General features: G+C 35.8%; 9 protein-coding genes across 16 annotated transcripts; 3 read left to right on the top strand and 6 right to left on the bottom strand.

Annotated features, from left to right (window-relative positions):
- Window positions 1–5,639: 5,639 nt before the first annotated feature.
- Window positions 5,640–9,506, bottom strand: LOC140804561 (uncharacterized). Its single transcript, XM_073160609.1, has one exon. The coding sequence runs from the start codon at window positions 9,504–9,506 to the stop codon at window positions 5,640–5,642; it is 3,867 nt and encodes a 1,288-aa protein (XP_073016710.1).
- A 1,439-nt stretch (window positions 9,507–10,945) lies between these two features.
- On the bottom strand, window positions 10,946–13,031 carry LOC140805326 (uncharacterized). The gene has a single exon (XM_073161596.1). It carries the CDS (start codon window positions 12,941–12,943, stop codon window positions 11,036–11,038), a length of 1,908 nt encoding a protein of 635 aa, XP_073017697.1. The 5' UTR covers window positions 12,944–13,031; the 3' UTR covers window positions 10,946–11,035.
- Window positions 13,032–20,419: 7,388 nt separating this feature from the next.
- On the bottom strand, window positions 20,420–25,026 carry LOC140804234 (protein TRANSPORT INHIBITOR RESPONSE 1-like). 5 transcript variants are annotated; one of them, XM_073160107.1, is made up of 5 exons: window positions 24,841–25,026; window positions 24,450–24,518; window positions 23,779–24,355; window positions 21,678–22,170; window positions 20,420–21,578 (listed from the first exon to the last, which is right to left on the bottom strand). In XM_073160107.1, the coding sequence occupies exons 3-5, from the start codon at window positions 24,306–24,308 to the stop codon at window positions 20,823–20,825; spliced, it is 1,779 nt and encodes a 592-aa protein (XP_073016208.1). In that variant the 5' UTR covers window positions 24,309–24,355; window positions 24,450–24,518; window positions 24,841–25,026; the 3' UTR covers window positions 20,420–20,822. The 5 variants fall into 5 exon arrangements, with proteins under 5 accessions (XP_073016208.1, XP_073016206.1, XP_073016205.1 ...); XM_073160105.1 differs by lacking the exon at window positions 24,450–24,518 and having other exon boundaries at window positions 20,420–20,660; window positions 20,787–21,578; window positions 24,841–25,025; XM_073160104.1 differs by lacking the exon at window positions 24,450–24,518 and having other exon boundaries at window positions 24,841–25,025.
- Window positions 25,027–48,886: 23,860 nt separating this feature from the next.
- LOC140804989 (uncharacterized) lies at window positions 48,887–50,505 on the bottom strand. The gene is made up of 2 exons (XM_073161166.1): window positions 49,918–50,505; window positions 48,887–49,279 (listed from the first exon to the last, which is right to left on the bottom strand). The coding sequence occupies exons 1-2, from the start codon at window positions 50,444–50,446 to the stop codon at window positions 48,999–49,001; spliced, it is 810 nt and encodes a 269-aa protein (XP_073017267.1). The 5' UTR covers window positions 50,447–50,505; the 3' UTR covers window positions 48,887–48,998.
- Window positions 50,506–58,316: 7,811 nt separating this feature from the next.
- Window positions 58,317–76,180, bottom strand: LOC140804750 (RNA polymerase II C-terminal domain phosphatase-like 1). Of its 3 annotated transcripts, none has more exons than XM_073160862.1 (18): window positions 75,470–76,180; window positions 73,997–74,473; window positions 72,504–72,714; window positions 72,257–72,414; window positions 72,105–72,175; window positions 71,894–71,999; window positions 71,635–71,718; window positions 70,956–71,543; window positions 70,803–70,866; window positions 64,580–64,713; window positions 64,437–64,490; window positions 64,120–64,216; window positions 61,159–61,212; window positions 60,984–61,060; window positions 60,791–60,868; window positions 60,320–60,385; window positions 60,135–60,208; window positions 58,317–59,101 (listed from the first exon to the last, which is right to left on the bottom strand). In XM_073160862.1, exons 1-18 carry the CDS (start codon window positions 75,731–75,733, stop codon window positions 58,993–58,995), a joined length of 2,766 nt encoding a protein of 921 aa, XP_073016963.1. In that variant the 5' UTR covers window positions 75,734–76,180; the 3' UTR covers window positions 58,317–58,992. The 3 variants fall into 3 exon arrangements, 2 of the variants coding, with proteins under 2 accessions (XP_073016963.1, XP_073016962.1); XM_073160861.1 differs by having other exon boundaries at window positions 58,318–59,101; window positions 60,791–60,877; window positions 75,470–76,179; XR_012112197.1 differs by lacking the exons at window positions 58,317–59,101; window positions 60,135–60,208 and having other exon boundaries at window positions 60,321–60,385; window positions 60,667–60,877; window positions 75,470–76,179.
- A 14,220-nt stretch (window positions 76,181–90,400) lies between these two features.
- On the top strand, window positions 90,401–97,148 carry LOC140804260 (wings apart-like protein 2). Its single transcript, XM_073160152.1, has 13 exons — window positions 90,401–90,603; window positions 90,687–91,626; window positions 92,073–92,172; window positions 92,305–92,644; window positions 93,390–93,502; window positions 93,763–93,885; window positions 94,001–94,094; window positions 94,270–94,904; window positions 95,148–95,425; window positions 95,546–95,693; window positions 96,173–96,270; window positions 96,381–96,462; window positions 96,759–97,148. The coding sequence occupies exons 1-13, from the start codon at window positions 90,567–90,569 to the stop codon at window positions 96,840–96,842; spliced, it is 3,072 nt and encodes a 1,023-aa protein (XP_073016253.1). The 5' UTR covers window positions 90,401–90,566; the 3' UTR covers window positions 96,843–97,148.
- Window positions 97,149–100,069: 2,921 nt separating this feature from the next.
- Window positions 100,070–103,362, bottom strand: LOC140804559 (protein FAR1-RELATED SEQUENCE 5-like). The gene is made up of 2 exons (XM_073160608.1): window positions 101,511–103,362; window positions 100,070–100,296 (listed from the first exon to the last, which is right to left on the bottom strand). Exons 1-2 carry the CDS (start codon window positions 103,360–103,362, stop codon window positions 100,070–100,072), a joined length of 2,079 nt encoding a protein of 692 aa, XP_073016709.1.
- An 8,521-nt stretch (window positions 103,363–111,883) lies between these two features.
- Window positions 111,884–120,467, top strand: LOC140804758 (uncharacterized). 2 transcript variants are annotated; one of them, XM_073160879.1, is made up of 18 exons: window positions 111,887–112,214; window positions 112,554–112,673; window positions 112,801–112,923; window positions 113,063–113,125; window positions 115,143–115,250; window positions 115,816–115,893; window positions 117,317–117,409; window positions 117,569–117,655; window positions 118,012–118,113; window positions 118,215–118,334; window positions 118,428–118,490; window positions 118,620–118,765; window positions 118,915–118,996; window positions 119,088–119,146; window positions 119,234–119,279; window positions 119,907–119,998; window positions 120,088–120,157; window positions 120,258–120,467. In XM_073160879.1, exons 1-18 carry the CDS (start codon window positions 111,966–111,968, stop codon window positions 120,327–120,329), a joined length of 1,773 nt encoding a protein of 590 aa, XP_073016980.1. In that variant the 5' UTR covers window positions 111,887–111,965; the 3' UTR covers window positions 120,330–120,467. The 2 variants fall into 2 exon arrangements, with proteins under 2 accessions (XP_073016978.1, XP_073016980.1); XM_073160877.1 differs by having other exon boundaries at window positions 111,884–112,214; window positions 119,088–119,279.
- Window positions 120,468–125,649: 5,182 nt separating this feature from the next.
- LOC140804433 (uncharacterized) lies at window positions 125,650–126,948 on the top strand. Its single transcript, XM_073160460.1, has one exon. It carries the CDS (start codon window positions 125,852–125,854, stop codon window positions 126,659–126,661), a length of 810 nt encoding a protein of 269 aa, XP_073016561.1. The 5' UTR covers window positions 125,650–125,851; the 3' UTR covers window positions 126,662–126,948.
- Window positions 126,949–144,179: the final 17,231 nt, after the last annotated feature.

The following is a 144,179-nucleotide window of genomic DNA, read 5'->3' as shown; positions in this document are numbered from 1 at the left end:
AAGAGCCAGAGCGAGGAAGTATATCCGAGAATTCGTAGTAGACCGGGTGACCGATCTAGTTGACGATGAAGTTCTGCTGCACATGATGCTGTGGAAAGAGTGGCATGCCCTGGACAAGATAATGAAGAATGAATTCTTCATTGACCTCCGCATTCATGAATTAACTAATTGGATAACGGAGTGGCAGGATTCTGTATCTAACATAATGGATCCCATAACTTTTCGCCGCTATTTTATGTAATGGAAATTTTATCGACTTCTATCGCTTTACTCTTCTGCAAATAAATCTTGTGCGAATTTATGCGGACCGAATCAATAGACTTACAGTTATTTGTAATAACCTGATCCCCCCGAACTTAAAATATAATCCCGGGCTATCGAACCTTTTGACTATAACAAGATGCCGGGGTCTCGGATTATTCGGACTTAGAATTCTCCGTCCTGGATCTCTAGGTTCCCGAGCTATGAAACGAACTTGCCGAGTTTTCCTAAACCTCCCGGCCTATCCACACGTTACTATAACGACAAGTGTTTATCTATCCCGACGGCTAGTAATGTTTCGTATTCCGAGGAGATAAAACATCATGACATCTCGATCTGTGTAACTGTCTTTTCGTTCTGCCCGTCGCAACTTTCGAGGCGCATCGAAACCGCACACGCGTTCACTCAATCGACGGTTCCGATCATTCCCCATCTCCTATATATAGCGACCCTGGGTTTTCCCAAAATCACTTTCAAATCAGCATTCTCGGCGAAGCCCTTGCAAATTCTCTTCTCGCAGTTCCGGCATTCAAAGTTTCCTTGCTCCGACGATCTTCCACCGCATTTGTAAGTTTTTTCTTTTCCTTATGTCTAATTCTACTTCTTCTACTTCCGGGGCCAATGCTCGAGGTTCGTCAGGGTATGAATCCGCCGCCCTTCGTTCTGATTCGTCTCCTTCTCCTACTTCTCGTCGCCCTTCTACCCAGACTGTCCAAAAACCTATAATCTTAAAACCCCAATCTTCCTCGAGACCTTCTAAACCTTCTTCTTCGGGCATATCCCGGATCTCAAAAAAGGATAAGGGTAAGGGTAAAGCCCGGGCTTCCGACCACCCTTTAACCGAGGCCCCTGAGATTCCATGGTTCTCTTCTCTTAAAAGCTCCCTGCGACCCGGAGCAGAAAAAGAACTTCGAACCCTAGGGGTCATTCCTTCTTCTTATCCTATTCTTATACCCGGACCTTCTGACCGGGCGGATCAACCCCTCTCGGGTTATATTACCTTTTTTCGAGACCAACTCCGCAACGGTCTTCGATTTCCCATTGCTCCGTTCTACATCGAGGTTGCCAAATTTTTTGGTGTACCTATCAATCAATTTCATCCCAACTCTTTCCGGATCATGGCTTCGATTTTTGTTCTCTTCCGTACGCATGATCTGGTAATAAATTCCAAAGTTCTGCATTATTTCTTTATTTGTAGATTAGGAGATAATGCCTTTTCCCTTTCTGCTCGGCTTAATGCCCGCTTTCTTGATGACATCCCTTCCTCTCAAAAGGGGTGGAAAGGAAGATATTTTTTCATTCGTCTCCCGGGTTCTCTTGATTGTTCAACCGAGTTCCTCCCTTCTCTTCCTCAACAGCCAGAACTTCCTCAGGCGTACAAGTCTGAAGAATTTTACATCCGAAGCCTCGCCCTGGTAGAGGGTAGAAAGTTTTCTTCCTCCGTCCTTATTGCCCAAGAACAACTGGTTGCTTATCATTTAAGTGCCCGGGTTGAGGACCCGATTGACCGAGTGATTGATGAAGTTGCTGGCTCGGGCCATCAACCTGGTAACTTTCCTTTACATGTTGTGCGATTGCTCCCTGACTTTGTATTTGCATTTGGATTTTACCCTTGCCTGCTCCTTATGCAGATTTAATGGAAGAGGCTTTTGCCAAAAGATGGGCAGCCGAGAAGGCGGCCAAGGAGAAGAAAAGGGCAGCCCGAAAGGCCGCTGTTGAAAAGAGAGCGGAGGATGTGGCTGCCCGGGCGAAGGAGACGGCCCGGGTGCAATTTGAACTTAAGAGAACGGCGCCTGAATCCAGGGAAGATGATGAGGACCTCCTCCCCCTTAGCCAAAGGCCAAGAAGAGTTACGACCATCCCGGTGGTGACTCTCAGCGAGGATGATCAAGCGGGAGGCCAGGCTTCCTCTCAAGCGATTCAGTCAGACACGCCTCCCCTTATGCGCGGTGACCAGGCACCCCTCCAAGAACCTTCACAGGAACCTCTCCAAGGGCCTCTCCCAGAATCCTTCCAGGGGCCTCTCCCAGAATTTTTCCAGGGGCCCTTCCTCCCTTCACAGCCCAGCGGGTCTGTCTTCTCCACCGAGGGAGCCTCCCGGGTTGGGGCAGACTTCCTCAAGCGAATGCTCCTTCCTACTGACCAGGCCTTCCTGAAGAGCATGCCGCCAACCCCTCGATGCCTGGGTGGCTTGAACAAACTTCTGGCTGTAAGCTTCTTTCTTCCCCTATCTTCTCTCCCCCTTTTTTTTTTTTTTTTTTTTTATATGACATTGCCAACCCTGCCTTCTCTCTGAAAAATAGGGTGCACATATGTTAATGTCAGCCTATGAAGAGGTGTCCTCCTTAGCCAACCACCAGGCTCCCCAACTCCGGGTCTTCCAAGAGACGAACGAGCTTATTCAAGCGGAGCTTGCTCAATTGAAGGGATTCCATTCGGAGACAGTGGCAACCCTTCAAGGCTCTGTGGAGTCTGCTCAGGCGGAGCTGGCCAAAGCCCGGGAGGAATTAAATAAAAGTCACATCAGGGAGGAAACTCTTCAAAGGCATCAGTCGATTCTTGATCGCAAGAACGCCTCCCTGATAGATGCCATAGAAGAACAAATGTCCCGGGCTGAAAGAGCCGAGAAGGCTCTAGCCGAGTCTGAGCGCCAAAAAGAACAACTGCGGACTTCTTTCCTGGAATCCTCAGAATTCAAGGCGGCCGTTGAGAATCGAGCCTATCCTTTCTTTAAGACTGGCTTCAAAAGATGCCTTCAACAATTCCAGGAAGCCGAGCTTATCCCCAAGGATAGAACCAACTTTCCAGACTTCGGGCTAGCCATTGCATCTCTTGCAGGAGCCGGGGTGGGAGGCAACGAGGGTACATCCGAAGAGGAGGACGGAGAGGAACCGGTAGAGGAGGAGAAACAGGAGGAGTCCGTAGAGGGGGAGGAAGAAGAAAAACCTGGAGAGGGAGAAGCAGGGCAAATAGAGAATCCGACAGAAGAGGCGAAAGAGCCAGAAAACAGCCCTTTGTTGATATAGAATAGGCTTGTCCTCTTTTCATTTTTAAGTTCACTCCCTGCCTTCGGGCTTTGTAGTAATGGAATATTTTCTTTCCTTTTATCCTTCTTCGCAATATTTACAAAAATTCAGTACTCGTTCCTTATATGATCAGGACATTCTCGTTCTAACAAATCTAACAATTTTCCAAGTGTTGAGAACTAACTAAGATACCAAATCATGTGAACGGGTATTAGCCTTCCGCACTTTAAATGGATATCTGTGATGTGAATGCCTGGAACGAACGGACACTTAACAGGATGTAGGGCTCTGGGTTTATGAGGAGCCAAGGTGCGGAACTTTAAGCCGGGGAACAGGTCCCGGGGCTTTGGAATGGTCGAGGTACGGAGCCCCGAGCCAGGGAGTAGAACCCTGGGCTTATGTAGAACTAAGGTACGGAACCTTAGGCCGGGGAACAGGTCCCGGGACTTTGGAATGGTCGAGGTACGGAGCCCCGAGCCAGGGAGTAGAACCCTGGGCTTATGTAGAACTAAGGTACGGAACCTTAGGCCGGGGAACAGGTCCCGGGACTTTGGAATGGTCGAGGTACGGAGCCCCGAGCCAGGGAGTAGAACCCTGGGTTTATGTAGAACTAAGGTACGGAACCTTAGGCCGGGGAACAGGTCCCGGGACTTTGGAATGGTCGAGGTACGGAGCCCCGAGCCAGGGAGTAGAACCCTGGGCTTATGTAGAACTAAGGTACGGAACCTTAGGCCGGGGAACAGGTCCCGGGACTTTGGAATGGTCGAGGTACGGAGCCCCGAGCCAGGGAGTAGAACCCTGGGCTTATGTAGAACTAAGGTACGGAACCTTAGGCCGGGGAACAGGTCCCGGGACTTTGGAATGGTCGAGGTACGGAGCCCCGAGCCAGGGAGTAGAACCCTGGGCTTATGTCTCCTCAGTTTTACACAATATCACTTATAGTAGGCAAAAGAATGAGGAAAACGATCCTTTATTATTTCTTCAAAGTGAAAATTACAGCTGTACATTGGCTAAGCGTAATATTTCTTCAAATGAAGTATATTCCAAGGTCTCTTAAGAAGTTTACCCTGAGCATCTTCTAGGTAAAAGGATCCTGAACTGACTCTCTTAATGATTTTGTAAGGCCCCTCCCATCGAGCTTCGAGCTTGCCCACGTCCCCAGCTGGATTAACCTTCTTCATCACCAAGTCCCCTATCTGCAAGTCTCGAACTCGGACCTTTTTGTTGTAGGATTTCATGACCCGGTTTCGATACGCCTCCATCCGAATCATGGCTTGGTCCCTCTTTTCTTCTAATAGATCCAGTTCCAATGCACGGCTACCCTCATTGTTGCTCGGGTAAGATTCTACCCGGGCAGATGTTTGACCGATCTCAACAGGAAGGATGGCCTCAGATCCATACACCAAGCTGAATGGAGTTTCTTGGGTAGGTGCCCGAGGAGTAGTCCTGTATGCCCATAGTACACTGGATAATTCTTCTACCCAGTCCTTCCCTTTGCTTTGCAGTCTGGTCTTTAAAGCCTGCACAATGATTCTGTTTACAACTTCTGTCTGCCCATTGGCCTGAGGGTACGCAACGGAAGTGAAGGACTGGGTGATCTTCATTTCCTGGCACCAAGACGTTATTTCTTTTCCTTGAAACTGTCTCCCATTATCCGAGATCAATCGCCGGGGTATGCAGAAGCGACATACTATATTCTTCCATAAGAATTTCAAAACCTCTTGCTCGGTGATTTTAGCCAAGGGCTCGGCTTCCACCCATTTGGAGAAGTAATCCACAGCCACCAACAGGAATTTTTTCTGGGCCCGAGCAACTGGCAATGGGCCGACTATATCCATACCCCACTGATCAAAAGGACAAGACGCCCAAATAGGCTTCATAGGAGTGGCTGGGCTGTGCTGAAAGTTGGAATGATGTTGACAGCTTTCACAAGTCCGGACCACTCGAGCTGAATCATGGTGAAGAGTCGGCCACCAGAACCCGGCTAGCATCGCTTTCCGAGCTAAAGATGTCCCCCCCAAATGCTCACCACAGCATCCTTCATGAATCTCTTGAAGAACATAAATCTCTTCCTTCCCGCTCAAACACTTCAACAATGGTCCCTGGAATGATCTCCTGTATAAGATATTATTTAAGAGAACAAACCTGGGGGCTTGTCTTTTTATTTCCTGTGCTCGAGCTCTCTCCTCGGGCAATTCATTGTCCCGAATGAATTTGATCAGAGGGGTCATCCAAGAATCCTCGGGTATTGTCAACATTTCTTCTTCTTCAATAGTTAAAACTGCTCGGGAAACAAATAAAACCTCCCGGGTGCTGTCTTCCGACAAAGAAGCAGCCATTTTTGCTAGGGCATCAGCCTCTCCATTTTCTTCTCGGGGTATCTGTTCGATGCTCCAATCCACAAACTACTACTGCCTGGGCTTTGATGAGATGCAAATATTTGAGCATTTTGTCGTCCTTGACCTCATACGTGCCCTTGATCTGCTGAGTAATCAACTGTGAATCGGAATACAATATAATCCTAGCCGCTTCAATTTCTCGGGCAGCCCGGACGCCGGCTAGAACAGCCTCATATTCTGCTTCATTATTTGTTACCCTGGAACCAATTTTGACTGCCAATTTAATCTTCTCTCCCGATGGGGAGATTATCACGACTCCTACTCCACATCCAACCAGGCAAGAAGCCCCGTCTACAAACACCCTCCATCTTTCTTCCTCAGCAGGTTGAATCATCTCAGATAGGAAATCGGATAAAGCCTGCGCTTTTATGGCCAACCGGGGCTTATACTCAATATCGTATTCCCCCAATTCCACATTCCATTTGATCATCCGCCCGGATACTTCAGAGTGTGTCATAATTCTTCCAAGCGGGCTGTTAGTAAGAACGATAATAGGATGCGATAGAAAATAAGGCCGCAATTTCCGGGCAGTCACAACTAAAGCCAAGGCCATCTTCTCCACTTCACTATACCGCAGCTCGGGACCTCTTAGGGCGTGACTGACATAATAGACAGGCTTTTGATCCGAGCCTTCTTCCTTTGTTAGGACAGAGCTGACAGCGTATTCAGTAGTGGATAAATAGACAAACAATTTATCCCCGGGCTCAGGCTTTACCAGAACTGGAAGCTCAGCTAGATGCTTTTTAAGATCTTGGAAAGCCTGCTCGCACTTGTCATCCCATCCGAATTTTTGGGCTTTTCTGAGAACCTGAAAGAAAGGATAACTTCTGTGGGCTGAGCGAGATATAAACCGAGATAGGGAGGCAATCCTCCCGGTCAGCTTCTGCACTTCTTTGACAGATCGGGGAGAAGGCATACATAAGACGGACTTCACTTTTTCTTGGTTGACCTCGATCCCCCGCTCTGTCACTATAAAGCCCAAGAACTTACCACTCTTGACTCCGAAAATACATTTAGCGGGATTGAGCTTGATCCCATAAGATATCAGAGTGGTAAAGGTTTCTTCCAAATCGTCGATAAAATTCATCACCTCTTTTGACTTTCCCAAAATATCGTCCACATAAACCTCCAGATTCCTTCCCAGCTGCTTCTCAAAGACTTTATCCATTAAACGCTGATATGTGGCCCCTGCATTTTTCAACCCGAAAGGCATCACAACATAACAAAATGTACCTCCCGAGGTGATGAAACTGGCCTTATCTTGATCATTTTTTGCTAAGGGGATTTGATGATATCCCTGATAGGCGTCCATGAAACTGAGCAGCTCGAAGCTCGAGGTGGAATCCACCAACTGGTCAATCCGGGGCAATGGGTAATGATCCTTGGGACAAGCCTTATTGAGGTCCCGAAAATCAACACACATCCTCCATTTCCCGGCAGCTTTGGGTACCAGCACCACATTCGAGAGCCATGTAGGAAATTGTACCTCCCGGATGTGGCCGGCTTGCAGCAACTCTTTCACCTGCTCCTCAATAACTTTGTCTTTCTCGGGACCAAAGTATCTCTTCTTCTGTTTGATCGGGTGAGCTCCTGGGAGAATGTTTAATTGATGCTCAGATATCAGGGGTGAAATCCCTGTTAGTTCCTGCTGGGACCAGGCAAACACATGAATATTAGTCTTTAAACAGTTAAGTAAACTGACCCGGGTGGATATATCGAGGTCTCGGGCCACCCGGATCTGTCGGCCTGGTCCTATCTCCACAGCTTCCTGTTCTTCCTCTGCCACAAAGTGGACTTCTCCTTTCTCCACTCCACCCTTCCAAACTTCCTCCACCCTGGGTTTCTTCCCCTCCTTTTTTGATTTGCCCTGATCTGCCCGGATACCTTCCACATAACATTTTCGAGAAGAGGGCTGATCTCCACGAACTTCTCCCACCTGGTTCCCCACTGGAAATTTGATCTTTTGATGATAAGTAGATGCTACTGCCCTCAACTCATTCATGGCCGGCCTCCCCAGAATGATATTGTAAGATGATGGAGAGTCCACCACTGTGAAGGTGGTCATGACCGTTTTCTTGATGTCCCGGGAGCCTAGAGTGAGTGGCAGAACAATTTCTCCCTCCGGATAAACTGCATGTCCCGCAAAACCAAAAAGGGCAGTCTCCACAGCTTCCAACTTAAACCCTTGCAAATCCATCTGCACTAAGGCATCTTTGAAAATCACATTGACTGAACTGCCGGAATCCACGAAGACTCTCAGGATGTCGTAATTGGCCACCCGGGCTTGGATAACCAAAGCGTCATTGTGGGGCATGTTTATTCCCTTCAGGTCCTCCGGGCCGAAACTGATCACGGCCTCGTTCCTCCTATATCCCTCCACCTCCAGACACTCCCGCCTACTTCTTGATTTCCTGGCCCGATTTGAATCTCCATCGGTGGATCCTTCCGATATCATCTTAATCACTCCAGCAACAGGGGACGAAGGGCTCCTCTTCTCAGGTTCCGGCTCCCTCCTCCTACCCATATGGTTTCCCGGGTTGTTTCTTGAGTCTACTCGAGCATGAGATACTGGCGGCCGGGGGGTCCAAGGTGGACCTCTCGACCTTTTGGTGTACTGGTCATACCCCTGGTTGGTGGGTGGGCCATAACTTCTTTTCAAAGCCTTACAATTCTCGGTGTTATGCTGACACACACCGTGCCTGGTGCAAAATCCACTTTTCCCGGGTTGGGACAGCTGATGACTGGGAATCGGATCCCTACTGCATTCCTGCACTTCTCTTTCTCGGATAATTTTCAAAGGCACATGCGGGGAAAAGTGCCCTGGATTACCCCGCCGTGGTCCCCTCTCCTCGGGCTTAGGTGCCCAGTCCCCTCTTTCCTTCCTGATGGCTTCCCTATTTTGTTTCTGGGCTTCTTCCATATTGATATACTTCTCTGCCCTAGACAGCAAATCCTCAAAATCTTCAGGCACTTTTTTCGTTAATGACTTGAAGAACTCACTCTCTTTTAGGCCTTGAGTGAAGGCAGTAGTTTTTGTCTCTGCAGCACAAGTTGGCACATCCAAGGCCACTTTGTTAAACCTCTTGATATACATCCTCAAACTTTCCTCCGGTCCCTGTCTCACTTCGAACAAACTGAAAGCAGTTTTCTTATACTTCTTACTGCTGCTGAAATGGTGTAAGAAGGCTTTCTGAAAATCCTCAAATGATTTAATACTCAATGGAGCCAATCTATCAAACCATCTCTGAGCTGAGTCCACCAGCGTGGTCAAAAACACTTTACACTTGATCCTATCAGTGTAACAGTGCAACATAGCCATATTCTCGAACCTGACCAGGTGTTCTTCCGGGTCCTCGTTTCCATCATACGCCCTTACTTTAGCAGATTTAAAGTTTCCAGGAAGAGGTTCCCGGATGATAGCCTCAGCAAACGGGCGTCCTTTGACAGACGTCCGAGAAGAACCACGATTTTCCAGCTGTCCTTCCAGGACTTTCATTTTCTGTTTTAACTCCAGCATTTCCTCGACCATCGTTGGTGACTTAGAACCAGCAGAGGATTCCTCCACTTCTCCCCTCTTCTCCTCCTCCCTCAATTCTTGCTGCTGCTCCTGCTCTTTTTCTTGTTCTTTCTCGAGTGGTATATCATGGTGGGAAGCTTCCCGCCTGGCCATAGCTCTCTCTATGGCTTCGTTAATGCGTCTATCAAACTCCGCTGGAGTCATAGTGATAAGATCGGGAGGGGCGTCCTCTTGTCTTGAATGATTCGCGTCAACTCCCTGGACCCGGGAAGTGTTCTGGTTAGTTTTCCTCGTGTGAGCCATATCAACGCCTTAGTTTCAATTTCCCACAGACGGCGCCAATGATGTGATCCGTGTAAAATGGATGAGCAGGGTCGGGTGCTCCACCGGGTCAAATCAAGAATTTATAGTGTTGTTTAGGAAAATGAGCAAGGTAGATGGCTTCGATCGTGACCTGCAAACAATGAAAGGAACTCGTGAATGGGCGCCGGAAGGGTGTCCGGCGTGACCACTCCGATGCTTAAGTCAGCAGGGTTGTCGAGAGGGAACTTAAAGCAATATGTATGGATGCTTGAGAGTGAAGAAATTTCAGACCCCTAGAATGTCAACGATACCTGCTATTTGAAGAGAAGCTAGGGTTACCTTGATGCGCGTGCTCACCTACTACCTGTACCTTCGGACGTTGACGGCCTGTCGAGTCCCTTTCTACCCGATAGCTTCGTGGGTACTCCAAGAATAAGGGACGTTGACTGCATGTCCAGTCCCTTTCTTCTCCATATTTTCGGGGATACGTTCAGGCGGAAGACGTTGACTTCCCGCCCAGTCGCTTTCTGCCTTACCATCTGTAAGATCCTCTAAGTAAGTCACTCGAGTATTGAGCCCTCGGCTTCAGCATGAAAGCCCGGTCCCTAGTTGCTCGGGAGGTAAGTAAATACCCGGTCATGCATGAAGCGCCCAGTCGCGTGAGTAACAATCGCCCTCCCGGTTTCTATAGGGGCTACTCAATGACATTTCCCGGATCCTCCAGGACCCGAGCCCTTATAGGGGTATCACCTAATGTTATAACTAACTTCATTTATTTATTGTATCATTCATTGATTTATTTTAACTAAACTTGTTAGAAAAGTAAGTTTAATAATCAATTATTAAAAAAAGCTGAACAAAATGGTTATTCAAATCAAATTCTTTATCCAAATTGTACTAAAAGATTGTAGATGGGCTAGTGGTAACACGACTAACTAATTGTTAGTAGGGTTGGTGTCGGAACCGTTATTTAAGGTAGGAGAGCCAACAAAAAATAATAATTTTCTCTCGCAAAAGGGCACGACGATATTGATTTCTCAACAAAGTTGTACAAATATTCAATTCAATTTAATTCAATTCCATTCGCACTAAGGTAGTAACGTAAATTATATTGGATAAACATCGTTTGATGTTCGTTTAGGAAAGAGTTGACATGAAGAATCGAATTATTAATCATTGATTAAACATTCACTCATTTCATCAAATCAGATAAGCCTTAGGCCTTTTACAGACAACTTTTGTTCGATGAAAGAATTATCACTGTTATAGATAAGGCAAAAACTTATGTGAGACGGTCTCACGGGTCGTATTTGTGAGACGGATCTCTTATTCCATGAAAAAGTAGTACTTTTTATTGTAAATATGGGTAGAGTCGACCCGTCTCACGGATTATGACCCGTGAGACGGTATCACATGAGACTAAATCGATAGATAATATATGACTACGTTATAGTTTTATTCAATAAGTTTTTTTTTGGTACATTTTTATCACGTGCTAGATAAAATAAAATGGGAGTATTGTGTTATATTCAAGAATGCCAGAATCCGCCCAAGATGCTGCGGAATTTAGTGGAACTCAGCTTTCTTACGAGCTTTTTGGCATCTGAGACCTCAGCTTCTGCCAGCTTTTCGATGTTCTTTAAGTAACCTGAACTTGAAATCTTTTTTCTTGCAATGTTGCTACCGGTTAACGACATCAATATTGAAAGCAATGGCTGTTTGCTACCAGAATTAACGTCCTCCGGGCCGAGTAGCTGCATCAATATGCCAACATTTTGATCATTCTGCACAAATCTTTTTCTGTTTTTGGGTACAACCACCATGTTAGATAGTGTCTCTGCTGCAATTTTGCGAATTTGGAATGATTTTGATTCGAGGAAGCTAACGAGGACAGGCATAAATCCTGCATCCCCCATCACTTTCTTGGCATCCTCAGACGTCCCACATAACCAAAACGATGCCTTTAGTGCCAATTCTCGAACGGAAATCTCCCCAAATCGGAGAAAGTAAAGCGCGTGATCTGTAAAACCAGATTTCATCAACACATATAAAGAAGTATCTGATCCAAAGCATAAATTCATGATTCCTTTGAGTGCCATCTCTCGTGTCTTGGTCGAAAATGAGGATTTGGGATCCAAAATACGCACTAATATGCGGATTCCGTCTTCTTGAACGATCATTTCTCGGATTGATGCATCTGAGTAAGCCATATTTTGCAAGAAATCAAGTGAAGCTATCTGCAAAATTTCATCTTTAGACCTTACAAGCTTAAGGAACAAAGAAATTGCCCCTTCCTCAACCATAAACCTCTTGATCTCTTCAATCCCAATAAGATTTTTCAACACCCCACATGCCAAATTTGCCAATTCTCCCCCATTTTCACCATTCTTGCCACAGAGTTTCAACAGGGCTGTCACCCCACCATGAGCAGAAACAGACCACGCATTATCAGAATTCTCCGTAACCTTTATCAAACACCTTGCTGCAAATTCTTGACTCGGTTCATTTCCAGACTCCAGCACTCTAATCAATGGAGCAATTACCCCTGCATCAATCAACACAGTTTTGTAGGACTGAAACCCCGCAATCAAGCGCACCGCCTTTGCTGCCGCCTCTCGAATTTCACTCTCTTGCGAATCAAGAAAATGCACCAAAAAATTGACAAAACTCTCAAGTTCCACCGCAATCTTTACATATCTCTCATCTTCTAGAATGGCTTCGTTGAATTCAACAAGGGCCTGTTTCTTCATAACAGTGCTTCCGATCTTTAGCATAGATAATAAATTCTGGACATAAAACCTTATGTCCTCTTTCGAAGCCGAAGGCCCAGGCTTGGGTACTACAATAGCATAGCTCTGCGTCACCAATCCCAGAGCATGTATATCAGAAAGAGTCTTCACATGGTTATCCAACTTCCCAGATACAATATCAAGATCGCTTTGCATGTAAAGCTTCCCACAGTACGAAAGTTCCAGACAACGCTTTAAAAGACCATCGCATTCACTACTGGTGGCTAAAATCGACTCCAGAGTGATACAGAGTGAAAAGTTATCATTTGATTCACAATTCTCGATGGTAACGAGGATGGATAAAAGCTCTTCCATCCTGTTTCTTATGGACAACCATTTTGAAGCAAAGACTTTGGTTGAATGTGAGAGCGCAATTAAGGAAGAGATCGACCCGATTGCTTGCAATAGCCTCGGGCTTTCAGTGGATGCTTCAGTTTCAGACAGACCATTTTCTTCACTCATTGGGAATATTTTTACGGGTTCCGAAGAGATCCCATTTTCCGGTGAGATGCGTCTGGTTTCCCGGCGATGTGGAGCTGAAGATTCGTGTGGGAGCTGGAAATTTTGGTTTCGGAGGTTGTTAGAAGGTTTCATGGGATTCTGAAGATTGCGTACGTATGTTCTTCTTGTTTGTAACAGAATGGCCATTCTACTAGATTTACGAATCTAGCCTCGGGTCTCGGCTTAGTTAAACGTCGTTTAGGGTAGAGGTCCGGGTCAGTTACGTAATTGTCTGGAAAAATGGAGGGTTTTAGTCAGTTGGACGTTAGAAAATAGCGCTAAATTATCCAAAAGGTCCCTCCAATTACGTGAAGTACACTTTTGACCCTCTAATATTATTAATTAAACCACTTTTCCCTCCTAACAATATGCAATGTTCATTTCATGATCTCCTCGTACTATTAATTGCATCATTTACCGGCTTACTTGTTAACTATCCAAATATTTTTACTGGTTCGTGAGCTATTCGAAGTGTTGTTCGAAATTAAATACACGAAATATTTGAAATATATTTATTTAATATATAACAATATTTTATTTATATTCAATAAACATCAAAGCTCATAAACAGTTCGTATACAATCGAACAAAATAATTTATGCTCACTCGAAAAAGGTTCAAATCGAACCAACTCGGTTGATTTGTACCCCTGGAAAAAAACTCCCAAAATTTTTGATCATGACAGTAATAACTTATATTAGGCAAAAACTTGCATTAGACGATCTCACGAGTCGTATTTTGTGAGACAGGTATTTTATTTAGATCATTCATGAAAAAGTATTACTTTTTATGTTATGAGTATTACTTTTTATTGTGAATATCGGTGTGGTTGACCTGTCTCACAGATAAAGATTCGTGAGACTGTCTCACAAGTGACCTACTCCTTATATTATTATTATTTTAAAAATATGTTATTTTATTTAAACAAATGCTCTAATGAATTGTTAAAAGAAATTATAAAAGAACACATCGATAAAATTTAATTCAATATATAATCTTTTTATAAAAAAATAAAATAAAGAGGACACTATAAAATAAATAATCATTTATTCCCTACACAATTTGTTCGTAAATGGCTAAGTTTCTTGAAAGGAAGGGGATAGATATAGTGGCCAACTTCCTACTTTTATTGGCGTAGGTTAAGATTTTGAATGATGTGATATGGTAACACGTCAATCTCACGAATAAAGCGAAATTTTTATTGTAATTCATTTTCCAACGGGCAACAATATCTCACATATGCATTCAATTTATTCATAAATTGATTATTATTGTTTTGTTAACGTATAAATTGATTGATATAAATATTATTATGTAAAGAAAGGACAAATATATTTATCATAATATTTTTTTCATTTTTATTAGCAACCTCTTATCCTATATTGTCTAGAAAAACAAGTTTAAATGTGTTTATAATGGTAAGATAATTCTTATAACAATCTGAATTAACAATTTTCGTAAAATGATAGACTACATGATATCATGTTTATTTGTATTTTTTTATGCACAAATAAACACTAGATAATGGTTAGATGAAATAATTTATGATTTTGAGTGAAATTAGCATTTGCAATTAATTGATAGCCCGTTACTGATGAGAACAAAACTTCCATCATCTGCGTGGGGTCATGTCATGACACATGATGCGTCATTGATTCGTATAAGGCCAACTAGTTATCCTCAATACTCACGTACACTTACAACTTACTTATAGTCGAGAACCTGATGTTTCTCACCTTCGAGTATTTGGTTGTGCAGTACAAGTCTCTCTCCCACCTATACAACGAACCAAAATGGGTCCACAATGTAGACTCGGGATATATGTGAGATATGATTCAACCTTTATTTATTAGATATTTAGAACCTTTAACATGAGACTCATTTACTCCGAGATTTTCATATTGCCACTTCGATGAGTTAGAATTTTCAAATCTATGAGACTCTCCCACCTATACAACGAACCAAAATGGGTCCACAATGTAGACTCGGGATATATGTGGGATATGATTCAGCATTTATTTATTAGATATTTAGAACCTTTAACATGAGACTCATTTACTGCGAGATTTTCATATTGCCACTTCGATGAGTTAGAATTTTCAAATCTATGAGAAATAAAATTGTATCCCCAAGAACAACAAAAGGTTTGTTGGAATGAGAAAATATTATCTCATTATGATCCTCGAAATAATCAATGTAAGCAAGAAGTTGAAAGAATCATTCATTTACAAGGAATTGCAAATCAATTATATGATGTTTTTGTTAATACAAAGAATGTGACAAAATCATATATACATACAGAGAATTCTCCTGAAAAATTTGATGTCCCCGTAGGACCAGCTACTATTCAACCTGCAAATGAATCTAAAATATGCAAGAAGCATGGTCGACCATTGATTCTATGGATATTGTACCTCGAAAAAAAAGGTATTAGAGAAAATAAACTTCCAAAGTTCCAGAAAAAGCAATCTTAAATGATATAGTAAGAGAAATCAATGAACTAAACTTAAATAATATTATTCTCGAAAAAATCAAATTCTCATGAAAATAATGAGATATCAACAAATTATATATCATCTCGAAAATTGTGGGATCGAAATAACACAATTGTTAACAATGTCTTTGTCATAACCAGTGTTTTTTCGATACTTGATGCTAATAAAGATCATTTTCGACCAATTGAAAATTGAGAAAAAATCGTTGGTCCAAAAGTATCATATCTAAGTGTGATTGGGGCATTATCATATCTCGAAAAATGTACTCGCCCAGATATAGCATTTTATGTTAATCTTTTAGCAAGATATAACTCATGTCCAACATGAAGACATTGGGATTGTGTAAAACACATATTTCGTTCCTTCGTTGTACAACTGATATGTGATTATTTTATTCGACAAAATCAAAATCTTCTTTAGTTGGATATACAAATGCAAGATATCTTTCTAATCCACATAAATCTAAATCACATGTTTACACGATGAGACACTAATATATCATGGAAGACGGTAAAGCATTCCTTAACAGTGACGTCTTCACATCAATCTGAGATCATTGCAATGCATGAAGCAAATCGAGAGTGTGTGTGGTTGATATCCATGACACAACATATTCAAGAATCGTGTGAGTTTCCCACAACCAAAGATAGCCCGACAGTAATATTCGAAGATTTGCAGCTTGCATTACACAATTAAAATGAGAATATATCAAAGGTGATAGAACAAAGCATATTTCACCAAATTTCTTCTATACACATGAGATTCAAGAAAATTGTGATATTGACGTCCATCAAATTTGTTCAAATGATAATGTAGCCGACTTATTCACAAAGATATTACCAACTTCAACATTCAAGAAATTGGTGCAAAAGATAGTGATGCATCAGCTGAAGGATCTTAGATTATTTAGATCAGGGATAGTACATATTGTTGGACTTTTTGCTTTTGTTCAGGTTTTTCTCATTGGGTTTTAACGATATAACATTGGAACACCCGCATCTCTTAGAAATAATATGTTGAGTCGATAATCATCTAAGAAAGAGTGTTATAGATAAAGTATTGCAGATGATTATTGAGATAAGTTTGTATTTTATTATCTTATCAACTATTCAAACTCTATAAATGTGCTCTATAAATAGAGATCTCAAATTATAACTAAAACATTCCAATTCACTCTCTCGTCTTTATATTTTTCACTATTCATAACAATAAATTGATTATTATTGTTTGTTTAACGTATAAATTGATTAATATAAGTATTATAATGTAAAGAAAGGACAAATATATTTTACATAATAAATTTTCATTTTCGCTAGCAACCTCCTATCCTATATTGTTTAGAAAAAGAAATTAATTGTGTTTATAATGTTTAAAATAATTCTTATGACAATCTGATTTAATAATTTTCGTAAAACGATAAAGATAACAAACTAGTTATTGTAGAGATTTATTATAATTTTTTTTATTTTCACATATCTCAATCTTCAATGCAGTTCAATTTTTTTTAACATTTCTAAAAAATACATGATACTTTATCATACTTCAATCCAAAATACAAAATTTTAAATTTTTTTATGATAATATGTGATATAATGTGATGTAAGATAATTTTTCTCCAAAAAAAATATTACATACATCTTATTTCTATAACAAATTTTCTAAAAAATTACACCACTATATATTTTTTTAAAAAAAATCCAATTAAGAAAATCCCTTTTGTATGGGTCACAAACAACTAATATTATTTTTTAAACCGCAGTCAAACATACAAACATTTACTATCAAACAAATACAATTATAAAGTTCTATTTCGATAAATATTTAAAAATGTTTTTAATGTTTTATAAGTCAAAAAAATTTGAAGTATGTGTTTAAATAAAACTTTTGTAAAATATTTTTTGAAAAAAATGAAAATATTCATTAAGCATTTTTTTTTAGAGTGAGTCTCATGTGAGACTGTCTCATGGACCTTAATATGTGAAACGGGTCAATCCTATCGATATTCACAATAAAAAATTATATTTTTTCATGGATGACCTCAAATAAGAGATCTGTCTCACAAATACTGTATGTAATGCCCGAAAATTAATCACTGTTCATTAACGATTATTGACTTATAATTTAACGTGATTATGAAAGGGCCACTGAGACACGATTTAAGATAATGTGCGGCCATTTATTCTGAATTTTAGAATGTGTTGCCGAAGCAACACCGCACCCGCGCTCAGGAAGACACCGCACCCGCGGTGCATGGACAGAAAGTTGGGGCAAATTCCAGTAGCCTCACCGCACCCGCGGTAAGAAACACGACCGCACCTGCGGTGCAGGACCGCACCCGCGGTGCAAACAAGACCGCACCCGCGGTCGTCGAATTTCAGAAAATGAAAGTCCTGCCGAAGCATGAGCGCACCCGCGGTCTTGAAGCTACCGCACCCGCGGTGATACGTGTTGTGCGAAAATTGTGACACCTCATAACATGCATGCACCGATATATATAGTAGGATTCCTTCGAAAATTCAGCCAGAAATCGAGAGAAGGTTCAGAGGGAAGTTGTGAAAAATCCTTACGCCTTCTGCGAGAAATCCGTCCGTCTGATTTTGAATCCGACTTCGGTATTGAGTTCCTAGCAACGTAGGCTACAACTGGACGTAAGTTTTACTACGTTTTGACATGTTTTGGAATTATGATATTGTCAGAATTGAATGAAATTCATATATGATGTTCTTGACATGTTAGACATCGTAGAATCGAAGTCAGATTGAGAAACGGACTGATTATGGAATTGTTATGAATTTTTAGAATATATTTTTATTTATAGCAGACAGATTTGAATTGTGATTGGATTACGGATTGTATTGAATATGGGTTATGGATTGTAACTGTGATCTGAGGATATTGTATTGACGGGGATATTGAAATTGTACCGTTATGCCGTTGATTTTGAATTAAATCCAGATTGATCAGATTGTTATTGATTTGAAAGGTATATTAACATGAGATTATTGATATTGTCATTGCCAGACAGACTGTGAATTCAGGACTTCGACTGAGCCAGAAACCGACGAAAGGAAGGTATAAGTCAATGTGGTATTGGGAGATCGACTTGAGTCGGTTTAGACTTGAGTTTCCCTAAATCACATACTTTACTTTATTGCATTGATATTTGCATTGATGGGATTGATGTACTTGTTTTCTTGAATTATAGATAGCAGGTACCAGACGAGTAATCTTGTGACAGAAGTGCCTGAAAGTGGTGGGATCGCCACGGGCACATTGCACAATGTCACATGGTAGTGTAGAAATCTTGGGTCGGAAGTGCCTGACAGTGGCGGGATCGCCACGGGCACATTGCACGATGTCTCAAAATGGGATATTAGCGATAGAGCTACAGTCCATGACGGTTAGGTCAGGACACCAGATGTTTGGTTATATCGAGTAAATAGGATTGGAATTCTTCTATTACGGAATTCGATATAGGAACACCATATTTGGTTATATCGAGTAATAGGATCAGAGTTCCTTCTATTACGGAATTCGATATAGGAACACCACATTTGGAAACCGGGATCCCTAGACTAGGATTGAGTCTAGTCTGAATGATAGAGTTATGATCATGTCGACAGTCTATGATTGATTATGTTTCAGATTTTGATACATATATCTGTTACCTGATTACATGCTTTATATTTGTTTATATGATTGCATGTTTCGTTGATTTATACTGGGATGTTATTCTCACCGGAGTTATCCGGCTGTTGTCTTGTTTGTATGTGTACATGACAACAGGTGGGGCAGGATCAGGGTCCAGGAGATGAAGAGAGAGATCGTGATTAGAGTGGAGACTACGGACTTTGATTATGATGTATAATAGGGTTTGAACACTTGACATTAGTTGTTAAACCTTAGTTTAGTTTGAATGCATGCAGTACAGAACTTGTATTGTATTTTTATACTGATATGTATATTAGTTTAATTTCACTACGTTCCGTATTTTTAAAAGAAAAAAATTTTTAGACCATGTTTTATAATTGATTAATTAGTCCCACTGATGATTAAGAACTTGATTAGCGTCCAGGTCCTCACAAATACTACCCGTGAGACCGTCTCACACAAGTTTTTTTCTATTTTTTAAAGACTAATTGAGATATGTTTTTTGATATTTTTATAAATGATGAAAGACAAAATATATTATTTTTTAGTAGGTCTTTTATAGACGGATCAATCATGCTCATATTTTCAATTATAAATAATATTTTGACATAAAAAGTAATATTTTTTCAATATTCTATAATATCGCACGAAAAATTATCGCACTAAAATTACTGGACATGTGAAGCCAAAGTCGATGACTTACTCAATTCTTGGAGTTTCAGATTTTGATCCTTCAAATTTTTTTAAACAATGCAAAAAATTTCGTGGTAGACAAAAGAAATGGAGTATATAGATAAACCCGATGGAAAGAAAGAGAAAGCAGTTGAGATTTTGAGAAGAAACGTGTTTGGTGCAATTAAGAAAATGTTCCAGAGCGTTGAAAAAAGGACTGAAATTTACCAACACTCTCACGGAAAATACCAACTTTTGGTATAGTTGGAAGAAAATTTGATCACTCACCAAAACGGTTTTTACAAGGTTTTCATCTATTATAAATATCGTAAAGTCGCGATAATAAAAGTATACACGTCCATGCATTAATAGAGACATAAACAAACCAAACCATGGTGGAAAGTATTTTATTTGTGTTCATATATATTGCACTCGAGCATAAATTATCTTGTTTGATAGTTCGCGAACGATTTGTTAAACCTTGATATTTTATTAATATAATATAAATAGATTTCTAGTTTTTAAAGAATTTATTTTTTTAATAATAATTCAAATAACTCGCAAACATGTTCAGATTTTTAAGTCGAACTCAAACCCCAGTCCTGATTCGAGCAAAACTCGAACAAAAAAATTTAACATTTTCGAGCTTCAGATCGAGGTTGAATATATATATATCTAGAGCCAAATTCGAGCTTTTAACTTTTTTTCAAAATATACGACTCGATTCAATTCGTTTATACTCTAATTGTTGGTTCTTTGTGGGAATTTCCTTTGTAAAAGTGATGAATATTCATTTTCAATTGCATGGCCATTTAAATTATGACATTTTATCAATAACATCGAACAAGAATCGATCACAATGGACTAAATATTTTACCAATCTCTCACAGAGCTTAACAGATTAAAGATACTAAAATTACATGGAGAGAAATAGAAATAGGAACAAGGACAGATTCAGATGCAAGAGAACTGCTTCATATCTTCTCTAAAATTTGGACATCAGTTGACCATGAACTTTTACTTTCTTCAATGGCATTTTACAAATCCTGCAATAATCAGTAACCCGAATTGGAAGAAAGACAGCAAAACAGCAATCTTGAATGATACGATCAGGAATTTGAACATATTTTACATTGTTTTTAAAAATATGTTTCATTAAAAAAGTCACTAACCGAGGATTTTTTTTCCCACGTGTGGTGAGGAATGAATCAAAGAGTAAGAACAAAGGGCGGGGCGTCCCTTCTCGGACCTGCTACCGAGCGGTAGACGTAAACTTTGTCAGCTTGGAAGCCGTCACTTTCCTCGTCTTTTATCACTTCAACATTTAACCTTGGCATCTCGCTTGCCAGTAGCTTGCACCCTTTCATAGTGACGTTACAAGCTGACATCCACAAAGACCTCATCATTTCATATTTCTCGACTCCAGAAAGCAGAGCCGCATTTCCAAACGGGCAATCTCTTATCTCAAGTTTTCTAAGCTTGGGGCAACCTTCAAGAACACACTGCATCGCATGATCACTGCTTCCGGCAAAAGCCACAGAAAGGGTCTCCAAATTCTTGGCATATTTACCGATATACTCAAAGGTTAGATCTGTTAGAAGCCCCGAGACAGAAAGCCGCTGGAGTTTAGTGCAAGTTTTAACCACAGAACCAAAGGCCTCATCCATTGGGTCGTTTGTCAGGTAATCTGGCTCTCCAGGATTCATTATGCAAAGACGGAAGTGGGTAAAATCAGGGCAGTTGTTTACTATGGTCTCAACAGCAGCATTAGTCATCCTCCGACAGAAGTAGAGGACATAATGGAGTTTGCGACATCCACGAGACACGGCTACAAAACCTAACTCTGTCACTCCGTGACGTTGATGTTGGTCGTAAGGATCTGAAGGGAAAACTCGGAGTTCTTCGAGCAAGGGACAGCTTAAACCAACGGCCTCTAACCCCTTGTCCTCTACTGTATCGGCCACCTACAACGAAAGAATCCATTACGGTAATAAGACTTAGAGAATAAGCTAATGGTCTCCCTTAAGAATCAGTTCAAGTAATCTTAAATATCAATTTCTTACCCAAAGACGTCGCAAGTTGGGACAGTGAGCGAGAAGCTTTACAAATGGGCCACTCTGAAGGGCAGCATCGCTCAAGTTCAAGAAACTCAGGCTTGCACAAGCTCCATAAAGAACCGGGAGATAAGATGATGTGGCATCCCATAAGCCCGATAGAGTTTGAAGATTTCGGACATTACTAAATGCACTTTCAACTTCTCCGTACTGGAGAGGGGTAAGTTCTGGGAAAAAGGAACCAGTGCCGAGCTCTTTTAACTGAGGAGCAAGCACAAGCAGACGTTGCAGTTGGTCCAAACTAATACTCTCATTGACCTTTAGAACCCTTAATGAACTGCACCTACTGACAAGTCTCTCGAGCTTATCAAAATCAATCTCACTGTTGAGACATGCAAAATTTAGTATTTCAAGTGAGGAGAAGTGTTCGGGGAAACAACTAAGCCAATCTCCACTGAAGTCATCAGTTGCCATGTCCTGTATGTCGAGTTCTGTCAAATTCCTGGACGCCAAATGGGAACGAGTTAAATTTCTTGAATCCATAAAAATCCATCCCTAGAAATACAACATCTAGGTAGTGATGATGCTTAATGCCAAAGAAACAAATACACAGCTTGTAGCAATTCAAGAAGCTAGAATCATTGACATTGACAACATTTGGTTTGGTTCAAATTATTGGGCCTGCAATAAGTAATGCAACAATGATTTTTTCCACCTCTTGATCATCAAATCCTGGTTTTTCAACAAAATATTGCTACTTAGCCCTTGATTTTCAATAAATAAAAAATACGGCTGGTTTACCAATATATGCTCATTAGTCGAACTAATTCATATTACCCCAAAGCTTATTAGTAGAACTAATTTTACCATATTTATTAGCTCGTCCAAATATCAGGTGCTATTTTTAAGAATGTTCATATGATGACAATGGAGAGAATAAGAAAAAAAAATATGATTCCGGTCAGGCATTGAAAAACTTGAAAAAAGCTTCAGGTTTCATAATCAGAGATTTAGAAGATCTCCAAGCCAATTCTCACTGTCTAAATGCGCCCCAAAAACTTCTGAAATTCGACACAGACACTCCATTCTGGTCATCTTCAGTTAAAGCATAAGTTCTAAGTTCCAACTAAACCGCTCGAATCTCCAAAATCCGGTATAAAAAAATCTTCAAATCAAAAGGAGTAATAAGCCGAACCAATTACTGCATCAACAATTCACGAGATGCATAAAGTAACATGGCCTCCATTGATCAATAAGCATGGGTGTGTTCTAAGGATAAAAGTAAGCATAAATTTATATTGTTATTCGATTAAATGCAATTGCCATGTAGCAGGTCAGTAGTCACATCAAGAAAGCAGCATCAATAAACTTTGACAGGACAAAAAAAATAAAGTATCAGCACTTAAATTTTCCACTAAAATCTCTGTTTGTTACAGTACAAACAAACCAAAAAAGGAGATGGGGAACACACACAAACACCATTGCCCTACCCGAAGCTAACGCATTTATTTCTCAACCATATATATAACCCACAAAACTTTTGCAGGCCCTAAGCCCACTATGTGACAGCATAACCATGTTAATATAATCTCAGCTCGCTAAACCACGTCTTGTCCTTTATATCACATAATATACAAATATCATCAAGCACAATCAATTGGAGCCACATGAAAACCACATAATACAAATAAAAAACTAATTTTCCAAATAAAAAGGTTGCTACTTTAGAAGCATTCTTGAAGAAAAGGGTGCCACTTATATAAATTATATTGACATATTAACAAAAGGATCAGAACATTGGAGGGTTGAGACCTTAACACAAAGGAGAAACTCCAACAAGATTAAGAGGAAACCAGAAAGCTAACTGACAGTAACACTAAAGATGGAATCGGATCAGACGGAGCATCCTCAAAAGTCAAAAAAAGAAAGCCAAAAACGGAATATAATTTTCTTCCAGGAATATCTTGTCTATAATATTCAAAATCTAAATCCACAAATATAAACAAAAGTCAATTTCCAAATCTTTTGCAACCCAGGCACCATATATGAAATTAATATGACACGTTGAAAAGAACTGAAACAATAAAGAAAAACAACAAAAGATTCTTACCTACAATGGGTGGCTATAGCTTTGAGCCCCTTGTTTGTGAACCCATCACAACAATACAGAGACAAAGCTTTGAAGCCTGGAAAAGATTTCGCCAAGATCTCCAAGCTCTCATCATTAATAGCCATCCTCTTGAGTCTCAATTCCTCCAAAAAGGGGTAAACTTTGGCAAACATGACCAACCAAGAATGCACATCAGCGCCCCAATCTCTAGGCAAAAGGTTGAAATCCGAAAATCGTGGCTTCCCTTTGAGGGTAACACTCTTAATTCTTGGAAACCTCCTAGCCACAATTTCAGGAGACACTGCATAGCAGTTGCCTATGAATAGCTTTGATCTCGTCCAACGTTCAGCATTATACCAGTCCTTGCACACCAGGGAGACCGAGCTCCTGTCCTTGTGTGAATCAATGAATGACACGACTTTTTCCAAGAGTTCATCTGGGAATAGTGATGATTGCAACGGAACTGACGCTTTCGAGTTGCCTAAGTTTGGTGATGGTGAGAATTTGGACTTTTTGGAGTCCGGATCCATTTGGACCTTGATTGATGACTCAGAAGAATCTCAACCCCCCAAAACAACTGCAATTTTTTACGCAAAAAAGGTCCACACAAGTAAAAACACAATTCAATTCAAAGCAATTATTTCATTACGCAGTCAGAAAAAAATATTTACCCGAACAACAACTCCAATCACCACAATAAAAGCGGAAAAAGCAGAACCGATTAATTTCAAAGCGAGTTTCTTCATATTGCAACAAGACAAGAAACTTTAATCAAAAAGTCAAAGAAAAAGTATAATCTTGGAGACAAGAAGACTGCGAGACAGCTTCATATCCACAACCCTCTACTGCAAGTAAAAAAAGTTTATTTTTCCATGGCGCAATTGCACCTTCGAAGTGAGATTATTGCAAAAATTGAGGTTATTTCAAGAAAATGGGAATGGAAAAAAAAAAATCAGAAGCAGCTCAACTTTGATAAACACAAACCATAAATTCACCAAGAAACATAATATCCCAGAAACATAAATCAATATATAATCATAGAAGAAATGAAAATAAACTTACAGAACATGTGCTCATCAAATGAATGAATCTACAGATTACATGACTTAGAATTGAAAAAAAAAAACAAAAAACAAACTTGTAGGAATGAATTTGGTGTGTGTCCTGTGTTGTATCGCTTGAAGGAGCCGAACAGTCGCAGGGACAAAGCCCACACAAGTATAATAAATAAAAAAATTAAACGGTCACCACAATTTTTTTAAGAATAAGTATCCAGATAATTATATAATCTTAATTTTAATTTACTACAAACTCAAACTTACAATTTTGCCTTTTTTATTATTTAAAAATATATATAATTTTATTCACAAAGATTATACTTATAGAATAAAAATAAATACTTATTTTGACCTACAAAATACATATTATGATGTTTCGGATATCTGATTTTGCTCTTTGAATACTCCAAATGTATAAAAAAAATATATTATATTTTCGAGTAATCGTCATAATTCAGTCATTATTGATCTTTTCATGAAAAATGCATTAGGATAATTTATTCATATCATTTTAAAAAAAAAAAACATAATTCACCACTAATCATGAAATAAGATTAAATATTTATTTTGACTTACAATGTACCTATTTTAGAGTTTCAAATGCTTAATTTGGCTATTCGAATACTCCAAATGTGTAAGAAAAAAATACTGGATCTTCGAGGAATCACAATAATTCAGTAATTGTTAGTCTTTTCATTTAAATTGCATTAGGATGACTTATTCATGTCATCTAATTTTTGAAAAAATACAGTTTCTCACTAATCATGGAATTAGAAATAATATTTACTTTTAACCGATAAAGTATCTATTTTGGGGTTTCAGATGTTTGATTTGGGTATCTGAATATTTCAAATGTGTAAGAAAATACTTGAGTTTAAATAATATTATGTGACTTTTGATGATGTCATTTGTGAAGTTAAAATGTGATACCTAAATTGCTACAAAGAGTATATAATTAGAGTTTACAAATACATGATTTAACTCTCTAAATACTTATATTCAATTATTTGGAGATGTCAAAATATAGTTTGAAGTTAATATTGAGTGGCGTTGATAATGACATTCATGAAGTAAAAAATTTGATACCTAAATTAATAAAAATAAGACATAATTTGAGTCCACAAATACTTGATTTTACCCTTTAAAATATAGTTTGAAGTTAATATAGAGTGACATTTGATGATGAGATTTGTGAATTAAAGATATGTCACCTAAATTGGTACAAATAGTACATAATGGCTAATTCGATTCTAAACATACTTGCTTTTATTATTTTAAGACTCAATTTTGATTATTTTGACATATAAAAATATTTCAAGTAATATTGAGTGAATTTAGATATGTCATTTGTGAAGTTAAAATGTGATACCTAAATTGGTACAAATAGTATTTAATTCGAGTACACAATATTTGATTTTACTCCCTAAATACCAAAATTCAATTAAATTTTTTATGTCAAAATATATAGTTTTGTAGATAATATTGAGTGGTCTTTGGTGATGATATTCGGGAAGTATAAATGTGATACCTATATTAATACAAGAATATCTAATTCGATTACCGAAATGTTTGATTTAACCCTTTAGAAACTCAAATTTGATTATATGATGATGTCAAAAAATATAGTTTGAAGTTAATATTTTCTATGGTATTTAAGTAAAAATGTGATACATATATCGGAACAAGGAAAACCTAATTCGAGTTACAAATAGTTGATTTTACCTCATAAATACTCCTATTCGATTATTTGGGATGTCAAATTAAACATTTTTAATGTCACATTTTTAGGTATCACATTTGTAATTCACGGATGTCATTATCAAATAAGTAATATATCGTATTTTTAAACATCACATTTTTTCTTCACGAATGTAAAAAAAATATAGTTTGAAGTTAATAGCTTTTGTTGGTGCTATTACCAAAAGCCACTCGATAATATCCATGGAGTCGAGTTAGGTACTATTATTATTAAATTAAGCATAACATTTTTACTTCACGAATGTCATTATCAAATGTCACTCAATATCAACTTCGAACTATTCATTTTGAAATCCCTTAATAATCGGATATGCGTATTTAGAGGGTAAAATCAACTATTTGTAACTCGAATTAGGTTTTCCTTATACCAATTTAAGTATCACATTTTTACTTTATGAATGACATCATACGTTTTCCTCACAATCGTAGGAAATGAAATTACATAAGATTTCTGGCGTTTCAATCATAATAAAAGGATTTGCATAAGCTATGGCATTCCGAGCAAGAATATGAGCCACCATATTTGCTTGTCTTCGAACATGTTGAATTTTGAAAGAGGGATGCCCGTCGAGAAGTGTACGGCAGCCTGAGATTATTGAGCCAAACTCTGTGTGGTCAGCATTCTTTGAGGTGATCGCCTTTACCACCGTCAATGAGTCGGTTTCAAATATAATATCTTGGAGTTCAAGAGAGATTGTCCAAGCGATCGCGTCAAATAGGGCGAGTGCTTCGGCCTCTTTAACGTCACACATACCGTACTTCACACTTCTTTTGCTCACCATGAATTCCCTTGTCGAGTCTCGCACCACAGCACCGAAGCCAACAGCTTGGTGTTCATGAAACATTGCTGCATCGACATTGCACTTCACATATGGATCAGGAGGTTTCGTCCATCGATTGTCTGTGTCCCTTCGAGAACTTGGGGCTTGTCCTCTGGTATAGGTTTTGTGAGTTTGAGTCCAGTTCCACACCATATCATGGCCGAGTGAAACGGTGATTTGCGGAGGTCTAGACACACCGTTCCATGACATCCTCAAATAATAAAATTTGAGTCTTTAAAGGGTACAATCAAGTATTTCTGAAATCGAATTATGTATTATTTTTATTAATTAAGAAATTACATTTTTACTTCACGAATGTTATCATCAAAGACCACTTAATATTACATTCAAACTATGTATTTTTGACATAATTGAATTTTAGTATTTATGGAGTAAAATCAAGTATTGTTATAATCGAATTAGATACTCGTTGTATCAATTTAGGTATCACATTTTAACTTCACAAATAACACATCAAAATTCACTCAAAATTACTTGAAACTATATTTTTTATATGCCAAAACAATCAAAATTGAGTCTTAAAAGGGTAAAATCAAGTACATGTAGGATCGAATTAGGTACTAGTTTTACCAATTTAGGTACCACGTCTTTAATTTATAAATCTCATCATCACAACTCACTCAATATTAACTTCAAACTATATATTTTGACATCATCAAATAATCTAATTTGAGTATTTAAAGGATAAAATCAAGTATTTGTGGACTCAAATTATGTCTTATTTGTATTAATTTAGGAATCAAATTTTTTACTTCATGAATGTCATTATCAAACTATATTTTGACATCCCCAAATAATTGGATATGTGTATTTTGGGAATAAAATCATGTATTTGTAAACTCTAATTAGATACTTTTTATATCAATTTAGGCGTCACATTTTAACTTCACAAATGACATCATCAAAAGTCACTTAATATTACTTGAAACTCAAGTATTTTCTTACACATTTGGAGTATTCAAATAGCAAATCAAATATTTAAAACCCCAAAATAGGTATTGTATCGGTCAAAATAAGTATTTTTTTTCTAATTCTGTGATTAGTGAGAAAGTGTGTTTTTTCAAAAATTAGATGACATGAATAAGTTATCATAATGCAATTTCAATGAAAAGACTAACAATTACATAATTTATGGTGATTGTCGAAGATCCACTATTACACATTTGGAGTATTAAAATGGCCAAATTAAGCATTTTGGAACTCCAAAATAGGTACTTTATAAGTCAAAATAAATATCTAATCTTATTTCATGATGAGTGGTGAACTATGTTTTTTTTAAAAAAATAAAATGATATGAATAAATTATCCTAATGCATTTTTTATGAAAAGACCAACCATGACTGAATTTGTGGCGATTTGAAGTATTCAAAGAACAAAATCAAGTATCTGAAATTCAATAATAGGTACTATGTATGTCAAAATAAGTATTTATTCTTATTTCATGATAATTGAGAAATAATTTTTTTTAAAAAAATATATTTTAGATGAATAAGACATGTGTAGTTTTTGTAAATAAAATTATATATTTTGTAAATAATAAAAAGTAAAATTGCAACTTTGGTTTTGTAGAAAGTTAAAATTAAAACTATATAAAAAAATTATATTTTAGATGAATAAGACATGTGTATTTTTTGTAAATAAAATTATATATTTTGTAAATAATAAAAAAGTAAAATTGTAACTTTAGTTTTGTAGGAAGTTAAAACTAAAACTATATCATTATCAAATACTAATTCTTAAAAAAATGTGACGATGTACTAAATTTTATTCAAATATGTGCACAAAGATTCTTTTACATAATTACCCTTCAATTATTAGCCATAAATATATATTATATTCGCCGAAGCTGACGGTAGCAAAGAAAGGCACCTATCCTCCACCTCGTTGTGCCTGTGATTGTCACTGGCCAATAATTTAACGACACGTACACCTTATCACATCACTTACTTGTCTGGCCCTTGGCGCATGTTAGAGTTTCGTGCTCCTGATCTATGATACTAGGCAAATGGTTCAATTATTAGGTACCGCATTGTGAGATTAGTAGGGGTGGACATAAAATCCGAAAAACCAAAAAACCCGATCGAACCGAATAATTCAGTTTAAATGGTTCGGTTTTATTGGTTTTTTGGTCGGTTATGATTTTAAAATTTATGAAAATCGATTTTTCGGTTTTAATCCCCCCAAAAAACCGAATAACCGAACCGGTCATATTATTGTTAAGTATAGGGTTTTTATGTATAATGAGCCATATTATTGTTAATTATAAGACTTTTTATGTATAATGAGCCTATTAAGATTTAGGAACATAGTATCATGAACCCTCAATTTTCAATCCGATCGTTTTCTCTTCTTTCTCACCACTCACTAGTCGACAATTTCTTTTCTTTTCTGTATATATTTCTTTAATTTTTTCGTAAGATGATTGATGTTCTATTCGAGCTGATTGACACATTGTTATCATTCCTATTACTGAATGTTCCGTAGGATTCATGCATTTTCTATGTTTACAAGGTTAATTAGTTATATATTTTTATCATATTTGTATGACATGTTTGTACACAATACAATTTATATATATACTATGATTTAGATTTTAAAGACATAAAATGATGTATAATTTTATTTCTTAACAAATTTTAGCTAACCATATATAACATACCGTATAAATCGAACCGTATTACAAAATAACCGAACTGAACCGAACCGTAATAAAATTATTTGGTTTTGGACAAGGGATATTCAAACCCAAAATCGAAAAACCGAACTGTTGTAGAGTAAAATTGGACCAACCGACTGTTGCCCACCCCTAGAGATTAGACGATTAATTAAATAATGAGGTTAATATAATTATTTTTTTGACTTTAATTATTTAATGTAATAATATTGAATTTTATCATTTGTATTAAATGATATTTCGTTACTTAATTTGTAGTAGCCCGAATCCTATTTATTTAAATAAACATGATTAAGTATCTTTAATTAAGTAAATTATGTGTATTTTGGCTTTAGAGTTCGTGTGAGTAAGCCGAGGTGTAGCCAGGAAGGGAAGGGAAGAGCAGCCCGGGAAGGGAAGATCAGCCCGGGAAGGGAAGAGCAGCCCGGGAAGGGAAGATCAGCCCGGAAAGGGAAGAACAGCCCGGGAAGGAAAGATCAGCCCGGGAAGGGAAGAGCAGCCCGGGAATAGTATTTGGTTGACACGTTCATGCATGTAAGGTGAGGTGTCTTTGTGCATGCTGCCTAGCGACAGATGTCCGGATGCATGGGATTTGGTTGACACGTTCATGCATGTAAGGTGAGGTGTCTTTATGCATGCTGCCTAGCGACAGATGTCCGGATGCATGGGATTTGGTTGACACGTTCATGCAGACTGAGGTCTATAAATAGGCCATGGGATTTCTCATTGTGGAGGGGGTACTGTGTGTTTAAATGCAAGTTTTAGCTCTCTAGAGCAGCCCAGAAAGGGAAGAGCAGCCCGGGAAGGGAAGATCAGCCCGGGAAGGGAAGAGCAGCAAGGAAGGGAAGATCAGCCCGGGAAGGGAAGATCAGCCCGAGAAGGGAAGAGCAGCCAGGAAGGGAAGATCAGCCCGGGAAGGGAAGAGCAGCCCGGGAAGGGAAGATCAGCCCGGGAAGGGAAGAGCAGCCCGGGACAGAGCAGCCGGGCATAGCCGACGGTCCGAGAAGGTCAGTCAGGAAGCTCAATATTGTCAGGGCTGACGACGGACTAGACCAGATTGATAGGATTTCCTGTGGACTAGGATTGCTTTATTAGAGGTACGGAAGTACTATCCGAGATATCCTGGTCGAGTATACATTCTTATATGTGTTGCATGATTATTTGCTGCATTGATATATGTCATATGATGCATGCTATTATGTCACGCTTATTGCTGCATGTTACATTTCATCTTGAGCCGTATCTCTTTCGAGATAGCCTTTATTGTTGAGCTGTATCTCTTTCGAGATAAGCTATATCTTGTGGGGCCGCTCAGCCCTTTCTTGTGGACGCATGGACACCGAGAGTACACAGTGGCCGACGGGTCCGGAGGGCTTCGGTGATCCGGGACATTTTAGGTCCACGTCTGATCTTGTAGTGGATGCAGTGACCTAGAGGAGTACCGCGCGGCACTATCCACTTGGCGCCTCTAGACTGAGCATATTGAGATCTTTTGTGACTCCCGTTTCTTGACTACCCTGGTATCATATCATAGCATGTGCATTTCATATAGGCTTGTATACTCATGCTTTTGTACTGGGCGTTCTTATCGCTCACGTCCTCGGTTTTGTTTATCTTGGACACCCCATTCCCACGGGACAGGCCTCAGGTTGGATGGCTCAGGAGGAGGATGAGGAGGACGTTGAGTAGCCGATTGAGTTAGTTCTTCAGTACTGTTTTGTTTCGATATGGTTGTACCGCATATTTTCATTTTAGTTCGAGTTGTTTTGGATTTCGATTGGGTTGTATAACTATCGTTTGTTGGCCTTTTCCGCAATTATCTCTGATTGTTATTAATTAAGTTAATTGCATGCTTAATTCTTGATTAGTAGGTGATTCTGGAACGGGTCACTACATTTATGGTATCAGAGCATGCATATGATTTTGGGATATAGATTCTGTTTTAGGATTTTCGTTGACCATTTTACCATTTTTTCTCCATTCTATCTTGTAGCGATGGCTGACCACCTTGGTGATGAGAGTAGTCAGGGGAGTGTAGGTCGTTGGGGTGACCAGGACGATCGTAGGCGTCATCGTGAACATCGTCATCGTCGTGATGGCCCTAGGCGTTTTGAGATGCACCGTTTCATTCAGATGGGGCCTAAGCCTTTAGTCGGTGGCGAGACTCCCGATGTTGCTGAGGATTGGTTAGAGCGCATGGAGAGTTGTTTCCGTGCATTCCAATGCACCGAAGAGCAGCAGATGGAGACCCTTGGTTTTCTTCTCGAGGGCCGTGCGCGCAAGTGGTGGCGATCGACTTCTGCGCCGATAGTCCAGTCTCAGGGTAGGGTGACTTGGATCGAATTCCGTGCAGCTTTCATGCAGCTATATTTTCCTCCAGCCCTTCGCCAGGCAAAGACGATTGAACTTCTGAATCTTAAGCAGGGTAGTATGTCTGTTGATGCATATCAGCAGAAGTTCTTCGAGTTGTTACCCTTTGCTCCTCATATTAGTGGCAGTTCTGAGGCCAAGTATGACCATTTCCTTCAGGGTCTTAACCAGGAGATCTTTGATCGAGTCACTGTCTACGATAATCCTACTTCTTATGATGGGTTAGTGAACCGGTGTCGCCAGGCAGAGATCAGTCTCCAGCGTGGTAGGTCTATTCTTTCTTCTAGACCTCCGAATACTTTGAGCCATCGATCTCAGTCTTTCAAGAAGTCAGGTTCTTCTTCTTCTGGATCTGGATCTCGGTCTAGCGGTGTTTTTCGCTTTGGTAAGAAGAAGGTTTCTTGTGTGCATTGTGGGAAGAACCATCCATCGGAGCAGTGCCGATCAGCCGCGGGAGCTTGTTTTCAGTGCGGAGAGATGGGTCATCTTAAGAAGAATTGTCCTCAGTTGCGAGGTGGAGCAGGATCTGGTTCTGAATCTCAGACGACTGTGCAGCAGAGGACACAAGGTCAGGCAGTGGGCGGTTCAAATCTTCGACCTCGTGCCCAAGGTCAGGTATTTGCGCTGAACCAGGATCAGGCTGCAGATGAGACAGGGAGAGTCATAGCAGGTACTTTTTGTTTATGCGGTATTCCTGCTTTTGTTCTTATTGATACTGGAGCATCACATTCATTCATTTCTGCACGATTTGTTAAGCGTCATAAGTTACCGTATGTTTCTCTAGACGTCATTCTTTCCGTTTTTACTCCGATGGGTCATTCGGTGTTAGCAAAGCGTCTAGTAATGGGTTGTCCTTTAGATTTTGAGGGTAACGAGTTGACTGCGAATCTTATGATCCTAGAGATGGAAGATTTTGATTGTATTCTGGGTATAGACCTGTTGACTACCTACCGAGCTACTGTGGATTGTTACCAGAAGCTTGTTCAGTTTCGTACGACTGAGAGCTCTAGTTGGTTTTTCTATTGTGAGGGAGCGCGACCTCCGATGCCAGTGGTATCTGCTCTGAAAGCCTGTCGTGCTTTAGAGTCGGGCGGGGAAGGCTACCTCATCTATGCGATTGATTCATCCACAAGTAGTGTTGGTACAGATGATATTCCAGTGGTTTGTGAATTTCCTGATGTTTTCCCAGATGAGATTCCTGGTTTTCCTCCGATTAGAGAGGTGGAATTTGGCATCGAGTTAATGCCAGGGACTACACCGATTTCTCGTGCCCCCTATCGTCTTGCTCAGTCAGAGATGAGGGAATTGAAGCAGCAATTGCAGGATCTTCTTGATAAAGGTTATATTCGTCCGAGTGTTTCACCTTGGGGAGCTCCAGTTTTGTTTGTCAAGAAAAAGGATGGATCGATGCGATTGTGTATTGATTATCGCCAGCTGAATCGTGTGACGATCAAAAACAAGTATCCATTACCTCGTATTGATGACTTGTTCGATCAGCTTCAGGGTACCTCTGTTTACTCCAAGATTGACTTGCGATCAGGTTATCATCAGATGAGAGTCAGAGATGATGATATTTCCAAGACTGCATTTCGTACTCGATATGGGCATTACGAGTTTCTAGTTATGCCATTCGGATTGACAAATGCGCCAGCGGTGTTCATGGATCTGATGAACCGAGTCTTTCGGGATTTTCTAGATCAGTTTGTTGTGGTTTTCATCGACGATATCTTGATTTATTCTCACAGTGTGGAAGAGCATATTCATCACTTGAGGATGGTGTTGCAGATTCTTCGTGAGAAGCAATTGTATGCTAAGCTGAGTAAGTGCGAGTTCTGGATTAATCGTGTAGTATTCTTTGGTCATGTGATTTCCAAGGAAGGAGTTTCTGTGGATCCTAGCAAGATTGAGGCAGTGCTGAATTGGTCACGTCCGACGACAGTGGCCGAAATCCGTAGTTTTCTAGGTCTGGCAGGGTATTATCGTCGCTTCATCGTGAATTTCTCTCAGGTAGCTAGACCATTGACGCAGCTTACTCGGAAGGATGTTCCATTTGAGTGGTCATCTGAGTGCGAAGATAGTTTCAGAGAGCTTCGTCGACTTCTGACTTCTGCACCTGTTTTGGCGTTACCGTCAGGATCTAATGGTTTCCGTGTTTACACCGATGCCTCCTTTCAAGGCTTAGGGTGTGTGTTGACGCAGAATGGTCATGTGATCGCTTATGCTTCCAGACAATTAAAATCTCACGAGGAAAGTATCCTATTCATGATCTAGAGTTGGCAGCTATTGTGTTTGCGCTGAAGATCTGGCGTCATTATTTGTACGGTGTTCAGTTTGAAATCTTTACTGACCATAAGAGTCTTAAGTATCTGTTCACTCAGGCTGAGTTGAATATGAGACAACGTCGTTGGATGGATCTACTAAAAGATTATGACTGTGTGATCAAGTACCATCCAGGTTCTGCGAATCTCACAGCCGATGCTCTTAGTCGCAAGGTGAGAGCCTCTGCACTTCAGACCAATGCTATGTCTAGTGTTGTCCAGGATTGTTGTTCGTTGGGGTTTAAATTCAAACATCGGAAAGGTATGGAGAGCATTCGTGTTGCTACTATTTTATCTGAGCCAACTTTGTTCACTCGGATTCGAGATGCTCAGATGTCTGATCTTAAGACTCAGAGATTAGCTCGGTTAGTTGGTGGAGATAGCAATTTCCATTATCAGTCTAATGGTCTTCTGTGTTTGTCTAATCGGGTTGTAGTACCAGAGGATGATACTTTGAGGGAAGAGATCTTGTCTCAGGCTCATCGAAGCAAGTTGAGTGTTCATCCGGGAAGCAATAAGATGTATAAAGATTTGAGGACACGATTTTGGTGGAAAGGGATGAAGCGCAGCATTTATCAGTTTGTCTCCAAGTGTCTAGTTTGTCAGCAGGTTAAGGCAGAGCACCGTCGACCTGGAGGATTATTGTTGAATTTACCTATTCCTGAGTGGAAGTGGGAGCATATCACGATGGACTTTATTACTCACTTGCCATTGTCTTCGAGGAACAGTGATGCTATTTGGGTAGTGGTGGATCGACTCACCAAGTCTGCTCATTTTCTGCCATATAACCGTGATTTCACTTTCGATCGTATGGCTCGATTGTATATTCAAGAGATTTTACGTTTGCATGGAGTGCCAGTCAGTATTGTTAGTGACAGAGATCCTCGTTTTACCTCACGATTTTTGGGTAGTTTCCAGTCAGCATTGGGTACTTCACTAAGTTTGAGTACGGCTTATCATCCAGAGACCGACGGTCAGTCAGAGAGGACTATCCGTACACTTGAGGATATGTTGCGAGCTTGTGTTATGGATTTCGGAACCGCTTGGCAGGATCATTTGCCTTTGATGGAGTTCGCGTACAACAACAGCTATCATCGTAGTATTGGTATGGCACCATTTGAGGCGTTGTATGGACGACGTTGTCGTACTCCATTATTCTGGGACGAAGTTGGGGAACGACATGTTGAGGGACCAGAGTTAGTCCAGCAGGCTATTGATAAGGTTGCAGTAATCAAGAAGCGGATTAAGACTGCTCAGGATCGACAGGCTAGTTATGCGAACATCAAGCGTCGACATCTTCAATTTCAGCCAGGTGAGAAAGTGTTTCTCCGAGTTTCGCCTTTTCGCAGGATTTTGAGATTTGGTCTCAAAGGTAAGCTGTCTCCGAGATTTATTGGTCCATTTGAAATATTGGAAAGCGTGGGAGATTTGGCTTACAGACTTGCATTGCCGCCGTACCTATCAAGTATTCATGATGTATTCCACGTATCTTTGTTGAGACGATATGTAGCAGATGAGTCTCACATCTTACATCCCTCTGAAGTTCAACTTGATTCGGATTTGTCTTACGTGGAACGACCAGTTCGGATTCTCGATCGCAAAGACAAGGTGTTGCGGAATAAGATCATTCCTCTTGTCTTAATTCAGTGGCAGCGCAGAGGCACTGAAGAAGCCACTTGGGAGTTAGAGAGCCGTATGCGTTCAGAGCATCCAGAGCTCTTTTGAGTTGTACTGTAGTTGTACTAGGGATGTATGTGTGTTTTTTCCGTTGTAAACCAAACATCGGTTGTATTCAACAGTATTTTAGCTGTTTTTTCGATGCTGTGATTTCGTTTCGTTCTTCTTCTAGCCTGATTTCGAGGACGAAATCTTTTTAAGTGGGGGAGAATGTAGTAGCCCGAATCCTATTTATTTAAATAAACATGATTAAGTATCTTTAATTAAGTAAATCATGTGTATTTTGGCTTTAGAGTTCGTGTGAGTAAGCCGAGGTGTAGCCAGGAAGTGAAGGGAAGAGCAGCCCGGGAAGGGAAGATCAGCCCGGGAAGGGAAGACCAGTCCGGGAAGGGAAGAGCAGCCCGGGAAGGGAAGATCAGCCCGGAAAGGGAAGAACAGCCCGGAAAGGAAAGATCAGCCCGGGAAGGGAAGAGCAGCCCGGGAATAGTATTTGGTTGACACGTTCATGCATGTAAGGTGAGGTGTCTTTGTGCATGCTGCCTAGCGACAGATGTCCGGATGCATGGGATTTGGTTGACACGTTCATGCATGTAAGGTGAGGTGTCTTTATGCATGCTGCCTAGCGACAGATGTCCGGATGCATGGGATTTGGTTGACACGTTCATGCAGACTGAGGTCTATAAATAGGCCATGGGATTTCTCATTGTGGAGGGGGTACTGTGTGTTTAAATGCAAGTTTTAGCTCTCTAGAGCAGCCCAGAAAGGGAAGAGCAGCCCGGGAAGGGAAGATCAGCCCGGGAAGGGAAGAGCAGCCAGGAAGGGAAGATCAGCCCGGGAAGGGAAGATCAGCCCGAGAAGGGAAGAGCAGCCAGGAAGGGAAGATCAGCCCGGGAAGGGAAGAGCAGCCCGGGAAGGGAAGATCAGCCCGAGAAGGGAAGAGCAGCTCGGGACAGAGCAGCCGGGCATAGCCGACGGTCCGAGAAGGTCAGTCAGGAAGCTCAATATTGTCAGGGCTGACGACGGACTAGACCAGATTGATAGGATTTCCTGTGGACTAGGATTGCTTTACTAGAGGTACGGAAGTACTATCCGAGATATCCTGGTCGAGTATACATTCTTATATGTGTTGCATGATTATTTGCTGCATTGATATATGTCATATGATGCATGCTATTATGTCACGCTTATTGCTGCATGTTACATTTCATCTTGAGCCGTATCTCTTTCGAGATAGTCTTTATTGTTGAGCTGTATCTCTTTCGAGATAAGCTATATCTTGTGGGGCCGCTCAGCCCTGTCTTGTGGACGCATGGACACCGAGAGTACACAGTGGCCGACGGGTCCGGAGGGCTTCGGTGATCCGGGACATTTTAGGTCCACGTCTGATCTTGTAGTGGATGCAGTGACCCAGAGGAGTACCGCGCGGCACTATCCACTTGGCGCCTCTAGACTGAGCATATTGAGATCTTTTGTGACTCCCGTTTCTTGACTACCCTGGTATCATATCATAGCATGTGCATTTCATATAGGCTTGTATACTCATGCTTTTGTACTGGGCGTTCTTATCGCTCACGTCCTCGGTTTTGTTTATCTTGGACACCCCATTCCCACGGGACAGGCCTCAGGTTGGATGGCTCAGGAGGAGGATGAGGAGGACGTTGAGTAGCCGATTGAGTTAGTTCTTCAGTACTGTTTTGTTTCGATATGGTTGTACCGCATATTTTCATTTTAGTTCGAGTTGTTCTGGATTTCGATTGGGTTGTATAACTATCGTTTGTTGGCCTTTTCCGCAATTATCTCTGATTGTTATAAATTAAGTTAATTGCATGCTTAATTCTTGATTAGTAGGTGATTTTGGAACGGGTCACTACATAATTCTTTATTATTTTATAGGCGACCCCTTTGATTCACTGTTGAGTCAGTTGTACGCGAACATATTCGTATACTATGCTACATCGCGTGATCTTTATATAGTATCTTGACTACTTATAAATTATTAATATTATATCAAAAGAATTTTAGATAATTTCTTAGAAGTTGAGACTGCGTAGAAAGATTGATAGACAATATAATTCCAACTTTTTTTCAACGAATTTGGTTTGAAGAGCGAAAGGAATATATATGTCTTTCTATTCCATTGATCTTCTAATAAGGCTCCACACAATTCCCAGCTTTCTAAATAATCAACCTCCATTAGCCTAACAAATAGTGATACCCAAGGAGTGTCGAGTCATCTTAGAACTCGAGCAGGAGATAGATCGGAAAATAGGGGAAGCTGAGTTGGAACCAATCCGGGTAAAGAGACTCTTTAGTATATTTTCCTTGGATGATTAGACCAGCGCGTGCTCTAATAAACCTGGATTCTCAGCTTAGCTCGAGCAATGTAAGAATATTTAACAGATCATTGGTCATGTCTATGTTCATCATGATCACTACTCGAGCACTTCGGGACAACCGGAGATTCCGAGCCCACGGATGTGGGAAGCCGTGCTTCTAAATCATTAGCATGTTACTCGGTGCGTGTAGGGTGATGTGATAAGACCAGAAGCAATATGGGTTCTCGGTTGTGATAATGTCAGGGAGCAGTGTATGGGCGATCATCCAGTCATGAGAAGTGGTCGAGCACCAAAAACAAGATCAACATAGACTTCTTTCTTATAAATATCCATGTTCACTTGATCATAAGACATTCTATTCACTAAACATTTTTCACAAGCACTCAATATATGCCCTTTATATCGCACTTTTCTTTGCGTAAAACACTTGACCGACTTAACCGTCAGAGTGACATGTCGAAACATCTTCCGGCATCCCGCTAATGTTATTTGCTCTTAAAAGTGTGCAGATCATTCAGCTCGGAGACTATGTGTCAGGTCTCTAACATTTCCATGAGACACATATCTAGCCCAGTAAATCGTCTATCCAGCTCACCCGATTTACCCGATTGACATCATTGGCGACGTATGTGAGAAACATACCTAAGACTTAGATATGGTTTATATTAGAAAATCTGTGTGGAGGGATGATTCTAGGAGGAAGACCACAGACTTAGAGGTCCCTTAAGGGAATCCACCTCTTCAGCAAACTTTCACAATCAATCAGAATAGCTGACCTAGTGGATAGCAGTGGATGTACAGAAAGCCATTGAAAAATATTTACCTCTCAGCAACAACCATATGCATTGAGAAGATGGATCCGAAGATAAATCTAATCTTCGGAACAAGACAAAAAAGGAGGAAAGCTCCTAGGAATGTTCCAAAGCTCTTACCATGACCGAGAAACTGGAAGATTAAAGGAAAAAGGTAAATAAGTTGGAAGGACAAACCATGTCCCATCGAGCACCTCGAGTCTAGCCAAGAGGGTGTCCATTCTCTACCAAAATAGCGAATGAGCTCCTTGCATGTTGTCTCGGGAGGAGAAGTACATTAACATATAAGAAGCACAGAAACATAAGAGAGAAGCCATGAAGAATTAAAGGGGTGATCGATCAGGGAGGTTAGAAGACCGAGCACAAAAGAGGAACTGCTTATGTCGATTTTCCCAGTAAACACCCTAAAGTTCCGAAAGATCGGGCGATACACCTTTTTGATGAGGAGAAGTTTGTTTCCCAGCCCTCGCGGCCTCTCAAAACTCGAGGGCAGCCATGAAATATCGCACGTACCACCGAGAAGACTATCTGCCTGATCTCTAACATTTCCGTGAGGCACATATCTGGTCGGGTAAATCGCACATCCATTTCATCTTATTTACCTGGCTGGCATCAAACAGCCTTCCAAAATATATCTATATCTATCATATAATTTCAGTAATTATAAATCACAACAACTAGTATCACACAATTTCACTAATCAAATTTTTAATACTGATATCCTATCAAACAAGCCTATTAAAAAAATTATTATTTTTTATTGTAGATGTGAATCGGGTCAACCATTATAAATTTGATTAAATTTTTATATTAATAATTAAGAGAAATACCATAATACTTAACTAACTTTTGGTGAATCTTTTTTAAAAACTCCTAAATTACAATGTATATAATTTCGTAACATATATGTGATATGTCTCTAATATTAACAATACAAAAAATCCTTTTGTATAAAGGGATTGAAATATAAATAGAATTGCATCACAAAAAAATTTCTATAATTTCTTTTAGATTTAAAATTGTCAAGAAATGAAACCGATTTTTGTTTTGCTATTTTTCTCTTGCCATGAAAGTGAAGCTTGGCTAATTCAAATAATTGAGGTTCAATAATATAGCAAGTGAAAACAAAAGGAGCCACGTTCTGCCTCTATCTCACATCATTATCCATTCATATTTTTCTATATCTATCTATATAAATCCCACTTCAATTTTATGCCGCATATGGGCACGAATTTGTAATATTCTGATTTTACCATATATGAGAATGTTTCACGAGTCAATTTTTTAAAACGAATCTCCAACCCGACCTGATTCATGAAAAAATATTATTTATTTGTAAATATGGATTGTATCAACTCGTCTCAGAAATATAAATTCGTCACACCGTTTCACAAAAATCTTACTGTTTTTAACACTTGTTTAAAAAAACTACAATCATGACAACACAAAACATTGCAATGCCTCATTAATTTGCTGATTTTCTATATAATTTTTTTCTCCAAAATTTAATTGGTAAATATATATCTTTTACTATATAAAAATAATCTTTAATAGAGACAAAAAAAAAAAAAAGACACCATCTTTATTTTGTTTTTTCCTTCGTTTTTTTTTTTGTTTTTTAATTTCAAAATTTTAAATTACACTTAGTCTTTCGATAAATTTTAAAATTATGATACGATCATCATATAAATACAATCAATTCAAACGATAGTACGACACTTATTTATTTTTTACAACTATGATATTACTTTTATTTGAATATAAATCAAATTAATTAAAAAAAATTATACACACGCGCGAGACTACACTAATTTACATAATTAATTTTTGAAATTGGACCCAGTTAAATAACTAGCATACAATTTGGCACGAATTAGTCAACATCAATACTTTTTGACCCTACGTACGACGACGACGTATAGAGAGATTGGAGACGATCACTTAGCTTTCGAAAGTCGGCCAAGGTCTCGTGACCTCTCAATATTTGTTATGGAACCTCCACAACCTAATAAAAACAAGTTTGTTAGATCGACAACCAATTCATGTAACATAACATTAACCATCGATTCACACAATTGATACATGATTTTTATTGGGGTTTCGAACATCATTTAAAAGAAAGAGTAGGTTTCTTGTGAGACAGTCTCACGAATCTTTATCTGTGAGACCGGTCAACCATATCGATATTCACAAAAAAAAGTAATACTCTCAGCATAAAAAGTAATACTTGTGTGAGACGGTCTTATCTCCATGGATGCAAGAGTAGGTGTTTGATTCCCGAGTTAGAAGTCTTATCTCCATGGATATTGCTCGAAGTTTGTGAGTAATGACCGAGTTCCAACTGCCGAGCATCTGCACACACTCACACAACAAACTCGTGAATGAAATGTGTTGAGTATATTAGAATAAAAGTGTATTAGCGCTTCTTACTTAGGTTTTACGTCTTTTAGTATGCATATAAATAGTGTTGGGCTTGTAATTGTAAGTTCGGTTGATCCAATAATAATAATAATCAGAGTTCTTCAACCGCTACGAGATCGACTTCAACATGGTATCAGAGCAAGGAGAGTTTGATCCACGGATTCAGCTAAATACCGCGTGACTGGTGATTTGCCATAGATCGCGTTCAATTCTTCTCAGCTGTGATTGAAGATTCTTTTTGTTTTTTAGCTCAGCTCCTGCAATTATGGCAAATTCTAGCAATTTCAACGATCCGATGACCATCCATGCTTCGGATACTCCAGGTTTGAATTTGATTAATGAGCAATTAACTGGAGTTGAGAATTACGGAATTTGGAGTAGAGCAATGTTGATTGCGTTGCGTGCGAAGAATAAAATTGCTTTCATTGATGGTACATGTAAGCGACCAGCTGCGGGTAATCTCATGTTGCAACAATGGGAACGTTGTAATGCTTTGGTATTATCGTGGATTATGAATTCAGTCTCGAAAGAAATTTTTGGCGGAATAGTGTATTCTACCGAGGCTTCGCTTGTCTGGACAGATCTTAAGGATCAATTTGATAAAATAAATGGCTCCAGAATTTTTTCGCTTCATCGTGATATAGGACGTTTGGTACAAGGCAATAATCCAATCTCTACATATTACTGCAAATTGAAGACCTTATGGGATGAATATTCTTCCCTGGTTACCCTGCCTTCTTGTGAATGTGCTACGGCAAGGAAGTATGTTGAGCATGATCAACAACAGCGATTGCTGCAGTTTTTAATGGGATTAAATGAGAGCTATGTGCATGTCAGGAGCCAAATTCTTATGATGACTCCTATGCCAACTGTTGGTCAAGCTTTTTCTATGCTGTCACAAGAAGAATCACATCGTTTGCTCTCTTCGCATGAAGCTCCAGCATCAGTCTTCTATTCCATGCAGCATAAGGACAAGAGTACAGAGCCGAAGAGAGAGTTGAAATGTGATTATTGTCATTGGACTGGACATACAATTGATTACTGTTTTCGCCTCAATGGATATCCACCAGGGCACAAGTTATATAAACCTCAGCAAGGGAAGCCTTACACTAAGAAGTTTGGCAAGGAATTTCATAACAAAAAGGTGCAGCGAGATGTGAATATGGTGGAAGAAGGATCTGTTGACACACCACAATCAGGCACACCGAATGGTGCTCAATTTTTTACCGCTGCTCAGTATGCAGAAATTTTGAAGTTGCTTGGAAGTACTGGTGTCACTTCAACCACACAGCCAATTGTGAATATGGCAGGTAAAACTTCTCACTTACTTCACACCTCACAAGCTTGGATAGTGGACACTGGAGCAAATGAGCATATGGTGGGAGATATATCGTTATTACACAATTCGAAGTCTATAGCAGATTCCACTAAATCCGTGAGAATGCCAAATGGTAGCCAAGCCTTAATTAGCAAGATAGGGACAGTACCTATAACCAATGATCTCTCCCTTGAAAATGTGCTCTTTATTCCCAATTTCAGATTCAATCTCTTGTCCATTTCCAAATTTACCAAGCATCACCATTGCTTTGTCACCTTTTACCCTTTCTTTTGTTTATTTCAGGACCTCAAGACTGGGAAAATAATGGGGATTGGTAAAGAGGAGGGTGGACTTTATCACTTGGCTTCGGGTTGTCTATCTACACCAAAACTAGATCTTTTGCCTCTTGAACCAAGATGTAATACCTTGACAGTAGATAAGTCCTTTATTTCTCATTCTTCTGTCAACATTTGTGATTGGCATAAACGTTTGGGTCATATGTCTTTTTCTAGAATGAAGTTACTGCCATTTATGTCCATTGTTGATACTTTACCACATTGTTCCGTTTGTCCTGTATCAAAGCAGTCTCGGCTGCCCTTTCCTTCCGAACGCAACAATAAAACTTCTCAAGTGTTTGAACTCGTACACATGGATATATGGGGTCCATTTAATACTCCCACATATAATGGAGAAAAATATTTCTTGACCATTGTAGATGATTTTTCAAGAGGTACATGGGTGTTCCTTATGCATTCCAAACTTGATACACTTGGGATGATTCGTTTTTTTCTTGCCATGGTTGATACTCAATTCTCAACTAAAGTCAAAACCATTAGAACAGACAATGCAAAAGATTTTTTCAATTCTGGTTGCACAAATCTTTTTCAATCTCTTGGGATAATCCATCAAAGCTCTTGTCCATACACTCCTCAACAAAACGGTTTGGTGGAAAGAAAACATAGACATATCCTTGATGTGGCTAGATCTTTGAAATTTCAGTCTTCTATCCCATTGAGATACTGGGGTGATTGTGTACTAACGGCAGTTTATCTCATCAATAGGACTCCTACCCCAATTTTGAGCAATAAGACACCTTTTGAGATCCTTTTCCATAAGCCCCCTGTATTTGATCACCTACGAATTTTTGGTTGTTTGTGTTATGCTTCTATTTTACCAGGTGGGCATAAATTTTCTCCTAGAGCCACTCGTTGTGTTTTCTTGGGATACTCGGCTGTACAAAAGGGATATAAGGTCCTAGACTTGCATACCAAGCGAGTGTTTGTTTCTAGGGATGTAATTTTCCATGAGAATGTTTTCCCTTTTGTGTTTGAACAATCTCAGGTTCCTGTCTTTCCATGTCCTGCTTCCTTTACAGAAGAGGGGTCTTCATCAGTTCACACTGAAGCTGTTACCTTAGCCCCCATCACTCAACCTGGAACAGCCCCTGATCCACCATTAAGAAGGTCTTCTAGAACCTCTGTTCCCCCCATTTGGTTGAAGGATTTTTCTTGTCCTCAACTAACCAAGACCAATTCAGCAATGTGTCCTTACCCCATCTCTAAGTACTTGACCTATTCGAACTTTTCTTCCTCATATCAAAGCTATATTACAGCTATGTCTTCAGTCACAGAACCACATTCCTACCATGAGGCTATCACAGATTCTAGATGGCAAGATGCTATGAGCTTGGAATTGGCAGCGCTTGAAAAGAATCACACTTGGGATGTGGTTGATTTGCCATTGGCTGTCAAGCCTATTGGATGTAGGTGGGTTTACAAGGTTAAATTTAAATCGGATGGGACAGTGGATCGTTTTAAAGCAAGGCTTGTGGCTAAGGGTTATACACAGCAGCCGGGGATTGATTTTCATGATACATTTTCACCCACGGCAAAGATTGTAACTATTCGATGCCTCCTGAAAGTGGCAGCTGTCAATCGTTGGCCGCTTTTACAGATGGATGTTACTAATGCATTCTTGCAAGGAGATTTGGATGAAAATATATATATGACGCTCCCGGAAGGTTATAAGGGGCATAATGCCACCAAGGTCTGCAAGTTAAGAAAATCCTTGTATGGATTACGTCAAGCCTCTCGACAGTGGAACACTAAGTTCGCCGAGATCATGATTGAAGCAGGGTTTCATCAATCCCAGCATGATTATTCGCTATTTGTCAAACGTGAATCAGCTTGTATCACTCTTCTTATCGTCTATGTCGATGATATTGTTATCACCGGGAGTAGTTCGAAGGAAATTCAAGTGCTTCAGAATTTTTTACATTCGAAACTTCAGATCAAGTCACTTCTAGGCAGGGGCGAAGCTTATTAAGGGGGCCAAAAAAAATTAATAGTATTTATAAATATAAGTGGGCTAATTTTTTTAAAAGCCCTCTAAACAGATTTGGGTCAAAGCATATAGCAGGAGACTAGATTATGTGGAAAAGCTGTGTAAATTCGTGAGTTGCCAAAGGAGGTTTTCAGAGAAGTTAGTTGTGTCAAAGAAAAATATGGTGTACCCATTGGTTTATAAGCTTTTGACATTGGCATTAATTCTATCGGTTGCAACGACGACAGTAGAGAGGGTGTTTTCTGCCATGAGAATTGTGAAAGACATGTTGCGTAATCGAATGAGTGATGATTGGATGAATGATAATCTCATTGTCTATGTAGAGAAAGATATATTTCTGACCGTTGATAATAAATCTATTGTACAAAGATTTCAAAATATGAAGACTCGAAAAGAACAATTGTAAGGTAGTTATTTTGTGATGTTTATGATTAAAAGATTTTTGTTTTTGTTTTATTATAGCATATCATAGCCTACACTGAATCAAAATTTTAGCTCTGCCCCTGCTTCTAGGCTCACGCAAGAGAGAAACTCAAAATATATAAATGCACACCAAATACAATATGAACTAATTACCCTCCCAGATGTGCAAACATTGTTATTCACGCTGTGTTTGGTTTGCAGTATTAGGTAGGTTTATTTTTTTTAAACCTACCTAATCACTTGTTTGGTTCGTTTTTTTTTTATTTAACCAAGCCAATCCCTCCTATGAATGATTAGGTTATATTAGGTAGGTTAAAATATATGTATGTATGTATGCATATATATAAATCGCAAAAACTTGTGTGAGACGGTCTCACGGGTCGTATTTGTGAGACGGATTTTTTATTTGGGTCACCCATGAAAAAGTATTACTTTTTATGCTAAGAGCATTACTTTTTATTGTGAATATGAGTAGGGTTGACCCGTCTCACAGCTTATGATCCATGAGACGGTCTCACATGAGACTTACTATATATATATATATATATATATATATATATATATAACACATAGTGCATAAATTTTATTTTTTCCTTATATCAATATTGAAATATGCGTGAAACAAAGTAATGAGTTTTCCAATATATATTATCAAATAAAGTTCAAAATAGAAAAAGTAACGTGTATATATGAATTAGCCAACTCGAACAATTTCTATCAATCAGATCACGAGCACGCTTAGTTAGATCACAAAATGAGATAAGATTTGTACCAAGAAAAACCCTTTATTTAATAATGTTACAAACAATAAAAGTCGTAAATAAGATAAGATCGAGTATTTTTTTGTCCTGACTGCTATATCACCAAAATTCACGTGAAACTATCTTAAAGATTAATTTTATAAGATAAGTAACTGAGCAAATCTATTTAATGAAAAATATTAATTTTAGCGTCAAACGTATTATTTTTTATAGGAAGTAAAATCGAGTCGATCCGTTTAATAGATATAGATTTTTAGGACCGTTTCATACAAAAGTATATTTTCAATATATATATATATATATATATATATATAGAGCCATGTTACTACAATCATACCTTTTTTGTTGGAAGTCCATTATCTCGGCATTATCCAATGCCATTACGTTTTTTTGTCCACTTTCATTTAATTTATTATTATTTATTTATTTATTGGGGGACTTCACACCTGTCGGCAATTATTGACATTTTGGCCCACTGGTTTATTGGCCTTATTGCAGCCCATTTGTGTCTTTCTGGTCTTTTATCTATGGGCCTTAGGCTGTTTAGTAATCAGGCCCAGATGTGTTAATTAGGGATCAGTGTGAAACGTTATTAATCAACACATGTTAATGGGCAATCAGGAACTGTTTGTCAATGGTAAGGCTACGTTTGGTTGTTTGATAAAATAAACTAATGATTAGTATGTAAATGATAAAAAAATGATTGTGATAGAAATGTAATATATTATGTAAAATAGTATTATATTTGGTATGATTTTTAAGTGTTGGATAATTTTGAATTTTTTTGATGAAATGACGAAATTGCCTTTTTCTTTATTTTTTATTTTTTACCCCGGCGACGGCCCGACAACGGAGGTGGTCTGACTGCCGGTGGCGGTCCGACGGTAGGGCGGTGGCCGGCCGGAAGCTGCGGCGGTCGGCGGCGGGTCGGCCGTATTGATCGGCGGTCGGCGATGGCCGGTGGGCGGTCGGTGGAAGGAAGTGGTGGTGAGTTTGGATTTAGGAGAAGGGTAAAATTGGAAAAATATGATGGATTAAGAGTAGGATAAATAATAATAGGGGGTGATGATGTATTATTTTAACCTACCTAATATAACATAATCATTTATAGAAGGGATTGACTTTGTTAAATAAAAAACGTACCAAACAAGTGATTATGTTGGTTAAAAAAAATAAACCCACCTAATCCTACGAACCAAATGCAGCATAAGGATCTTATTTGGTGTGGCACTTGAATTTTAAAATAGCAAAGGATCTTAAAACCTTGTGATATTAATTATAAGATGAGTAGGTCTCTTGTGAGACGGCCTCACGAATCTTTATCTGTGAGACGGGTCAACTATACCGATAATCACAATAAAAAATTATGCTCTTAGCATGAAAATTAATATTTTTTCATGGATGACCCAAATAAGAGATCCGTTTAACAAAATACGACCCGTGAGACCGTCTCACACAAGTTTTTGCCTTATAAACTGGTGAGTTTTTCAATCAGTTATAAGTTAAAAAAATGTTGTTATCATACTAAAAATGATGTTGAAAATAAGAAAATAATGATTGTGGGAAAGTGAACAAATAGAGAACATATTTTGTATTGAAAATCAACATTTAAAACTCATATTTGAAGATAAAAAATACAAGATTACATTTGAGTTAAATAACCATTACCAAAAATCCAGCTGCATCGGTTGAGTTTTAATACTTTATTCTAACTGATACTTATAATTATTGTTGGACTTTGAGCTTCGCTTATATGAGTGAATAGAAATTGTGACACGACTCAATCAATTTTCATTGATTGTTTTGCGAGTGCAACCTAAATGCATCGGCTCACGGATCGATCAATCCAGGACAAAATATATAGGCCAATTTGGCTAACCCACATTCTGGAGAAATTTTGAAATGTTTAGATAATTCTTCCGAAATTTTTTGATGTATATATAATTAATTTAGTATGATAGTTCAATTTATTGACTTCCGATCCGATGCTATTAAATATAAAAGTTTTCTTCCTATTAATAAGTTAACTCATAGAACTTCAATCACAAATGGGCAAGAATTTGATAAATCAAATTAACAAATTATAAATGATTGTCGACTATACAATATCTATGCAATCATCTTCTTCTTGTACCGTTTCAACGATTCTTGCCTTTGCAACCTCATGTCTTCATTGAACTTGTCAATGAAGGCCTCGACCCGCCGGTTCAACTCTTCCTGGCCCAGCGACGGTTCTCTTCGAATTCGGGAGTTTGTCCGGTCCGTCAAAACCTCGGACGACTTCTTGTGGTGCCTGGTAAGCGGCGCGTGCCGGCCGTCTGTTATCATCTTCCATGTACTCTCCAACATCTCCTCCTTGCTCGGCTTCGCTACCCGCAAGGTTTTCATACCTGTCAGGAATAAATTAGGAGGAGGAATTATAACTTTAAAGCCCTTGATGGATCTAGTTAATTTCATTAATAATTATAAATTAAATAGCCATGAAAATTTATTTTCTCAACTTTTCTTCAAGAATAACCAAATACATTTGTGCATGGAACTCGTCTAGGTATAATGCATGCATCACGCCAGATTTGATTGCAAAAATATTCGTTCCGGTCTAATGCGAGTATGTCTCTAGTCAAACAACTATATGTTCTTGAAATGAGTCAATCTAATCCATAACTATTATGAAAATATAAATGGATTATATATCATGAAAAATAATATTTTTATCAACGTTTCTATTCTTATAAATTGTCTAATTTGGCTTGATCACTCGAGTGAAAAATGAGCACATCTGTCGCAGAAATCACGTATAATAATGGTGTAAAATATTCAATGGTGCAAGTTGGATGATTAATTAGTCAAAGATAAGTTATTGCAATAATTAAATAAACCATATAATATCTTAAAATTCGTGGCTATGTATAAAAATTATATATAAATTAATGTTATCATTTCATTATATTTAACGTGCAAGATTAAGATATAATATAAACCGTTTCAAAAAAAAAAAAAGATATAATATAAATAAAAATATATATACCTTGTGAACTGGATTTGATTGGCTTTCGCTGACCAAATCTAGAAGAAACCAGAGGTTTATGGTCCAGTACTTGAGAAGCAATCTCCTGCGCAGGCGCGGTACTCAATTCTTCACTTTCATACTCACCTTTGGAACTGTTCACCATCACTGGGACCAGCTCCATTACCCTCTTATCTCCATTCTCACACATCTCCGCCGTGGAATAGTCTACAGCTGTACTAATATGCGGCTGAGTTGACAACAGCGGCGACGGTAAAAGGTTTTCGACTGAAATCAACAGCCCATGATCAGATGGGTCGGAAGGCTGCGGATGATGTCGATAATGGAATCGCGAGCAGGCCGCAACGGAGAAGATGATGCCGTAGATGATCAAGTAGGAGTAAGGAGGCTGTAGCCAAGACAGAACGATGGACCATACAAGAGGGATCCCGTCAACCGCGAGTGGGAGAGATGATTTTAAATCAATAGCTGACGAAACAACTCCAGCCGAGAGTATCAGTGATAAAATCAACGTTTTTCTTGACTCCATCCGGCCGTGGAAGTTCCGGCGAAATTAGCAGCAATTATGTGAGACACTGCGCGGCGAAGAGGATATATAGATACATATATATACATATATATATATATATATATATATATATATATATATATCAGTGTGTGTGAATTGAGGTGAAGTAATTTGCATGGTGGGTGGTTGGAGGAGCCACGTAGCATGCTGACTGCTGAGCAATAAGACTGTAAATATATTAGAAAAATTGAAAAATGATATTTTAACATAAATTGTATGTTTCCACGTAGCATCATAAATATATAAAATATAGAATAAGAGATATTTATGAATACGTTATTTTTTAATTATAAATGCCAATTTAAAACACTGTCCGAATAAAATTACTTGGGAACGTGGCAGATGCTGCATGTAACTTGTTTTCTAGATTACCCGAATTGGAAACTTCAAATTGAGAATGAGTCAATGTCCGGATATAATTTTGTATCAAACTCAGTTATATTATTTTTATGAAAAAATAAGAAAAAACATCTTAATCACTATTATTTTATCATATTTATCTTGATCAATAATTCTAATCAAATGATAATAATCATCTATAAAAGAAATTGTTTTATAATACTCCCATATAAATAATTACCGATTTGTGAAAATTTCCATTTGGTAAGATGGATGATCGGGACTTGAATGTTGCCTCTTTAAAATTTTGTTAGTAAAAACCTAGTGAGACAAAATTTTTATGAAGAAAAAGAGTACGACATCTTTCGATGCTTGTTAATTGTCTCGTTAAAAACCTTATTATGAAAACTCACGTGGGAAAAACCATAAGGCAAGGAAAAAAGTATAACTTTGATTTCTCTTCATGTTGTAAGCATCACTTGAAATTATTAACTCTTCGTATTTCGATCTTGTACACTGATTTGCCAAAAGTTGATACAAGTGATAACTTTGTTAAAAATATTGGTCATATTATCTTCATTTGGTGTTAATCTCTTTATGTAAATCCACAGTCTATTTGAGATTGCGAAGAAAACCGAGCATGTGCCTTCTTGATGTCATTGTCTTCGAGTTGGATAAAAGACATACATCAATGGTATAATTTGTTAGATATGACGATACATAAATTAACCCTAGATATAGTACTAGTCCAAATTATTCTATCCATCTTCAATTTTACGAAATGATATTTTGAGCATCAAATGATCGAGCTCTTGTGGAAAAAAAAAACAATTTGCTATCCCCGTTCACGTTTTTTCTTTTTCTTATCAATGAATGAGTTATGTTATGTCAATGTTATTGGATTTCGTGAGTGAAGGTGAAGAGTGGCCTCCAAATAAACTGCTCACTCTCAAGCTTCTGAAGAGGCGGTAGTACCTTCTGTAGTTGCAATTCCCCAGATATCTTAGATGTACCCCTCCCGAAGATTTTATTTATCGCTACGTCAATACAACCTCTCATTTTTTAGGAGGGAGCTTTTCTTGAGCAAATGGGGACTTCGAAGGTGATCCATCCGTTTAGCAGCACCTTAGGATGGCATAGTCTTATAAAGGCGAGGTTCAACATTCATCAACGGATGTGACTTATAAATAAAAAAGTATTTTATTACATTTTCTATAACTTGTAAACAAGTATTCATTCAAAAAAATATTTAATCCATAATTCTAGATATAATTTTGTACGTCTTTTCTAAGACTTTCATCGCAAATTTATTTTTCAAATATTCAGTTTAATTAACTCTTCAAGAGTACTAAGCCGAATATTTCATGGGTACCGGGATGATCTTAATATGTTTAATGACATGTTGGGAAATTGTATGTGTGACAAGATCTTACTCGTTGAAATGAAGTGAGGGTAGTGCTCACATAGGTAGGATCTCATCTATCCCGTGGGAGACTGCTGGTTTTCTTGAACACACTGGGAGGCCGGTGCTTCCAGCTCTAGCTCAGGTTCCAATTCCGTTCATATAATTTGAATTTTTCCAACAATTTGATCCATTGTTCTCAAATGGGAAAAAATATGTGATTGCAAAATACCTATACAATATGGTATTTTGAAGTGTTTTGGGAAAGGAAGTTGTAATTTTAAATAGAGGACAGAACAAGGAGATCAAAGAAGAACCCATTAACATAGAACTGCAAGATTTCATTCAAGAAAGCTGAGCCGGAATCTAGTGTTAAATATATTGAAAACAGGTTGCAGAGCGGGAAGGAAAATTCCTTGTTGAGTTATTTAACAGAACGGGAAGATCACGGGATTGGGGCAAGGCTTTCTCCGTGAAAGATACTGCACTATGGGATCCATTGGTGTACGTACTAACATCTTGGAAGCATGGCATTGGTTGGGCGATACAAGGTGCTGGTTGATCTACGTCAATCCAAGGTAAGTTGTGTCGTTGTTTTGTCCTTCTCTACCGGATATTCTTTCGCTATAGCTATAGTTCTTACAAATTGCTAGCACAAATATATTTGACAGGATGTAAATGTTGGATCTCGGTTTTCTACACATCCAAATGCAGCGGAAGTTTAAAAATTTTATTTATTTTGACAATCAAAATATGTTTTGCTTTGGGCGCTCGTATGGTTTTATCATAAACATTCATAGGATGTCAGAAAATTATACCTTTGTGAATTAATCACGTGGCTCCAACTGATCCGGTATTACAGATCTAGCTCTTGAATAATCCCTACGAACTTTCTTCAATAGACTCCTTTCTTTTCTTCTAATCAGGTCCACGACTGAATAGTTTGATCCTCTTTCAAATTGTACTAGTAAATTTGGAAGAGATTTTACGTAGGAGAAAATTATTTGAGAGACGGCTCAAAAATCTTTCTCAAAAGGAGGTGGCCGATTTTTTTTTTTCTTTGGAAGAGGTGTTCTCGAAAAAATGGTTGTGGTGGTGGCTAGAGTTTTTACATCTCACTTATTTATATTTAACCCATGACCTAATACATATAATTAAAATTAATGAGCTTGATTAATTAATTAGGCTGCTCCAACTAGTTTAATTAATTTAATTCATGTCCATTATACTTTAATTATTAAGTATATTGGACTTGTACTCCTACAAGACCATAAATATACTTCCCACCAATTTTAATTTAATATTTAATCAACTCAACTTTTGAGCTTAATTAATTAAATTCATTATAAATTCAACATTTGAATTTATTATTTAAATTATAAATTCAACTCCTTGAATTTATATCATCTCCAAAATATAATATCTAATAAACCCAACATTTGAGTTTAATAAATTAAATTCTCAAATTTTATAAATTCAACTCTTTGAATTTATTCTCTCAAAATTTAATTATCATAAATTCAACTCCTTGAATTTACTATATAATATAAATTCAACTTCTTGAATTTATTCTCTCAACGGGAACAAACGATCCAGTGCTTGTGTGACCCTCAATGGTTCAGGGATACAGCTAGCCGTGCGTTCACAACTCTTTGTGATTGAGGACATAATCTTTTATTCGGGCTTACCCTAGTTAGCCTCATTCTTTTCATCAACACCTTGATCAAGAATGTCAGAACTCATTTCTGATTGCACCCATCGGATCATGGTAAGAGCGTCTAGTAGCATCGTCCCATGATCCCCTAGGTATCACTGATAGTGTCTGCAAGAACCAATCGATTATGATTAACGTACAGTACGGTCCCTTCATCTCATATATCCCGATCGAATCTGCAACCATTGGTACATCGAGGGTTTCATATTAATTCGATAACTATGTGATAACTATAAATAGTGGCATCGCATGTACCATTGGAGAACTCCTTCTCTAATGTACATCTCATACTCTGGCCAGAGATTCCACGCACTATTATTTCATCAGATCACATAGGATATCCACACCCGTAGGTGAGCGGTGAATCCCCGATTACAATGCACTGACTCCTATATGTGTCGCAACTATACCTGACCTCGCCACCTGATGACTCTCCTGGAGCCGGTAAACGAGTCAAAGCACAGCCCTAGCATATAGAGCCTCAGTGTTGTCCCGGGTCATAAGGTCTAATGGTGTACAATCATAACCACGGACTTATCCTCTCGATGAATGATAACCACTTAGAAAGTCCAAGGGAGGGTTGTTTGGTATAATCATCATATTACTACACATCTGCATGTTTGGACATCTCCATGTCCTTACCAAGAAACGCAGTACACAACATCACAGATGCTAGTCTCAAGCTCAAGCGACATTTATCCATGTTTTAGACGGCTGAATTTACTAGAACAAATTTAGAATATGCAGTGTTTACAAATGAGTTTCAACATCGAATTACGATTCATTTGTATTAAAGCATAATCAAGGACTTTATCTATGCTGATTGCATGAGTATACAGATAAAGTATAACGAAACCATTAAAAGATTAAATTATATTAAAAGAAAGATTGTTTATTTCACTTGATCAATAAATTCCCTAGCCAACTATTGGCTTGCAGAGCATGTACTCTAACAGTAAAAGGTCTGTCACTAGCCGGATTTGTAAGCTGGTTGATTTGGCGATCTGCTTACCTAACTCGAGTTCTTTGCTGGAGGAACAGATTTTACGTGGCGGTGAATTGGGCAACAACACTAGTCTTTGGCAGGTATAACGCAAGGATCGGGTAGCTATCACCAATCAGAGAAAGATTCAAACCTGCGGGCCTAAATTTGACAGGACCTTGAGTCATACATTTTGGATATGTGAACTACAGCTACTGCCACGAGAAAATCCGAACCTCACAACCAAAGAAAGAAAAAGAAATAGAAAAAGAAATCTAGAGAATGATGGAACCCAGATTCCTTTGGTTTCATCATGGAGAATGGTATTTTTTTTTTTCTTTTACGCAGCAAATTCTGAGAAATTATGCTATTGATTCAATAAGGAATATCAAACTGTACAAGAACTTATTTCCATATGATCTTGACTGTCTGTCATTGAAAAATCTTATAATAGGTGGAATGAACCACACAAGTCTCTAAATTTTATTTACGCAAATTATTATTGACCACATGATCGAGAAAATTACTAATATTTGATGGCATATAGGCTTTCAAAGAAGAGGTTAGTTAATTACCCGTATCAATCTCATATAATAGGGTATCAGGGATAATAAGAGCTAACTTTTCAATACATATGAACAACCTCTTCAAATTCTCCCTTGCTATAATCCCCATGTCAATCACATCCTTGCTCTCTATGTCGGAGCATATAGATTTTGGGGATCAATACTCTTGCGATAAATATCTTAAAGATTCACTAAAACCGATTTTAGATGGTAATTTGCTTCATCTTAGATGTGTGTGTCATATTATCAACTTATGTGTTAAATATGCATGTGATGAGCATATTTTAACTGTAATAGAAAAATTCAAAGTACGTGGAAAATTATTACGTGAAAAAAGACATGAACATGATTGGGAAACCATAGTTATTTGGGGAGCAAGGCGCACTAAATCGCTAGGGTGTCTTGGAGCCTGAGGCGTGAGGCGAAACGTACGCTTTATCGAAGTAAAAAATATTTGACACAAATTTTAAAATTCAACATATATAAAATATTTTATATTATTTAAATTAAATAATTTTCACAAAGATAACAAATGATATAAATACAAATCCATTAAGCATAAATAATAACAAAAAAAAACAAATTCTAATAATCTAAAATTCATTAATAAGTAGTATATTAAGGAAAAAACTTCAAAAATCTAAATCATCAAATCTATCTTCATCCTCTCCAACTGCATCATCATCTCCAGAAGCTGAAGCTCCATATTTGTATTGATTCCTCGTCGTTTTCATCAAAATCAATTTCTTCATCCTCTTCATTGTTATAACGATGGATAGTGGATCTTCTTTTATACGTATTTAATGTACTAGTACTAGCCGCTGCTTATTTCGTAGAAGATGGACCTCAAGATCTAAAATTATAGGAATCTTCATCAACCTCATAAGCTCGTCCAACTTCACCTCAAGTCAAACTATCATCATCAAATATGTGATCATTTTTGTCACCACTATTATTATTTAGTTGTCTCATCAACCATTCATTACTATCATCTATATCAGCCAAAGAAATAGAATCAATCATATCATGCATATAATATCGACGCCTTATAGCCCTATTATACTTGATATAAACCAAATCATTCAAATTTTTTTGCTCCAATCTGTTTCTTCTTTTGAAATGAAGCTATACATATTTGATACAAACTAATATTAGCTCTAAAATAATAAATTTATTTAATATATCAATAAATACTAATACGTAATACTCACATGTTCAAACACACACCAATTTCGTTCACAAGCAGATGAGCTACAAATAAGGCTAAGAACTGTCACCGTGAACACTTGCAATTCGGGTGTCGAACACCCATAAGCCAACAACCATTCTGCTGGTTAAAGATGATAGTAATGAATGGTTGATGGGGCAACTTTGATCCATATGCATCGTATTTGAGGATGATAATGAGCATCGTATTTTTCAAACTTTTCCAAGACCCATCATACACAGGAAATGTAAAACAAAGAATAAAAGTACAGATTCATCACACCATCCTAAAATCAATCATACAAATGCAGATGCTTTCCACATAAGAAATATATGACAGGAGTGGTTTACTAGAATAACATATTATGAATTGCAAGGAAAGATCACAAATTTACACTTGATAAGCGATAATCAGACAACAACTTATCTTCAAAACGCAAACCTGCATAACAAGTAGAGTAACTATTACTTAGTTCGAATTTTTAATGATTGTCAATTTTCAAGATAAAATATTCAAATAGAGACGGCATTCTGTCCCTTGCACATATTTTAAAGAAATTTGTCTTAAGTGGTACGCACATAGCAAGACTTGGAACAATTTATACCTTCGTTCTAACTGAGAGGGGATTAGAAACCATGAACTTGAAAAACTGTGGGAGATACTTCCTCTCACCATCACCATAAAGTCGTAGTGCACACCAAGCTACAAATAAGAAAAAAAAACGATAATTAAAATTAGAATACACCAGAGAAAAATATTTAAGATATATGTTCAAATTGACTAACGTACGTGCACCAAGTTTTTTGACATCATGTTCGACGATGAAATCATATCTTCCACTTGCACATAATGATTTGACATGTGATTTTGATGTTCTCTGTTTGAATTTTAGTCAGTCAACATCAATTACGAAATTTTAAGTTTGAGTATCGGTGCTAGTAGGTAAAGGAGGATTTGATAGTGTCTTCTGACAGATTGATGCAATGTTCTAACTCATGCACACAAGAATCTAAAGTTTCTCCCAAGATTCCTCATGGATTTGAACTGTGACATGGATAATCTTCTGGAACATTCTTTCCATCATTGTCTCCAATTTGAAAGTTCTCAAGAAAAGAAAGGAAAAAAGTCAACTAAATCTAGATACTATTGAGTGAGCTCCGCCGCCAACGGCACTAATCTCAGCTTCTAAGTAGAGCTTAAAGAACTCGGATGCCAAAAATTATAATTTAAATCGCTTAAAATAAAATGATCTGGTAAAAAATTCTGGCGAGGAAATTAATTAGAAAAAAATCAAACAATGGAATTCTGATGGTTAATGATTGGGAAATAAATTCATAATCTCAATTGATGATTATTTATCCAATCTCATCCAAGAATGTTTGATTATTTATTAATTAATTATTAAAATGATAAAAATATAATCTTACGATCTTATCCTATATTAAAAATGTAATTATTTATTCATCATCGTGTAGTCAAATATTTTAATAATTATAATTTATCTAATATTATACCAAATGGCTTAGTAATTGTTGGATTTATGTTTAGTGAGCTAGCAATGAGGATAAAATGACCTTGCTCTTGACAGGAAGGAAATAAGCCAAAAAGAAAAAAACTGTGCTGCTTACAAGTTACTCTAAAAAATCAGTACCAGAAGTTAAAAAGAATGGTTCCTCATAATCTAAAGTAACAGAGATTTTCAATCCTATTAACAGAAATTTGAGGAGGGGAATCGTCTGGCCGTGCCTCTGTTAGTTCCAAATATTTACACATATTCCAAAAAACATGCCTTATCGCTTGGCCTGGTACAAATAAGCCAAGAAGAACAAGTGATAATAAAAATTGACATGCTCCATAGGGGGGGAAGCCAGGTGACGTTAGCTAGCAGATCAAAAAACACCTCGAATACAAGTTCAACCTCCAAAACTCCATAAATTTGTGTCATTGTGAATAATGTCCCCAAGATGGAACTGAAGGTCTTGTTCTTTCTTCTTTACCTGAACAGTATTAACATTTCTAGGCCAAGATGTAGATGCATCGGTCACAATGATCCAATAGATGTACACAGACTTCTGAGTTTCAACCTAAGGGATGAGCAACTGCTCCAGCTTCCAACAGATTAGTGTTGGGTCAGTACTGAAAAACGAGGCCCTCATTTGTTCCAGGAAATTACAAGAGCAGACCACAGTGAATAACTGGAACAACTTCAGCAGCTCAGCTGCATCAACTACATGTTTTTACAACAAATCTACAATTCTTGTATGATAAAACCAGGTAGGATAACACATACAAAAGATTCATGGTATAGGAGATGCATTCTTAGGGTATCGGGTAGACAATGGTGTGTGTTGGACAACTCTAGAGAAATCTGATTTTAACCTTTTGCTTGACAAGCCCTGCAAAGATCTGAAGATCAAAGATTCAAGAACATGGTACTAATTGTAGCCTACATACAAGTTAAAAGAAGCAAGCCACGAAATATGTTGGGCAAAAATGAACCATGTACATTTTACAAAGCCAATTAAAACATGGTTTACAAAATCCAGCATCGAAAACCATTTAAGATTTGAGTAATAAATCTTGTAATACTAGATCTCTGGTTATTAACATTGCCAGAAGAGGACTCTGAATGGCCCATGCATGCTCAACCAAAACTCACGATTGCAAGTCTAGCAAAACAGTAGTACTTTGGTGGATGATAGTGCTAGATCAATGTTGCAGAACTGGCAAACCAATCCACCACCTAGATTTTCTTATTCCTTCATTTGGGTGTGGCGGTACACTCTTTTATTTACATATCCTCTACTCCTAAGTGCGGCTTATCTCACGAATCAAGACCCAATTGACTCCATGACAACATAAAAACACCAAATCAACAATCCTAGCCATCAATGAAGCTGTTTTTGTTGTTGATTTCACTTACATGTAGCATCGTCTATATTTTTTTGCAAATGCATTCCATGAACTTCGAACAACATACGATAAGAGTACAAGACATGAAAGATTGGCGTAAATAGATATTGCAATTTTAGAAACATTTATGTCCAAATCTTCAAATTTTTCTTCTATTAATTCATTTCATTACCCCATTATAAAATGGGTCTCATATATATGTAATTGAAGATGCAAGTGCACCATGAACTAACAAGATCAAATTGTGATGGTTGAGCAGTGATCTAATATTTTAATCTCACTAATGGGATGAAGGTTTGTAGAAATGGACAAAAACAGCAAGGATTTCAATTATAACTATTTTACAGTGTTACGAGGAGAGAGAATTGTGGTAGTTCTACTCAAGGTTAGATTTGCTTCCTCCAAAATTTACTTTCAATAGAAGAATTGCTCCAGGCATAACACCAATTTTATTTTTTTTGACATGCATAGTCAGATTAAGAAGACAAACTGAAAGAAAGAAAAACAAAAAAGTACAATCACTCACGCTGGAGAACCATGGTGTCTGTGAGGAAATTGGCCAACCATGGAATTCAAGGCCCCAAGAGCCCTTTCAGCAGCCTGTCGTAAATGATTTTCAAAACTCACAACTCATATTTTGAAGAAGATGAGTAAGTTCAATACAAATAATTGGAAAGAAAAGAAACACAATTTTAAACTGATAAGCGGTACATGTGATTTAGCTTCATCCCATGTTCGACCAATTCCCTTTCCCATCAACTGTCCATTGATTTCAACCTGAAGTACCAGAGAATGAAGAAAATTAAATACCAAAGAAGATTTGAGAACAACAAAGAAGAAACAATAGTTTCCATAATAAGAACGTTCTCATATTGTGATGTCCAGTCCACGACAAATCAAAAAACATGAGGTTGAGAAACATCAGAATCATGAAGCCTAGGGAATCTCTAATACACATCTGAATTCTGAAGCATTTAAATCTTAAGAGAGATGGAATTGAGACAATAACAGGACTCTCAAAAACTGAAATCACCAACAAACTGATTGACGGAAGTTGCCAGATAAAATTCAGAATAGAATCTGAATCTTCATGTGCAAGAGTGGGTATTTGTCCCAGCACGCAGTCCACATCTTAATTTTGAAGAATTGTGATTATATACAATAAACTGTGAATGTTCCTACCTGAGCATACACCTCGTTTTTTAGGCTAGGGTTAGCTGAAAATTGAGGTTGGGTTTGAAACGCTACACCAAGTCCTTCCTTCATGCACTAGAAATTAGAAACCATCAATGGAACGCAAGGGAACAAAAACCTCACTTCTACCATCAACGTTTACAGCAGTAGACACAAACCAATTTAAGTTTATGATACTCACTAATTCGTTAAGTGCAGCTATTGAACCCATTGACTTCTTGGAGTTCTCAACTCTTGCATCATGAATCCTTGGTGACACTGTATGTTGAAAAAGGTACCAACTCCTCATGGTGTGACTGATATAAAAACGAATTAACATCACAAAAGAACCACTGTATTAGGATTGGCAAACCTACCCTCATTCCCAGTCGTGTAGCTGAACTCAGGTTCAAGATTTGATAAATATTTATCTGCAAAAAAATCATGCCAAAGTTTCTAGGCTAGGATTTCAAGAAATCCAACAGTTATATATGCACCAGTGCATAGGAATTATGGCATGAGGAAAAAATAATGCTACAATGGCATCATATTTAAATAGACAGCAGTCAGCAGACCTCATTATATAAACTAGATCACCAAAAAATTTCATTCTACAATGGCATCATATTTAAATATCATTTAAATCAGTCACGCTACCCAAAGAATCACATCTTCAAGATATATCAGACCTCATCATAACCTCAATGTGTTAAACAAATAGAGCGATATCCAGGAACCAAAGGTAGTTCAGCAATCTTGAACTTAATTTTAACCCAAAATCTGAAAATGGCAAGTATAAGCACAACTATTTCCTCTCTCTAGCATCAAGTTGCGATTCCCCAATGAACATTAGCACCAATATATGCCACGCAGTTAACACATTTTGTTATGCTGAGAACCAAAAAAGTCCAAAGTTCACAATAAAAACTGCCTTATCCCCGGTGCTAATTAGCAGGTTTCCATAACATTGATTTCTGTACTGAAACTGCGCATATAGAAATAATATACTCTTTTCCATTGTGCTCATCTTCCTTTCAAGGCATGAAAAGTATATCATCACACAATAGAATACTGCTAAGTTTAATTAATGTTTACCAATAAAAGGCAATAACAACAAATTCAAAGAAAGACGATTAATATGAAAAATATATGTAGTTAATTGAAGATTGCTGCTAGAAGGAAAAACTTAAAGACGAAGGAAAAACTTGAACATTTTATACAAAAAGATTTGAGTATAGCATGAGTCCTTTAGTGGAACAATAGAAATGCAGCACGTGCCTATGGAAATTACATTTGTTCCTTCCCAATAGATGTTCATCTAGCCTCTGAACGTGGAAAAAAAACATTCTATACAAGAAGCAGTGAAGGGTTTTCTCCATTAAAAATCAAATGGAGTTGGGATTCGGCGCCTCAAAGAGTTGGCGAAGGCTTTTCTCAATTAAATTTTGGGTGTAATTCAGCACATAAACTCATTATGGGCTAACTTTATGTGGAATAAGTATTGACATTTGTGCTCCCCAATGGGCGCTCCTAGCAGAGAGGGTATCTCTCCTACTTGGCATCGGCTTCTTCAGATACAGGCTATAGCTGAAGCACGGATAAGCTGGGGTTCTGGGCCGCTATTATCAGCTTCTAAGATGATACTTGGCTAATGTCAGGACTCCTCTCCAGTTTGTGCTCAGTCACTGGTCCTAGGGGTGTTAGGGTTATTTTCTTTTGGGTCAATAGTTGATGGCATGTGGAGAAACTCCTCCAGGTTGTTCCCCCTAACATTATTGTTACAGGTCCCAATTCTGGAATTTTTGCCTAATAAACTTATATGAAAATAGTTCTAATGGGGCCTTATCGACCAGATTTGCATGGTAGCTTATTCGCTCTTCGAAAGAGGTAAATGCTATCTAAACCCCTTGTTGGACTTACTTTCAAATCGTTTCCTTCTTCTGTTGGAGGTACCTAGCCTGGAGTATTCCAGTTGATGACATCAGTAAAGATCAGGGAATTCAGTTTGTGCCTAAATTGAGATGTTGTAACCACGAGGAAACAGTAGATAATCTCTTATGCTCTAGATATTGCTATGAAGGTATGATGCACACATTTCGCCCGTTTCTTTGGTGTTTCTCACTTTGACAGGCTGAAGGATTAGAAGCTTGGACAATGATAGCGCGGCACATCAAGTAGGGCCTTCTCTTTTTTATTTTATGGTTGATCTGGGTAGCCCGCAACAACTCCAAGCACCGCGATGTTAAGTGCTTTATTTCTAGGATTATTCGAGCAATCTCATCTCATAGCTATCTTTGTGTTGATGTGGGGCTGAATAAATATGCAAATCGGACAGGATTATCAAACCGTCAGATTGGTGTATCTTGCTCAATATGGAAAGAATTACTCGTGTGAATGTGATTGAATGGATCAAACCAAAATTTGGTTACTTTAAACTTAATACAGATCTTCTGTTGGTGGTATCATATGAGCACAAAGAGAGCACCATCTGCGCATTTCAGGATTACACAAGTCTATCAAAATCAAGACTGAAGTAATGGCCATTAAGACAGATTAAACTTTTCCAACAATATCATTAATTCCCTCTTTATCTTGAATCAGACCCACTGATTTGATTGCACATCATAGAATCAGATCATTTGGCTTGGAATTTAAATCACATTTGTTAACTAGAATTTTATCCATTCTCCTAGCATGTTCATCTCTCAAATTATTAGGAAGGAAATGTCGTTGATGCCTTAGCAAATGTGACCTAGAAGAAAGACAGGTTTAGTTACTTTTAGAGAATAGGCTTTCTGGCCACATTAGAGGTTTCTGCAGGCTCTTTTGGATGGGGTGTCCATACTTACATACTTCTTCTAGGATTGTTTAGAAATATTTGGTGGTATCGACCTCATGCACCTTGTAGTTCTGTTTGATTTGTTTCTTAGTCATTGTGAGTTTTTGGTATAGTCCGCCCTATTTACGTCGTTGTCTTTCATTCAACAAAGATCGAATTGCTTTTAAAAAAGTTCAAAGAGTTATAAGACTATTCCGAAGAAAAAAAAATCAAGTGCATAACCCTCAAGTGAAATATCATATCCTCAAACTAATCTCAAGAGGTTTCCTTCACTATTGAGCTTGGAGACCTAATAGAAAAAGGTTGGGCACTTGGGCAGGAACTTTCTTTTGAGCATCCGACCTCGTAATGTTTTTCTCGCAAGGTTCAAGAAATTACGCAAAGTAAATGAAATCTTCCAAGTAAAAAAGAATTCTGGCTAACTGGATATACAAATAAAAATGTAATATGCAGCAACCATTTCATGTCAATTATAAAGAGGCCTGCATTGATTCATTACCAGCCAAGTTCATAAGAGATACTTCAGTAGCCTGACGTTGTGCTTCCCGTCTTGTTCTGCCAATTCCTTCACCAATTTTCTGCCCTGCAAACAAAACCTGCAGAAAACCACATAACATACATCTCATGGATCACCCAAAGATTTCCAAAATAAGTAATCAGCACCAGGTGTCGGTGACATAATATAAGATCAATTTGCAAGAAAGAGTGGTAGAAACAAGAAAATAACATAAATGTCAATCTTAATTGTTATTACTCGATTATTCCTTCTGTTTACATAAGGTGAACACTAACTGCAAATGCCAGAGGGAAACCCACCTCCACAGCGAATTGCAGTTCTAAGATCGGTGATAGAGCTTGATTGAACTCGACCTACAGGAATGTGAGACACGCCAATCACAAAGTTAGACAACTAAACTGCAGTAACCAACACAAAACGAATCAACTAGATATCATCATACCTTTGTTCCACACTTCAATGCAATGTCCTGCAAAGCTCCAGTAGACGTTTCAGGGTAGGGGTCAATCTGTCCTGCTTCAAGATCTAGATCCTTGTTTACCAAAGATGGTTGAGGCCTTCGAGGACCACCCTCATCTTGTAAAAAACATGCATCTCAGCATAACTACTTCTAAACATAGTTGGCATGGTACTAAGTTTGAAGCATCCCATCAGATGCTAACAAAAATATAGTAAATTTAGAAATTGAAACAGAGAGAGATAGAAAATCGGTGAAAAGCACCTTATTTTCTTATTGCTCAAATGTTTAGATTACAAGGATTAAATAAAAAAATAAAGCGATAAGATAACATAATCTTAGGAATTAAAATACAAAGATATAATAAAGATAAATAAGTAAAAATAAGATGATAAGTTCCTATTCAACTAATTAAAGATAAGATAATAGATAAGATAAGCAGTTCAATACTCCCCCTCAAGGTGAGTCATATAGATTTATCGTTCCCAGCTTGGAACACAATTCAGCAATGTTGGGCGGAACATAGCCTTTATCTGTATGTCAGCCAGCTGAAGTTGAGAAGGAACGTAGGTAACAGTAATAACCTCATCTTCAATCTTCTCGCTAATGAAGTGACGTTCTACCTCAACATGTTTCGTCTGATCGTGGTGTACCGGATTCTTTGATATGCTTATGGCTGCTTGATTGTCACACAACACTTCAACTGGGGAATTTTCTTCCACTTTTAACTATATTAGCAATCTTCTGAGCCACATCCCCTCACATATCCCATGGGCCAATGCCCGAAATTCAGCTTCAGCACTACTATGGGCAACAACAGGTTGCTTCTTACTTCTCCACGTCACTAGGTTTCCCAATACAAATGTACAATACCCTAATGTCGAACATCGGTCTGTGGGGATCCAGCCCAATCAACATCATTGTATACCCTAATTCTTCAGTATGCAGTCTTCTTAAATAGGATGCCTTTACCAGTAGATCCTTTGAGGTACCTCAACACTCGATGTGCAGCAGCCATCTGTTCCTTGGTCGCGTTGTTCATGAATTAACTGATAATACTTACCACAAATCCAATATCTGGTCGTGTATGTGCCAGATATATTAATTTTCCCACTAGGCTTTGATATTTTCCCTTGTCTACTAAGAGATAGTCCTCTTTTTCACCAATTTTGATATTCAGATCCATCGGAATGTCTGTAGGTTTACACCCTAACATTTCTGTTTCTTTCAGTCTTTCAGAAGATCGGTAACATATTTATGTTGAGAAAATATGCCACTAAAAGATCTTGCTACTTCCATTCCCAGAAAATATTTTAGATGTCCGAGGTCTTTCATCTCAAATTCCCTACGGAGGAGTTTCACATGATCGATTTCTTCTTTATGATTCCCTGTTAGTACAGTGTCATCCACATAAACAATAAGAATTGCACTTTTACCTTCCCAAAAGTGTTTCACAAATAAGGTATGGTCGGTCTGACATTGAGAGTAGCCATCGTTCTTTAACACTTTCATGAATCGATAAAACTAAGCTCTAGAAAATTGTTTAAGCCCATACAGGGACTTCCGCAACCTACACACCTTGTTTACTAGTATTTGAGATTCAAAGCCAGGATTTTTATGAAGACTTCTTCCACAAGATCACCATTAAGAAATGCATTTTTGACATCCAGTTGGTACAATGGCCAGTCGAGGTTAACACCGACTGATAGGAGAACTCGAACAATGTTGAGTCTAGCAACATGAGCAAAGGTTTTTTGGTAGTCAATGCCGTATGACTTAGTGTACCCCTTGGCTACAAGTCTTGCTTTTAGTTGTTCTATAGTCTATACTCTCGTCAGACTTATGTTTGACTGTGAAAATCCACTTCCACCTGACCGGTTTCTTACAAGATGGAAGATCAGGTGATGTCCCATGTGTGGTTCTTTTCCAATGCCTTTATTTCATCAAAGACAGCAATTTTCCATTTTGGATCATTTAAGGCATCTTCTACAGTGGAGGGAATCTGGACATTATCTAGATTGGAAAGAAAGGCACAACACGTAGGTGAAAACCGTTTAAATGAGACGAAGTTGCCTATAGGGTGTTGTGTGCATGATCGAGTTTCTTTTCGTAGTGCAATAGGTCTTTCATCAAGGTTATCACTTATCAACAAGCTCACGGTAGTTAATCACATGAGTATCAATGGTTAATTCTTGTGAATGTGTACCTGGATTTATCCTTGGGAAGATGTCATCAGCAGCCTGAATTTGTGCGAGCATTTGTATAGTCTCTTGACGATGATGGTTTCTACGAGAATATGTATAAATTGGCTCATGGAGGTTAAGTTTTCCACGAACCGGAGGTGAGTCTAGTGGCGTAGTAGTAGATGTAAGAGGCTCTATATAAGGCATGGACGGGATTGTGGGAATGGATGAGATTGTGGATTCCCGACTGTTCGGTTCATTGATGGTTGACTCTCCCTGACTGGAAGAGCCTCGGTAGAATGGCTGACTTTCAAAGAATGTGACATCCATAGAAGTGTAGTATTGTTTTGTGATGGGTGAATAACAATTGTACCCTTTCTGGTGTGGAGAATAGCCGAAAAAGATACACTTGTGACTTGACAACACGTGGTTCAAGTTTATTACGGTGATGTGAATGTATGTGGACAAAGGACGAACAACCAAACACCTTAAGAGGAATATCATGAATTAAATGAGGAGGATAAGTTTTTAGGAGGGACTGGATGGGAGTTTTAAATTGCAATATCCTTGAGGGCATTCTATTTATCAGGTAAGTGGCAGATAGTATTGCATCACCCCAATGGTAACGAGGAATATTTGAGGTAAAGAGTAATGCACGAGCAACCTCAAGAAGATGGCGATTTTTGCGCTCAGAGACTTCGTTCTGTTGTGGGGTATCCACACATGAGCTTTGGTGAATAATCACATGTGATTGCAGATAACTCCCCAACACAAAGTTGAAATAATCACGGGCCCTATCAGTGCGTAGCACACAAATATGAGAAGAAAACTGGGTTTTGATCATTGAATGGAAATGATTAGATCTGAGTACTTTCTAATTTATTTTTCATGAGGAAGACCCAAGATAGACGTGTGTGGTCATCAATAAATAAGATAAACCAGCGAGTCCCGCAAGATTGGGGGTATTTGATAATTTGATGGTCCTCAAATATCATTATGGATAAGGGAGAATGCCGAAGATGGTTTATAACAATTGGGTCTAAAAGTTGTACAAGTATGTTTTGAAAACTGACATACATCACAATTAAACGGAATGGAAATTTTATTACGAAATAAGTCCAGAAACAATTTCTGAAGATACAATGGATTTGGATGACCTAAACGGTAGTGCCATAATAAAATATCCTTGATCTTATTAGAGCTTAAAGCAGAAACAGAGTGAGGTGCTGATTGTGGGGCAGAAAGTTTGTCCAAGGCAGCATCGGTCTTGAGAATGTACAATCCCGCAGAAAGTGCATCACCGCCAATCGTTTTCTCCGATGCCACATCCTGGAACCCAAAAACTTAGTCAAGCAGCCAAGTTCATGATTCAGTTTACTAATAGACAGTAGATTACAAGCAAGGCCGGGCACAAACAAGACTGAATGAAGACAGATATCCTTTAGTTAATTGAATGGAGCCACAACCAGTCACGATGGATAGAGAACCATTGGCTATTCGTACTGTGTTAGGGGCGTTGCACTGCCGAAAATTATGAAAGTAGTTGAGGCACCCAGTCATATGGTCGGATGCGCTCGATTCGATTATCCAATACCTGAATGAGCCACATTACCGGTGCTACTGAGAAACGGAGTGGGTGTGACAGGAGGCTGTCCAAACAACTTCTCGAGAGCATCAAGTTGCTCCTTCTTGAAGGGCTGCTGCTCTGAAGTTGGAGGATCAACAACAGCTATGTTTGCACGTCACTCTCTCGCTGGTTTTCAATCGGCAGGTTTCCCATGATTTTTCCAGCATGTATCCTCCAGTGTATGTGTAGATTTGCGACATTTGGGAAACCTTGGCCGGCTTTGCTTGAATTTGCCAGTGCTGGGTAAGTTATGAATCATACGCATACCAGTAGAGTCATCGCTTGGTGAAGGGAAGCGATGTTGGGCAGCCAAGGCGGATGTGTCAACAGAGAAAGGAAGATCTGCCGTTGTCAACATAATCTTCCGACGGCTATCTTCATGATGAACAACAGAAAAAACACCTCGAAGGCTCGGTAAAGGTTTAGTGCGCAGAGTTCTCCCTCGTACGTTGTTGAGTGATGGGTTGAGGCCTGACAAGAATCTGAATATCCGTCGCTGCTCTACAATACCATGAAATCGGTCACCATCTGCTGGACACTCCCACTCATATACTTCGAAGAGATCTAATTGCTGCCACAGATGGGTAAGTGTGTTAAAGAAATCAGGGACCGAAGACTCTCCATGGCGGACAACGGCATTCGATTGCAAGCAATTCGGAGGTGTTATCTTTGCTGGAATATGTATCTCTTGCAGCTTCCCAAATATCATTGGCACTTCGATAGAGGAGGAAATTTTCTCCTATCTCGATTCTCATGGAATTTATTAACCAGGACATAACCATGCAATTCTCTGAATTGCAGGTCCGAAATTACGGATCCTCAAAAGCTAGACATAGCGCGTCGCCGGAAAAGAAGCCGTCTTTCCCACGGCCATAGATAATGAGCCTGACAGATTGTGACAGATTGTGACCACTGTAAATAATTCTTGCCATTCAATCGATGACAAGTGATTGGTACCGACAGGAAATCAATTGCCGAGGGGTTGGACTAGGGAGGCAGGGATATTTTAGGCATTGCCATATCTTGTTTGGTCATGTATATCCCTGTGGCTCTGATACCATGAAACTGAAACATAGAGAGATAGAGAATCGGTGAAAAACACCGTACTTTCTTATTCCTCAAATGTTTAGGTTACAGGGATTAAATAAATAAATAAAGCGATAAGATAACCTAATCCTAGGAATTAAAATATAAAGATATAATAAAGAAAGATAAGTAAAGATAAAATGATAAGTTTCTATTCAACTAATTAAAGATAAGATAATAGATAAGATAAGCAGTTCAACAAATTTAATCAACATAAATATTTGACTGACATAGAAGACATTCGTAGGCATTAATAACATGCTTCAAGCAGATCTTCTAAACCGGAAAAACTTCAAGTGACATCAAAATCACCCAAATATTTCCTCTCCCCGCTTTCTCCTTATTAAGGGGAATAAGTACGGGGATCTTTAATGACACATGAAGCTTACACATTACACAATATGATTTTATTAGCTCACGTTGAATAAATATAGCATTAATAATCTCGGTAATTTTCTGTTGTAAATCGGAGAATTTTTTTAAAATATGACCTTAACAATTTTATCAGCAAGATTCTAGGCAGGATAATTGCAACAGTTTAATTATTGATAGATGCTTCCATATCGATAGTATATATTTTTCAGCACTCCTGCAACTTTAAGAAATGAAAGTCCACATTCCCATATAATGTTTTTTGCATGGTATCGCAGAGCGTTCTAAGCTCAAAATATTCATATGGAATCCTTTTTGACATTTCAACAGTAGGTTTAGGTACTCATTTTTTAGCATCCATCGCCAAATGTCTCACGAAAGTGCAAATGAAGAAGATATTAAATTGCACACCATCGGTATCCTGTTTCAGCCTACATGTGAAGGGGAGACATCTAAAAACAAAATCATTTTGGAAATCCTACTGAAAGAAATAAATATTCACCCGCTTGAGAAAGCCTATGGATGCACGAGATGTTTCCGAGTACGCAAAAGCTTTCCACATGGTAAAGCAGTAAAAATGGATAATTTTCTAGCCAGATGTAGCTGGTGATATTTTTTCTTTTCAACCTTTCTTCCTATAATTGCTACTTTAAAGAGAATGGAGAAATGTGCATGCAGAGCCAAAAGGGGAAAAAAGCATGGATATTAAAATTCAACTCAAATACAAGCTATCCAAGGCAATTACATGAAATAGATTCATCATCACACATAAAAATATATCATGAAAAGATTAAGTTCCTCTTTCTAAGCCATTTGAGCTTTTGCCCAAGTCTAGCAAACTATATAAATTTCTTGAAAAAACGTAAAAAGTCTGGAGATTCCAGCACATTAGCGCAACCACATCTACGGTGATATGGAAAATGAGGAAATTAGCAATTACCAGAAAAGGAATGAAAACCAGGCAGCTGTTGGTTTAACCTTAACAGGTCTTCCCTGGGAAGCACCTGTATATAACCCTTTGTTATATATCAGGAAACTCACATTAAAGTCATATCAATTTCATCTTATTTTTCATTTGATACTGATTAATTACCTCCTTGGACAACCTTTGGTTTTCAAGAGCTCTACCAGGTGGAATAGAAGGCTCCACTTTGTGTAGAAATGGCGGATGATGAACCCGGTGGTGGTCAATAGGAAGAGACTCTGCATTCAAAGGAAACTCCTTATTTGGCGCCACTTGGTTGAGGTGTCCCGGGCTTATCTCCTCTTCAACTGGAAACCAACCATGTGGTTGAACTGCTGGAACAGAAACTGGCATGGGAGGTCGGGCAGGAAACCGAGATTCAGATGGAGTGTGGCCTCTCATGTCTTGACCATGTTGCAAAATGAGCAGCCTCCTCCTTGTATCGGGATCTAATTCAGACTCCGGTACCTCACCCTCTTCCGTTACAGGAGCAATGTGAAAAGTTGATTCTGCTTGCCCAAGTTGAGTTAATGGTGGTTTAAGCAAAGAGGTCACTGGAGATGATTGCTGATTGGTAAAAGGCACTGGCAGCCCTTGAATTGTTGATGGAGGAACTGAAAAAGAAGTAGATGGTACTGTGTACTGGATAGCTGGAGGAATTCTTGGATCCAAATTCTTTGTCTGCGAAGGACCAGTTGAAGAAGCAGAAATTTCCTCCTGATTATTTTAGATGATCAACATAAATTTAGAAGACAGCACAAATATAGTTAGAAGAATAGAAGAAATTTATTAGAACAAGACATTACACCTTTAGCCTCCTTTCCACCTCAGTACCAGCCATTCCATCAAAAACATGCAAGTCCTTGTTTCCATTAGAGGTTGAAGGATCATCCTTAGCAATGAAAGAAATCAACAGAATAACTTAATTTTGAAATTCTTGGATGAAAAGGAAATGGTTTTCAATTAAGATTGCTGTGAGCTCATAATCTCGATTACAGAGACACAAAATCCTCGCATAACAATATCACTGGCCAAAATAAATTAGGCAAAAACATAATTTTACTTGCCTCTGAAATCAAGTAGTTGCTCACATCAGGTGGGAAAGCCACATTTTTAATATCATCTTCATATGCAACTTCAGCAATTTGTTGCAAGAGACCATCATCAAATTCTCTGCATCCAATATGTTTCATTAAGCCCAATCCTTAAAGAAGCAGTCATGAACAAATCTTGACAGACTAAATAATGAGCTATGAATTTATTCCTATATGAACTTACTTGAAGAATCCACCTCTAACATTGCAGGCCACATTTCTTGCAACGCAAAGCACAGGTACGGTGTTGTTGGCCTGAGGAACATAATTTTGAACTTTTTAGCAACAAACATTTTAGAGTTCAAGGTGGAAGGGTGTTGGTGGAAGGAAAATTACTTCAGCTTGAGGAGCATAATAAGGAGCAAATGCAGGAACTATATGCACTCGAGGCTGATCTTTCTCATGCCACACTTTTAAACGGTCATCAATCACCAATGCCATCTTAGGATGACAACTTCCATCTTGAAATACATTAAATAGTGATTTCCTAGAACCTGTAAAATTATTTGACATATCCATGCAATCAAAGACAATCCCCAGTAGTAGCAACTAAAAGCTAAAAAAAGAAGTTTCTCAAAGTTACCAGATTTGACGCAAGCAATTCGATCCAAGAGCTCATTAGAGTTTATCAAATTTGACTCTGGGTCAAGAAGCCTCCACATTTCTAATGCGTAATCTCTTTCAGCCATAGTACAAACAAAAACCTCAAAGCGCTTTCGACCTCTAGCAGTCAAATAGCTTCTAAGATCCTCCCAAGCAGGTCTAAATCTCACGAGAACACTGGTGTCTCGAATCTGTTGGAGTACAAAAAATCCTCAATCTTGAAAGGATTAGAACTTAGATTACAACTTAAAATGAACAATCATCAATGACCAAAAAGGTGGTGAATGTGGAACAGTTGCCACAGGAAGAGCTATAGCATGTAATATAGCTACCTAAACAGCCATATAAATGCGTTAAGATATATTTTTTATTTATTTATTTGCTTGTGTCGCACAATATAAGTATATATAAAAAGTATTGGTATTACAATATTAGTGAAAAGGGATACTAACTAATCGACAAATTGATAATTTTTTTATTATGTAGAGGGAACTCACGATTTAAAGAAGATACTTCAATTGACTGTAAATTTGTGCATATATTATAAACTTAATCAATTAAATATGAATTCATCTATTAACATATTAGAGAATCATCAGAAATTTTTACCAACAAAAATAATAGAGGGACCAAAACGAATATTATATTTGTTGATATTTCTTGGCATGAAAAAGGATAAGATACAAATAACAAAATATACAAGACGATAATTCAATTTAAAATATACACATGTGTCGCTTTGGAGCCCCTGAAACCTAGGGAAGTACTATCAGTTTATGATTCAATGAGCACATTAAATCAACTAGTAATCCATGTATATATTATTATTTAATCCATCAAATATGACATTGTCCATTAATATATTGGAAATCAAACCACAGAAATACTTACCAAACAGGCAAAATAATAGAGAGGAAGGAAGAAATTATATTATTTGATATTCTTGATGCCCAAAGAGTAAGACACTATACAAGACGAAAATTCAATTTAAAATCTTAATATGCATGGTTTTGGAGCTCTTGACATATCGACAACACTAACACTAACAGTAACATAACATTTTATTATAATTTGAGAAGTTAACTTCGTAACCATAAAAAAAATTTAGAAATAGATTAATTTATAAAACTTAAATTTCAAGAAAAGACAACTAAGATAATTCATAGTATAAGAAAATGTGAAAATGAATTATTTTTTTAATATTTACAATTTATTAATTTATGATTCGAACGGTATCATAAACTCATATTAGATTTTTCTGGAAAGCATTATTTAATTGTAAACCAAATTGTCATTGAGAGAAAACTATTATATATAGAAGTTATTATATAACTGAATATTAATCAATGGAAATTATAATGTAAGCAAACCACAATGAAAACAAAAATAAATTCAAGCCAGAAGTATTAGATAAGAGGACTCACAAACTCAAAGTTAAATGACAAATGCTAGAGGAACAGATGGTATAAATACCAGTGGATTTATGCGAGTCAGAACGATGCTCTTTTCTGGTAGTCGTATAATTGGACGAAGAATAGGCTCATGATTGTCCGACAATGCTGGAACCACTTCAGACTGTGATTTGATAACCTTCCCATTATCAATCACCTGATCACTTTCTGCATATTGCTTCAAAATATTTTTATCATCCTGATAACGTTTGACCTCTGCAACCATGCTAGAAACACGGTGTGGATCAGACTCAGAGCTTATTTTTCTCTGCAATGCCTCTATTCTGTCCTCAAAAGAACGCATTGTGTTTGCAACGATGAGAGTTTCATCAAGATCAAACACAATGGCAAGACATCTAAGATTCAGCATGACAAGACAAGAACTGTAAAGTCCCGGAGCAACATTGAACCCCCAAAAACAAGGTACCTGCCCTTCATACTTCCTAGAATGCATGGCAACTAAATGAATTTCCCCTCCTCCAATTGACATTACAGCAGTCTGCAAAACAAAAAACGTGATTAGACAATGAATGTGGATCCAATATCAGCGAGTGCCAGTTACTTCCAAGATGCAAACAAGAAGTTATCTTCTATTGAAAATTCAGATGCACTACTGCATCGGTAAAAATGATTGTGACGAGATTTTTATGGCAATACAAAGATGCATCCTTGTGCTGAAGCACATAGGCATAAATACGATACAAGATTAATGACGCGCTATAAATAAGCATTTCAGAACAGAGACCACTGAACAATCTGTATAAATTATATTAAATCCATAATATCACATTCATTTGCAAAGTTAGTTCAAAGAAAAAACAAATATTGCAATCCGTAATTAAGAAGAGAAATTTGCAAATGCTTTTAAGAAAACATGAGGATTGCTAACAAGCCTCCCGTGTTCGTCCAAGAATCAAAAGTTCAACTGGCCATTGAAACTTAAAACTTGAAACCGTCACAAGGATTTTAGACATTGCTCTGACTCAAAGACGGTGAAAAACAGTATTGGGAAAATAATTATCGTCATGAATTATAGTAAACTATCAAGGATGATCAATTCAATTTTCAAAATCTACTGAGTAAATTAAAATTGTATAAGCGTAGATATAAGTTGTTCATAAATTTTCACGTTGAATCACGGTAATCGTTCGGATAAAAAGTCCAAATATCAATATTCGAGTCAGAATTTTTGGAGGTCTTTATTCATTAGTGGAAATCGAAATGATTTTGAGGTGAGGTCAGTTTACCAGAATCAGAGGTCTCTTATTGATAATATGAAACTTATTTTCTACTAATCGGTATCTTCTTCCCTGAGCTGACTCCTTTGGTTGATAAATAAATCAGAATTTACTCCAATCAGTTAATCAACTGATTGGATTAGGGTTTCTTGTGATGGAAACAGAATTCAGACTTTTGGTAACTGAATCAATTGAGGGTTTCTACAGATTAAGAAAGTGATTGGGAAACTGTTGGTTGGCAACACCAGTGTCAATACCTTGTTATCTCTGAGGCAAGTGGCATGCAATACAGAAAGCGGCGATTCTTGAGACTTAAAGGAAGATTCCAATTTGAAGCATGTTCCAGTTGCGGATACAGTGTGAAGCACGGCGAGTGGCGGGCACCTCTCACTGGGTTGTGAATAGTGCGATATCCGAATTTCCCTAAAGTCCTCCCCAAATACAATCCCATTTTGAGGGTGCAACTCCACTTCTCCCAGCACCCTGTCTCCTTCATACACCGTCACCAATTTACAATACATTTTCACGCAATCAAAATGAGTTAAAAAAATTACTGAAAATTTCGTTTCCGAGTCCTGCCCTTGGAGATAAAATCAGTATTCGGTAAACCAATCGTCCATAAAATCGGCTCTAATACCCAAAGGATTTCACTTTTCGTTGCAGTGGGAAGTTCATCGGTTCAATTTGTTCAGATTCACTGATCGCTTTGTGGATGAATCAAATCGGAAATAAAAAGAAGTTTGTGTCACAGATTAGAGGTTTCTTAAATCAAGATTGATTATGTTGGTCGAATTCTTGAATTTTCTTGACGCAATGGGACTGTAACTTAGATTTTGAGAACAAGGGTCAAAGCAAAAAAGTGATGAATTTGTACTGGCAGAGAAGTGTGACGACGGAAGAAACCCTAGATCCGGAACTCCAAGTCTCGAATCGTCTTTTTTTTTCCTTTTTCTTTTTTCTTTTTTTCTCTTGTCGTGTGCATTACACGTTATTTTGTACGTTTATGGAATACGGTACAGTGTACTTATCATGTGATTACGTTAATAACAACAAATCGATCGAATATTAATAAAAAATTAATTTTCACTTTCGAACTCGAATATTCAATACCAAACTAAAAATTTTAATTTTTTTTATTTGAGTTCGATACAAAACAAAGTTCACGTTCGATTTGAAATCCTCAAACATATTTACGAGTTATTTGAACTATTGTTCAAATATTAAAGTTCAATATAAATATATATATAATAACATTATATTAATAAATTAATAAAATATTAAAGTTCAAAAGTTACTTATTAAAGTTCATATAAGAATTTGAGTTTTTAAAGTAAGCCTGGTTTATGTTCTAATATAATTTTCATGTATTCGCTACATGTATGGAGTATTTGATATTCTTTCGAACAATTATCTTTGGCCAATTGACAATCGTTAATATCAATTTAATATCAAAACAACGAATGATGTCTTCAATGAAAAAAAAAACTAACAGTCGAGAAAATAATTTTGTTGTAGTGACCTTTTCTTCTAGAGTAAGTTTTTTGTGATACGGTATTACGAATATTTATCTGTGAGACGGATCAATTATACCGATATTCACAATAAAAAGTAATACTCTTAGCATAAAAAATAATATTTTTTCATGGATGACCCAAATAAGAGATCTGTCTCACAAAATACGACATGTGAGACCGTCGCACGCAAATTTTTGTCACTCTTCTATGACCATTATACCCTTCTTTGGTTACCAATATTGCTGTGGAAATCCTAATATCAGTGCTACTTGATTACAACTGAGTGACATTTTGTATTCCATGCCCATTTTGTATTTACTTAGTTTAGAAACCACCTTGTCCTCAAGGTGAAACTCAATCAGTATCCTTCCCATTGCACCATCAGCAGTTGAATCCTTGTGTTGTCTCCATTCTTGCTCCGATCTTGCTTCAACAGCAGGGAAAAGTCATGTAGGACCTTACGACCACTGTACCTTGGAATTAATCCTACTAGACGCCACCCTTGAGTGATGTATGAAGCTTCCATTTTAATCCATTTGACCAAGAAGGTCTTTGGTCCCTCCTCGACCACATAAGAAATTCTTCATAATTTGATGCTTTGCTCCCCCAAATTTTTTATTGTAGTATCCAATATAAAGGATTTTTCTATCAGATTCCACGCCACTCCAGTTTTATGTGGCATTTGTTTTGAAAATTCACCAGTATATTCAACCGTCTCGACATGTGAAATTGCGAGAATGTGCACAAGTTGATAAATTAAGTCGATATCAATAACAGTGGGAATTTTTGTATTCTGGAAGTGCAAAATCCCCAAATCCACAGTCATAATGCCATGTACCTTGCTGAATTTTGGCTATCCTTAAATCTAACTCAACTTTGATGTTGCCAGATGTCATCTTTCCTCCTTGGTTCACATATTGGCAGTCTCTCTTGCAACCTTCCGAGAATTGAGAATAGCCAACATAGTAATCAAAGGTTGGTTGCCAGTATTTACTTTCTCAAAGAGATCACTCAATCCCATAACTATCATAAGAGTAACTAGACCCGGTTTTCTTTTTATTTTCCAAGTGGTATTTTTAGACGAGCAACTAAAATCGTCAATGTATACATAGCGAGAAAGATCCACCATCCACGCTATCACAAAACCAAATTCTTCCATGGTCATCCTGACCATCGGTGGCTGCAGCCTTACAACAAATGAGAATTCATATGGAACACCTCATTTACCGGAAAATTATTCGGTGTAGACTTAAGAAAATGATCTTCAGCTGTAGTTGGCAACATAGGTGGCAGTGTTGGTGTTCTAGAATTCCATAAAGATTTGCCCCATTCTGATTCATCTCCCCGTTGTTTGTTGACGTACTTTTTAACCATAGACTCATCATCAAATAACGCAGTCCATCCCGTCGGTTGAACCAATGATTGTGGCCGATAAAGATGTATTTCCTTCCACAATTCAGATATGATTGTGGCCGGTAGAGGTGTATTCCTTCCTCGATTCAGATTTGAGTCCAGAGACGACGCAACTAACTCGTACATATTCAGGAATACCTGGAATCTTGCCAGCGAATTGTTCAAACACGTGATGAGACTCCAATAAGCTATTGGGTTGAAGTACGTTACTCAAATTTCCAAAAGAATTTTGAATTCAGATGGCCCAAACCTCTTGCCAATAGCGAACAAAACACTTTCTTGCTCATCTTTTCCACGGAGTTCTAAAACAAATGTCCCTTCTTCGTGGCTAATCTGCTCTAAGGTGGCAATCACGCACTAAGATGTACCGCACCCGCGGTCGTACATTTTAGAAAATGATAAGCATGCCGAAGCATGAGTGCACCCGCGCTGCTGAACACACCGCACCCGCGATCATGCGTGGTTGCTGAAAAATAAGCCACGTTTCCCAGCTTTTGCATGCAATATATATAGGCGAAGGACACATTAATTCCTCAGAAAATTCAGAAAGAGGCGAGGCTTTTGAGAGAAAAATCCTTACGCCTTTTAAAGTTGCGATTGTGAGAAATCCGCCCGTCAGAATTCAAATCCGACTTCAGTTTGAGTTCCTCTTGACTCAAGCTACACAAGGACGTAAGTTTTGTTACGTTTTGAGATGTTTTGAAAATATGATGTTGCTAGAATCGAATATGATTCAGATATGGCGTTTCTACTACCGTGGACATTGTAGAATTGAAGTCAGATTAACGAACAGACTGTTTCTGTAATTGTTAGGATTTTTGAAAGATGTTGACTATGATTTTGATATCAAACTTGTGTATCACTGATTTTGAATATACCGATATTGAGATTATGAGTTCTAGTATTATATCTGTGATGTTGAGATTGACGGGGTTATTCAGATTGAATTGTTATGCCGTCAAAACATCAGTTGATTTAGATTTATCAGATTTAAAAATGATTTTGATTATATTGTGATGTCAATGATATGAATTGAATTGTATCTTGTTCAGATATTGATCAGATTATGTACTGAGTTGAGTATTTATCAGAACAGATTATGTATTGAGTTATTCACTGATACAGCGTATTCGATATTGTCATTTCAGATTTGATATGGACAGATTTGATTTCGATACTTCGTCTTCGTCAGACCAGGACGACAAAGGTATAAGTCAATGTGGTATTGGGAGATCGACTTGAGTCGGATTAGACTTGAGTTTCCCTAAATCACATACTTTACTTTATTGCATTGATATTTGCATTGATTTGACTGATGTACTTGTTTTCTTGAATTATAGATAGCAGGTATCAGATGAGTAATCTTGTGACAGAAGTTCCTGATAGTGGTGGAATCGCCACGAGAACATTGCACGATGTCTCAAGATAATGATATTAGCGATAGAGCTACAGTCCATGACGGATAGGTCAGGACACCGGATGTTGGTTATATCGAGTAATTAGGATTGGAATTCTTCTATTACGAAATTCGATATAGGAACACCAAATTTGGTTATATCGAGTAATAGGAACAGAGTTCCTTCTATTACGGAATTCGATATAGGAACACCACATCTGGAAACCGGGATCCCTAGACTAGGATTGAGTCTAGTCTGAATTGTAGAATTGTAATTAAGTTTCAGATTTTGATACATATCACTGTTACCTGATTACATGCTTTATATTTGTTTATATGATTGCATGTTTCGTTGATTTATACTGGGATTTATTCTCACCGGAGTTATCCGGCTGTTGTCTTGTCTGTATGTGTACATGACAACAGGTGGGACAGGATCAGGGTCCAGGAGATGAGGAGAGATCGTGATAGAGTGGAGACTTCAGACTTGGATGTATATAGGGTTTTGACACTTGATATTTAGATGTTGAACCTTAGTTTATTTTGGATGCATGCAGTACAAGACTTGTATTGTATTTTATACTGATATGTATATTAGTTTGATTTCACTACGTTTCGTATTTTAAAAAAAAATTAGACCATGTTTTATAATTGATTAATTAGTCCCAATGATGATTAAAAAAAAGATTAGCGTCCGGGTCCCCACAGAGGACCAACATTAAGCAAATTCGTAAAACTTTTTGTGTTCGACCAATAAGGAGTCTGAAAATCCGGCTGACCAAACGAACGAAAGTCAACAAACCCTGAATCACTGAAAAAACCAGGTTGAGAAGTTGAGGTTCCTGCAACATTCAATTCAGTTGACGGAATAATAGTAGAGTTTCTTGCGAACCCACTTGGTTGCCTAACCATGTCACTTCCCCGCCCGAATGATGACTAATGCGAGAAAGGAGAAGGCATACTGAAATTTTGTTGAACATTAAGTTGTCCGACAAAAGTATTGTACGGAAGTGGTTGAAAACCAACAACAGTAACTGCAGGTGATATGGTGCGCGCAGTTATTCGATTATACCATTGGAAGTAGTCTTCGTCTGTTTGCATCGATCGCCCGTGTCGCACTCGTTTAGCAACATATCTCAGCCTATTATTCCACAATCCAATTGAATGTCTATGATAATCTCTCCAATCGGTGTTACGATGTCCTATTCTGGTGATATTATGCATATCATCATTGTCCACGACAGACTCTGGAATTGATTGACGTCTTCGAAATTGTCGCATCACCCGATTAGGACGATGCATCTCCACGATGTCGAAGCATATAAGGGGACAAACACATCTCCATATTTTGTTGTCGTATGAATCGGTAATCGTATTCACATTTATGTCATTTTTTTGGTAAACGACCCAATTAAAATGTAAAAAATTATAATGTTCAAATTACAAATTCATATATTCAAAACAAAAATATTAAAATTACATAATACCTCGTTATTGTTCATACGATCTAGAGAATCCCTTATAACTCTTACAGCATGTGTTGGCGAATGTGTGTTACTAAATTCAATCTTCCACCTACAATTTAAAAAAAATCTTACATATAAAAAATTATACAAGATATATATGATATAAACAAAATATTTTTTTACAAATTACCATGCACCATATGAAGAAATTGGAATAAAAGCATCTGGATCAACGGGAGGTACACCTAATGTTAACCCATCTTGGTCGGGATTAACACATTTAATCCTGCTCCATGCCCATATCTGCTTATAATAATAAAAATAGTTAAACAAAATTAAGATAAAAATTGTGTTAAATAATCACATTACATTAACGATACCTGCAGGATATATAAAGGTCCAGCAATTGTTGTCTTCTCTATACGTGACGCGTTACACAACTCACGGTATAGAAATGTTAAAACTGCACTACCCCAACTATACGACTTCACAGTATCAATATCCCGTAGCAGTTGCAAAAATATTAGTCTAGCAGATCCTCCTTGATAGTCAGGTAACATTATTCCTCCAATAATCATTAACGCTATACAACGTGTAAATTTCACAACATCTACTTCTCAAGTATCATCGGTAACAAGGTTAGACATACAATTATCATATAGTGCAGTCATAGACAGATGACCACCTTTCAAATATTTTGAGGCTGGCAAAAATCCCAACATATCCAAACATGTGTGTTGCCATTCCTCAACTTTATTTGACACATCTACCCCTGTTACTGCTTCACCATCAATTGGTAGACCCCAAATTATCGAAAAATCTTCTAACGTGATTGTTGTTTCACCACATGTAAAATGAAACGTGTGTGTCTTACGTCGTCAACGTTCAACAAGAGCAGTAATCAGATGATTATCATAAAGTTGTGAACCACATTCTAAAACTCCATAAAAACCCATATGATTTAAATACGCAATGACACGATTGTGTACGTAATTATCAGTAAATAACTTTCAAATCAAATTGTCTGACCTCCTCACTTTGACAATAGCATTAACGGTTGAGGAAGAAACATTTGAAGACATATGTGTCGCTTGTAAATAGAGGACACTGGGATCTTCTGGACTTCGATTATCTGCCATTCTGAAATATGATATAGATCTTTTAAATTTTGTTCTACGGCAACGATCTCAAAAAAATTTTCCAGGAAGAAGGACAAGCAGGTGAATGAGAAAATGAGAGGTAGAAGGAGGAGGAAGAAAGGATAATGAATCCACTAGATAAGTGTCGGTCCAATAGAAGAAAAGGAATGGACAAACAAAAAGGTAGGTGGAGCAGCGTCTGCGCTTGGTAAGCGCGGATGGCTCTACGTTGGAGCGTCCGCGCTTACTAAGCGTGGACGCTCCAACGTGAAGCATGCTCCGTGCTTACAAAGCAGTGTGCAGCGTCCGTGCTTACAAAGCACAGTTTGCCGTAAATTTGCAAATCTCTTTTTTTACATTATTTTTGAAAAAATTTAAAATTTAAATTAGTTTTTTTTTTTAAAAAAACCCACTGATAGCACCAATTTTAGAACCTACAATTCGAGAAGTTTGGTCTCCTACGAAACTCTAACACACACCACCCTCACGAATCAATCTGATGAAACATATTTTAAAATCTATGTGAAAAATATTATTTTTTATATAAAAAAATATTATTTTTTATTATAAATATAGACCAAATCAACATATTTTATATATAGATATGTTACAATAAAGTTCCTCGTTGTTTAATTAGTAGATGACTAATCAGTAAAGGTAACAAGAAAATATTTGAAGATGTCTTCTGTAATGCCCGAGAATTTGATTACCGTAATCTGAAATGATTTGGGTATAATTACGTAATCTGAAATGATTTATTGATTAATTGAAGTGATTATAGCCCGGCCAGTCCAAGACCAGATTGGGCCAAGAACATGAATGATACGAGTTTTGGGCAGAACAATTGGCGCCCGAGCGGTAGAAAGTAACCGCCCGAGAGCCAAAGCTCAACAAGGTGTGTTCGGGCAGAGGATGTGGCGCCTGGGCGGTAGTTTTTGACCGCCCGAGCGCCAACGATACATTGTGAGGGTAGAATACCTCGCGCTCGGGCGGAAATTTATTACCGCCCGAGCGCCGAGCAAAATGGAGGAAAAGTTGACACGTTGATTTACATGCAACGTGTATATATATATATATGTATATACAAGCAAATTCTCTCAGAAACGAGAGGAAAGGGCCGAGGAAGCTTAGAAAATCCTTACGCCTTTTTACTTCAATCCGCCCGTCTGATTTTGAATCCGACTTCGGTATTGAGTTCCTAGAAACGTAGGCTACAACTGGACGTAAGTTTTACTACGTTTTGACATGTTTTGGAATTATGATATCGTCAGAATTGAATGAAAATCATATATGTTGTTCTTGACATATTAGACATCATAGAATCGAAGTCAGATTAAGAAACGGATTGATTATGGAATTGTTATGATTTTTGGATTTGAATTGACTGAGAATTCATATCATAATTGTGTTGTTATTGAAATTATGACTGGTATCGACATTGATTTTGAGTTCTGGTATTATATATGTGATGTTTGGATTGACGGGGTTATCGAGACTGTATTGTTATACCGTCGAAACATCAGTTAATTGATATTGATCAGATTCAGTAATGACTTCAATTATATCGTGATATTGTCGATATGAATTGGATTGTGTCTGGATTCGACATTGATCAGATTATGTGTTTTGATTTGAATTGATCAGAACAGGTTCTGAATTGAGTTGTTATTGATATTTTATCTGTTCGGTATTGTTATTACCAGATTGGGAATGGACCGAGATAGAGTCGGGATTTCTTCTTCTTCTTCTTCTGAGAGAGAAGATAAATGTATAAATTAATGTTGAGTTGGGATTGCACAACTCGAGTGAGGTTTGACTCGAGTTTCCCTAAATCACATACTTTACTTTAGTGCATTGATATTTGCATTGAGTTGACTGATGTACTTGTTTTCTTGATTATAGATAGCAGGTATCAGATGAGTAATCTTGTGATAGAAGTTCCTGATAGTGGTGGAATCACCACGGGAACATTGCACGATGTCTCAAGATAACGATATTAGCGATAGAACTACAGTCTATGACGGATAGGTCAGGACTCCGGATGTTTGGTTATATCGAGTAAATAGAATTGGAATTTCTCTATTACGGAAGTCGATATAGGAATACCATAATTGGTTATATCGGAATTCGATATAGGAACACCATATTTGGTTATATCGAGTAATAGGAACAGAGTTCCTTCTATTACGGAATTCGATATAGGAATATCATATTTGGAAACCGGGATCCCTAGGCTAGGATTGAATCTAGTCTAAAACGTAGAGTCACAAGTTGAGTGACAGTTATATCGATTGATATTGATGGATGTTGAATTATGTTCCTGATATTGGTACATGCTTAGAATATGATTTATTCTTGATATTGAATTATGTTCCGGATCAGGGTACATGTTTAGAATATGAGTTATTCTTGTTATTGATTCATATCATGATTTTGATATAGGATATGATTTGCTGTCTTATGCTTTATATTGTTTATATGATGGCATGTATACATGATTTATACTGGGATATTTATATCTCACCGGAGTTATCCGGCTGTTGTCTTGTTTGTATGTGTGCATGGCAACAGGTGGGCTAGGATCATGGTCAAGAAGATAACGAGACTGGACTAGATAGCGTGGAGATCCGGGCTTTGAAGCAACTTAGGATTCAGCACTGACTTATAGTTTAACCTAGTTGGATTATTGTAGATCATACAATAATTGTATACTATGTTTAATATGTAATTTGAATTTAATTACATTATGTTTCCGCTTTGCATTAAAAAAAAAATTAGACCCTGTTTATACTAATTGATTAATTAGTCATCATTATGATTTATAACGTGATTAGCGTCCGAGTCCCCACATCTTCAAAACCCCTAGTATGATTTAGTCGACAAAGAAGATAATAAAATTGTTAAACAACAAATTCATTGATTAATCTCTACTCAAAGGGAGAAAAATATTTGCATCTTAGAGCAGTACATTGAAAATGAAAAAATGAGTTATTCAGCTGAAAATGAAAAATGAGTTATTCAGCTACAACATAAATCAGAAACTGATTTATATAATTTTTTTCTAAGGCTAGTCGTAGTAAAAAAGTGTTCTACTAATGTATATCACCAAAAAATGAACATTGACGCTATATATTTTTATTTACCGAACTCAAGAAGTTATATTGTAGAAAAAAAATTAGCATGTTAGTGCTATAAGTTTTGAGAAATAAAATCGTATTTATTTAATGAAATAGATTTTACTGAGGTTTATTTTTCATATAAGGATTTGAACTCTAATTTTTTACATGTAGTCTTCTATTTCACTAATAAGGATATCCGCATCCGTAGTCATTAATCTATGTTATTAACTTTCCATATCTTCAAAAAGTGTGGGGTCCACGAGCCACATAATCATTATATTAACAATTTCTCATTATTAATATTTAATACACACCCACATTCATTTAATATCAGACTTTTTTCTTTATGGATCTCATTGTCCACTTATTTATCTTTTTTTATTTTTATTAATTAAATATCTTTCTAATTTTGTTTAAAAAATTACAATAAATATTATTGAAAATAAATAGTATTATTATTTTAAAAATAACTTAATATCAATATTAAATGCAAAAGCCATTATTTTCGTCAAGATATTTTTCACATGCAAGCCGCAATATGTCATCATCACTATGGCCGTTTCGATAAGTATTGTAAACACTATTATAATTTGCGTTGAAGCGATTTATATTTTTTTGGACTATATTGTGCGAGTGAGATCGAATCACGTTTAAAGCTCTTCGACATGACCAGGGGGACGATTGTCATTGTCGTAGCTTGCGACACGTCTCCAGAAATCATTCCCCTTCTGATCATTGCCGATAATTGGGTCATCACTCATTGTGACATACGATTTCGCTAGGAGCTCGTCTTCCTCCTTTTTCCATATTATTCGCTTCTTCGTATCTTCAACATCTATATCAACATTTTGCACATTTTCGAGATCAACTCGTGTTTCACGTTCGGACAACTGATTCTTTGGGACAAACGTAGGACTTGGCGGTTCGTTTTCGATTGGCACAACGGTTGATTGTGGATTATATAATCCATAAAAATAAGGCGGCATGAAATCTGGGTTGTCCATCCTTTGCCAATATCCGGGTGTAGGCGGTGGATACGGAGCTCGGGAGGCGTAATTTGGATGATTCCAAGGATTTTCATAATCTTAGAAATTTGAAACAAACGGCCAATTGGGAAAGTATGGTGGATATTGTGTAGAAGAAACAAGGTCGATTTTGTGAGTTCTGACTGTTGTCACCCATTTGGATAAAAATTAGGATTCTAGAAATAAATGTTGAAAATGAATTTAGAGTACGAGAAATAGGGGTGTCAATCAGGTGGGTTGGTTTGGGTTTCGGGTCAACCCGCGAATTTTTTTTTATATTTTTTTCAATCCGAACCCAACCTGAACCCGAAGCAACCCGAAAACCCCCAACACGAACACGAACCCATATAACCCGACTCAACCTGTCTAACCCGAATTTTATTAATTTTTTTAATTTTTTTAAAAAAATTAATGAAAAAAATAAAAAAATAATAATAATATTTTAATTTAAACAAATAATAACAAAATTTTCGATTTAAATTTGAAAGTTTAATCGTAGAAAATTAAAAATATATTTACTAAAACAAATAAAAAATTGTTAAAAAAATAAAAATATGCAAAATAAATATTAAATAATGAAAAGTTATCATATAAATATTTAATAAATTTTGTTCAAACATACAATATATAAAAATATAGGTAATATTTTCAAATAAAAAAGCTCGCGGGTCAACCCGCGACCCAACCCGAAACCCGCCTAATATGGCACTAACCCGAATCCACCCAACCCGAACCCAACCTGAACCCAAAAAACCCCAACCCGAACCTGATTTTTTTCGTGTTGGATCGTGTCGGGTTGACGGATCGTGTCGTATTTTGACACCCCTAACGAGAAAGTATAGAAGAGATATTGAGTATGATTGTTAAAGAGAAATGTGTTGGGATGAATTTGTAGAAATTGATTAGTATTTATATTGAATAAATTATAGTTTTTTCATATATAATTATTTTTTAAAATTACATGAAAGAGCCGTTTGGTTTTTTAAATAAAATATATTTTTTTGGGAAGGATTTATTTTTCAGAACAAAACAAAAAAATAAATAATTATATATATACTCATATATATAGTCAAAAGAGCCGTTTGGTTTTTTTGTCATTTTTTTAAAAAAAGTAATGTGAATTAATGAGATTAAATCTGATTAATTTCTATGCTGACATGACAGCCAAGATTAATAATCTCTATATACCCACATTGGTGCATGAATATTAATTGGTGTTAATAATTTACTTATTAATGTACCAATGTGAGTGCTCTGAGATGTGTCTTCAAATTCAATTTAAAAAATAATAATGAAAATAAAATAATAAAAAAAAACAACGTCCACTATCTTTGGTAGTTGCGCATGACAACTTGGACACTGCTATAAGTGATGTTTTGCCTTAATTTTGTAAAACTCCACCATATATCTTATTTTGAAATTATTTTTTAAAAAAACCCTAATTTGATTGATTACATTTGAAATAAGATGGTAAATTATCGTTCTGTCTTTTTAATAATTAATAAAACATCAATGATATTCTTTATTAAAGTTAATATTGTAGTTTAAATTCAATGATTTGATTAATGTAAGATAAATAATTAATTAATTGAATGATATAAAATGAATAACTAATAGATGGAGAAATAATATAACAAAATTAATATAAAATAGGATAAAATAAATTATAAAAGATTAATTATATATAACTTCAAAACTATGCCTAAATTCATAAAAATTGTACCGAGCCAATGAAAAGGATTACACTGGAAAAGCATGATAAACCATATCATTGAATCAATCGACTTAATTTAATACTATGTTAAAAAAATTAATTTCAATATAATCTCATTCCGGTTCACTCATTTTTAATTTGCTCAATACTCGAGTCGAATCTGGTATAACTCGTTTTGTTTTGACTCGGTTTTGGATTGGATATATTATCCAATCTGATAATCCAAAATATTTTCAAGTTGGTTTGGTTTCATTATTTTGTAATCTTTGTTGGGACTTGGGGGTGAGATGGAAGCATCTTTGTTGGGACTTGGGGGTGAGACCAAAAGAAAAGCGGACTTTAAAATAACAAATTAAAAATTTAAAATAAAAGAAGAAAAGGAAAAAAAAAAAACTAAACAAATAAATAACAATAAGATACCGTTTGGTACGATGGACGAGATGTATGAAGGATGAATAGAAGTGTGATAAAAACATGATGAGATATGAATGAGTAATATATAATGATGAATAATATGTTGTTTGGTATGTTTTTAATTTTGTAGGATTATTGTGTTTATTATTACATAATCTCTTAAATACCATTGTCAATTGCACAAAATTACAAGCTTATAAAAAATATCAATTCCTATGAATGAATTTTTTTTTTTGAAAAATGAGCAAAAAATTTTGATCTAATTGAAATCATCAATGTGTTGGGTAATTTTTCCTCTAAAAATAAATTACCGATTTATTTTTAAGTATTATTATATTAAATAAATAAAAATCCATCTATATGCAAATTGTCAGATTAAAACATGCATGATTTTCACAAAACTACTGGTTCGTTTTTAGCTTTTCCTAATTTTTTAGATGTCCTTTGCATGAGCTGAAACACACTAAAATAAAAAAATGAAGGATAAAAATTTATATATAAAAAAACAAAAATATTTTTTTTTACAATGACAAAAATATATTTTTGAGGTGTCATTTGCAAGTATAAAAAAACATATACATGTAAAACATAAAAAATAAAGAATATTAAGTTTGATGCTTATTAGAAACCAATAAAATGTTCTAGCTGTTAGCATCAACAAAGTTGTAGGGAAAGAAATCGCGAAAAAATATCAAGAAAAAAGAACAATTAAATTCTGAACCGATACCTCATTCTCCCATGTTCACCCAGCGGCCCGTAGCTTCAAATGCCTCTCACGTGGAGTAGTGTTTTCTTTTATTGAGGAAAAGGGTATATTTGTCAAATTACAGAGATATAACGTTAATCCACCTCACATACCTTGGGCTTGGAGTGATTTTTCATCTAACCCATATGTAGTATATGTAATAGTATCACGGGTCATGAGATGATAGTTGGTTACCACAAAATTGAGAAAAACATGGGATTATTAAAAATTTGTTCTCATTCCACTTTTATCCAGCATACCAAACAGTATCTAAGAGTATGAGAAGGTCTCACGAATTTTTATCTATGAGACAAGTCAACCATATCGAGATTTATAATAAAAAATAATACTCTTAGTACAAAAAATAATATTTTTCATTGATGACCCAAATAAAAGATCTGTCTCACAAAATACGATCCATGAGACCGTCTCACATAAATTTTTGCCTAACAATAATAACAATAATAATATAAATAAATAAAATAACGATAAATTGTCAAAAATCCCAAAATGAAACAAAAATTTACTTTCATTCCATATGTTTAAAAATGTGTATGAACTCTCAGGGCTCTTGTGTTTTTTTTAGATAAAATTCCGTATAAAATATTAAAAATATGATATTAATATATGATATGTGAGTATCGATTATTTCAGATCTGATATTAATATATGATTTTTGAGTATTCAGACAAATATATAAATATTGTTATTAGTGACAAATTTGTCTTTTAGGTTTAAAATAAGTACAAAACATTGAAAATTTGATATTAATATATAATATTTAAGTACTAGCTATTTTGAATATGGTACAAAAGTTAATATTTTAAGTATAAATTAGAACAACCTTTTTAATATTAACATGTTTAACATGTTTGTGTACTAAAAAATCATATATTAATGTCGGATATGAAACAGTTGATACTTAAATATCATGTATTAGTAATATTTTCTCAATTTTTTGTATCGATTTTCATCCAAAAAGACAAATGCGTCATTAATAACAAGATTTTTTTATACATGTTTGATACTTATATATCATATATTAATATCATATTTTTAATGTTCGATATCAATTTTCATCCGAAAAATTATACGTGAACTCAACGAGTACAAACACATTTTAGTGTGTATCAGATAGTACAGATACATAATTTGTTTTGATAAAAACTGAATGCAAATTTGAGAGCACCAGATTTATTACTACCAAAACAACAGTACGTAAATCAACGGACAAGAACCAACAATAGTCGAGTGAGATAAAAGGCACGGCTAGGATCTCAATTGGGTTATTCAGTGAGCGTTAAATCTTTTAAAATCAAATTCGATGCTTGCATTGCTCGAATCCTTCTCCTGCTTCGATATTATCATGCAACCCCAGTTGTAATTTCAAATCTTCAGACCCGAGTTTGATGCAAAAGTTCAGAAAGAAGCCCTATTTTCTATCAGGTTTTGCCCAATAAAACCACCTGTTCTTTTGTTGATTCTATCTGCAGTCGTTGAATTGTCATTCTCGGTTTCAATAAATGTAGGTATGATCGTTAGGAAGTACGGTCGCCGGAGTAGAGACTTGACCAGGAGCTATTCCGGGGCCAATAGCCTATCCGACGTCGTCTTCGATTCTCCTTCCCAAGGATTCTCTCAAGATGTTTACAATTTCACCTTGTCGTCCCAGGACTCAGCTCGCTGTAACTGGTCCGATCCCGACGGTTTCAATTCATCCCAGGAGACGAGGAAATTGACGATTTTGCCCTCAGTAAAGGATGGGGATTTTGATGGGGGGTTGTGGAAACCGAAGAAAGTGAAATTGTTTGACGTTGATTTGGAGACATACGGTTCAAGTTCTTCTCAAGATTCGAGAGAATTTGCAATTCCGAGCTGTGGGTATGTGGGCGAAGATGGGATTTTGGAGTTTTCTGATGGGGGTTTCCGGAAACCAAAGAAAGTCAAGAAAATCAATTCGGATCCACACGGCTTTGATTCATCTCTGGAGATACACCAGAGCAAGGGCGGGGAGAATAAGGTGTTTGAGATTTCACATGGTGAGTTTTGGGAATCAGCGGAGTTCAAGAACGTTGATTATGATTCATATGGGTTAAATTCCTCTCAGGAATTGAGTGAATTGGGGATTTCACTGCCAAGAAAGTGCAAAGCTGATGGTGATCCCTGGAAATTTGACGAGGTTTCTAGGAAACCCATCAAGAAGAGGAAGAAGGAAAATGTGTTCTCACAGAAGAAAAAAAATAAGACTAATATGAAAATTAAGGAGTTGGTATCAGCCGATGTAGGTCTCGCCAGTACATTGATGGAGACTCAGGAGTTTGGGGAGATGATGGAACACATGGATGAGGTGAATTTTGCATTGGATGGATTGATGAAGGGACAGCAGGTGACCGTTAGGAGGGCAAGTCTTCTGTCATTGTTATCTGTTTGTGGAGCGGCACAACAATGGAGGCTTTTAAGGGTTCATGGGTATTTTTCCTTCATTTTAGAAAAGCTATCATTATATTGATGTACATATTCAATTGCTATATATTTCAATTTTTTTTGTCTAATTTGTGTTGATATGGTATGTATGTTTTAAAGGAAAAGATATTGTATAAATAGAAAATTTGTAGATTTTTCATATTTCAGTTTCAGTTTTTCGAACTGCAGTACTCATGATACAAGTCTAAACTCATGGGCCTTTATGATATCGGAAAAAGTTCAAGTAACTGAAAGAAACCAAAATAGGAATCTTGTCATTCATTGCAATAGGAAGCCGAGATCATATGCTATGTCAAATGATGCATTTGATTTTTTTGCTACCTTTGTAGTGCTCTTGTGTGTGTAGAGAGAGTTCTGAAAATTTTCTCATTTTGGTGAACTTTTTACCGATTTGTTGACGGCCAACCTGTTACTTTTGTTATCTTTATTAGAATGGCCAAAACAATCATAGATGCTGTATTGGGACTCAGCTTTGATGACCCTCCCAGCAACCTTGCTGCTGCTGCTTTATTTTACATTCTGACAAGTGATGTGAGTGATTTCGATTTTATGTCATAGCTTGAATTCACTGTATTTGTCGGCATTATAATTTGCTACCATATAAGCATTACTTTCACTGTAACCTCTAAATTATTATTTTTTTTCAAATTCATGCTATATCAGGGTCAAAATGATGATCTACTGGATTCACCAAATTGCATTCACTTTCTGTTAAAATTGTTGAAGCCAATTTCATCTAATGCTGGCAAAGAAAATGCACCGAGCATTGGGAGCAAGCTTCTAGGCATGTGCAAGAATGCTGGTTTCTTACAAAATTCAGCCAAGGGAATGGATTCCAGTGTTGCTGCAATATCACTCAAGGTTCGTGAGATGCTTATCAATCGCAAGGAAATAAAGCCAGGGGGTGATTGTGATAATGGAACAGAAAAGCCCGAGTTGAATCCCAAATGGATTAGTTTACTTACAATTGAGAAAGCTTGCTTATCTGCTGTCTCTATTGAAGGTTTAAATCACTTACTGCTGCAATTTTATAAAAGTGACGTCAGCTTTTTATTTATCTACTTTCAAGGTTTTATTTTGTTGGATAGGATGACCAATAACTGTCTAAATAGTTTCGACTTTCAATTTTATATAGATTAGGTGGTTGATTATGTAACATATAACTCGTCGGAGTTTAAATTACCTGTTGTAGCGTATTCAAATTCTAAGGAGTTTGCATCTCTCCTTTTGAACAATCACTCAGAAATCCTGTAATCATTATCTTCGGAAAATATTTAATTTGTTTCTTACTTACATCCCGAGCCCACAGATACTTGCATTATTTGTCCTTTTTTTGATTGACCTCTGATAGCATTTTTTATGATATTCTAAGCTTGTTTTTTTTATCCCAACCTTGTTTTCTGTAATTTACTTACCGGATGGCAAATGATGGCTTTTGATTTCACTGTGTAAAACCTTTATTAGCGAGAATAGCGCATACTGCAACAGTCTCTCTTGGTTGTCTTGTATCATTTAGTTGCGCATTATCTCCTATATTGCTTGTTACTTTTGTTTGAATAATATTTTCTCAATTCTCAAATTGCTCATGTTTTCTTTGTAAGTTTTCTTTTTAATTGCTTGTTATTCAATCGATGCACTCTCTTGATAACTGAGAAAATGTATATTCTCCTTGGTGATTTCTTCCCTGAAATTTTGGTATTAGTATGTTAGTATCATACAATTTAACTGTGTTTTTTCAAATGTGTTAGACAGCTCTGGTGCTGTACGAAAAACTGGTGGTAACTTCAAGGAAAATTTGAGAAAATATGGAGGACTTGATGCTGTGTTTGAAGAGGCAAGGAAAAATCATTTTGTTATGGAGGTATGGGCCTGTATACTGTTTTTCTTGGTTTTATTATATGGTGGTCAATACATTGACTGATAGATGCTGCTCAGTCTTGACAGTTGAAATGATGTCTCCTTGATAGCATGAAAAATATGTATCACCTATTGTTAATGAAATGGCGCTTGCTATTTCTGACTGGTCTTTGCATATATTTTAGATTCTTATTAGCCATTTGATATGTTTATAGTGTTCAGAGATATTTTTGTGCTATGTTACTTAATGCTCATCACATACAGGAATGGTTGGAGCAGACTTATGCACCAGATTCAAAAGATACTATGGGAGAAGAAAGTCTAGTATTGCTTTTGAAATGTCTAAAAATCATGGAAAATGCTACATTTCTTAGCAAAGATAATCAGGTTCTATATTTTGTGTCAAACACTCCGCACGCCTTTCTATTTTACTTGAACTTACTACCTTATGTTAAATTACTAATTGGCAATTTTCCATATTGGGATTTATCTGTAAATTTAGTGCCACTTGCTTGGGATGAAAGGAAAACATGATGGTCAACAAGCTCCAAATTCTTTCACAAAGCTCATTCTGAGCTTCATTAAGATTATCTCAGGTATCTTTTCTGTGCATTGCCGACCTGTGATATGTATCTTATGTCCCTTGTAGTTTTTTGTTGTCACCGGCGTTAGTTTGTTCACTTGTTGGCTACCTTGGTCTGTTCTTGTTTTTGTCAAAGCTCAAGACTTGATTTCATTTCTGATATCTAGCAATGGTGCATTGTTCCCCAGGCATTTCCTTATTCAGAAGTTTCCCTGGCAGTTCTTTTGATAAAAATTTGTCTGACACTTCCAACGGAAGCAGTCAATCTGGTTGTAGCATGGAATGGACTATTTCTCAGAAAAGTTTCAATGCATCACAACACAATCAATTCCTGATTTGTGGTCAACCAGAATCTTTCAAGTCTTGTCTCGAACCTACTCAGGTTTCATCTGATCCTCTATTGCTCAAGATGAGAGTAGAATCTTCAAAAGCAGGGTCATGCAGTGGATCATTCGGGAACTCAAACACTGTTTCTAGTGTGAGATGTTTTGATTCAAGAATGGAATTTGGCAGTGGAAAGACCCTACTCGTGGGTACTAACATTGGAGCTATGGATGACAGCCTAGATCCTTTTGCATTTGATGAGGATGACTTTGAACCCTCAAAGTGGGATTTATTATCCGGGAGGTTAATTAAAACTCACTCACAAGAAAGTAGGCCAACCACGAGACCATTTAAAGACGGGAGTCATTCCCTACTAGTGTTGAGCCAGCAAGAGTCTAGCAACACAGAAAATCGTGATAATCAGGAGGCATCTTGTTCTTCAACGGTTGATGAAGAGCAGTCCATCCTTCTAGCAGATTGTCTTCTCACTGCTGTCAAGGTAGTTTTAATATGTGACGTTTGTGAAATCCCTTTACCTCATCTCTTCTAAAGGTCACTTCCATTGCTTCTTAATTCTTATATAGCTTACAATGACAAATTCTCATGAAAATGACAGGAACATCTATGATTTATTTGGTTGTTCTTGATGATCATTATATGAGCCTTATATTTTTTTCTGTTCGGTGTTTGCATCATCTTGGGGGAAATTATTGAGGTTAAATGACATCGTTGACTTTTCCAGGTTCTTATGAACTTGACCAATGATAACCCTGAGGGTTGTCTACAAATTGCAAACTCCGGTGGACTGGAAATTTTATCTTCGCTGATTGCTGATCATTTCTCATCATTCACCTTGCCTTCGCCACACAGTGATGATCTGAGAGAGAGTAGTTTGTCACCTAGATCAAGTTCGAAGATTGATCTCCAGAGTAACCCAAGTTTATCTGATCAAGAGCTGGACTTTCTTGTGGCTATTTTAGGTTTGCTTGTGAATTTGGTAGAGAAGGATAGCTGCAATAGGTAGTATTTTTGTCACCTGTCAGTTTTCGTCGTTGACGTTTATCAAGTGGCAGTACTATTTTGGCCCGCATAAATTTTGTTTATGTACTTGAGAAATTAAACTACTTTATTTGATTCCAGAGCTCGGCTTGCAGCTGCTAGTGTTTCATTACCCCACCTGGAAGGCAATGGAGTGAATAGAAGAGATGTGATCTCGCTTCTATGCTCAATTTTTTTGGCTAACCAAGGGGATGGTGAGGCTGCTGGAGAGGAAAAATGTTTGTCCTTGGTGCGGAAACCATTTTTGTTGCTATATTAATGCCTAATGGGATAGTATGGCTCATAAATTTGCTTTCTGGAATTGTTTGCTTTATTGTTGTTTGCCCTGAGGAAAGAGATTGTGAGGAAGCTGAAAGTTGAAACGATAGCAAATGATTGAATGGTCTCACAACTTTATTAGTACTTATTGAACTTAACAGATAACTAAGGGGGAGCTTATGTGTGGTGTCTTTCTCAAGAGGAAATATGCTTGTACAAAGTTCATGAATCTGAATGCATGTTGAGGTCGATTAAATTTTTGGTCAAATTTTGTTGACAACTCCCTGATTTGTTGGCCTAATTACGTAAACCCCATATTGCTTATGATCATCCTTGCAACAACTTATTTAACCTCATAACTACTCACATTATTTTGACTTTTAGGGAGATGCCACAGATTCATGTTTGCTAATGATTTTAGAAACTGAATAATAAGTTTGTTTGATGCAGGAGGTTGAAGATTCCATATTACAGGGAGAAAAGGAAGCTGAGAAGATGATTGTAGAAGCTTATGCTGCTCTTCTTCTTGCATTCCTTTCGAAAGAAAGGTTAGAATGCAATCACAGCCCTTATGTTACATATAACATATGTGTATAGATGTGTGTGTGTCATGGGCACGTTTCTGATTTATTGCTTTAATCATATCCATGACTTCCAGTAAGTGCACGCGGAACTCCATTGCTAAATGTCTCCCCAAGCAGAACCTGTCAGTACTTGTTCCGGTGTTGGAGAGATTTGTGGTAGGCATTTCTTATGCAGCTCACCTTTGGTAAAGCATGATGAATCTTGATATATTTACTCGATATTATTGATTTTCTTATTTTCAGTTCCAACAATTTACATGTATTTTGCATGTATTACCAACACGTGTGTGTATAACCGTGTTCTTGCAGTGTTTCTTAAATTGTTTGCAGCATCGTGTCTGTGCCTGGGAAACATTGGTTGTTATAGCTGTTACAATTACCAAATACACTGAATTGAATTATGTTTTGAATTGATGGATAGCATTTTGAATGAATCATTTAACTTTGCCCAGGAATTTCATCTGACGTTGAACATGATTTCACCGGAAACGCACACTGCCGTGCTGGAAGTTATTGAATCATGCAGGATTCATTGAGAGCTCTCAAAATTGCCAAGACAATGAACAGCATCGCCGTAGTATTCCCTCGGTTTCGCTGTAGAGTGTCTGCTACCGTGATTTTGCAGTAAGTTGCGATCTAACCACAGGCGGTATCATAGTTCTTTGTCGGTTCAGTTTTGTATATTTTTTCGGGTCTCTTGTGGTCATCTTATGTATTTATGTGGTCCGGCAGTTGGCTATTTTACATGATGATGGAGACTGATATGATTGTATACGAACAATTGGCAAAAAGTTAACCATTTCTGTCTAAATCTGTTTGTTATAGTTAATTAGTGATCTTCATTTCTGTGTCTTTGTCATAGTTATTTTTTGATCCATAAAGTTTATGTGATCTAACACAAGACTACCGATTGGGTGTGAACATATAGAATAGTCAAGTCAGACTGATTGACTGAATGCATAGTGGGAAAAATGACTTAAGAGGAAATTCACGCCAATAAATTCTTGTATCTGTCCATAATTTATATTCCAATTTTCTCCTTAAATTGGCAATAAATTATTAATAATACTAATAATGTGTATATATAATATTCTTTTGTGGAAAATAGGTGTAGGACCCATTGCGAATTCATTAACAAACTAATAATGTTGGTTCTTAGTCAAGTTGAGATATTTTGGTCGGGCAAAAATTTGTGTTTGACGATCTCACAGTCGTATTTTGTAAGACACATATCTTATTTGAGTCATTCATGAAAAAATATTACTTTTTATGCTATAAATATTATTTTTTATTGTGAATATCGGTAGGACTGACTCGTCTAACAGATAAAGATTCGTGAGACTGTCTTACAAGAGACTTATTCTTTTGATGGTATGTGTTTTGCTTATGAAATACATGTGAAATCCTTTTAGGCAATCTGACGATAAATTATATATAATAAATAGAAAAGATTTATATATATAGATAACATAATGTATAACTTTAATAATTTATGAAACACGAGTCAACAATTGGATAAAATAAAAATATGTAATCGATTAATGTTGTCTTTCGTGTTATGATACTTTTAGCATTAGAGATAAAAATAAGTATACGGCAGTTAGTTAAAAGTTGAAATCAGTGAGAGGAGTTTAAGTAGCCATTAGTAGAATATCTTTCATAAAAATATTTCATGTTATATCGTGAATTATATTACTCAGCCAATCCGGGTTTAGTTTTGGTTTCTCAATCACACATGTGAGAATTATGCTTCTTGGAGTCGGAGCAATGAATATTGTTCTTTTTACCAAAAACTAATTAGGATTGGTTCATTCGTTCCATTTCTAAACCGTCAAGTTTCAAGTTGGTTGAATTAAGTTTTTGAGAATTGTATATGTGTACTTGGACAATCTTCATCTCTTGAGCTAGTTTTTTGTCAATAATAGACTATCTTTATAAACTACATGTTAATATCCGGTAAACTTCTTGTTTCAGTTATTCATTCATGACGTGAAGTGGGTGTGTTTTGATGCCCCACATCGACTGAATTAAGTTTTTGGAACTTGTAGATATGGACTTGGAAACTCATCATCCTTAAAGCTTGTTTTTTAGGTGAAGTATGTCAAAGTTTGTAATCTTAACACGGTATTAGATACCATGACTATCGTTATGTATTGCACCGCTTTTATGGGTCACCCATTAATATCTTGTAAATTTGCGCTCTAATTGTTAATTCTTAAACTTAAAAATTGTGTTAAATATATTACAGTAGCTTAATTAAGTTGTTGGAGGGAGGTTCTAGAGCTTAAATAAGTTGTGTGGTTAATACTGGTCGTAACTGGTAGTTAACATTTACAAAACAGTAAAAAGGAAGTTAATTAGCCGTTAGTAGAATATATATCCAATAAAAAATTCTTCCCGTATCGTTTAATACAATGAAGAATGAAACTCCATTCTCGAGTCCTCAAGTGTAATAGTGTGATCTTGGGCTAATTTAGTATCCAACAAATTATGTTATTCAGCTAAATAGCACTTAACAAGTTTTACGTGACAGAATCGCTGGATAAAATAAGGTAACAAAAAATTCGACTTCTTGGTTGAGTCCTTAGTGTGTGTTCACGGTGTCACTCATATTAACATAAAAAATTTTATTACCCAAATAGTTGCATTATGCGGTATTACAGTATGAAATAATAAAGTTGCGTCTTAACTAATAGCTATAATTTTTGACTTATTGATAAGAAATTAATTTAACAAAAATTATTAAGATAATTACTATTGCAGTTGTAATTCAAATATCATTAATGGCCGGAGATCGAAAAGTCATTTTTTGATTATATGATACTGTAAAGAAATATAAAAATGAATGTTTTAACATAAATTTTTGGAATCTGTCTTATCAGCACAATTAATACATATACCAAGGACTGACACTTTGACATGTGTTCTGGAATATGTAGTAAGTGGGTTAATTCGATGCTGGCGTTAGGGCTGTGCCCTAACCCAGTGGGATGCTGACACGTGGCACTTTATTTAAAAAAAAAAATTGCAAATCGACTTTGAAATGCAGTCTTTTGTGTTACCATGGTTAATAGTTTAACCCTTTCTTTCTTTAAAAAAAAAAAGAAAATAGCTCAACAGAGCATTTCCCCAATTCATTTCCCCAATAATCTTCACCTTCGAAAAGCTGTCTCTCACCACCACGACTGTCGTCACCACTCCGCCACCGCCGAAAAGCCGCCACCTCCGAAAAGCTGCCTGCGTTCATTGGTTGGTTTGGAGGTTTGATAAAAAAATTGACCATCTACTGGGTTGTGGAGAAATATTAGGAATTGAACAAGAGTTTTATTTGTGACTCATTTGCAAGTTTTGTGGTTTCCTTGATTTGGCTTTCTGAATTTGGGCTTGTGCATTCCATATCGGTTGTTGCTAATACTATTCCATGTACTTTTGTCTTGGCTCTTGAGGTTTCTTATATTTATTCTTACGCTTTAGTTATTTCATTATTGGGTTAAATTTGGAACTCTTTCTGCAGTCTGCAATTTCTTTTCCATATCGGTTGTTGCTGACTTGATAGTGCTGAAATGGTGAGCCGTTTAATTTGAAGTTGCTATTTTTTGTATTATTTATTGCATTTAGTAAACTGATTAGTTTTTTTTGGAAATTTTGTGTAAATATAGGGCAAAACATATGTTGTGTTTGTTGGACGCAATCCCGGCGTATATACGTGTTGGGAAGAAACGCATATGCAAGTTAACAAATTTAGTGGAGCTGTACACAAGTCTTATAAAACTAATGAAGAAGCAGTAGAAGCATTTACAGCGTACAAGGAAAAACAATCTTGTTCGAGATCGAGTTCAAGGTCCGCTTCAGCGCCCGCTTCAGCTTCCGCTTCAAGTTCTACTACAGCTTCAAGTTTCACCACATCTGCCGACCAATATGAGAAACTAGCTAAACTAATAGATGTCCAGGTAGAGTTAGCACGTGACCAACGGGAGCAATGCTTAAAGGCTGCACAAATATTTGAAGAGATAGAACGACAATTGAAATCTCTTCGTGTTAAAGAAGATCAAAAGTAGTATTTTTATTATTACAATGAATCTTTTTTCATTATTTTGTTTAGTCATGTAAGATTAGTGGATTAATGACTTTTGTTTTGTCATGTAATATAAAAATCGAGAGTTAAAATCATACTTGGCAGCAATTTGGAATACGTCTATTTGACAAACGAGTTGTATGCAATTTGATTGTTCTTACACTACTTTACAGCATAGTTGGTGTATGTATCATCTGTAATATTAGTTCAACATTTTATAAAGGTTTCATACGAATTGATTTTTATTTGTCTCGTTTATTGTTTTAGCTGGGAATTGGAATTGTAAATGACTTCAAGAGCATTGAAGGAGATAGAAAAATGGGATTACAGGTGATTTAGCTTTCAATCACTGTGTTTTGATAGAGAATCGTCATAAGTGCAAATTTTTTTCAAAGATGTTTTATTTTAGAAAACTGATATTTGGATACAGAAGAAGCTCTTCAAAAAATGCTCAACAAATATCCTTTTCACTATTGTATTCAACCATAAAAACTGCAAAATGGATCTGGAGCTCACAGTGCAAGCAACAAACCAAGAAACATTGATGAAAATTGGGACTATCACAAAAAATGGAAGCGAAACATACACTATCTGTTTTGTGTAGCGTTTAAGCAACAAAAACACTAACAACACAAAGGGCAAGCTCAAAATTAGGGTGATTACAAGAGTCCATTTCAACCTATTCAAAACGCTCGATCCGAAGGAGTTCAAAGATGTGGGATTGCTACAAACAGATAAATAATCCATCAGCTTTTTTGTCTTCGGGTTTATCTATCTCTGCATGATATAAGATAGGCATAATAAACAAAACAAATAAAGAATTAGCGCACAACCAGAAGACTAATAACAAAGAAAAACCAAGTATAATGCCATGCAACAGATGCGGAAACTTACAGAGAAATCCATGCCACTCAAATTGATTGACTTCAAATTGAGATGTCCATGATGGTGGGACATTAGGATTTTGTAGTTGCTGGGCATGATCTACTTCTTGGCTATTCATGCATTGGGAAGTCTGTGTGCTTTGTCCTTTTCGTTTGCCACTTGCATCTCCTCCATCACACAATGAGAAAAATTTATTAAAGATTGAAATAACTATTGACAATTAACAAAAAAAATTACGACTTACTTGAACTGTCAACTTTTCCTTTTCCTTTTCTTTTCTTACTTTTATCATCCCAATGACGTTGTATGTTTTTATTTGTAATTCCTCTTGACTTGACTTGAGGAGGATTACGTACAACCATTTCATCTACCATGTTTTCTTCTTGAATCCCGTTGTCATCCAACTTAAGTTTTTCGAAGAACTCATCTATTTGTTCTCTCGCACCTTCAACAATTTCTGTCAATTTCTTTCTTGCATCTCCATTAGATTTACATCGCATGGTAAGATTATATGTCGATATCATAAGTTGGTTTACAAAAACCATCTCAGATTCATGGCCACTTCCACTTTCTTCCTGACAAAAATCATCTACCAAAACTCTATTTTTTGCATTTTTCATCCAGCGCTTCTTCAAGTAGGGTTTGGAAATATAATTCACATTCATAAAATTGAAGACCATCAAAATGTGTTTGCACAATATTCCCATTGACTCGAATTTTTGACAACTGCATTTTACTTCAGTACTCTCCTTATTAAATAGCACGTGCCGGACCCTTGAGTTCTCATCATGAGATTTGACTTTGAAATAGAGGATAACCGCACTGAAATCCAAAGGCATCTCAATAAACTGCATATTCAAAGAATTAATAAACTCTAACTCGAATAGCTTGTACACGGTGAGTGTATAAACATCAGCTGCAGAATTTAACATTGGATTGTTTTTCAACATTGTCGGGGCGTTCTTGTGATGACAACGCGTATCTTCGGCCTTCTCTTTCTCTCGCCAACTTTGCTGGATTTTTTCGTAATTAACCACAAAATCATACAATGAAATTGCACTGTTACTTGATCTCTTCAACACAGCATTTGTCACCTCGCTTCTAGAAATGGCCAATAGCCCTGCACTAAACTTGTGATTGCTAAACGCAGTAGCCCATTTGTATCTCAATGTGTACATACCATTTAACCATTTGTGGCCACTGAGATTGTATTTATCAATCATAATACTCCATGTGGATTCAAATTCTTCTTCAGATTCATAATGAGTCATGCATTTATTCCACAATCTTTTAAAACTAGAATCACCATTCAAACTACCTAAGTGTGATGGAGCATTTTGATTTATGTGCCATTGACATAACCGATGGTGTGAATGTGGAAAAATTGTTTCAATGGCATTCATCATTGCTTGGCATTGATCTGTAAATATTGTTTCAGGTTGTTTCCCATTCATAGAATCAAGAAAAGTTTTGAACAACCATTCAAATGAACTCTCAGTTGCATCTGACATAAATGCCAAGCCAAACAGAACATTTTGTCTGTGCTGATTAATTCCAACGAAAGGAGCACATATCAAATTGTACCGATTGGTTCGATAAGTCGTGTCAACTGATAAAATATCACCAAAAAACACATAATCAACTTCACATCTGGAATCCCTAAGGAAGAAGTTCATCACTCTATTGTCATCATCTAATTGCACATTCCAATAAAAATTTGACTCTTTATTTGCCTTGTTTATAAAATGATGAAGTAATGCAGAAGCATCTCCGTTCTCAACTTTCGTTTGTTTTTTTATGCGACCAAGATAATCATATCCATCTTTTCGAATAAAGCTCAAATTCTGTGGTCCCTGTGCTTCATTTATCATATAAGAGACGGCATTAGACACTGTTATCCCAGAATTCACCATGGACTCCAAAATAGATTTTTGAGCATACGAAATATTGCGTGATGATCTCAACAAATGTCTTTGATCAGCCGCAAGCATTTCATGATTATGTTCCATGACAAATCTACCGACCGTCCATTCTCCACCACGTTGCCTAGTTATTCTGAGCTTTGCTTTACATTTACTTCTACTTGTCGGCTTCATGTAAACATGTATTTGCGCATTAGAACGTTTTTCATCTTTACTACCCTCACAAGAACATTCAAACTCTTTAGCTTGAAGTTCATTAGTGCCAGGAAAGTAGCGTTGATCACTTTTTTTAACACTAAAACCTTTTGCATGACCATAATTACAATATAGTATATAAGCATCTTCAACACTTTTCACAACTTCACCAACAAATAGTCTACTCTCCAATTGATCGACAATAGAATTTGTAGATAGTACCTCAACATCTCTATGAATCACAGATTCCAAATTTGAAACTCCAACCTCTTCAATATTATCTACCACAAAGTTTATACGAACAAAAAATCAGTTTGGATATTATTTGGTTATATTACAAAAGGAAATTTATAACTATGGAAAAATATTACAAGAGTCAATATATCTACCATCGCAATTCAGATCCATTCGTCGTGTTTCAGGTCTCGGTTCAGTCAATGGGATGTATGTAGATGTGTAGCAACCACAGATGGACCAGGATCTAATCTTGTGATGAACTCAGGAACAACAACAACAATACTCCAGTAAATTCTATGAGACAATAACAAAAAAAATTATAAGTAGTAACAAAGAGCATCGTGTGCCAAATAAGAAATATGAGTTAGTTTATCAATGATTTCGTCCAAATTAAAATACAAACTTATAGTTAACATCTAAAACTCTGAAACCAAATAACTTTTACCAAACAGTATCATAAAGAAATTGTTCCCAAACTTCAGTCAACAACTCAATATAAAAATTGTTCCTCAAAATTTTCAGAAGTCACAAAAGCCAAAATCTTAAAATCTATATGGGTCCACTGCCTCATAACAACATATGACAATGAACATCTCCATACTTGATTTTCAACCTATATTATAAATACTTATTTTTTTCTCCGTTTCAGATTTGGGTGTGATTCTCTCAGTGTAACGAGTATGCACACAATTAATAAATGAGCTATCACCACCAAAAGACAAAAATGGCAGGAAAAGAAAGAAGTAGTGATGATGATGATGGTGAGAGAGAAGGAAAGAAAGTGAAAAGAAATCTACCAAATATATCACAAAACACACATTTCCTTTGAACGTCAAATCTTCCAACTTAATCCTTCAAAAAGTTTGTATCTTCAACCTAGTGCTCTGGACGATGTACGCCGGTGCTTAGCAGCGCCGCTGCCTTTTTTGGTGGAGGTTCAGAAACTGAAAGAAGAGGCAAAAACTGAAAGAAGAGGGAAAATAGCGTTTAGAAATTTTTGACGGGAATCTGAAATGCTCTGTTGAGCTATTTTCTTTTTTTTAAAAAAAAGAAAGGGTTAAACAATTAACCATGGTAAAACAAAAGGCTGCATTTCAAAGTCGATTTGCAATTTTTTTTTTTAATAAAGTGCCACGTGTCAGCATCCCACAGCCCTAACCCCAGCATCGAATTAACCGTAGTAAGTGATAGTTGGCTTTCTTGTAAATTTAAATTAAATTAGTTGGCTTTTTGTAAATTTAAATTAAATTATTAATAAATTAAATCTGAAGGGTTTTATTTTAATAAATATTTGGATCAGTTTTCATCAAAAATATATATAGTTGTTTTTTATTTGGCATTTTGGTAAATTTAAACGTACAAAAAAAATGTTTAGTCGTCGTGTTGGTAGATTTGATTATTTTTCTATTATCGTATCTCCTTATTATCTTCGAACTTAAATAGTTTTAAAAAAAATGTTAAATTGCATATTATGAATATGATGATAGACATATCCTTAAATGAAATTTAAAATTAGATGATTTTATTCTAAATTTAAATTATATTATCATTTTATAATTAATTGCATGTGAACCGGAGAGGTTTCTCTAGGCCAAAACCTCTCAAATTTACTGAGACTGAGATTGTTCTTCGAATTTGGCGGGATTTTCTTGAACCCGGATATCATAATTTTGAAGAGTTTTAGGGAGTTATTGGAGCACAATGTGTGGATCTTGCAACAGGCCAATGGAGCTAGCTATGCAATTCATCTTTGGAATAAGCAGAGTAAAGGATTTAAGTTTGAAGAAGGAAGTATCATACAACACATGATGTCGAGTTCTTGAGTGCTGTGTAATTCATCTTCGTCAGCCGTGCGGTGAGACGAACCTCACGCACTCAACCGGACGGCTGCTGCTGCCCTGTTACTAGGAAAACAGATAAAATTTCCCTTGACAGTTGTAGGATTTTAATGTGTAGTTTTGTACCAATTCAGTCTATTTTAATGGAATAGAAATGTCAGGGAAAACAACTGTAGCTAGCTACAACCATGTGTTGAAAGTTTGGTAATGCAAATGCAAAATCTATATTCCATAAATGGATCATTTGGAACATGCTCAATTTTTTGTTACTATAAATATTGACAAACTCAGACTCTAGGATGGATAATTTTTTTCTTCCTAATTTGTTTTGTTTTTTGTTTTAAAAAATGTTCTTCATTTTTTCAGATATTCTATTTTGCCTTGGTTGCACCAATATTGAAGCCAGGACCATCTATAAAATTTTGGAGGAGTGCAAAAATAATACATGATAAATCTTTGAGTCACTAGATACATTTTGAGGGTTAGTAGTCATCCATGCACTGATGCACCATCATAGTATAACCTGGCTCCAACATCACAACCGCAATGCACGGAACCACGCACATCGTCACGTCATATGAAACCCTGCCCAACGAATATCGGAGTGCTCGGGTCATGTATTCGGGCAGGAAATGCATCACAAATGCATGGCTCCATGCCTACAATTTCGAAAATACCTTGTGCATTCAACACATGACAACACCATGCACGTACGAGGTTAATCACGGTTGATTCCATCCTACATTTAGGGACACTACCCAATGATAGAATCAAGGAACCAAATTTAGCCACACATACATGGAGTCCACTAATTTTTTTAAAATAACATATGTGTGTGAATCTTGTCCATCCAAACCATGTGAGGGCAGTGCCCCACATGTAGCATCGAAGCAACTGTTAATCACCAAGTCGTTTGCTTTGAAATATAACCTTTAAATACTTAAATTATTGATCTATTCCGAGGCAAAAACATATGCGTAAGGATGTTATTTTTCAAAAAATATATTTACGGAGAGTTAAATCTCCAAATTTTTTTTGCATGAAGCTGTGGAGATTTCTTACTTAAAATTTAATCCGTAAATTGTTTTTTGATCCCGTTTTAAAAAATTATACTAAAAGCTTTACCCATTGTAATCAAAATTGTCGGCAGGAACATTTAGGCAGGAGCATTTAATGGGAACAGTATGTGCCAGCCTAATTTGAATAGAATTTGAATACGGCAGCTGAATTCTGAAATGGGAGATGAAGATTCACACTGGATGATGCATCTATAAATAGAGGCATCATTCGGCATTTCTAAGTATCCCGTTCTGAGTTCTCTCTCAGTATACACATATTTGAGTGTGTTCTATAATATTTGATAGGTGTTTGTTCTCCTGTATTAAGAGAGTTTGTGTTCTCTTTGGAAACACAGTGAGTGAGTTGTACACCAGTAAAATATTATAGTGGAAATCTTTTCATCTTGCCCGTGGTTTTTACCCTAATAATTTTTAGGGGTTTTCCACGTAAATCTCGGTGTCCAGTTTATTCTTTATTTTCGGGTTTTATTATCTCAAATTCTGCACGTGGGACCAACAAGTGATATCAGAGCCTTGGTTTAAAATTTCTTAAAATTCTGAGTATGCTCTGTGGTTGCAGCCTAGACTGATCTTCCACATCAGAAAAGATTTTTTGAGACTTTTTATTTAAAGGCGGGATTATTTTGTCTGATCTACTAAAATTGTTGTAGACATAATGGCGGGAAGGTACGAGATAGCAAAGTTCAACGGAAGCAATTTTATGCTGTGGAAAATAAAGATACAAGCAGTTTTAAGAAAAGATAATTGCTTGGCGGCTATTGGAGATAGACCGGTGGAGATTGCGGATGATGAAAAGTGGAATGAGATGAATGACAATGCTGTTAGCAATTTACACTTGGCTATAGCTGGCGATGTTTTGTCAAGTATCTCTGAGATAAAAACAGCCAAAGTTATCTGGGATACTCTGACAAAGATGTACGAGGTCAAGTCGCTACACAACATGATTTTCCTAAAGAGAAGGCTTTATACTCTTCGGATGGCGGAACCTTCATCGATGACCGATCATATCAACACACTAAATACTCTATTTGCCCAACTCACTTCTATGGGGCATAAAATAGGGGAAATTGAACGTGCGGAGCTTCTACTTCAAAGTCTACCAGATTCATATGATCAACTTATCATCAACATTACCAACAATATTCTTATGGGCTTTCTGAGATTCGACGATGTCTTAACTGCGGTTCTCGAAGAAGAAAGTCGGCGCAAGAATAAGGAAGATATGTTGGTAACTTCGAAGCAGGCAGAGGCTTTACCGATGATAAGAGGAAGATTTATGGACCGTGACTCCAGTGGGAGCCAAAGACGAGGTAGATCAAAGTCAAGAAGTAAGAAGAAAAATATTTACTGCTTTAAATGTGGCGGTAAAGGGCACTTCAAGAAAAAGTGTACGAGTATTGATAAAAGTTCTCAAGGAAATGTGGCCAGTACTTTAGGCAGTGGTGAAATATTATTCAGCGAAGTAGCAACTGTTGCATAAGGCAGACACAAATTTTGTGACACATGGATAATGGATTCAGGAGCGACGTGGCATATGACGTCTCGGAGAGAATGGATTGATCATTATGAACCAGTCTCAGGAGGATCTGTATTCATGGGAAATGATCATGCCTTGGAAATCGCTGGGGTCGGTACTATCAAAATAAAAATGTTTGATGGAACCATTCGCACCATACAGGAGGTACGACATGTGAAAGGACTGACGAAAAATCTTTTGTCCTTGGGGCAATTGGATGACATCAGGTGCAAAACTCGGATCGAGAACGGGATCATGAAAATGGTGAAAGGCGCGCTTGTGGTTATGAAGGCGGAAAAGGTTGCTGCAAATTTGTATGTTCTTTTGGGAGAAACACACAAAGAGGCAGAACTAGCTGTTGCATCAAATGGTTCAGGAGAAGAATTAACAGTGTTATGGCATAGAAAGCTCGGGCATATGTTAGAACGAGGGTCGAAAATTTTCTCAGAACGGAAGCTGCTGCCGGGACTTACAAAAGTGTCACTACCCTTTTGTGAGCACTGTGTTACCAGTAAACAACACAGATTAAAGTTTGGCATTTCTACTGCCAGGAGCAAAAGCATATTGGAGCTGATTCATTCGGATGTTTGGCAAGCACCGGTTGTATCCCTAGGAGGAGCGAGATACTTTGTCTCGTTCATTGATGATTTCTCTAGGAGATGTTGGGTGTATCCAATCAAGAAGAAATCAGATGTTTTCCAGGTCTTCAAAGATTTCAAAGCGCGGGTTGAACTTGATTCAGAAAAGAAAATCAAGTGTCTGAGGACTAACAATGGAGGATAATATACCAGTGACGAGTTTGATGCATTTTGTCAACATGAGGGCATCAAGAGACAGTTCACGGCGGCTTACACACCTCAACAAAACGGAGTGGCGGAGCAGATGAACAGGTCCTACTTGGACAGAACAAGAGCTATGTTGAGGACTGCGGGTCTAGAAAAGTCATTTTGGGCAGAAGCAGTCAAAACCGCTTGTTATATTATCAATCGTTCTCCTTCAGTGGCGATTGATCTGAAGACTCCGATGGAGATGTGGACTGGGAAGCCGACAGATTATTCTCATTTGCATACATTTGGAAGTCCGGTGTACGTTCTGTACAATGAGCAAGAAAGATCAAAGTTGGATTCGAAATCCAGAAAATGTATCTTCTTGGGTTATGCTGATGGAGTAAAGGGGTTTCGCTTGTGGGATCCTACTGTTCACAAGCTTGTCATCAGTAGAGATATTATCTTCGAGGAAGATAAAGTAAAGGGAGACAAAGGCACGCTGAATTCAGAAACTACTATTTTTCAGGTGGAAAATATGACGGACGAAGGTCGGGTTTCTTGTGAAGCAGTACCAGAGCACGAAGAACAAGATCATGTTGAGTCTGAGGTTTCCAATATGAGGCAGTCAACTCGAGACAGAAGACCACCAGGTTGGCTTTCAGATTATGTCACTGAAAGCAACATTACATATTGTCTATTATCAGAGGATGATGAGCCATCGAGTTTCCATGAGGCCACTCAAAGCTCGGATGTATCCTTGTGGATGATAGCAATGCAAGAAGAGTTGGAGGCATTAGACAAAAATAAAACTTGGGATCTTGTTACACTACCACGAGGGAGGAAAGCTATTGGAAACAGATGGGTCTATAAGATCAAGCGTGATGGCAATAACCAAGTGGAGCGGTATCGTGCTAGGTTGGTGGTAAAAAGGTATGCTCAGAAAGAAGGCATTGACTTCAATTAGATATTTTCTCCTGTGGTTCGGCTTACAATAGTCAGAGTGGTGTTGGCATTGTGTGCGATGTTTGACCTACATCTAGAACATCTAGATGTGAAAACGGCGTTTCTTCATGGAGATCTTGAAGAAGAAATCTATATGCTCCAGCCAGAAGGTTTTGCGGAAAAAGGCAAAGAGAACTTGGTTTGCAGGTTGAAGAAATCTCTGTACGGTCTCAAACAGGCGCCGAGGTGTTGGTACAAGAGATTTGATTCCTATATCATGAGCCTTGGATACAACAGACTGAGTGCAGACCCTTGTACATATTTCAAGAGGTCTGATGATGATTATATCATTTTGCTGTTGTATGTGGACGACATGTTGATAGCAGGCCCCAACAAAGATCAGGTCCAAGAATTGAAGGCACAGTTGGCTAGGGAATTTGATATGAAGGACTTGGGACCAGCAAACAAGATTCTAGGGATGCAAGTTCACCGAGACAGAAGTAACAGAAAGATTTGGCTTTCACAAAGAAATTATTTGAAGAAAGTCTTGCAACGCTTCAACATGCAAGATAGTAAGCCAATTTCGACCCCTCTTCCTGTTAACTTCAAGTTATCCTTCGAGATGTGTCCTAGCAGTGAAGCAGAGAGGATGGATATGTCTCGAGTACCATATGCATCAGCAGTGAGAAGTTTGATGTTCGCCATGATATGTACAAGACCGGACATTGCTCAAGCAGTGGGAGCAGTTAGTCGGTATATGGCGAATCTTGGACGAGAGCATTGGAGCACTGTTAAGAGGATCCTTAGATACATTAAGGGTACCTCGAATGCTGCATTATGTTATGGACGATCAGATTTTACACTCAGGGGCTTTGTCGATTCAGATTATGCAGGTGATCCTGATAAGAGGAAATCTACTACTGGTTATGTGTTTACGCTTGCAGGGGGAGCAGTAAGTTGGGTTTCAAAATTGCAGACAGTTGTGGCGTTATCTACAACAGAGGCAGAATACATGGCAGCTACTCAAGGTTGCAAGGAGGCGATATGGATTAAAAGGTTATTGGAGGAGATTGGACACAAACAAGAGAATGTTCCTTTGTTTTGTGACAGTCAGAGTGCCTTGCACAGCGCAAGGAATCCAGCCTTTCATTCCAGGACGAAACACATTGGAGTACAATTTCATTTTGTGCGAGAAGTAGTAGAAGAAGGAAGCGTGGATATGCAGAAGATCCATACGAAGGATAACATAGCTGATTTTCTGACCAAGCCAGTAAACACTGATAAGTTTGAGTGGTGTAGATCCTCAAATGGTCTAGCAGAAACGTAAGCAGCAAGGAATGACAATATTGAAAGGATGTGTGGAGATGTGTTTGATTCTCAATCAAATCTCCAAGTGGGAGAAATGTCGGCCGGAACATTTAGGCAGGAGCATTTAATGGGAACAGTATGTGCCAGCCTAATTTGAATAGAATTTGAACACGGCAGCTGAATTCTGAAATGGGAGATGAAGATTCACACTGGATGATGCATCTATAAATAGAGGCATCATTCGGCATTTCTAAGTATCCCATTCTGAGTTCTCTCTCAGTATACACATATTTGAGTGTGTTCTATCATATTTGATATGTGTTTGTTCTCCTGTATTAAGAGAATTTGTGTTCTCTTTGGAAACACAGTGAGTGAGTTGTACACCAGTAAAATATTATAGTGGAAATCTTTTCATCTTGCCCGTGGTTTTTACCCTAATAATTTTTAGGGGTTTTCCACGTAAATCTCGGTGTCCAGTTTATTCTTTATTTTCGGGTTTTATTATCTCAAATTCCGCACGTGGGACCAACAAAAATATTTTATAAAATATCTATTTTTATTTTATGAAATGATTTGTGTTCTTACGGTTTCGGAACACATTTTTTAATTTTCTGAAAATATATCATTCTTGTTATACATAAAGTACTCAGTTAACTCAAACATAGAAAGCCCATTTCAGTCCGTTTGGGCTTTCTATTAAAGCCCAAATCCAGACTAGAAAAATTCAGATCAAGTAAAGAAAAGGACCAAATATCAGATATTAGAACTAAGCCCAAATAATCAATCAGCCCAGTTCATTGAGCGACCCGACCCATCAACTCCAATTTCCATCCCCCCTCGCTCACGGTCACGGTTTATTCTCAGACTCGGAGGAGAACTTGAGAGAGCAGAGAAGATGCCCGCAGAAGTAGCGAACGGTATTGTAGAGGCAGTAACTTACCAAAACAGAGATTTGAAATCTCACAACCCCAGCAACGCCGCAAAGAAATCGCGAGAGACTGAACGACGCCGGAGGCGCAGGAAGCAGAAGAAGAACAGTAAAGCTTCCCAGAGTGCCGCAGGAGGATATGACAGCGGAACCGACGCAGAGGAAACCAATAGCAATGCTCATGAAGACTCCAAAGAGAACTCCGATCCTCTGAAGGTTGTTGCTCGTAACCCTAATTTTCTAGGTTTCAGTTGCTGTGAATGTGAGCTTCGGATGTACCAATTTACTTTCCTTATCGCTCCACTCAATTTAGTGTTTGAGATGAATTTGGACTGGCATTTGATGTGTTATCGTGACTCCGGAGCAGTCTCTTGTGGTCGATGCTCTGTTCATTTAACTGTCGATGTGAAAGATCCGATTTAATTTATCTTTTGATCGTAGTTGAGATTGCTATGTCATGCTTACGTTGTGAAAATGCTGTTGGATTCTTTATCATTATTCTCCGGTAATAATAGGAATTGCCTTTGTTTCCTCTTTATTTTCATTAATTGACAGGATTTACCGCTAGTAGAGGTTGAATATATCCCAGAGAGAGCAGAATTGGAGGGTGAGTTGAGTGAGGAATTTAGAAAGGTTTTCGAGAAATTCAACTTCAAGGACAGTGCTGTTTCTGAGGTAAGAACGTGTAAATATATTGTTCGCTTGATTTGTTGTCAATTTTGAACTAGTTGTTGATTCCTTTTCTCCTTGGATATGATTTATCTCTCTGGCTTCTGCTCTACTCTAATTTTCTATTTTATAGGAAAATTTAAAGAAAGATGATTCTGCACCTGATGCAGCTTTGAAAAAGAAGGATGACTCTGATTCAGAAGAGGAAGAAGATACACAACAAAAGGAGAGAGGGATCTCTAATAAGAAGAAAAAGGTAACATTTTCACACCAATAAATTATACACATGATAATATCATGTTTGAGTGTAGAACGCATGGTTGGATAGATTTTCTTGCAGTTTGCAAAATTTTCAGTAACATTTCTGGCCCTAAACTTATCTTGTTGTCTTGTAGCTACAACGTCGAATGAAGATTGCTGAACTGAAACAATTGTCGTCTAGGCCTGATGTAGTCGAGGTATAGTTTATTATTATCTGATGCAATATTTATTGTTATTTGTTTCCGGGACCACATCTTTAATTTGTGTCTGTTTCTGATTTTCAAGATTCAGTCACTTCTTCGGTGTTTGAAACAATGCGCTTTCATAGTTTTGAAATTTATAAAGTCTTTTCTAATTAATCTAGTAAGTACTTTTTGTCAGAAACCGTATGTTTCCTTGGCATCAACATAGTTGTCAAAGGCGAGCCTCGCCTAGGATCCTGTGCTTGGGGTCATCCCAAGTGCAGCGATTCACTAAGGCGAGCCCAGGCGCTTTCCTAGACTAGCCTTGGAAGCGTGCCTTAGTGAATTTTTTTAAATCTAACTTGGACTAGCTTTGGAAGTTCACTCAAGCGCGATTAAAACTCGCCTTAGTGAACTTTTTAATTACTCGTTTAAAACAAAAAACCCAAACCCAAACCCTAGCAATCCAACGCTCCACCGCTAGAATCAGAAGAAGAGAACGTTGGACAAAAGAACAAGGTGAGGACATCTGGCAAAAAACCCAAACCCAAGCGCGATTAAAACTCGCCTTAGTGAATTTTTTAATTACTAGTTTAAAACAAAAAACCCAAACCCTAGCAATCCAACGCTCCACCTAGAATCAGAAGAAGAGAGCGTTGGACAAAAGAACAAGGTGAGGACATCTACATCTAAAACAACCATAAAAAGACTGTTTTCACAGTTTTTTCGATGAAGAGGAAGAAGAAATTGATCTTGATCAAGAAAATTATGAAGGCCAAGAAGAATACAAGTTTGAAAGTTCTGAGGACTCTTATAATTCGACGGAAGAAGATGAAATTGATTTGGATAATTGAAGAATTTAATCATGTTACTAATTACTATGAACTTCTTAATTATTTTTTGTTTTGAGTGACATAGTGATTTAATTATTTAATATTTAATAATATATTTATTCTAACATAAATATATTTTTTAAAAATTTTAAAACGTGCGCCTTGCGTCGTTAAGGCGAAACTTACGTCTTGCGCCTCAGGTTCTATAGCGCTTGTGCGCCTTGTGACCTTGACAACTACCACATCAGCTGTTAAGCATGTTACTTTTGCCGTGGATCCTGAGGTTCATTATGCTTAATTGTAGTTGCAACTATCCATATGAAATCAAATGAGTTTGGGATCTTGTTAACATTTTATGGGGCATGCTCAATTTGTGAAACATATCATGCTACCAAAATTATTAGGAAGTATAACATTATTTTCATATTGGATAATTTTAATAGAAATTGTGGATGCTACAAGTTGCATCATGACGTATTGTTTAAGTAGGCTTGGAAGTTTGCTTTATTGATGTTTTTGACATATTTTGTACACGATCCGACCTGGTTGGTTATCTCTATTGGGCCACCTGTATTTATTTGTTTGAATTAAATATTATGATTTTTTCGTGAAGTATAGAGATTGATATAAATGTATTTTTGGAAAAATGATTGATAATGAGGTGATGATGTTTGATTTAATTTTGAAGAATTGGAAATGGGTTTGGGGAATAAAAAACAAACATTGCCATAGTTTTCAAACTGATTGTAGAAGAGTACCTGTAGCATGCAAACGACATTGCCATAGTTTTCAAACTGATTGTAGAAGATTACCTGTAGCATGCAAACGTACTCTAGGTTTGTTGGATTTGAGTTATTCTTGAATTTATTTCTTTAATATGATATTTCTTGCATATGTTACACTGTCAAGGTGGGAGAGAATTAGAGATCTCACTTTTTATCCAATGTTAAGAAGCTTAAAATTAGCATTTGCTAAGCGCACTGTGGCACATTAATTCTTCTTCCTTTTTCTTTGATATTAATATAAGCAAATTTCACCTGCTTGATAGTGAAGCACTATTTTTTCTATAGATGGCATTAGTGATGTTATGTGTAGGAGTCATTGTTTTCCCTTGACCATGTTCTTGTGGTATGCCATTGATTGATGGAGAGGAATTTTTTCCAGCAATTGTTTTGACACTTGTTGTTTTGACTCCCCAGGTGTGGGATGCCACTTCATCAGATCCCAAGCTGCTAGTGTATCTGAAATCATATCGCAACACGGTCGCAGTGCCACGACACTGGTGTCAGAAAAGGAAATTTTTGCAGGTGAATTATTGTAGATGATAGGCATAGTGTTTCATAATACATGTTTGTGTCACTGGTCACTACTATTTGTATGTTTGATATCTATAAGAACTCATCTGAAAGGGAAAGGAAGTGGGCTTGATTAAGTGATGGGTTTGGGGAAGAGTGTGATAGATGGAAAAGTCGATGATGTTTGTCTTATACATATATATGGTTCTTGCAGGACAGCAGCACTGGCAATTGTGGAGCCTCAACATGTAGGTGTATGGCAAGGGGAACCTTGCATGAACTTCCTTTTAATCTGTTTGCTAGTCTGGGATGGGGTGTAGATCATTTATAATGCTGTCATTATAATTATAAAAACACCTCACAATGTAGTTTTTCTGGGAGCTGAACCTGCAACTCTTGATAGCACAGTGCCAAGGAATTTGCATGGGATTTTGATATTTACGCTTTAATTGAAATCTTAGACTACTATAATATCTATACTGTCATTCTTAGAGGATTTTAAACCCATTTGATTTGCATGTACAATTTTATACTGGTTGAGTTTCATCTCATCATCTTTTTTAATTTTGCTTTGCAGGGAAAGCGAGGTATAGAAAAACTTCCCTTTCAGCTTCCTGACTTTATTGCTGCCACAGGAATTGAGAAAATAAGACAAGTGAGACCAATGTTTCTTCTTTGTGATTATATTCACTTTAATGCGTTAATGCATTTTCTTTAGTGGTTTTTAAAGTATCCCTTGTCCCACATGAGTTAGAAAAAGAAGTTTGAAAGGGTTTATAATGGTTTACAATGAACTTCTGTAACAACTTGACTTAACATTTTTCATAAAGTGAGGACAAATACAAAGCAGTTTATACAGGAGCCCATTATGCAGTCGTGCTTGCGTAGGCCTGGGTCCTGGACGCGATAGTTTTGGTCATTATATTATTGCTTGGGTTAACCTTATTATGGATTTACTGAGCAACAGACAATAAAGCCCTGCAGTCTAAAACTTAAAAGAGTCCATTGCAAGTTTAAGATTGATTATATCTCCTGATTTTATTTGTAAGGAACAAAAGAGAAGTCTATGAATGTGAGAGGGCTTTTGGGTAGTTTTGTTCCTTTACTGGCATAACAAATTGGTTAAGCATAACAAATTGGTTAAGCATTTCAAATAAATAGGTTTGGAACCTTTTGGTGTTGTTTTTCCTTGCATGTGGCTGTAGAAAAACATTTGGGTGGTGATATTGTTCCCAGTCATTTTGATGTATTCTTTGTGCATTTTAAGTTTACCTTCCCCTTTTGCTTTTTGTCGCTAAAAAAGATTCATGTTTTTGTCTATTTTGGGCCATTTTGTGTCGATTGTGTCAACTACAGAGAGTTTACTTGGATGCGGAAACTGCCTTCCTCATGGTTTCATGCTTAATTTATTGCCATCTCAAGCTTGAGAAATTCAGATTTTTAATCCATCAGTACGAGGAAGAAAAAACCTAGGCCTTTAAAACAATAAGTTCTCTCGTTAAATAATTTTCTGGTCGGCGTATGACGTGTACTTTTATGCTCTTTCAGGCTAATATGAACATTGATTATGATTACCAGTTATTTGCATTTTGTGTTGTAAATGTAAAAAGCCACAAAAATACACTTTTATCCGGCACGTATTCTGGCAATAGAATCTTTAACGACACACAAGCAGACGCAAGCGTAGTATGGGAGCTCATTAAGTTTAGAGTCGCGACTACAATCACAAGGGTTAAAGAATTTCATCATCTTTCGATTTCAGATGTTGTTAGGGATTGAAAGTTTGTAATGCTTTGAAGATTGTCTTATCTTTGTTGTTTTTGCGTTTCGCGGATGACTCATCCGCTTCTATTGTATTTCGAACATTCTTAAATTATATATATTTATGTTTCTGATCAAAAAAAAAAAGATCCCGGGGTATTAGTTGCGACATTATGTTATTTCAATCAAGTTGTTTCCTCGTCTTATTTTCTTCTCTTGATGTTGGGATAAGTTACTGTGTTGTTCTGATTGTTACATTTTTTATTTACTATATTTTATCTGTACTTACATTGATGAATTTTGGTTTTACTTGCCAGGCGTACATTGAGAAGGAGGATAGTAAGAAATTGAAACAGAAACAGCGTGAGAGGATGCAGCCTAAAATGGGAAAAATGGACATTGATTATCAGGTCTTTTGATGTCCTAAATTTTAAACTATTTTACTGAACAAAGTCTGTGGTCATAGTAATTTTGATATTAGAATGTGTAGGGTCCTTCCTGTATGAGATCTTTCGTAATATTTTCCTATTGAAGATTTTTGCACATCCTCTTCGTTTCAACTTTTGTAGGTCTTGCATGATGCCTTCTTCAAGCATCAGACTAAACCTAAGTTGACATCACATGGTGATTTGTATTATGAGGGAAAAGAATTTGAGGTATGAAACTCAGTGTATATTATTATACGAGACATTGCCCGTTTTTTCATACTGTATAAATGCAGCTGTTATTGATTTTCTAAGATATAATTCTGACTAGTGTAATGCATGAATTTATTTGTAATTATGATTTGTCCATGTCCCATGATTTTATGTTGGTTGTGAAGGCGCATCAATATTTCTGTTTTATTTTTGTTTACTCTGAGTGTTGGTGTTTGCATTTTGACTTTAAGATGATCTATTCTCATAATTTTGTATCATTCATTTTTATTTGAGAGTACCTGGCAGTTTCGAAACTTTTGTTTTTCTTCTACTACGAAATGTTGGTTAGTCACTTCAATTTGGATTGTATGCAGGTGAAACTTAGAGAAATGAAGCCAGGGACATTGTCTCAAGAGTTAAAAGAGGCTCTTGGCATGCCTGAAGGCGCCCCTCCTCCTTGGCTTATCAATATGCAGGTTGAACATTTGTTTATAGTTCTCCTCTTTACTTTCCTGTTTGGTATTCTTGGCTTCTTGCCCAATTCAGATTGCAACCAGCTGTTTTTTTTCCATGGCAGAGATATGGTCCTCCACCTTCTTACCCTCAGCTAAAAATTCCGGGCCTCAATGCTCCTATTCCAGCTGGAGCTAAATTTGGTTATGGTCATGGAGACTGGGGTAAACCTCCTGTTGATGAAGTATGGTTGAGTTTTCTTTCCTTTGTAGTTTGATGTAATCTCTTCTAATTTTTAAGTGATCTTTTCCTTATGTTATCCTCTTTTCTGAATTAGTATGGGCGGCCTCTATATGGAGACGTTTTTGGTGTTTTACAACAAGATATGCCCAATTATGAGGTAAAATAAAATTAGCGTTTGAAAATATAAATATGCCATGCTTAGTTAAGTATTTATTACTCCCCCTTCGCCTCCCTTTTCCTCCCTCCACATGCCATCTGTCTCCTCCCATCACTGAATGTATTTCAGGAGGAACCCGTTGATAAGACCAAACATTGGGGAGATTTGGAGGAGGAGGAGGAGGAAGAAGAAGAAGAGGAGGAGGAGGAAGAGGAAGAGCAGATGGAGGAAGAGGAACTGGAAGATGGCATTCAATCTGTGGACAGCCTTTCGAGGTGAGATATTTGTTTTTGCCCTTTGTTTCATGTTGAATATTTTAGAATAGGTGATGATAGTTTCATAGTAAATATGAGGAAGCCTTGTGTTATGTTTCAATTGATCATCAGTTTCTTAGTTTTGTTTTGTTCTTGTTTTTGGGTTTTAGTACTCCTACTGGTGTGGAAACTCCAGATGTCATTGACCTTCGTAAGCAACAGAGGAAAGAACCTGAGAGGCCTCTCTATCAAGTAGGTGCCCCTTTAAAAAAATTCTTCACTGTTAACAAGCCTTTCTTTTGATTTTTCTGGAGGAATAATTTTCATTTCGTGCTTGGTGAAGGTCCTTGAAGAAAAAGAAGAGAAGATAGCCCCAGGAACTTTACTTGGAACAAGCCATACGTATGCAATCTGCTTCTCTTTGCATCTTAATTTTTTTTTTTGTGATATTATCTTTCACTTGGAAATTAAATTTACGTTTACTGTCAGGTATGTGATTAACACTGGCACACAGGACAAAACTGGTGCTAAAAGGGTAAGCAATTTATAATTTAGATTATTTTTCTCTCTCTCTACCTCCGGGAGAGCTTAACTCAAAATTGGTATTGATGATATTGGGTAATTATGCTAGTTTTTTCTGTCCCACAAATTTCTGCTGATATCCTTCTGTATTTAATCTGGTTAGTGTTTACATGTTCTCCTGGTGAAACAATGAAATGTTAGAGTCTTGTGTATTGGTGTTCAATTTTCATACATGATTAATCTGATTACGCAACCTGTGCCTTGTGTTCATCCAAGCATCATAATGTCGACATTATATAAGCATGTTTTAGTTTATCAGGGTAATTTGTTGAACATCCCTGAATTTTACCTATCCTATGAAAACCATGAAAGTAAATTTTTATCCGGCAGCTGATCAGCTTCGAAGACTCGTTCTCTGTAAGTTTGTAATTACATATTACGATGAACAATGTCAAACTCAAACCTGTATTTCCCATTCTAGTTTTTAATTTTGGATTTTAAAGTTTAACCGTGACATAATACATGTGCAAGCATAGGATATCTGCAAACATAATATGGTGCAAGTGAAAATTTCTATTGATGAATTTTTATTTGTAAATCTTGAGTCCTCGACATCTATTAAACTGTTTACCCTGGTCAGGTTGATTTGCTTAGAGGTCAGAAAGCAGATAGAGTTGATGTCACATTGGCACCAGAAGAGTTGGAACTCATGGACAATGTTTTGCCAGCCAAGTAAGTTCCACAGCATTCGCTCCCTTGCATTCATTATCGGTTGTTTGATATAATAAGATCTGGCTTATTGTTATGCCACTTATCCTCAGATACGAGGAAGCTAGAGAAGAAGAGAAGCTGCGTACTCAACGGGAGGATTTCAGTGACATGGTTGCTGAGGTACACTTAGTAAATAATCTTGCAACCAAATATTATCCTCTTAGCGGCATTTTTATTCATTTCCTTTGGAAGAACTTCTTACCGGGTGAAATTGATACAGAATGAGAAGAAGCGTAAACGAAAGATGCAGGATAAGGAGAACAAATCGAAGAAGAAAGACTTCAAGTTCTAAGTGTGGTGGTGTTTTTTAATGAACAACCCTTTTTGTATGGCCTACGACCTCGTATATGTTTGTATTAGTGCATTACCGTAGTGTAACAATAATATCCACCTTTGGCACTATTTGTTGGTCTTTATTTTCTATTCTATATTTCTCGAGTTTCTACGATGATTTTTCCTCTGCAGGAGTAAGCAGATCCAGACAATCAGCTCCTGAAGTGAATGTTAAAACCCAAACACAAGTTTAGGAAATTTACGTTACGTACTTTACTTCATAATATGTCAAGCTGCGTAAATTCATGATTCAAAATTTTGAACTAAGAAACTCCCATCTGTTCTGCCTTGACTTTCAGTGCTGGGCCATTCTTTTTCACGACTAAACACGTTAAAACTTCATATAAAAAACTGTCGGCTCCTGTATCAGGGTAGACCTACGAGACTTGAGAAGAACAATCGAGCTGAAGAACGGTAGAGATGCTTGTAAAATTGCATGTTTATTTTCCTTGATTTAAGATATTATGGTCTTGTTCTCCTGTGAATTTCTTGATATAACATTGTCCTATATGCTTTGATGTTTCACGAATGATCATTATTACATCGGTGATTATGCTGCCGACCCTAGTGGTACCCACTCACTACATGGCCAAAGGGGTTCATGCGTTTTCAAGGCATGACAATTGACAATCAATCGTGAGTCAATTTGTGTTGGATATATTGATATTTCAAGATGTCGATTAAAATATAACATATGATGCGATACATCGACCATAGGGCCAAATATCTTCGAAGTGGCTATCATTTCACATGGCTCTGCACATTTACGGAAAAAGTTTAAGGTCGATATCCACACACTTTAAAACTTGGACACAAATCTTTTTTCTTGTGATCCGACTAATTTTACCCACACATAATGCTATCTCAGTACACTTTAAAACTTGGACACAAATCTTTTTTCTTGTGATCCGACTAATTTTACCCACACATAATGCTATCTCAGTGGGAGGTTTACGGTACTTGATTTTTTTTTCTTATTCGGTAGCAGGACTTTATTAAAAAAAAAAAAAAAATTGATGATTTTATGGAATGAATCACACGCCATATAGCAGAGAGCATGCACTAGACATACGGGGTCCAACACAAAAATTTACATGAGAATTTATGTATTATATAATCCAATGGTTTAAATTGTATCGAATATTCACGTTTCACCTCAATACAACATACACTTACCCTACAAAATATTTGAAATAGTGAATATGTGTCTATATTTGTACATCTCATTTGGGTGTTTGTGCGTTGTTCACGCTTATTTGCTTGATAGGTAAATATGTAAACGAGTCGAGTCGAGCTGAACAGTATGAAGTTCGAGCTCGGCTGTTTAAGGTATATATAGGCTAGAGCTCAAATCTGAGCTTTTGTCATGAGCCTCAAACTCGGCTCGTTAATAATCATTTATCATATTTAACGAGTCTGACTCGAGTTTGACTCGTTAAGCTGACTTTTTTTTAGCTCATTATACAAGCTCATCTAGTAATATTAGCCAAAAAAATCAACTAATATATGAGAATTTAAGGGATAAACTTCTCATTTTAAAGTCTTTAAATCACTTCCCTACACTCAAATTTCGATGTGAGATAATAATGCAAGTTATTATTGTTCACTCAAGGATCAACAAACTAGCGTCCTCGATCTCGCAACAAGCTCATGCGCTAACGTGCCGAATATCCTTAAGCTCGAGCTCGACTCGATAAGTTTAACGAACAATCTCGAACGAAATTTTTATCGAGTCGAGCTCCGAATAACATACAAATGGCTTGATTCATTTACACCTCTAGAAATAGAGGTAACATGCATCGTAGACACAAGAGATAAATAAAAAAACAAATCATACGAAATAAAAAATCTTCGAATAGCGAGATGCTTTCTACATCTAAAAAATAACTTCCTATGCATTAAAAAATTTGATATGCTCAAATATATACATAAGTTTTAGATATAGAATTCATGTACAATTACATAGGAACTAACTTTTGCATATACTAATGTAAATAGGATAAACATGATAATTAATGTGTAAAGTTAGTGAATTTGCATGGAACCCACCATAAAACCAGTACATGTGATTGGGCCATAGAATGATCTCCAATCAATAATGAGTCGAACCACGTGGTGACAACTGTACTATATCTATATCTATTATTTCTCTTTATTTTGCTTTTTATGAAAATTTTAGCACCTCTACTTTTCTAAGCAATAGGGGAGGAAGGAGACAAGATAATGAGTAAAATAAGTTTGGTTAAATTAATTTAAAGAATAGAATTGATTTACTTACTTAGCTCATTAAAAATATCTAATCGGTTGAATAAATTGGATTTATGGAAGAAGAGTTCTTATTTTTGCAATTCTCGGATTTTTCGGGTTTTTTTTAAATATATATTTAATTAAATTAAGTTGTTTTTAACGAAAAATTCAACTAATATCATGAATTCAGATTGTGTTTAGATGGATGTATTTGGATTTGTGGGAGAATTTCAAATCATATATTTTAAATAACTAGATTGATGAGTGAATATAATTGAAGCAAAAAAAATATATTTAACTAATATAAGATATATATTTTAAATCTGTCAATTTAACTTTGAACCAAATGAACACAATAGATTTGAAGTGTGGATTTGAAATCAAATAAACACAAATACTTCAATCCAAGCATAACTTAGGTATTTTAAACTTTGGTTCTATCGATGACCAAATAATGATCATTAGTAGGATCCTTTTTTTACTCTATATATATATATATATATATATATATATATATATACATGGAAAAAACACACACAAATAAAATAAATTTCAAATTTTTTATTTGGTTTTATTAGTTCTATACAAAACAAGTTCATCCCTCAAATAGAAATGTACATCTATTTTCATACCTTTAAAAAGATTTCAAATCAAACTTCTAAATCTTAGGCACAAGCTCATAAATTCTTCAAATTTTAATTCTAACTAGGCCATTTTGTTAAATGGAAAAAACTTGTGTGAGACGGTCTCATGAGTCGTATTTGTAAGACAGATCTCTTATTTGGGTCACCCATGCAAAAATATTACATTTTATGCTAAGAGTATTACTTTTTATTGTGAATATGAGTAAGGTTGACCCGTCTCACAGATTTGTTAAATCTGTTGTAGAAATGTTCCAACTTGTCTTAGAATATGAATAGCTAGTACCATTACGAAGTATATCATGGAGAGAAATGAGACGTTGTCATTATAATAAAAATTATAAATAGATACGATTTTCATTAATTTTATGATTATTATTATTGTTTATAAATATTATTGTTTTCCTCGAAAATATGTCATTATATATATTTTTTGAGTTATGTAAAGTTTAAAACTGATGAAGACATGAAATGATATATTTTTTAGTATTCACATAAAAAAAATTGAATATTATTGTACTTGTAAATAATATGAATTATATATATATATATATATATATATATATATATATATATATATATATATTCAGAAAAATACATGCTTAATTAATTATTTTATTTGAAATCATTTAATTTATATTGTACGTACCCTGTGTACCACTAACATGCATGCGTGATGCAGATATGCTAGTGGTGTGGGGTTAACGAGGGATGGATTGGGGGAACCAAAGTGTTACGACTGTGCATACTAGGCACTCAGTTTGCACCCCACATACAGCGATTATTACATGGTCACTCGTGAACTCTATTGGACGTATATAATTTTGATATGTTGTCTATCAACTATATTTATATTTGTGATCATACCTGTCATGATAAGAGAATGATTATTAAATAATCATCCATTATCTCATGTTTGGTTCATTTTTAATTTAGCATGAAGGTCCTTGATTATGATTGAAAGCCCTCAATATTTATGTTATTTGTGTGATTAAATATCCCTACTCAAAGGTGTGATAATGTATAATTCTTGAATAATGATAATGATAAAATTATATATTGACCATAATAACCTTGAATTGTCTTCTTCAATATAATATGAAAATTCAAATTAGTGAAAATTTAATAATAATATTTAAATTTTTATTATATTTTTTTATAAATTAATTTCATATATTTTTATTATTTTCAATCATTTAAAAAAAAATAAATTATAATACAAATCTATCTTAAATTAAATTTTTATAAATGTCTAATCTTGTTATTAATTCTTTTATGAAAATAAATATTTATTAAATTCTAATTTATTTTGTTTAATGATTAAGTAATATTTTCAAATATATTTTTAATAAATATATTTAAATTAATTTTAATAAATGTAAATTATAATTATAAATATTTAATTATCTATCAAATTATTTTAAAAATATTTATAATTATTTTAAAAAATAATAGTATTGTAATTATTGTTAAACTTTATTTAACATTAACATTCAAAATATTATTGCTATTTTAATTGTTAAAGTAAATGCATATTTATAATTTATTTCTAATAAATATATTTAAATTAATTTTAATAAATATACATTGTAATTATAAATATTTAATTATCTATCCAATTATTTTAAGAATATATATTTAATTAACACTTGAGACATTTTGGTAATTGCAATAAAATTTACAAAATTAATCCATCATTTTAAAATCATACCAAATATCATGTTATTTATCCAACTATACTATTAATCCATATATCTCATTTTTTAATCACACTAATTAGTAATCATTTACTTATCCCATCACACGTACCAAACGGAGCCTAAATGTCACATCAACGATCAGCACAAAGATGAACGAAGTTAATGAACAAGATATCAAAATTGTGTAGCATATATGTATGTATATATTCTATATATTTTATTAAAGTTGAGGACATCATAGTAATCACTTAAGAAGGACACCAATTTTTTCTTCCAACTTTACCGTTATATGATACTAATATTACACTTTTGTTTTTTGTTTTTGTTTTTTTTTAAAATTTCAATACACACTTTTATTTTTATTTTTTTTTATTTCAACCATTCAAATATCAATTTAGTCCCTTCATAATTTGTCAAATTTCACTATAGTCCACCGATAATGATAAAAACGACTGTACACACGCATCGTGTGTGCATAGTAATTAATATATATTTATGACTTGGTGGTAGTGATGATGGTTAATTTTTTTTTTTTTATATAAAATAAACGACAACAAAAAATTGAAGAACCTAACATTGGTAACATGGATATCATGGTTGCTTAATGTCCTAATTGAGACCCTTTGGACCCACAATGGAAGAGATGCCTGATCATTGATATCTCCGTATATTTATTTCCATTTTAACAAATAGATTATTGCTATACATTTTAAGAAAAACAGAGTATATAGATTGGCGATTATAGAATCTGACAGAAGTACTCCCACTTCCAAGAGTTGCTTTCTTCTCCCTTGTAATCTCCTTCAAGAACACTTTTTTTTTAAAAAAGATCGAACTTAAATTTGCTGATGGTGGTTTTTTGAGCTGAATTATCGAAACTTGTAAACAAATACATGGGTTGGAGTGTTAAACAGGATGTTTCTGTTAGTGGAGGAGTTGGTTGGAGCCAGATTTTGCTGCAGTCAGGAGCGGCGGCGGAGCTGTTAAAACCGCCATTGCTGCGGCGGCAAGAGCAGCCGGAGTTCTTGAAGTGTCCCAGGTGTGGTTCGACGAATACAAAGTTTTGTTACTACAATAACTACAACAAGTCTCAGCCTCGCTATTTCTGCAAAGCTTGCAAGAGGCATTGGACTAAAGGTGGCACTCTTCGAAATGTTCCGGTTGGCGGTGGCCGGAAAAGCAAACGGCCCAAGAAGTCAACTTCCGCCACCCCCATATCCTCCTCCTCCTCCGCCGCCGCCGCCAAAACACAACACCCAGATTTACCAAATTTTCCATTCGCCAGTACTACTAATGATCCTGATCAGAAAATCATGTCCGGTACCTTTTATCACACCCTCTCCCGTTCTTCCTCTCCCATGTTACGAGATATTCAGAAGACTTCCATGGTGGACGAAAATGGCCTAAATAATACCCCAAATTCGAATGTGACAGCGTCTCAAATCGAGAATGCAGAGTGTCCGTTCTCGAGTTTAGGCATATTTGACCTGAATTCTTGTTTAAATGTGTACCAAGATCACTACACGTGGAATCTTGATTCTGCAGCGGAATCGGCCATTACCTCTGTAAATAACCCCACCATGAGTAGTAGTGTGCAGATTGTGGAAAGCTGCAGTGATACCATGGACTTGGCAAACGACTGGAATTGGAATGAAATTGATGAGTTAGTTTCACCTGATCGATTCAAATATATAATGGGATAATGATCCAATCGCGCAGAGATCGGATTCCAAACAAGATTCCCGATTGCATATATATATATATATATAGTGTATATATTGTTGCATTTGTATGGTTGAAGTTTGTATCTATGATGGGCAGTGTGTGTCGTATGTTTAAAGTTTGAAGCTGTCATTTTTGTACCAGCTTCGGTTTAGTCATATGTATTAATTTCCTAGTGTACGTTGGTTGCTTCCCTATTGTTGTAAAAGAACCAAGGAGTTGAAGTTACTCGGTTACTGGTGGATTTTGACAGTGGAGAATTTCAAGATTTTTATTGTAGTTTCAATTGATGTATGTACGTAACGAGTATATACTTACAAAAAACAAGCGTACAGTGCCATAATGTGGAGACATGGGACACTAAAAAATATGTTGAGAATTTTGAAGTTGGCGATGAAAGAGGGAAATGGGACCAATGTAAGCTTGGGGGGGGGGGGGGGGCGGCGGGAGAGGCGGGACCAATGTAAGCTTGGGGGGGGCGGGGGGGGGCGGCGGGAGAGGCCGGCTTAATAGGTGATGGAAAATTATTGTGGATACTATCTCTGTTTTGTATGGATGTACGTTGAACAGTTTCTGTCCTGATTTGTTCTGATTCGTTGCAGGTGTCGTGCTTCGTGCTGTCACAGACCAATTGCAGGTTGTAAAAATATGAGATATTCTGTGACAAAAAATAAGGTCTTGCTTTCTTGTTCTAATGATCTAAGTCAAAGTTAATTTTTCTCGAGTTAAGTAATTTAGTTCGGACTTTTTCAAGACACTAGCGTAATACACGTGTGTTGCACGTAATTTCAATTATATTATAAAAATTAAAAAATATGATTTTCTAAAAAAAAATTTGAATCATTTTGTTATTTATCCGAGCTTAATTTCTTATCATATTAGACGATTTATAAGAACTTATATTACTTACTTTCAAAATTGTTTTCCAAATTAAAATTCAAGCAGTTGATTTTATGTTATATAATAAATTGTAATGAACATAATATATAGGCCAAAATAAACTGAAACAAAATTTTAAAAAAAAATTATATATTCAAACACAACGTATAAATCATAATAACCTAAAAATCAACCAAATTATGTATTTTACCAATGTATAAATCATAATCTACAAAAGCGAAGCGTACTAAAGACAAATAATTATCAATTTAAAATTACTATGACTAACTCATAAAAACAATATTAATACAAATGAAATAGCAATATTGATAGTAAAATATAAATCATAATATTTAATTTAACCTCTTAATTTTTTTTTTACTTTTTATTTTTACAATTCTATATCATGGATAATAAATTTTATATATCGATATTTCGTAGACTAACATTGATGACGGTTAATTTTTGTTAAATAAATTTTAAAATAATAAATAAATCAATATATGTAAAGATGACTTTTTTTCCTTATCTATTTTTCATTTTAATATTTAATTATGTCATATTTCATTTAAAAAAAATTATTTCATTCTATATACATATAAATGTGCGGATGATAGAAAAATTTTCCAATTTTAAATTTAAAATCACCGTGATTAACTCATAAAAACAATATTAAAACTTATATTTAATCTAACCTCCTAAAGAATTTGTTTACTTTTTATTTGTACAATTATATATCATGGATAATAAATTCTATATATCGATCTTTCGTAGACTATCATTGATGACTATTATTTTCTTGTTAAACAAGTCTTACAATAATAAATAAATCAACATATGTAAAGAAATGCACATTCATAAATAAGATTATATGATAAATATCAAATAAACTCATATAATAATTATTAGATATAGATTTTAAACTATCAGTATGATTTTCTAGTATGCACCACGTATATTAATTTAACCCCTAAATTTTTTTTTTACTTTTTATTTTTACAATTCTATATATCATGATAATAATAAATTCTATAAATAAAATTAATATAGGAGTTACATTCTAATCTTGAAGTGTGTATAGAAAGTTAATTTTATCATTGCACAATTGGAAAAAGCAATACCATCCACACTTTTATAATTATTATAATTATAATTATAAATTATAATTATGTGAGTCAGAAGCTTGAGAGGGGAAGATGATTTTATGCTTTTGACTTTTTTTTTCCATATCTATTTTGCATTATGATATTTATCTCATTTTATTTAAATTTTAAAATAAATTTATTTCATTCCCTTTTTACTTTTTTCTCTTATCTTTTTTACAGTAGAAAATAACTTAGAGTCTTTTATTGCTCATTAAATCTCTTTTCATGAATTACATATTCAAAGTTTTGATTGATGATTCATTTTACAAACAATATATGTAACTTATTAGTTATACAATTTAATAATTATTAGATATAGACATTCAAATAAGATTATATGGTGAATATCAAATAAACTCATATAATAATTATTAGATATAGATTTTCAAACTCTTAGTATGATTTTCTAGTATGCACTACGTATATTAATTTAACCTATTAAATTTTTTTGTTTACTTTTTATTTTTACAATTCTATATATCATGGATAATAAATAAATTCTATAGATAAAATTAATATAGGAGTTACATTCTAATCTTGAAGTATGTATAGAAGGTTAATTTTTTCATTGCACAATTGGAAAACAATATCCTTCATCCACACTTTTATAGGTATATAGATGATTAACAAAATAAATAGGTTAATGAGTTGTTCTGTTTTTTCTAACCATTACCAAACCAGCATATCAATAGATCAGCAAGTCTTCGCCCCAAACTGATTATCAAGAACGAGTCTTTCAAATATGCTTTCAATTTTTGGAATGTTTCTTCACTTTGCTCATATAGTCTAAGAATTTTCTGATCTGAACTCTCAGTGTTAAGTTACTTGGATTTAGTTTCAATTTGTAATCGCAAAGTTTTTTGAAAAGTTTGTTTTAGGTCGGATATAAAGTGTTCGAATGCTTTGGTTTTGATCAGGATGTCATCAATATTTCTTTTTATGTCTTAAATTAATTATGTGTTTTTGTAAAGAACATATTTGGTAACTTTGGGTAGTAACTTAGCAAACCTGCTCATATACCCCAAATTCGAAACATGGAGTCCATCTCGGACTACACAGCTTCAATTTATTTGGATGAATCGACATCTGATAAATCTTCTGTGAAGTTTCTTGAATCACATCCAGGAATGAGCTCGTCTTGACCCTCTTCAAGAAGCACGCACATCCTATTACGTGGCCTTGAGACCTTTTCGAACCTCCTAGGAGCTTGTATCTGTCACGCCTCGCGACGAGGGATGGTTGACACCGACGTTACTCTCAAATATTCATTCGAAAACAACCAGCCTCAGAGTACAGAATTCAGAAACCAGTCTTTTATTCATAATACGAAATAAATCAATTGTCTGTTACAACTCGAATATTGATTTTACAGCGGAAATGTAAAACCTGACATAACAGTATCCTAACAGGTATAGCGGAATTAACATAAACATAAACTAAGAACAATAATCTTCTTCACCAGCCCCAGAACTGGATCTGCTCTTCTTCTTCTAGTATTTCTTCCTCGTTCTTATCTGAGATGGGTTTGGTGGCTGAGTGATATGATTGTCACTCAGTAAACAGGGGCGGGAATAACTCCCAGTTTTCGAAATCATTTTCAACAGAAACAGTAATACAATAATATACAGAAAACTCGTATTTCCATAACAGAAATCAGAATTCAGAATTTACAGGTTTCAGAACAGAAATCAGAATTAGTAAGCACTGAACACGTTAGTGAATTTCATGGCTAAACTGATATCAGTCCCCTATATGTTCTCTCCTCTAAGGGGTGATGCAAGAATCAGAATCAGAATTCAGAAATGTTCAGAATATATATTCCTACCATTAGTTCACTAAGGAGTTTCAGTGCTTCAAAATCATATATCAGAAATCAAACATTCAGAACTGAACTTTAAAACATAATTATCAAACGGATTTCAAGATATTTATATATAAACCACTTACTGTAATTTGCTTAAAAAATTTCGGTTGAAGTTTGGAAATCTGCTTGCCTTGCTACTGGATTTTACAGCTTCGAAAATACACTCTCTTAGCTCTAATGTCAAGTGATAACTCAAGATTTTGGTAAACCAATTCAGAGGTTTGAGGGTGATATTTATAGGCGAAATTTTGACTGCTAGCCTCTCAATTAAGGGTCATATTTGACATTAACAATCTTTATTTCGTGTTAAATGCTTCAGTTACAAGTTATGGCCTGAATTAGTAACTGTCTGCTGGAATTTCGTGATGCTGCTGCTGGATTTTATCTGTTGTCTGCTGCTGGATTCCAATCTGCTGGAAAAATACCAGCTTCTGAAATATTAGCTTCTGCTGGTCTGCTGGAATTTCGTGCTGCTACTGCTGCTGGAATTTCAGGTTCTCTCAGTATTTCTTCTACTGGTTGTTGTGTTGTGGGTTCTACTATTTCAGGAGTGTATATCTTAAGTTCTCAATCAACATTTTTTCATTATGCCTTAGATATGAAGGAGTACAACTAGATATCGATGTGCACAACCACAAAGGAAATTTGGGAAAAACTTCGAATTAATATGCCATGAGTGAAAAATCAAGTGAAGGAGACAAAGATCGATCTTTTGCAACTCAAATACGAGACATATAGATGGAGTACGAGGAGAATGTTGATTCCATGTTTAGGAGATTCACTCAAATTATCAATGAGCTTGCAGAACTTGGTGAAAGATACCCCCCAAGAAAATTTGTAGAGATAACTTCGAGCCTTGCGTAAAGAAAGGGAAGCAAAGAGGACGGCTGTCATTGAATCCAACAAAGGAGAAAGTCCATCCTATATAGGACTTCGATGAACTTCATGACACCTTGGTGACCGATGAGCTCGAGGTTTCAACGCGAAAAAAGATGAAGAAGGAGGAAGGAAAAGCTACAGGAAAGGGGATTGCCTTGGTTGGAAAGCATGCAACTTGTTATAATTGTCAAAAGCAGGTAATTATGCAAATGAATGCCCTCTAATAAAAAAGTGGAGAAGGAGAAAAAAAAGACTTTGATGGCAACACGGAGCGATAGCGATTCCGAAGATGATTCTGGATTGAATACACCCCACTTTAATAATTTGAAGAAATCTTTTTCCAAGTTTAGTAATAGTAGTTTAAAGGATTGATGAATTGCATGGTTTGCAACGATGTAGTTTCTCAAGCAAAACCAAAAAAATTTCAAGCCAAAACATAAATCCCCTGCTTCAACATATTGTTGCAGGGTTGGACATGTTAGAAATAAGTGTAATTTCTTGAAACATCAATATTTATCAAACAATAGGTGGAAGTGAGTACCCAAATTGCTATTATTACAACAAACAAGGACCCGAAGAACAATTGTGTACCAAAGTGTCAAACATTAAAAATTTGCTTTATATGGACGAGAAAACAAGAAGAGGTCCGATTCTTGGTATCTCGATAGTAGATGTTCAAGACATAAGACGAACCAAAGAGTGGGAAAAGTGTCACCTTTGGAGTCAACAGCAAATGAATCGTTAAAGGAAATGGCTCAATTGGTTACTCTTTAACTCCACTATTATTGATGATGTACTCTATTTATAGGAATTAAGCATATTAATCTTCTTAGCATAAGTCAGTTATGTCACAGAGTTTATGAAGTCTCTTTTGCATCACAACATTGCACAAACGTACATGAAATAAATATAATGAGTATATCAGAATTTGGTTTTGTGCTCGGGTGTTGTCAACACCAGCACACAACATGCAGCGGAAATTAATTTTTAACACACTCGTGAACTTTAATAAGCAAACACCGGATCTCAATCATGCACAAGTACGAATATTTGTGTGATGCCTCATGGCAAAACTTCACTAGACAAATATGTAAAACGTTTACCGTATCAAATTCAAAATGTCTGGTTACATGGAATGATAATAATAGTGTGTTATGGCATAGACGACTTGGTCATGTTGATTTAAATACTATTTAAAAAATTCGAAAACTTGATCTTGTTGTTGGATTGCCTAACCTTGAATTAAAGTTGAATTCATTTGTGATGTTTGTCAATTAGGTAAGCATACTAGAGAATCTTTCAAATATAAAAATATTATTTCCACTTCTATGCCATTTGAATCGATTCATTCAGACTTTTGTGGTACTTCGAAAACAACTAGTCTAGGTGGAAAATCATATTCATTTTTCATTGTGTATGGATTACTCTCGCTTTATTGGACATTGTTCTTAGCACATAAAAATGATGCCTTCGAAAATTTTCAAAATCTTTTCAAAATGAGTTGAAAATTTTATAAGTTTTTGTGAGGAAAAAAATTGGTTACAACTTTTCTTGTCTTAAGACATCTCAACAAAATGGTGGTGTTGAGAGAAAAAACACGACTTTAGTGGAAATTGCAGGTTATTTGTTATGTGAATATTTGTTTCCAAAATATTTTTGGGTCGAAGCAATGAACACCGCTTGTTACATAATTAATCTTTCATCAATAAGACAAATTCTCAAGAAAACTCCATATGAGTAATGAGTTATGAAGGGATAGAAAGCCTAACATTTCATACTTTAAAGCATTTGGTTTAAAATGTATTGTTCACAACAACGGTAAGAACAATCTTGATAAGTTTGATGTCGAATCCAATGAGGGAATTTATCTTGGTTATTCAAATACTAGCAAGGCTTGTATTAACGCCTTTGTTGAAGAATCTATACATGTTATATGCGACCTGACTAATCTTTCAGTATCGAGAATTTCCTTCGATGATGATGTAGAATTACTGGGCAAAAGTTAAGAGTCTAACTCACTTGAGTGATGAACTTCAAAAAGAAGAACTCATCATCGGTAGTCCATCAGAAGGAATAATAAATTGTTCTTCATATAAAAATATTTGTAACCTTTCTGCATTTATTTCACTTGTAGAGCCTAAGGATATAAATCATGCATTTCTTCATGATTCTTGGATTTTGGTTATGCAAGAGGAACTAAATGAACTTGAAAGAAATAAAATTTTGAATCTTTGTTAACCAAAGATTTTTTGCAACAATAGCACGTTTAGAATTCATTCGCATGTTGATTGCATTTGTATGTTTTAAAAAATTTAAACTTTTTCAAATGGACGTAAAAATGGCATTGTTGAATGTTAATTTAAAAGAAAAAGTGTATGTTGAACAATCACCCGACTTTAAAGATCTACATTTTCCGAATAATGTATTAAATTTGATAAAGTTTTATATGGTTTAAAACAAGCTCTTATAGCTTGTTATAGAAAATTATCATAATTTTTTTTATTAAAAAAATTTAAAAAAGGAAAATGGATATAATTTTGTTCACTATCACTAAGAATAATGATTTTCTTATTGTCCAAATTTATGTTGTCATATTATATTTGATGTTACTAATGAAAATTTGTGCAAAGAGTTTTCTAAATTGATGGGAGATAATTTTGAAATTTGTGGATCTCTTGTGAGACGGTCTCACTAATCTTTATCTGTGAGACAAGTCAACTATACATATATTCACAATAAAAAGTAATGCTCTTAGCATAAAAAGTAATATTTTTTCATGGATGACCCAATAAAAGATCCGTCTCACAAAATACGACCCGTGAGACTGTCTCACAAGAGACCTACTCGATAATATGTTGTACTCCTCACAACTCGTTGGTATCCTATTTACTATACCAATTAGCACGGCTTCGTAACTTCCAATATATGTATGCTTATTTATAAACATACATCGAGTAATCTATATCTATACATATTATAAAAGTGTTAACCAAGGTCAAAGTTTTTCTATTGTGCATTGTCAACTTTATCCTTAGTTTGTAATACATGAGAAATTTAGTGAGGATGTTTTTGTAAAATAAGTTATTATAATTAGGACAAAATTGTCAAACTATATTTATACTAGATAATGATCAAGTTGTCAAGAAAGCTGAAACTCTAAAATTCTTTGTTTTTTATTTTTTTTATAGATAAATTGAACAAACTTTTTCACAAAAAATATTGACTTGAAAAGATTGAAATAACCAAATATAATGGTTTTATTTGCTTGAGTGGATCTCATGTGAGACCGTCTCACGGATCATAATATGTGAGACGAGTCAACCCTACCCATATTCACAATAAAAAGTAATACTTTTAGCATGAAAAGTAATACTTTTGCATGAGTGACCCAAATAAGAGACCCGTCTCACAAATACGACCCGTGAGACCGTCTCACACAAATTTTTGCCTATTTGCTTATAGATGAAGTGAAAATAATTTTTTCACAAAAAAGTTAATTTGTAGATTTTTTGTCCAATATTGAAATACCAAAATTCTTTGGCAAAAACTTGTGTGAGACGGTCTCACGGGTCGTATTTTGTAAGACGAACCTTTATTTGGATAATCCATGAAAAAGTATTACTTTTTATGCTAAGAGTATTACTTTTTATTGTGAATATGGGTAGGGTTGACCCGTCTCACACATTGTGATCCGTGAACCGTGAGACGGTCTCACATGAGACCTACTCAAATTCTTTTGTTTTATTTGGTTGTAAATATAGTGAATTTTTTCCAAAAAAAAAAATTTTGTGTAAGGACATAAAGTTAAATATCCTTTATTTTACATTAACTGAGATTAATTAATTTAAAACGATGAATTTAAATAATGAAGCCAAATAATTAAATCATGTGGGTTGGTGTTATGAAGAAGGTTCGACGGTTAATTACATTTAACAAAAATGATGCGAAGCATGATCGAATATAGAAGAAAGATGACCTTATAAATATTTCGTGAGTATTCATTCTATTTATATTTCTTTATAAAAAAAATCCAACTAATATTTTTCAAAGCCTAAGTTTATTATTAAAATTTATCAATATTTTTCATCTTTGTAAAGGTCAGAAACTATAACAATTACATATTTGACGATCTTGCAATTGACGAAGATGTATTTTTATAAAAGATGAATATAAGCAAATCAGTTATAGCTTTATGTAATCTGAAATGACATATCTTTGAAGGTAAATTTTTAAAATTATTATGAATAAATCTTTACAAAAATTATTCATTAGCATTACTCAATATTTCTCCTTATGATTGATAATAAGAAAGGTCAAAATTATTTGGTTTTGATTTGTTTGTAGATGAAGTGAACATATATTTTTCACAAATATATTATTAAATTGATCAAATATGATTTTTTTTATTTTGTAAATCTATATCTTTTGAATGAGTTTATATATGCAAGAAGTTTCTCAAGAAAAAACTTAATATATAAAAATTTAATACTTCCAATAATATAGTATGATATATAAAAAAAAATATGTTGATCGTAATTTTGAACTTTTGTATTTAAATAATATATTGCATAAATCTATTATATCACTAAGAGTTGAACATTTTTTTATAAATACAATATAAAATTAATTAAATCATATTTTTCAGTTGTCTAGAAGATGGAATAACCAAAATTCATTGGTTTTATTTGCTTATAGATTAAGTTAAAAATTATTTTTCAAACAAGAAACATAATTTGTAGAAGATTGAAATAACAAAATTCTTTGGTTTTATTTGCTTGTAAATGAAAGGAAAAAAAATTTCTACAAAAAACTAAATTTGTGTGGAGACCTTCAAAGACATCAAATAGAGAAGAATATACATTTCTTCTCAAAATGGACAAAACGATTTAAATAATTTAAAATTGAAGACATTAAAAATATAAGAAAAATTTCAACAACGAAAACCTTGAATTCAAAAAGATATCAGTAGATTTCGAACGACAAAAAATTAAAAAGAATAAAATACGATCATCAATTGTCTCAATTGTAACGATATTGAAATATAAGTAATAGAAGACGATAACAACACAAGAATGAATATTGAGGATAATGATATTATTGCAGTGAAAGATTTTCAGCATCAAAATTATTATATAAAAAAAGTCGTCCAACAAAAGAATCAAAAAATACATACATGAAAATGCAAATGATTGATGTCGACAGCACCATAAGATTTGCTAATGAATATGATGAGAATATTGTTTTTTTTTTTCACAAAGAAGAAAAAAACTGATGAAAAAAAAACATGAAAGCAATAAAAATTGAAAATATAAAAGAAGAAAACATTTGACGCACTAATTTAATTTAAGGTTTAGAATATATTATCTATATTGTATTTTTATTTTTCATAAATCAATAGCACGTGGTAAAATAAGTGGTCAACGTTATGTATTATACTTTTTTCTTCTCTCGAATTTAATTTTAATAACTATTATGATATCATTTCTATATTATATTTTCTCCAATGTCTAATTTATACAAAATTATAAGATTTATTACTAATATGTTATCCAACAATTATTAATTTATTTAGATTGCGCTTGGATGAATTGATTTCAAATTCATGGATTAGAATTATAATTTTATTGTTAACAATGAAACAATAGATCAAATCTTGAATCTACACACATATTATATTGTAAAAATTATTGTACAAATTTTGATGTACATGTAACATTACTCATTTTTCTATTGACTAAAATCGCATGAAAATCATTAATATATAATTTTCTGTAAATTAATCTCTTTTGATCTCATTTCTTTAACAACAATAATTGATAATAGAAGTGTATTTTCACGTGCGTCGCACGTGTCTTTTCCTAGTACCTATAAAAGTGTGGATAAAGGGCATTGTTTTCCAATTGTTCAATGACAAAATTAACCTTCTATATATACTTCAAGAAAAGAATGTAACTCCTATATTAATTTTATCAAATAACTCATTTTTATACTACATTAAATGTTTTATCCTTTTAATTTGCTCTCTACGTTTTTTTCCCAATGATTTTATTGTAATTTTGTAATTATATTTTTAGTGCAATTTCTAATTAATTAATAAATTATAGTATCACAAAAAGATATATGAAAAATTTGTAACTATATATGTAATAGTAGAATAACTAACATATTTTTATGGGTTTTTTAACAAAAAAAAAATTGAAAGTAAAGAGTTTAATTTTGATTTTAAAAGATAGTACGATTTCAAAAAAATATGGAAAAAAACATCTATAACGAATATATATGTTATGGACATAATTATTTTATTAAATTGTATAACTAAAAAATTACATGTATTGCTTGTAAAATCAATCATCACTTTGAATATGTAATTCATAAAAAGAGATTTAATAAACAATAAAAAGATTCTAAGTTATTTATATTTTAAAAAGAATATATAATATAATCCTTATAATAAATAAATTATAATGATCGTTGATTAGTATTTGTCGAAGTATCAGAATTTTTACATATTAAATTTAATATCTTTATTTAATTATTTTGAAATCAAATTTAATTAATTCAATAGATACAAAAATAACATTTTTTTATGAAAGTTTATTTCTTTTCTTATATTTCAAAATTTAATGGTGAAAATCATACCAAAAGTTTAAAATCTATATTTAATAATTATTATATGAGTTTATTGATATTTATCATACAATCTTATTTGTGCATTTCTTTACATATGTTGATTTATTTATTATTTTAAAACTTATTTAACAAGAAATTAATAGTAATCAATGTTAGTCTACGAAAGATCGATATAGAATTTATTTTCCATGATATAGATTTGTAAAAATAAAAAGTAAAATCATTCTTAGGAGGTCAAATAAAAATTATAAGTTATATTTTACTATCAATATTACTATTTCATTTATTTTAATATTTTTTTTATGAGTTAGTCACTGTGATTTTAAATTGATAATTATTTGTCTTTAGTATGCTTCGATTTTGTAGATAATGATTTATACATTGATAAAATCCATAATTTGGTTGATTTTTAGGTTATTATGCTTTATATATGGTGTTTGAATATATAATTTTTTTAAAAAAAAATTGTTTCAGTTTATTTTGTTCTATATATTATGTTCATTACAATTTATTATATAACATAAAATCAACTATTTGAATTTTAATTTAAGAAACAATTTTGAAAGTACGTCTAATATGATAAGAAATTAAGCTCAGATAAATAACAAAATGATTCAAATTGTTTTTTAGAAAAGCAATTTTTTTTAATTTTTATAATATAATTGATATTACGTGCAACACACGTGCATCATGCTAGTTTTATAAATACATTGACTTGACGAATGCATTGAGCTTAAAAACCCTTCACTTGCATAGCTTTTGCCTACAAAACATTCAATATTTGAACAAAGTGACCTTATTTGACTCAAATGCTATGGGGAACCAAATTCTTCCGGATACCTGGCAAATATAATATCTTTTTCAAAGTCAAATAATTTTCCCAAGCCATCTTCAGAATTACTCTGCCTTGTCTTTTGATTTATGAGGTTGTATTCCCTGTGAACAACTTCTCCCCATTCCTCAATGCTGACAAACACGTCTTTGTCCGACCGCGCGTATAGGATGACACTAGTGTTGATCCACTTTTCTTTCGGGTTTGAACTCATTAGGTTCACAGCCAAAATCATGGAACAAAGATTGATATCCAACATATCAATGGAGATGTCATTAACATTGTTCATCTCTTTATTCTTTCTTGGCTGCTTATATTACACCATCAAAATTGAAGTATTTTCTATTGAATGTTTTCTTGGAAATGTCTCCCTTGGAACCCAAATTAATCCATTTGTCAATTTTCCTTTTCATTTTTTAGCTTCGACTAGAGAACATTAGTTTTTTTCCGCAATAGGAAGAATTAAATATCTTTATAAATATTTATTGTCTTCCTCAATATGAAGTTTAACAACAAGTTCCTCAACATTCATTTCATTCCTCTTGTATTTCGAATAATTTTTAAAATCTTTCCAATCTACTAGCAACTTCTCGATTATAACAGTTACCTGGAAGGATTCACTTGGTATCATCATCTCACTGTGAATCTCATGTAGAATTACCTGGACTTCTTGCACTTGGCTTATAACTGTACTATAAACTTTTTGGGATCGATACCTATCAGTTTCTGGTCAAAAGATACCAAAAACTTTTAAACCGTTTCAATAGTTCTACACACATTGTACAGTGAATCGACTAATCCATTCATCGTATAGTTGTGACAGAGGAAATCCTAATGATTTCATGCCTCTACCGTACTAGTTGGCTTCCACATTTCTTTCACTCCCCTCGAGTTTGAGAGCATCCTCTGTCAGGACCAAAGTGGTAAAATAAAACAGCAACTTCTATGGACGGACATCTCTTGAAGTTCAACTTCTACAGTTTTTCCCCACAAATTGTTAGAATCGGAATCTATTTTTGAATCACCAAGCCATAGTTAATATTTTATCTCAACTGATGGGAATTTTTTTTAAGTTTGTTAGAAATATTGTTGTATATAATAACAATAATAATAAATCACAATTGAGATAAAGTAGAATTTCAATTAAACAACATAATAAATAATTGTATACTAATTAACTTATTGGATAAGTTTAGCAATTGCATTTGTAGGTGCATCCAAAATATTTAAACTCAAACATAGATTGAGTGTTAAACTAATAGAATAATAATTCTTACAGAATATCAGTGTATATTTAATAAAGGTGGAAATTCAGCTAAATACTAATGATCAATTGGGTGATATGGACCTACACTTTAGTCAACAAAAATATATACTCGAAGCAAAATAAATTATCAATACCGAGGTCTGTCAAACTTACATTTTCCTTAAAACATATTCGATTTCTCACATTGGTGCTTTGAAAATCAATGAGCATTCGCTTCTCCATATACAACGGTTCAAAACCAGTAACACTTGAGCACAAATTTTTTGCTTCAGGTAAACCAAAAACATATCCGAATGTTATTACATTGAACAAGAAAAATAGGTGCAGATAACAACATAGCAAACTTTGAGATAATGTAAGTGAATTGGTTAGAACTTAGAAAATCAAGTATGGCAATTGCTAAAATGGACTCATATACATACATAAATACATACATACATACATACATACATACATATATATATATATATATATATATATATATATATATATATATATATATATATATATATATATATATATACAAATTCGTTCTATTTATTCCTTTAGTTCACGATTTAAATGGTACATATATCATTAATATTAGCGATTCGGGACACGTATTACGTGTAATATATATCATATAACATTGTCAGAACTTTAAACTAAAATTTGTAAAATAGGACAATATATTATCGTCTGGTTGGGAAACTTATCTACCTCTCAGAAATTCAAGCAGACATTATATTTGCAGTGAATCTAGTCATTTAAATATATGCAATCACCTTGTCTAGGTCATCTGGATGCTGTATATAGAATCCTTAGACACTTGAAACAAAATACAAGGAGAGGATTGTTCTTCGCAAAAAATAACGACCGAAAAGTTAGGACATTTACAAATGTCGATTGGACTGATTCAATTTCTGATATAAAGTCAACATCAAAATAATGTACTGTTGTATGAGAAATCGTTACATGAAGAAGCAAGAATCAATTGAGAACTTGAAGACAATGACAGTAGAAATTACAGATATACTAAAATGTTGGGACCAAATTTGGAAGAAAAATTTTGTGTCGCACAAATACAGTTGATCTAATGTGTTCATCTATTATATAATAGTGTGTATATCTATCTATCTATCTATCTATTATACAATAGTATTAGGGATTAATTAATTATTAGTAGTAGTTGAATGAAAGTTTTTTTAATTAATTTTTGGGGGACAAAAATACAATCGGCTTCAAAAAGATAATAATAAAAAAATAATTAATGATAATAAAGCCAACTGCATGGTGGCCGACGTTGAAATTGTACCCACTTAACAAGCGCACCCTACACCACTAAGGCAAAAATTTGTGTGAGACGATCTCACGTGTCGAATTTTGTCAGACGGATCACTTATTTGGGTCATCCATGAAAAAATATTACTTTTTATGCTAAGAGTATTATTTTTTATTGTAAATATCGGTAAGGTTGACTCGTCTCACATATAAAGATTCGTGAGACCGTCTCATAAGAGACCTATTCTACCACCAAATGAATTCTTCACAATTAATATTTTTGTTTAGCTTGTGGATGAGAGGGTTGAAGTATAAAATATTATATTTATTAAAATAAAAATAAATATTTTTTAACTCCTATTACAATAAAATTTAAGTTAAGCACGATAAAATACAAAATCACATGTAACCAAAAATATACATTGCCCACTATACGAAATATTAATATGAACATCCCTTCATATTTTTACGGGAATATATTTCACATGTCGGGATCAGAATTTTAAAGAATTATTCAATTAATTAACATGTACTGTTTTAAAAAGCAAAAAGCTTTAGACGATAGGTGTGCGATCACCCTCTGCTTAGTGTTTATGTTTTTTTTTTTATCTCTGATTTTCCTTCTTGTTCATCTATTTTTTCGACACTTGTTTTGTATCAGATTCAAACTCGAATACATGACATCTTCCTCCTCTTCAGTTTTCATTCTATATATGCATATTTTTTTTCGTGAAGTTCTCTTACATCTTCAACATTTCAACAATCAATCCTTGTGATATAGTTGCTTCATTTAGGGGTGATCGTATCGTATGGTACCGTACCGAAAAATGTATATTGTATATCGTACCGAAATTTATGATATTAAAAATATTTATATCGATATTGTACCAAAAATTTCGGTATACCTATACCGAAATTTTCGATATGTATAACTAGCATATCGATTATACCGAAATATCACGGTATGTCGAAATTTTGGTACAGTATCGGTATATACTGTTTATACCGAAAATTACCTTATATATTTTTTTAAAAAAATAAATTTATTATTTTAAAATATGATATATATTTTTAATTTATATATATTATTTTGATATTTTGACATTTCAGTATATAACGAAAATTTTCAAATATTTGTACAAAAAATTTCAGTATCGATATCATACGTATCAAAAATTTCGATATTTTTCAACATGATAACCTCAATATACTGAAAATTCTATATTATTTTATCGTCCCTAGAGTCACGCCCTGAGACCGAGGTTAGTCAACATCAGCGTTATTCAACAATCGCATAATTGCTAAACAACAAGTCTCGTAGTACAGTATAAACCAAAACCAGTTTATATAATAAATACCATCAAATATAATCGTTTTTACAACGTAACCTCTAAAAATGATAAAAATGTGTGGAAACGTTTACAACTTGAATTAAAAACTCAAAAGAACATAAAATTAATTAATTTCTTCACACGTCCACTACTAGCCCCAAAACTGTTGTTTGATCCTTCTATCTCTATTTCTTCTTCTGACTTATCTAGTGAGGATAGAGTAAGGGATGAGTGATATGGTCGTCACTCAGTAAACGGGATCCATTCGAGCATATACATAACAAATACACATGAATTTCGAAAACCACATATCATGCATAACATGATTCTGATCATCATAACCATAAACATAATTTTGGCCAATGATATTTCTCTCATTTTCATGATTTACTGATAGCAGTACCTATTTTTTATTTCTTTAAAAGGGTGAGACCGTATAATGGTTATAATCTTACCGTGTAAGGGACATAAGCATATCATGCATTTTGGAATTCTCACCCATATCTTGTTGAATCATCACAATGCCAAAACATAAAAACATACGATAATCGTATCAAGAAGAGGGTAGTAGAAGAATTTTACTCGACCGTAATTTTCGAAAATAAATAATTCATAAACAAAATTATACTTTTAAAACAAGCCCACTTACCTTAGACTTGGAAGAAAACGTGAACAATTCGAAAATCATAGAAGATTCACGCAACCGACAAATCAGTCGTTTTGAAAAATTCTTTCCTTATTAAACCATTGGATCGGGCTTAAACTTTTATAGTACGTCAAAAAAATAATGAACGGTGGAGATCGGATTTGGAAGTGGTTTTAACCTGCTTATGGAGGAAAAACCGTAGACATGTTGTTCCGGCCTAGAATCTGAGCAGTTTTCTTGCAAAGGCTAAATATGAAAAACTAATCGTTAAATTTGACCGAATTTTGACGAAAGCATATTTTAAATGGTAGAATTCTGATTCCAAGCATCGAGCGAAGGAAACAATTTTCCGAACTTGGACATAACTTTGATAACTGCAGAAGAATATTTGTAGAGAAATTTCGAAAATATGGAGAGAAAACTCGCAAATTTGATGTATAAATTTTGAATTGGAGCTTCTCTTATTTATATAAAGTTGGCTGCTATCCAGATCATGCATTATCTTCTCGTTTAAACTTTTGAATTAAATTTTGAATATATTGAAATTTGCGAGTTTTACACCTAGCTTCACTAGCATGTAGCAAATCCACTCATTTTTTAAATTTTTTTTTTATTATGTTACATGTATATCAATATTTATATATCAATTTATACAACAAAAATAATTAAATTCAAAAATTCAATTTGTCAAAATCTCACGATACATAATATATTCATTGTAAATAACGCCGTAACCCATAACGATATATTGGTTGTACATTTAGAC

The sequence above is a fragment of the Primulina eburnea genome, chromosome 11 (assembly GCF_022965805.1).
Source record: "Primulina eburnea isolate SZY01 chromosome 11, ASM2296580v1, whole genome shotgun sequence".
Lineage (NCBI taxonomy): Eukaryota > Viridiplantae > Streptophyta > Magnoliopsida > Lamiales > Gesneriaceae > Primulina > Primulina eburnea.
This window is presented reverse-complemented; position numbering and strand designations above follow the sequence as displayed.

Bases quoted from the DNA above. Each gene is read 5' to 3' on its own strand.
- LOC140804561 (XM_073160609.1), bottom strand. From the start codon at position 9,506: ATGGCTCACACGAGGAAAACTAACCAGAACACTTCCCGGGTCCAGGGA.
- LOC140804750 (XM_073160861.1), bottom strand. From the start codon at position 75,733: ATGTATTGTAAATTGGTGACGGTGTATGAAGGAGACAGGGTGCTGGGA. The intron at 72,176-72,256 runs GTAATTTTCCTT...TATGTTCCTCAG, and splicing joins ATTATGCTCCTCAAGCTGAA to GCCAACAACACCGTACCTGT. The intron at 60,386-60,790 runs GTAGGAACATTC...CTGGTACTTCAG, and splicing joins AAAACGAGGTGTATGCTCAG to GTTGAAATCAATGGACAGTT.
- LOC140804260 (XM_073160152.1), top strand. From the start codon at position 90,567: ATGCAAAAGTTCAGAAAGAAGCCCTATTTTCTATCAG. The intron at 95,426-95,545 runs GTAGTATTTTTG...ATTTGATTCCAG, and splicing joins GAGAAGGATAGCTGCAATAG to AGCTCGGCTTGCAGCTGCTA. The intron at 96,271-96,380 runs GTTAGAATGCAA...CATGACTTCCAG, and splicing joins GCATTCCTTTCGAAAGAAAG to TAAGTGCACGCGGAACTCCA.
- LOC140805326 (XM_073161596.1), bottom strand. From the start codon at position 12,943: ATGGCCATTCTGTTACAAACAAGAAGAACATACGTACGCAATCTTCAG.
- LOC140804234 (XM_073160107.1), bottom strand. From the start codon at position 24,308: ATGGATCCGGACTCCAAAAAGTCCAAATTCTCACCATCACCAAACTTA. The intron at 22,171-23,778 runs GTAAGAATCTTT...TTTGGCGTCCAG, and splicing joins GCTATAGCCACCCATTGTAG to GAATTTGACAGAACTCGACA. The intron at 21,579-21,677 runs GTAAGAAATTGA...CTTTCGTTGTAG, and splicing joins CCAACTTGCGACGTCTTTGG to GTGGCCGATACAGTAGAGGA.
- LOC140804433 (XM_073160460.1), top strand. From the start codon at position 125,852: ATGGGTTGGAGTGTTAAACAGGATGTTTCTGTTAGTGGAGGAGTTGGT.
- LOC140804758 (XM_073160877.1), top strand. From the start codon at position 111,966: ATGCCCGCAGAAGTAGCGAACGGTATTGTAGAGGCAGTAACTTACCAA. The intron at 112,924-113,062 runs GTAACATTTTCA...GTTGTCTTGTAG, and splicing joins TCTCTAATAAGAAGAAAAAG to CTACAACGTCGAATGAAGAT. The intron at 118,766-118,914 runs GTGAGATATTTG...TTTGGGTTTTAG, and splicing joins TCTGTGGACAGCCTTTCGAG to TACTCCTACTGGTGTGGAAA.
- LOC140804989 (XM_073161166.1), bottom strand. From the start codon at position 50,446: ATGGAGTCAAGAAAAACGTTGATTTTATCACTGATACTCTCGGCTGGA. The intron at 49,280-49,917 runs GTATATATATTT...TATTCCTGACAG, and splicing joins AATCAAATCCAGTTCACAAG to GTATGAAAACCTTGCGGGTA.
- LOC140804559 (XM_073160608.1), bottom strand. From the start codon at position 103,362: ATGAAGCCGACAAGTAGAAGTAAATGTAAAGCAAAGCTCAGAATAACT. The intron at 100,297-101,510 runs GTAAGTCGTAAT...ATATTTGTGCAG, and splicing joins AGGAAAAGTTGACAGTTCAA to CCTTTAAGCATTGCTCCCGT.